At 44.7% G+C, this 144,179-nt stretch overlaps 1 long non-coding RNA gene across 1 annotated transcript; it reads right to left on the bottom strand.

Annotated features, from left to right (window-relative positions):
* Positions 1–55,458: 55,458 nt before the first annotated feature.
* On the bottom strand, positions 55,459–138,831 carry LOC138488998 (uncharacterized). The gene is made up of 3 exons (XR_011274741.1): positions 138,498–138,831; positions 123,019–123,193; positions 55,459–55,726 (listed from the first exon to the last, which is right to left on the bottom strand). It is a non-coding gene; the product is annotated as an uncharacterized lncRNA (long non-coding RNA).
* Positions 138,832–144,179: the final 5,348 nt, after the last annotated feature.

The following is a 144,179-nucleotide window of genomic DNA, read 5'->3' as shown; positions in this document are numbered from 1 at the left end:
GTAGGGGGACTCCAGGGTGTCCAGGGTGGCTGCAGAGAGGGAAGAGGTAGGGGTGCGCCACTTCGGCACGATATTGTGCCATGTGTTGGTGCAGTCATGCCACCACCCCCTGTGGTTCCGGGAGATGCATCTCTTGCATCTGGCACTTAAACCCACATGACCCGGCAGTCCGTTTCATCGACTGCCACGGGCCCAGGGGTAGTGGTAGCTGCAGGTGCAGCTGTGGACACCACCACCCAGGCTCAGGGTCGGCCAGCGCATGTTGCGTTGGCCCCTGAAGAGTCCCAGGATGATTTCCAGGAGGTCAGATGGCACACAGTAAGTGCACGCAGGGCTGCCCTGACCGAGGCACATGTCCCTGGGGCAGAATAGTCACCTGCTGCCCGAGCAGTGCATGGGCAGATGCAGCCAACACCACCCCGGCTATGAGTCTACCATCCAGGACAGTCCCGGTCAATGACCTTTGCACAGCACATTTTGCTGCGCAGGGTCAAGTCAAGGGCACCCAGCAGCCACTGACACAAGTCAGGGTTTCCGTCCTTGTTCCACCTGCCACTCCCTCGGTTCAATCCACCAGCGCCACTGCCCATACTGATCAGGGTGGCATTTGCCAGTCAGGGTCCGGACCACTGTCCAAGAGGAGCAAGGTTGCATCTGCAGCAGAGGCTGGGACCCCAGACACCTTTCCGGACTCCGGCACATCGAGGAAGTAGCCGTTCTGCAAGCAGGAACTGGACTTCTTTGTGGACTACCTGTTGGGACACGACCATGATATGCTAGTGGGCCTGAATTGTCACACTACGGCTGCCCAGCATTTGTTCCACTGGAAGCATGTTGCGGAGAGTGTCAGTGCAATTGGCCATGAGGTGCGCAGAGCTCAGGAGTGCAAAAAGCATTAGGAAGACCTCCAACGTTCTGCTAAGCTAAAGCGTGCCTCTAATCACGACATGACTCTGGTGACTGGCAGTGGGCCACCACCTGAGGAGGAAGATCTCATTCTGCACGAGTCAGTCGCTGCAGCGTGAATACCAGCAGAATTGTACGAAGGAGTGGCAGAGATGCTGGACTTTGATGCCCCATCCAGTGAGTGTTGTCGCGTGTTTGTACTGACCATGTGTGCTTGTTTGATGTGTTGTGCTTGACTGCCACTACATGCTATGTGTACATGGTTCTCATGTGCGAGTCATGCAATGCTTCACTGATACGTGCCTGCTGTGCAGCATGCTGGACATGTAGAGCAGACAGGGACTGTCCTCATCACCACACCTGCACCCTGCTGAAATGCTAGTCACCCGGTAGCCCCTCCAGTCCATATTGCAGCTCACTGGCCTTTCTACATGTAGCCTGGGATGTCTTTCCACTCAGCACTGGGACTATGTCATCGCATGATTGACGTGCTTGTGGGTTCAGCCTGCATGCAGGTACTCTACGTAGGCATGCTCCCTTGCCCCTCCACCCTATTGCACCCCAATTTCACCATGGCACTGGTGGGTATCATGTTGGAGTACTGCAATGGCCTGTTCAATGCTCCTGTGTACATGCACACTTCCCCCTGCCAACCTGCTAGACACATACAGTGGGGTGCATCCTTTGTCCTTGATGCAGGGTGTCTCACTCAGACTGTGCAGATGGCAGATGCTCCGCAGGGACATGAGTGCCCATTCATGCTCCATGTGCATTCCATGCATGCCCCTATGTGTCCTTGCCCGGATGATCATTGTAGTACGTGTACAGGATGACATATTTTTAATGGCATTTGCTCATCCATTCCATGCCCACTCTGGCTCAGTCCTGCATCACGCACATGTTTAGGGTGTCACAGTCTGTGCGGGGCACAGGCCTCCCCCTGACTCTGTTCAACTGGTGTAGTGGCTTCTGCACACATGGGTACCACTGAGGTGTACTACTGAGGGTCCATCATGTGTCCTGCTTACTGTCCTATTCTCATCTGCTGTGTTGTAAATTGACTGAGATAATGCAATTGATGCTAGTCAACACTGTCTGCCAATACACAGTTCTCTGGTCACCCTTTCGCTGCCTTGCAATGTCTCCATGCATTTTCACTAAGGGGGAGGGGGTTTCCTGTAGCCATGCAACCCATTGTGTGCACATTGCATGTGATGCCTGAACTTGCCCTTACACTGCCTTCATGTTTATTGATTGACATCATAGTGTACTTGTACATGTAGATAGTGGGTAACGTGCACATGTTCTGCACTGCATCAACTGATTTATGAGCCATGTTATACCGTTCTACATGGCTACTCACTGCTGCAATGTCAAAGTGACCTGGCATGTATGGTCAGATTTTCATACCTTCACTGTCAAGAATGCCACAGGCACTGGTGCATCCTGTGACACATGTACTCAGTATTGGAACACCCTAGCGGGTGTTTAGCAAAGTTGATTGGTCAATCTGCGGCCTATACGAACAGGTTAAGGGCGCAGATTGATTGCAGCCTTCCAATTGGGTTGTAATGACTGTGGAGCTGCCTTCACGTGTGTATGTGTACACTTTCAGATACATCAAAGCAAGCAGCGTTGTAGCTGCTTGCTTTGCTGTATTGGATGCTGTTCAGGTTCACAATACAGGTGTATAGAGAAAGGGACATTTTTGCACACTTTCACATGTACATATGCAAGCAGCTTCTACGTTGTGTAGTGCAACATTGCGGCTACTCACTTATGTGTGTTTGAAAGTGTTCATTTGCACATGTGTCTTCCACAGCTTTTTGGTTGACTAATATGTAGTTGATTGACGTTAATGCTGGTGAGATTTCAGCATTGCGCCCATTATGTTCAACTGGAACAATCCTGAATGTGCACTGTCGTGCAGTATGTGTACACCCAAGCCCACCTAGCTAATATGGTGTGGCCTGGCCGTGATTAATTTACACACGGAATAATGGAATAGGGCACATGAATAGCACAATGTGCTCAATCAGGTCCTGAGGGGTGTTCTGGAGGCTTCATGGCCTGCACCTCGTACCATACTGTGCGGCATGGTCCCTTATGCCTGGTTGCAGGCCCTCGCTTTGCTCGGGACATTCACTATGTCTACATTGCCCATGACACCCAGTACGGGCTGATCTGCAGATGCATGAAGCTATATTGGTGATGATGGTTTAGTGATGCATGCGTACATGCATATTACGTGTGTCATTGTGTGTTTGGATTCACTTGCAGGTGTGGGCATTTAGCAGTTCAGAAAACTTATGGTATGTGACATCTCTTTGTTGCCATCTGTCATTTCTGCCTGTGACATGTGCCTGACTGAGGTGGTGTGTGTTGGAGGTGATATACTACATTTTGTACTTGTGTATGCTTTGCTATTTAGAAACATCCATTTCTGCTTTTGGGATGTGTTTCCATATCAATTCCACTGGATATATGCCAGATTCTCATTTGTGTGTGACATGTCGGCTGTCGATGTGATGTCTATGTGTGTGTGGGTTATGTGCTTCTGACTTGTGTACTCATGTTTGTGTTTTCCACTTTTCAGATGATGACGCAATGGAGGAAGAGGATGGTGATGTCTTTCCAGACACAGAGCTGCTATCACACCAGCAACCTAGCACAAGTGGGGGTCGTGGGGTGGTAGGCCATGAGAACCCACTTGTGCTCCAGACCATCGTGTCTAGGGCTGGCAATGAGTCTAGCCCGGATGATCACTCTGACGACAATGTTGAGTTGGATGCGTGTCATATACATTTGTCAACAGTAAGTGATTTTGATGTGGACGATCCTCTGTCCGCGACACCTGCACTGAGGGGCCAGCCGGTGGTGGGACCTCCGCCTGTGGTGGATCGGGATGCACGTTCACACTCCACACCATTTGCTGATGTGCCAACAGAGGAATGTAGTCCGGCAGCCGCGGACAGTGCCAACTCAACAAGGACCGTGGCTTCTTGGGCCCCGCGGGTATCAAGCCCAGCAACGCGGTGGCTGTGCACCACCAGGGTATACTGAGTGGGAGCAAGCCATGGTTGCCAATTATAAACAACAGGGGGCAGCAATTGATAATATCGCTCAGAGCATGGAATGTGTGGCCCGATCCGTGCTCCCCCCTGCTAGACAGGTGGATCTCCAGTAGCGGGCAGCACATTCCATGGCCCGCTCGCTCAGGCTGGGCATGGCGGCCTCAGACAGGGCACGCCGGGCTGAAATGGTGTCTCTGTGTCAAGCAATTCCTGCTCACGCAGAGGCACACATGGAGGCCCTGAGGGTAAACCATGTTTCCCTCCGATCTACTCTGGGTGTGTTCTTGATGTCCCAGAGGCAGCGGACAGAGGAGAGGTTGGAACAGCTTGAGAATACCATCTCGGCTTAGCTACGTGCTTGACGGGAGGTGTTCCAGATGTCATACCAGGCCATGCAGGAAGAACTCTGTGTTACACGTGTTACCTTGCAAGAGGAAGCACGCGTATCACGCGAGGTTCTGCATGCTGACCTATGTGTCATCACCGCACAGAACCAGGCTCACCGGTCCCGCAGACTTGCTGCCGACGAGGGGCAAGCTGCGCATAGGTGTGGTCAGGGTAATGTGCCACGTCCACCTTTTGAGTCAGAGGTTGAGGAGGACAACGACTTATCACCCACACAGGTCGGGCCGTGCCGGTGTTGAGCCCATCGAGGTTTTTTTTTAATCTCCACATCATCACATGTGGGTGTTGAGTTGCACTCTGTACCTCCCCGCTCCTGGGTGCCTTCGCCCCAGGTCATATGCGGCCATTTTCTTATTTTTATAGTTAGTTTAATTAGTTAATATAGTTTAAAATTGCTTGTCTATTGTGCATTCATGTGACAGTGTGGTGCTTTGTGGCTTTTGAAAGCATCCACTGTCTGTTCCAGCTGGGCCCTTCAAGCTTGTCTCGTGTATGTGTTTGCAGCTTGGTGTCCTGACTCACATATGCCACTCCTGCTTCCCCTGTCCATGGCCTCACAAGGATGGTTCGGTGTTACAACCATTTACACAAGGGCATCAGACTTTCGTCATATATGTGGCCTGTCTGCTGCTGTACTACTTGTGTTAACACCCCGGTGGGGATTATGGATGTTTTCTCCATGGCATGTCTGCAATCAATTTTTGTGAGTACATTATTGAAATGTCTATTTATTGATGTTGATTGTGATGTATGTTATTTTCTTGACAGTAGATGTGCTTGATGCACTTCATGCTGTGGGCAGTAGCCTGCACCCTTTGCCTGTCAGAGTCACTCTGATGGTGGGAAGGGGTCTGATGTTGCCAATGGCAAGTTGGTGCATGTTGAGTTCAGCCCCTTGGGATTGTGGCAAAGGAAGATGCATTAGGAATGTGACCCAAGAGGCACAAGTCAGGATCCAGTCCTCACCTGAGATGTCTGCCCATACTACTACTCAACTCTGTTCCCTTTGGACGGCACGTTGTGTCTGTCTTCCCTCTTGGACTTTGATGCTGCCTGAGGGCGCAGTTTTCCTACTGGACTACTGCTCTTTAACTTGTTTTTCACACTCTGGTGCCTTTAGTCCCTGTTCTTCTTCCTGCTACTGTCCTTGATGCAGATCTGTCCGCCTGTCTTTCGGGCTGTTATTTCCAAGGTTTGTCTCTGTAGAATTCTGTTCAACAGCATCTTTCTGTCACTCCTCCTGTCTTTCATCTATTACATCCATGTCTTTATGTTGGCTGTTGGCTTTTACCAATGCTATTCGACTGTGTGGCTCTTGACTTGCTGTCAGCTGTTTCCGGCAATCTCACATTCTCTGTGCCTTTCAAGACTTCTGCTGTCTCTGCCTTTCTTTATTCACATTATCTATAAATGATTGGGTTTCAGGGCAACCATCCTGTTGTGCCAGCCTCCTTGGTTCTTTTCGACTCAAGTTCCAGCTCTACCTGTCAGGGTACAGAACCTGGGGTTGTGTGGGAGGAGGTGGGATGTAGGTCTCAGACATGGCCCATTGACAACCAGCATGAAGAAACACACAGTAAACTTTCAATACTTATTAATGCCTTGTATGCCCTTTCTGAAGTAAAAGGAGCATCCAGACTACCTTTGCCAGCAGACACCGGTCCAAAAACTACTAAACCCTTGGCATGTTGGGTGGGGCACATGTGCGCATGCGCGCGCAAGCAGAAGCACGGGGCTTGTGATCAGATGTCTGACAGAAGCAGACGTGTTTCCAGGAGCTCCAAGCAAGGTGAACAGCACGAGGGGCCATGCCTCAGCCGACCTTCCTCCAGACCCCTCACACATGCAAGCTAAATTGTGCCAGTGCTGGGGAGGTTGGCCAGGCGTTGGGGAAGATGTACACAGTACAGCTAAACTGCTCTGAGGAGAAAATGCCAAGAAGCTTCCCCAGTTGTCAGGGGCACACGCAGGGGCCATCAGCCATATCCTCGAGTCCACCCTGCTCCATAGAAGCTAAGTTATTGGCACAGTAGCGTTCCTAGACAGAAACTAATACAGCACAAGGGGGGGCACCCAGCACCACACAAACTTGAGTGCAGTGCATATCATTAGCATATGCAAATTGCCACGTGCGCTACCTATAGAAATCCACGGCTGGTAGAACGCAACTTGTACTGAAGTCGCACCTCGCCAAACGCGTCTAGCAGCTCACCCAAGGACCATTCTATCATGTGTGATTCTTACCACATGGTCTTCCATTTACCACGGGGCCACATGTGGCTGCCATATCGCATTAACAGTGTATGAACCATCAAGGGGGTGCAAGCAAGAGGATATGAATGAAGCAGCAGACAAGAGTGCTTGTTTGGGGAGGAGTCACTAAGTTTGAGGCATGAATGGTGTTATGTGTGTGGGAAAACACACACAGTATAGTAACTCACGCTCTCTTTGCATCATTGAACTGCTCCTGTTACCGGACCTGAGAGTGAGCAGGCAGGAGGCCAGCATTCACCCCAGAGATAAGTCTCTCTTTGTCTCGGCTTTGAGCCATTTTGTACAATGTGCATGAGGAACATGGTTTCTCTGATTGAGTTTGTGTAATTGTCAATAGTAGGATTTTGTGTTTTGCCTACATTCCCAGCCCATCCACCTCCCCTATACTGATGCCTATCCAAACAACGGATCCCTGATCCTCTTTTCCCGCCGGGGTCTCGGAGGCCTGTGTAAGTTTGACCTTGCAGGCGCCCAGACCACAGAGCGGGTGGTTGGTTTGTGCCACTCCTGCGCCTGGAGACCGGAGCTGTGACACTACTCATCAGTTGTTGCATCTTCATTGATAATTGTGTACTGAAAATGCTACCCATCCTGTTGATCCATTCTTCAACTGTGCTACCTTGGTAGTTCTTCTGTCAGTCTGCTTGGACATGTGCTTGGCCATATTCAGCAACTTCATTCATCTACTGGAGACTCTTCCAGGATTTTTGGTGGGCTACAGGCTTTTTCCCAGGTTTGGGGGTTTGGTCCTTGGAGTTCTCTGCGATTTGGTATTTTTACCAGTCAAGGTGGCCTCTGAGGGGGCTGGACCCTATTTCCTTATAGGGTAGAACAAGGAAACCAAGGGGCAGGGGGATCCTGAAGCCAGGTAGACTAGAAGAAGCCAACGGATCCCAGACACAGTTCTTCTGAAGGTCATGGTGATGAGTAAATGAGGAAGGGGCTTTTGTTGTCAGACAGTATCATTGGGCTACAGTGTTTGGGCACTCTCTGACATTGTCATTGTGGTGTACTATGCACATGATGTGTTCTGCTGGTTAATGGCTGTTCCTGTGTTGGCTTTACTTTTCAGGTGTCAGGGGATTGTTGTGGTTTGACATACTGGTGTGTACCCCTGAGCAATGTTCACATTTGATGTGTACAGAACACTGAGGATCACTTGATTTCACATGCATGTATTGCGTACATGTCCCTACTGACACACACACTTACACAATGCTCCACCACAAATACAACCAGCCCTCCATGCCCACACGTGCACACAGATTGCCTTCTCTGGCATGCTGTGGCCCTGCAGCGCATGATCACTTACCATTTGGGGATCGTGTACATGCGTCAGTGGGTTATTTTTATTGCTTGTCCTTTTTATATGATGCTCAAGGTGTATCCCCAACAGAACGGCTGCTCACTGTGCTGTGTGCTGAGTGGTGTGTTGCAGGAGACACACACATCACACGGGTTAGGGAATTGCGAATTTGGCTTGGTCAATGTGCATGCCAACAGGCATTCTTTCTTTTGTTGATGGTACCACTGGTGGCATGCATTTGTGTATGACTTTGTATGGGGGGTTGTTTGTCAGTCATTTGACCTGATTCCATGTCAGGTGTGATTGTCTCAGGCCTGTTTCCATTGACCACAAGTTGCTTTGTATCTGATTGGTCATGATTTGGGCTTTTGTTTTGCTCTTTTGCTGTTGCATGCCAAGTCATGGTGGGGCAGACAAGAGTGATGTGGTTTGGGAGGGTTTGGGTGACATACCAGTGATTATCATGGCCTGTTATGCAGGGGGGTGGTGTGATGTACACCTTGCATGTGTTCCTTTTGGTCACACTGGATTGGTTATGTTTAAGTAGCTAGAGATGCACGCAATGTGGCACTTCCGTGGCAACATTCTCAGGGTGGTAGGGTTGTGACAGTTGGCTGTCTTTTTGTCATCATCGATTGTCACCGGGTATGTGCCATGCCTGTGTGCACTCCACAGGGGTGGGAGTTTAGGTGAAAAATGTGGCTGCCTCGCCACGTGCCCTTTCCCCTCCCATGGGCAGCACCTGTGCCTGTGGTTGGGGATGTGGGAGCACCACCATGTCCACTGATGCACCCTGCCGTGTTGCAACATTGTGCAGGACACATGCTGCCACAATGATCCTGCACACTACTGGGGGTGCATATAGTAGCTGCCCGCCAGAGCGGTTAAGGGAGCGGAAGTGTGACTTGAGCACTGCGAATGTGCGCTCCACTATGCCCCTGGTTGCAATATGGGCAGCGTTGTTTCTTACCTGGTGTGGTGTGGTGGGGTTCTGTATTGGTGTCATCATGTGGTTGCTCAGAGGGTAGGCACTGGCCCCTGGGGAGGTGATAATGGTTGTGATTAGTTGGGTTTGTATATTTGTCTGTGTGACATGCATGCATGTGCACAGACATTTGTACTCACCTAGGAGCAATGTGTCGCCATGCTTCCCAGCTTCTAGGGCCCAGCTCAGGGTGGACATTCTGTATATGAAACTGTCATGGGTAGACCCAGGATAGTTTGCATAGAGAGAGGTGATTATTCCCTTGGCATCGCATACAACCTGTACATTGATGGAATGCCAGTGCTTGCGGTTTCCATAGATGTGCTCTGTGGCCCTAGGTGGACGTAGGGCCACATGGGTGCAATCTATGGCACCAATCACTTTGGGGAAGTGTGCCACCCTGTAAAAGTCCAGCACCACGGCCTGCCTTTCTGTGGGTGTTCTGGGCATGTATATGTGCCTGTGGACTGAGGGGCGCGCAGCCATGATTGCCAATACCTGGTGTAGGCACCGTGACTGAGTGGCCTGTGAGACAACTCCAAATATGGCAGTTGTCCGCTGAAATGACCCAGTGGCCAAAAAATGCAGGATATTGAGCACCTTTTCCAAGGGCTCAGTGCTTAGGAGCACAATGTGAGTGATGTGAGGTCATCCTCCCACTCCCTGGCCAGCTCTAGGATGATACAAGGTGGAAACCTACACCTGCCATAGACCTGGTCATCAGGCATCCCAAAAAGGCTTGCCCTGGGCAAAAAGATGTGGGACCTGGCTATTCTCCTCAGTCTGCGGTGTCCCACGATCAGTGCTGCGACAAATGGGGCATTCATTGTAGCTGTGTATACGTGTTTTGTTTTTGCGTGCACTTTTATACTGAGCGGGGATGCTTCCGCCTGCCTAGGTGTGGCGGACGTGTTTATGCCTGTGCACATCTTTTGGCATGCGTGGGTTTCCCGTATTTGATTCCATGAATATGTGTTGTCCGTGTGCGTGTGGGCGTTCCATGTATTTCCCTGCAGTACTTCCCCAGTTACGCCTTCTTTTTCACACGTTGTTCCCCATTCCGCGTGTTCCGCCCCATGTTCTGCCCCCTTTTTGGTGTGTGAGCTGATGTTGTGCGCATTCACTGTGCGCATCGCGCACAGCGTTCTGGATGTTGCTCTGACGTGTGCGCCCGGTGCACCACCCATGGATTTGGCACATAGCCCATGGAAAACACGCGCAAGGCCTTCCATGAATCGCACGCGTGTGCATGTGCTTGCTTTTTCTTGCTTGCGCCAGCTTATGCCACAGATTTCGGCGCACATTTGTTCCATGAATCGGCCCCTAAATCTCCTACAGAATTTTATCAAGAAAGCATGCAGGAATCTTCTCACATTTCTTAACTTGTCAACACCAAAAGTTGGGACAGTACAATTACTTGCTTTCAAGCTCTTCCGAAAAATCTAGTGACTTAGTTAATCAGTGATTTTGATGAATTGATATTGTTGTAGTGAATTATCACCCAAGCTACATGAATCTATGATGTACGTAACCCAACAATTACCAAAAACAAAGAAAATAACCACAAGAAGTATGCCTGGCTAAGCCACATCTAAGGTGGCTGGGTGAAATGTGCTCCTCCGTTGGACACATGAAGGGAGGACAAAGGTTACTCCGGTGGGGTTAAAGATTGTAAGAGGCAGAGAAGACAAACTGTTCAATTAGAGACAAAAAAAAACACATCCTGGTATGCACAATTCACATGCGATGAAACCGAATACTTACATTAGCTCTCAATAGTTAGGTTCTAGTTCCATCATGGCTACAAATATACCCCCTAACAAAAGAGAACATCAGAACTCCAAATATTAGGTTCCATGGGGCATTTCTCTCACGAGAGAAACCTATGTTTTGTATTTATTTATTTAGCATTTATAAAGCGCACCTAACCCATAGGTATCTGGGCGCTGAAAATACAGGGTAAGAAACATTTGCAGTTGTTAGCACAGGCAAAATGCAGTACAAGCAATTCAATAACAGGTGCATCTTTACAGGGTTTACAATATATACAATATGTACAGGTTGAGTATGCAAATTACAATTTACAATATGAAGGTTCTCAAAATTTGATTCTCGGTACAGTTTGGAAGGCTAGATATACATTTTAGCAATGAGGTGGTAGCAGGAGTGATGTGAGTACTACAGATTCAATGAGAGGAGCCATTTATTGAGTTTTTTGCAGAATGGGGAATGGGATGGATCCGATCTGATGGCTGGAGAGTGTTCCAGCTTTTTGCAGCAACAACTGGGAAGCTGTGACCCCCTGCTTTAGTTCTTTTGAATTTCGGCACAGTGAGAAGGTGAGCTGATGTAGTGCGAGTAGGCTTAGTGGCTTGTGTTAGAGTAAGCAGATTGGTGAGATATTTGGGTGCAGTGTTGGTTAGAAAATTATGGGTGATTGCCAGTGTTTGGAATGTAATTCTGTCCTGGACTGGCAGCCAACGTGCATTACATCTTATTTCAATGATATGCTCTCTTATGGGGATGTTTGAGACATCTCAGAGAGCATTGTTTTGTGTGACTTGGACTTTTTTGATGCTAGTGGTTGAGGTGCCAGCTAGCAGAATATTACAATAGTCGCGTTTCGACAGGGTGAGGTCTCTGGCTAAGGTCAGGCAGCTGTCAGGTGAGTGGTATGATCTACATTCCTTAATAGGTTTGGCCATGTGGGCCGCTGATGAGACAGTTGCTTTGATTTGTCTAGCTAGAGTTAATGAGGATTCAAGGTATACACCCAGGGTTTTGACTTATTTTGAGACAGTGATATTGTTCCCATCTATTGTGAATAGTTTGCATCTGGGGTCGACATTTTTTAGGTTTCTTTGTGTGCCAACCACTAGTAAATCAGTGTTGTCGTGTTCATGTTGGGCCATCCAGGATTGCATAATTTGATAGAGATTGTTGAATATGATGGAGTCTTTGTCGTAGTCTCCTGAGAGGTGCAGTAGGATCAGCGTGCCAGCCGCGTAATTAGTGTATGATACTCCAAGTTCATCTAGTCAGTCAAACAGAGGCTTGGTAAATATGTTATAAAACATTGGTGGCACGCAAGATCCCTGGGGTACACCGCAGAGACTGAGGCCGGGGCAGCTTTACTTTTCTTTACTTTACAGTTTTTATATAGTGCGCTGTAGACCATGCGGAATGAAGGCGCTGACAGTGTTACATAAATATTACAATACCAAGTAAAGACAGTATGGTAAGGCTCTCACCTTTGGTATGCTAAATACGGGGATAGGTATTCAGTCAAAGAGGAGAGTTCTCAACTCTTTTTAAAAAATCTGCAGTGAGCTTTGGAGTCTCATCGCGAGGGGAAGCTGATTCCAAAGTTTTGGGGCTACAAAGTGGAAATCTCCTTTCGCAGCCTTTGAGGTCCTGCTCCTGGGAATCTTAAGAAGGTTCTGCCCCGAGAATCTCAATACTCTGACCCCCGTTTTTTCCTTAATAACTTTCTGCAAATAAAATTGCATGATACCCTGCCTACATTTAAATGGTATTGTTAAAATTTTATATTTGAAGCGTGCTTCTACTGGTAGCCAGTGGAGTGAGTGCTTTGCCTTGGTCTCTTCTATACAGCTCCAGAACCACTCTGAGCGCCCTGTCTGTATTGTCTGTAGTCTTTGGGCGTCTCCCTTTTTTAGACCTAATAGTAGACTGCCAGAATAGTCTATTTTTGCCCCTCCCTATAATGGCTCTGGCAATATTTCTGAGTTTGCCTGTGTAGTGAGCGGTCTAAGATGGTGTAGTAGCTTGATGTATGCTGATGCCAAAATTACACTAGAGACATGGTGTGACATGGACAATGATTGATCTAAGGTAACTCCTAGAATCTTAAGTTTTGATACTGGCTTAATATGGTCCGATCCAAGCTAAAAGGATTGATTTTTGCTTTCCAGCTTACTAATGGCAACAGAGATTCCTATAATCATTAGTTCCGTTCTGCTTTTGTTCAATGCCAGGTCATTATTAAGCATCCATGTTTCAATAAAGTTGAAGATTCTATTTAACTCTGCTTCGTATTGCGAGTGGCAGCCTGAGACTGGGACGACACATTGAGTGTTGTCCACATAGTTAGAAAATAAGATCCCCTCTGCCTCTAATTCCGAAAAGGAATGGTACCATCAAAAGATTGTATATGGTCAGAGATGTACTGGCCCCCTGAGGGACCCAGAAAAGAACCGATATGGAATTGGCTTCTGCTATATCTGAGCAGACTCTATCATGTCTGTTCTCCAAGAATGACATTGTCCAGGTGACAGCCAAAGGTGAAAAATTGGCTACTTCAGATAATCTAGATTTTAATATCCGGTGGTCAACCAAGTCGAATGCTGCAGATTGATCCATGGATATTAGAAGAGAAAGAGAACATTTGTCTAAACGATCATCACATTAGCTATATTAGAGAATACTCTCATTGTCTGCTCTGAGAGAAAAGATTCAATCCATGAGATATCTTTTGATGAGAATTGGGCCGCACTGGCTAGGTAACGACCCAGTATTTTGTATTTCACCAAGTCAAAGGCTGTGGAAAGGTCTAGGAGAAGTAGGATGGGTAAGTTACTATTATCGATTATGGCGTCCACGTGATTTTTAAGGTCATGCCTGTGTCCGAAAACCCAACTGAGTCCTAAGAGATTGTTTCAAGATGCTCTTGAATTTGAATGTAGGCGGCATGGTCTAGGATTTTCAAAAGGAAGGGCACTGTGGTAATAGGGTGGTAATTGGTAGGGGCCATGCTTCCTTTAGGTTCTCAGGGACAGTACTTTGTGCAAAGGAATTGTTGATGAGAGAGGTGATGAAAGGGGCAAGTTCTGTGACACAGTCTTTGATGGGCAGGGCAAAGGTCACCTTGACACCTGGAAGATTTTAGGCTACCAATGATCTTGAAAACATCAGTTGTGGTGACTGGTCTGAAATCGAAAGGATGAGGAGGTTTGGCTGTGGTGTGGTTGTCCTTGCCAGTGTCTGGCATGGTCACCTTGTCTTTTCTGTTGGTGATTTTGGTTTAAAGCATTGATATTTCATCCGTGAGGGCATTCTGTATGTTGGTACACAAGGTTTCATCTTTTTGGCAGGTTTCAGGTGGATTTGATGGTGACTCAATTTCCCTCAGTATAGTTTATAATTCTTTGCTGCCAGATTTGGCCTTTGCTATGCGATCATTGTAAGTGAAGCTCTTTTCTTGGAGTAGTGTTTCGGTGGCATGTTTGTTGGCTCTAAGATCCTTAAGGTTAGGTGAGAATCAGGAATTAAGGTGAGCTTTTGATTTAGGTTTGCTGAGTTTGAGTGGGGATATTTTGTCAATAGCGTGGAGGATGGTGTTGTTGTATAGATCTACCATGTCAGTTGGGTTGGCAGATGAGTGGATGTACTCAGTGATAGGGCCTAGCAGAGGGAGAAGGCTGGTGCGTTTAATATTACGAGTGTTCCTTGCAAGTGATGCTGGGGCCAAGTGTGACATAGTTTTGGTGGAGATTTGTTTGGTAAAGGTGAATGTAATGACGTTGTGGGCTTACCACAGGCAGGGAGAATTGGCTGTGATGTTGGTTGACACATTCAAATCGGCAAGCCAGTCTAGGGTTCGCCTTTGTCATGGGTGGGCAATTTGACATGTTGGGCGAGTCCTTGGGTGGTGATTGTGTTTTGTATGGCAGTAGAATTGGGATCTAGGCTGTCGTAGAGAACAAGGTTAAAAGTGCCTGCAATATTTTTTTCTTGATGAGGGTTTGGTATCACTGGATAGGAGGAGGGCTATATCCTCGTCAAAGCATTGGAGTGGGCCTGGTGGTCTGTAAAGGATGTGAATGGTGGCTGTAGCGGTGTTAGAGAGAGTTTAAGTGAGAGTAGTTCCCCTGAAGGGAATGGTTGGTTAGGTAATTCTCTAAAGGATAAGGAGGATTTTGCAATCAGGGCAACCCCTCCTCCTTTTGCTGAGGTACTGTTGTTCCTGTATATTGTAAATCTCTCTGGGATGGCTAGTGATAGTGCTGGGCCTGCTGCTGCATGTAACCATGTTTCTGTGACAGTGAGTAGGTCAAGTTTGTTGTTGGTGAGAAGGACAGAGATGTTGAGGGCGTGGACTAATAGTGACCTAGCGCTGATAAGTCTGCCCTTGCTTGATGGCTGTGTCATTGGTGGTGATGGCTGGTATGGGGTTAGATTTAGGCAAAGCAGTAGTTATCATGGGGGGCATACTGTCATCTATTGCACTTTCTGTTGCCAGAATAGGCAATTGGGCACTGTCTCTCTAAAGTATAGAACAACAGACAACACCGGAGGCTCAATGGGGAGGCTGCGCAATTGAGCAAAAGCTGAAATGCATGGAGCACCAGGTAGTATAGTAAACTCAATGGGAGCAGGATGCAAATGAACAGTAACTCTAATGCTTGGATAAGGCAACATAGAAGGCTCAATGGGAGCGCAATGCAATTGGGAAATAGCTGTAATGCTTTGATCAGCCAACACACAAGGCTCAATAGGAGCAGAATGCAAATAGGCAATAGCTCTAATGCTTGGATCAGGCAAGACAGATGGCTCAATGGGAGCGCACTGACAATGGGCAATTGCTCTAATTCTTGCATCAGGCAACACAGAATTCTCAATCGAAGCGCAATTCAATTGGGCAATAGCTGTAATGCATGGAGCAACAGGCAGCACAGTAGGCTCAATGGGAGTGCAATGCAAATGGGCAATAGCTGTAATGCTTGGAACAACAGGCAGCGCAGAAGGCTCAATGGGAGCGCAATGTAGTTGGGCAATATCTGTAATGCATGGAACAGGCAACACAGAAGTCTCACATGAAGCGCAGTGCAATTGGGCAGTGACTAATGCATGGAGTAACAAGTGGAGAGTGCAATTGGACACTATTGGTACTGTGAGGAGCAGGCAGCATATTTAGTACAGTTGGAGCATATGATGCCGTTGGGCAGTATTGCTAGAGCAAGTGACAGCTAACAAGTGTTGCTTAGAAGGTATAAAATGCAGTTGGGCCATAACGCTGAATCTGGGAGTATGTAAAATATTTGGCTCAATGGGAGCAATGTGTATTTGGGCAATAACGTTGATCCCAGAAGCAAGTAGCCTAGTAGGCTCAGTGAGCACGGTTGGCAGAGGGTTAATGTTCCCAGTATGAGGGAAAGTCAGCATGGTGAGCATGTGCGCAAACTCGCCCGTTAGAAGAGGTAGGTGGGGCTTGCCAAAGTGCAAGTTCCTGATCGATTTTGCCGCTAGAAGTGATCGCCTGGAGCTGGCTAAGATTGCTACGACTGGTATGCAGGATGTCGAGAACGTGGTGCTGCTTTACTCAGGACCGTTGTCATGGAGCTGGAGGCATATTGGAGCAATCAGAGGTAGGTGAGGCGTGGGCGTATGGTCTCTGGAAATCCACAGTGATGTCAAAATAGATGCACAACATGGCTCTAGCACGTGTAAAGAAGTCACAAGTGCAACATTGCGGCTTGATACTGTTGGGACGAGAGGAGCGGGCTTCACAGTTTGGAGAGTAGGCAAGATTTGCTGACCGTATAAAGTTACACATGTGTTGGATGCCGTAGCCTTCACCGTAGTGGGATGCGCTGTGGCGGTAAAGCAGCAGCCAGAGGTGTGGCAGGAACGTCTATGCGGTAGGATTTTAGTGGGGAGGCACTCGATGTTTTCAGTGCTCGGCAGGGATTGCGAGCAATTGTGGAACATATCATGCTGGTAAAGTGAACTAGAACTTGCTGAGGAAGTAGGTTGCTTGTCTAGCATGTAGTATTTCTGGGAGCTAGGATGCAAGTTTGGTATGCATGGTGTCGGCTGGTTAGTAGACAGATTTGATTTGATTTTCATTTTGAGAGATTTCTAGAGCGCACCAGACAGACTGAACCGTATTCGGGCGCAGATGTTAACTATTACTGAAATGTTAGACTACAGAGTACAGGCAGAGGTAGAACTCCAGTTCTACTACTTTCCTCCTTATTTGAATAGGAAGGTTTTCAATTTCTTCCTAAATATTTCCAGTGTTTCGCACATTCTAATTTCAAGTGTGAGTTCATTCCAGACTTTTGGGCCAAAGGCTCCAAGGCTTCTGTCTCCTCTTGATACACATTTAGTTCGAGGGGTACAGATCCGGAGTTTCTCCTTTGAACTTAGGTTCCTTTTAGGGTGATATAATGTGATCTTGTTAGCCAAATACGCGGGTGCATGCCCTTTCAAACATTTAAAGACTAGGCAAGCCGTCTTAAACTTGATTCTGTCCTCCACCCTCAACCAGTGGATGGATCACTGCATAGTTGATACATGATCTCGTTTTCTAAGGTTCCCAACTACTCTAACTGCTGCGTTCTGCGCCTTTTGCAGTCTGTCCATCTGTTTTTGAGGGATTCCCGCTAGCAGACTGTTACAGTAATCTAGGTGGGGGTTAGTCACTGCCCCTACCACAGCTGCCCTGTCTTCTGTTGGGATATAAGACAGTATACTCTGCAAAGATCGCAATGCAAAGTGTACTGCTTTTACCTTTGCTCCCACCTGACTCTCACTTCCCAAATGTTCATGCCACCAACAACCTAAGTTTGAAACTTTTTTAGCATACTGCAGTTGTTCCCCTAGAATCAATGGAGGGAAATGTTGTCTTTCTTGTGATATTTTATTCTTTGAGCCAAATAGTATGATTTCTGTTTTTGCTGCATTTAGCTGTAGGTGGTTGTCAGTCATCCACTCCTTGAGCTCTTCCATACACTGATTAATTCTTTCGAATGTGTCCTCACTATTCTGGAGTTCCATATAGAGTTGTGTGTCATCTGCATATGAATGAAACAACAAACTATATTTTTTAAATATTCGAAAGACTGGACTGAAGTACAAGTTAAACATGAGAGGAGATAAAGAGGAACCCTGGGGAACTCTGCATTCCAACTCAACCATCTGGGAAATAAAGCCATCCAATATAACTCTCTGCGATCTATCTATATTATTCAAACCATCTCACCACTTCTTTGGATGTTTTTCCCACTTGCCCTATTCATTGAGCCATTATCTTATGGTTCACGGTGTCGAAGGCCGCGGATAGGTACAACATTAGTAATACTGTTGAGTTTCGCCCATCCGCCGCCTTTAACAAATCATCTTGTACAGCCAGCAAAGCTGACTCTGTACCATGATTTGGCCGAAAACCCGACTGCAGGTTATCTAACAGTTCTTCCTTGTCTACAAATGCTTGGAATTGGGAACAAGCCACTTTTTCCAAGGGGGCCGGCTTCAACTGCCAGTGCTCCTCCATTGGTTCATTTACAGGCTGCAGGGGCCAGTGGCAGGCAATTAAGCAGGACTCCTCAGGGAACAGGGGAGGGTGTGCTATGGCGATGGTCATCTTCACACATATTCCATGCACAGGTACCTTTCTTAGTAAGGTGGTAGTGCTTTTCTCAATCATGCAGCTCTGTTTCGTATCTGCAAAGGTAGGCATCAGGTTGTTTTCCGCCAAGGCGTCATATTTGCTTCTCATTTCCGATTCAGGCATCTCACTGGTTGCAGCAGGACATACTTCTGCCAGGTCTTCTGGTGTGGGTGCTCGATGGTGTAATGGCCGACATGGCCGGACAGGAAGTGGCCTTGTGAGTGGGCCTTTGGTGTGGGCTGGCTTCACCTGTGGGTGCTCCACCATTGGTCCATTTACAGGCTGCAGGGGCCAGAGGCAGATAATGAAGGAGGACTGTTCAAGGCACTGGGGAGGGTGTGCTATTGTAGCGGCCCTCTTTACACATATTCCACACGCAGGTACCTTTCTTAGTAAGGTGGTAGTTCCCTTCTCAATCATAATCGTAATGCGCGCTGACGTGAAACTGAAAGTAAATGTCACCATTTCGGCAGCCACAGTGAAAACTAAAGGTAAGTTTCCTTCTTTTTCTCCCTCGATCTGAGGCACTATAGTGCCGTTGAGATCGAAGAAGGTGTCGTTGGAAAGGGGAGACTATCCACTTTCCAACTACACCTTTTATTGAAGCATTGCTGGGTGCAGATGCCACTAGACCACCAGGGATCTGTTTGTGACGTGAGGGGGTGAGGGGGCTGGTTACAGTAAGCATTCCTCTTACCCCTCCGGCTCCCAAGGCATGGGGGCACATGTTTTGAGACCCCTGGGGCAGGTGGGTGATCAACTGCCCCCAGGGAGGGGGGCACAAAATAAATCAAAGTAAAAAGGAGATTTGGGTGAGGGTGGTGGGTCACTAGCCACTAGGATTTTTTTTTACCCTGAATGATGGGTGCCCATCTGCCCCGTATGGAAGTGGTCAAAAAAATGTTTTCATAATGAATGGGGGATGGACCTCTCCGCCCCACTGTAAGTGGATGGGTGGCACCTCATGTAGCCCTCCCTGGGGGCAGAATTCTGCCCCTATCTGCGTGCAGGGAGGGCTACATGAGATACCCCATTCATTTGGTGTGGGGCAGAAGGTCACCAGAAAAGTTGATGCAGCCCACCCCAGCATGGGGCTGCAGATTTGGGCCCCCTGGGGGCAGATGGGTGATCATCTGCCCCCAGGAAAACAGGGCACAAAAAATAGTAAACAAAAAATAAATAAATATAAAAGGAGATTTGGGTGGGGGTGGGGGCTACTAGCCACTAGGATTTCTTTTACCCTGAAAGAGGGGTGGTCCTCTCCCCTACACCATAAGTGAATGGGGGCAATTCATGTAGCCATCCCTGCGGGCAGATTTCTGCCCCTATCTTCCCTGGGGAGGGCTACATGAGATGCCCCCCATCCATTTGGGGTGGAGGGAGAGGGCCACAAGAAAACCTGGGTGCAGGCCCCCCAAAGGATGGGGCTGCAGGTTTGGGCCCCCTGGGGGCAGATGGGTGCCAATCTGCCCTGTATGGAAGTGTCAAAAAATGTTTTCATAATGAAAGAGGGGTGGACCTCTCCCCCGCCCCAAGTGGATGGGGGGCACTTCATGTAGCCCTCCATGGGGGCAGATGTGTACCCCTAGGAAGGGGCAAATGTGTTTTTACTCGGGGTGAGGGTCAGTAGACCACCAGGGATGGCTTGAAAAGGGGCCATGATCAGGGAGTAGTAGTGATGATTTCTTTTTTTGGTGTAACCATAGGTAACAAAAAAATTTTTTTTCGTTTACAGCTTTTTCTACGTGAGCAGCTGCAACATTATGTGAGTACTGTTTTTTATTATTCTACGGTAACACAGGCCAGCAAGAACTCCAGGACGGTTTGAGGTGATGTCCCCGGCCTTGCCCATCCATTTACCATGTTGGTGTACCATCCCCAAGCACAGGGGCAGTTCCAGGGAGTCCCAGCAGGGCCCTTTTGCCTTCCCCAAGGAAAATTCTGTAACGCAGCCGAGGCAGAGCTCTAGGATTTGTCATGGGTGATGTCCCTGGCCTTGGGTGGTTGTCTCCACCCATGTGGGTCGACCATCCCCAAGTCCAGTGGCTGTTCCGACAGGATCCCCATTCTTCCCCGGAGGGAAAGGCTGTAACACAGCCAAGCCAGAGCTCCAGGCTGAGCTTGGGGATGGTCGACCCACATGGGAGAAGGGTTCCCAAGGCCAGGGACATCACCCCCAACCATCCTGGAGGTCTGGCTGGGATGCATTACAGAATTTACATCGGGAAGTGAGGGGGACCCTGCAAGGGCTCCCTGCGACTGCCGCTGCACTTGGGGGTGGTCAACCCACATGGGAGATGGGTGCCCAAGGCCAGGTACGTGATCCCCTTCCTTCCTGGTATTCTGGCTGGCCGGGGTGTTACAGCTTCTACCATCTTATGGTTATGGAGGTCTCCTTGGACGCAGTAACAGGTTTGGGAGTTGCGGGGGTGCACCCCACTCACCATAATGGTAAGCATAGGGATCAAATATATAAAAAAGGACCCTGCAGTGTCACTACCGACCCACGTAAGTGGGAAGAGCTGACGCCGCAGGGGTACAAGGATGTCAGCAGCGCACACAGGAGAGTGCCACAGTAAAGGTGAAAGGGTGGTGGGGGATTGCGTCCTGGGGCAGGCACAGGTGGGCAGAAATGATCTATCTGATCACTGCACTGTGCTGTAATAGCAATTGACTTTTTCGTCGGCAAAATTACAGGTGGCGCAGTGATCACATAGATTTCTGATGCAGGAAGCCAGCATGAAGAATTGTAACTCTTTGTGTATCCATTTGTTGGAATCACTGTCAAATGTGCAGGCTGAGCACATGCTCTCTGGAACCTTCTATCGGGTTGGAAAAAAGGGAGGTGGTGTTTGATTAGCACGTTACATCACAGTCAATGGGCAGGCATTTTGTTCCATTTTCTGTACGCAAACATACATCAATGGGTGGATCGCAGAGGCTTAAGTTGTCTTTCTTCCTGTGCTATCTCTCAAGGTTGTCCTGGGCTGTCTCTCAGAGGAGTTTGTCGTGCCATTCGTGCAGTGAGGGGAGTAAAAAAGATAAGATGTTTTCCATTGTGGGATCTGTCCAGGCAGACTGTGGAGAGAGATTCTCACCAGCTGAGTGCAGGGAATCCCAGCTAGCCTTGCAGTCAGAGGGCGCAAAGAACCAACTGTGCTTTAGCTGAGATCACAGTATAAGGGAGGTGCACAGGATGAATGTTTTGTTTTGCTACATAATGATGAGCTCTTCTATTTGCACTCGTAAGTGTAGATAGTTTATGTGTTCTATTTTGGCTGCCAAAGACATCTGATGAATGTTAAGGTCAGTTATAGCAGTGTTCGGGCCCTCTATCTCAAAATGGGTGTTTGATGTCCATTGTGAGAAAAAGCCCCTTACTGTGGGGGGAAGCATTACATATGAAATGTCTTTGCAGCTATGTTCAGTTTCATTTTTGAATCACAGGAAGGCCCTCATTACGACCCTGGCGGAAAGTGACTGACCGGACCGCCACAGCGTAAATAGCGTTTCCGCCATTGCACGAAGGAGCAAAGTGCGGCCCATTCCGACCCATCGGGCACGAGCACCACGGCATGGCGGAAGTGCAAAGTCCGCGATGGCGGAAATGACCCCAAAACGGGCCACACCGCCGCCGTACGGCGCCCTAGGTGCAATACCGCCACCCATCACAGCGGACACCGCAGTGTGCGCCTACCGGAAAGTACGGTGACCGGAAATATACGGAAACGGAAGTTAAAACATGGGCCCGGAACGGGAAACATCCCGCCGTACACCTATAAAACCACTAAAACCACACAACCACTAAAATCACTACCCTGAGACACACCCCAACCCGTCATCCACCCTAGCGAAACCAAGAAAAATGGGAAAAGTAGCGAAGAAAGCGTGCGACCGCAAGCGGCAGGTCCACTTCTCCCGTGAGGAACTCACCGTGCTAACAGAGACCCTCCAGGAGAATGCTGCCGTCGTCTTCTGCACGCAAATGACCAGGACGGCACTTGCAAACAAGAAGGCCATATGGGCTCTGGTGGCACAGCGGGTAAGTGCGGTGGGGACCGCACCCCGCACCCCACAGCAATGCCGTAAGCGATGGGACGACCTGCGGATACGCGTCCGCAGCATACTCTCTGCCAACCGCAACATTGCCACAGCCACCGGGGGAGGTCCTGAATCACCCATCAAGTTGACCCCCTGGGAAGAAATCTGTGCCTCCACCATCGGAATGGAGAGCATAGAGGGAGTCGGAGGGATGGAGAAAGGAGTGCAGACATCCGAAGATTCAGGTAGGTGGCCCAAATAAAACAATGCCAAATCCACAAAGTCCATCCATGTGAAGTACCATGCGTCCACATAGTGCAACAGAAACACATGTCCAGGAGAACGTCCACACACATTGGCCTGATAGCGCACGTTAAAACCCACAATAAATACATAAATAATTAAAAACCCCTAAAACACGCACTACACGTGCAGCAGGCACACCCTAACTGCAGGCTGCCAAACAACTGCACCCTCACTCCACACACAAATGAAAGCACCTCCAAGGCCCCGACCCAAATCACCCTCAGGTACCACCCCAATGCATGTGATACAATGCCATTCCAATTCCCACAGACCCATCAATAACCCTCGCCCTCCTTTACTCCACCACAGGGTCCGATCCAAACGACGAGCTTCAGGACACCCCTACCAGCACACCTGCAAAGAGGGCCAAGACCAACGGCCAAAGACCCTCCACCTCAGCTGCACGCATCAAGACACGGCAGCAGCACAAATCAGGTGGCAGCACAGAGGAGGGAACATCAACAGGCACCCCAGCAGCCAGCATGCCCACAACACCACCACCACAGGTCCCCCCAACGGATGCCACAGAAGGCACTGCCTCCGGTGGCAGCAGCACCATAGGTGACACCCCATTGATGGCAGCATGCTCCGACACAGAAGACGGGGATGTCGAAGTCAGATCCATCCATGACCTGTCCCAATCCCCCTGTCTGTCCCATCCCGTACAACATGAGGATACCACGCAGGGGCACCCACAAGACGACGACTGGCCATCCCCCACAAGCCCTGTGGCAAGGCAACATGAGGTCAACAGCCCCTCTGTGACACCCCCGCAAATGGCCATGGCCCAGCAGAGGCAACAGTCCCTCGACCAGTTAATCGTGCAACAGCAGCAACTGGCCACGCTCCTCAAGGACCATGCCGATGAATGTGGGGGCACTAAGGCAGACATAGAAACATCAACTGAGACACTTAGGGCAGAAATGGAGAGAAGTACAGAGACACTAAGGGCACAAATGGAGAGTGGCACCGAGAGCCTGAGAGTCCAAATGGAGAGAAGCACCGAGAGCCTGAGGGGGGAACTGCATGCGACGTCCAAAGACGTATGTGCCGAACTTGCCGCAGTGCGCCGTGTGCTCACTGAGCTATCGCAAACCCTTAGGGACATGCATGGACGTGAGCAGGCAGAGACATCATCCGTTGCAAGTTCCGTCCAGGGCAGCCCCCAACGTAGATCTGGGAGGAACCTGCGCTCCACAGGCAGGGGTGCCCCTGATACCCGCAGAGGGGGCTTGCAATAGCGACAGCCCACTGACAATGAGCATCTTTGGACACTGGTGTTCGGGGGGGAGGTAGGAGGGTGGAGGGGGTGTGTTGGGCTCACTTGGGTGGCGGGTCGATAGGGTGTTCAACATGATATCACATATGCCATAAACAGTGCACGATCAACCAATGAGATGTGTGGACATTGATCTTTGTGTACTAGGCCATCATAGGCGTACAGTCCATATTGTGCATGTCCCAGACACACACAGTGCCACGAGTCCCGTGTCCATGTATCAGCCACCAGGCGTGAGTGCTAGAAGCATGCATCAATGAGATGCTGACGAATGTCACGGCCCTCCGGTGCCTCGCAGACTCCATGAGGTGCTGCCACATCCCCACCCTCATCATGACCATCATCAGGTGCTTGCAGTTCTGCGTCAGGGGGCATGGGCACATTTCTACGTACGCACATGTTGTGGAGCATGACACATGCCATCACCATCTTTGCAACCTTCTCATGGCGGTACAGGAGTGCCCCGCCAGACCTGCTGAGGCAGCGGAAACGACCCTTCAGTAGGCCGAATGCCTGTTCAATGACTACACGGGTACGTGAGTGGGCATGGTTGTAGTCCTCCTCATGCTGGTCCCGTGGGTTCCGGACTGGTGTGAGGAGCCATCTCTTCAGTGGATATCCAGCATCACCTGTATGTGGACGATAAACGTATGATGTGGAATGCCATTGCTACGTACGCACACCCCCCCCCCCTTCCTGCCCGGTCATTGCCGAATCACATACCCCACATTATCATGCATGTAATGAGACTCACCGAGTAGCCAGGATCTGTTCCCTGCGTGTCGTTCCATGTAGCGTGGTATTGTAGAGTTCCTCAAGACCATAGAATCATGGGTTGATCCAGGGAATCGGGCACAACAATGTGTAATGATCCTGTTGGAGTCACACACCATTTGTACATTCAGAGAATGAAATTGTTTTCGGTTGCGGTACTGGGCCTCCATGGCATGTGGGACGACCAATTCCACATGGGTGCAGTCGATGGCACCAATGCAACCCGGTATGCCGGCAAGTGCATGGAATCCCACTTTTGTGTTGGTAATTTCCTGCTCCGAGCGTGGTAGAGAGATGTAGTCGTCTGCGTGCTGCAGGAGGGCATCGAGCACTTGCAATAGTGTCCGTGAGAACAGTGGCTGAGAAATGCCATGCAACTGTCCGACTGTGTGCTGGTAGGTGCCTGTGGCCAGGAAGTGGAGTACAGACACCACCTTCAGTAGGGGTGGGATGGCGGTTGGGCTATCTATCATGCTGACAAGGTCAGCCTGTGTCATGTCCACAATGGCGGCTATGGTGTCCCGGTCCAGACGGTAGAGGGTGTGGATCTGCTCATCAGTGAGGTTGAACGGATGTGCTCGGAGGCGTGGGATTGCGGGCTGCCTGCGTGGTGGTAGTGGCTGTGCTGGCAGCCCTTGCTGGCCCTGCCTTGCCCTCCTCCTCCTCCTGCGTCTCCTCCGTGCGGCCGGTTGTAGTTGGTGTTCGTCTTCTTCTTGGAGTTGGAGTACTTGCAGTGCTATCAGGTCCCCCAGGGCCAACATCGCGAGTCCTGCCGGTAGCATTTCGGAGTGAGTGTGGTTGTGGGAGGAGACTGGGTGTGCAATTTATGTGTTTTCAGGCTGTATGGCCTCCACCTGTGGTGATTCATTCCACCTGTGCAAACTGCTCTCCCCTTTGGCCGAGCACGTCCCGCGCACAACGCTGCAATTCGGGGAATGGCATCTTGCTATTGCAATCATGTATTTGTACCCGATGGCCGTGTAACATTGGTTGATATGTTCATTCTGCTGTGGTCCCATTGTTTCACATACAATCTTTGCAGTCGCGAACAGACTTGTGAAGGGTCAGTGGAACGTAGTACTCGAGTAACGGTGGGCCCTCATGCATCACTGTACCGAGTTGCAACGACGGGCGGGGCGTCCCATTCGTGGGTGAAGGCAGTTGCCATTTTCACACACAGCCGCACTCGATGGATTAATTGGTGTTTTCAAACGGCCACAGATGCCTCTTCGACGTGATGTTGCAAATGAGGAATTCGAAGGGCGGCGCTTTCGGTTTTCAGCTAGCGGCGAGGAAATGCCCACAGGTCTGACTGCAAATATAACGTACTATTGTACAATGTCCTTGAGACAGGGGCCATGGCGAGAATGCAATGATTGATATGAATGGTTTGGGATGCGCAATAGCGACGTGGGCGATGAGGCCGGACGTTCCCAAATACATGTTACTTCACTACACTGGAATTACGGGCTGGGGCACTGTGGATTTTGCAGGCTGCATAACGCACAGACTCAATGGATATTTCTAATGTTATGTGAGTAAATATTCAGGCGTTTTTATACCGGGATGAGGGAATGATGAATGGATGCATGGGCAGATGATTTGATACAGAGTTTGCCATGTACAGGGCTTCTTGGAATCAGTCCGCCTCCCCTGCGCTATGTGATGCAGGGCTGCCATAGTGGGACCATCGTCTATCTGGCCTTGTTGAGCCCTCCCTGTCTCGACGCGCCTTCAGACACTTGTGTCCATGCACGTTAACAATCCCATCAGATGGATTCTGTTTTCACAGACGCATGCACAGGGACACTCGTTTGTGATGGTGTTTACACCTCGATATAGATAGTTATGAGTCGCAAGTGGTTTTGGGGTGGTGATGATCCTTTGGAGTGGGCTAGCATGCATATGGCTGTGGATTTAGTGTGATCATTGCAGTGAGTTGTTGGAATGTAGTACTGATGGCCATTCTGTTCTTTTTCTTTTCTTTTGGTTGACAGGTATCTCCTCCCCTTTTGCCACTGCCATCTGTATGCCACTCCTGCAGATGGGTTTTACTCCCGACACCTGCTGCTTCGTGTTAATCAGTGGAGCAGCATTACGATCTTATGGGACGATCGCCAATGGGCCACATGCCCTTACGCAGTACTAGTGGCTCGGAGCAACATTTCGGCCTTTCAGCTGGACTAGTGCCTCCCCATTGGGACGGCCCTGCGGTTCTGTGCGCTTCCATGTTGCCTTTTCGTACGTGAATGTGGCTCTGTGTACCATGAGGGAACAGGGCGTCACACAAGTAGTGGCTGGTCATTTCTTGCGGATGCAGCCCACAATGGTGAAATGTGTTTTGGAGTTCATGGCCTGATGGCTGTATGGGCTTGGTGATTTTGATGTGCATTAAATTTCTATTCTGATTTGGCCCGTGTAGCGTTCTTCTTTGCAAGTGATGTGGCATATGCCTATTTGGGGGGCGATGTATTGTGAGGAGATCTGCACTGGGTTCCAGCTTCGGAGTTTAGTTGCGTGGTACTGTACTGGGCGCGTTTGCCTACGAAGCCCGTGAGGTCAGGGATGGGGGCTGCCAATATGACAGTTTGAATGTTGTCATGCTCAGGGGCGGGGGATTGGGTTTTGTGTAACAGATGCCGGTCAGCCAGGTGGACTGGTGGAATGATGTGATTTTCGGAATATTGCTGGTCACAGGTGCCTGTGTTTGCGTGCGTTTCTTGGTGGGGGACTGTGGTCATGTCCATTGGGATGGCTTCTGTATTCGTGCCATCTGTGCCCTGCAGCTCCCATTGGCCCCTGTTGTGTTTCTTTTGTTCGTTGGCATGCATGGGTGACTTGTACATTTCACTGGTTGCATTGTGACTTCATTGCACCTACGGGGAGTTGTACTTTGTGGGCAGGGAGCGGTGTACGGGCACTCAGTGGGGCCGTTTACGGTTGATTCGCGATGCCGTACTTCTCACCATGGCGGAATGGTGCATTCCGCCATGCTTGATGGCGTTAGGTACATGTCCGCTAGGGTCGGAATTGGCGTACCGTTGCGCCATGGTGGTGTTTACGGTTTGGCATGGCGCGCGCGCGCGTGCTTGGTGCAGTTAGCGTTGGCGTTCACTACGGTGTCGCTAATGGCATCGTACTTTGCGGTGACGGGTCATAGTCGCACCGAGCGCTATTCGATGGCGGTATTGCATTTCCGCCATCGTTTTCCGAATTCCGCCAGGGTCGTAATGAGGGCCGAAATGTCATGTGAAAACTCAATACATTGTACATGTTTATTTCTCATAAATTCTAATTGCTTATAAAGTATACAAAAAAGAAGTAAGTCAACCTTCATCTATTTGATATGTGTCCTAGTTACTTGCTATAGCATAAAGACAAGTGTACATCTGATGTGGTATTTTTGTTTTACCGCATATGGTAAAACACGAGGCATAACAAACCATTGTGAATTGGGTCATATCATAAAGGGCTGATTACAAAGATGACAGTGTCCAGGTGTCCTGGTAAGTATATTCTGAAATACTGCCAAAACGATACCAAAGATAAAATACCACATGATAATGAAATTGTGATCTAGTGCTCACCAGGTCTGGATTTTGGCTTACTGCTCATGATCCTAATATAAGAATAACACCAGGTAGCCCTCTGTCTTTGGGGGTCACTAAAAATACCCCAAAAATACCCTAACCTATGTATGGTGAATTGGCCGTGAAGGCAGTAAAGCAATTACTCGGCGTGGCCTTGCATAGTATTGCATAAACATATGATGCGCTCATTCTCTGACCTAAAGTGCATTTTCAAGAAAGAGACAAAAACTGTGCTTTGTTCAGACTAAGTTTTTTTATTTTTAATGCATTGTTGGCAGTAGGTCCAGCCATGTCGAAAATAGAGTTTTCTGAACTATCTGCCATTCTTCCTAACGAAAAATGTTGCTTTTGCAATGTGGTCATCTGAAAACTAAGTAACTTGGTAAAACAGGATTAGTATTGAAGTGCAGAAAGAAGTCCCAAAAAAGATTATTGAAGAGGGAACTATTGTACAAACGTTTCTTCTTAGACTATTCCAAGCAAAGGAACGTAAACATGAGATTAACTGTATCAATAGATTATGTGCCAAGTTGTGGTTTTCGGTATACAACTGCAGGGAAAAGATGCTAATATCATTGCTGAGTTCCAGTGTAGTTTAGATGCAGAACATGAATGAGTGGGACAAATGAAAGCAGATTTGAAACATAGAGAGCTGGACAGACAGCTTCATGCCTAATGTAGCAATCTCAGTACACAGTTGGCTCATAGGGACACACTATTTTCCGAGAGTGAGAAATAATTAATTCATTTGAAAACCATGTTGGACAATGTCCGAAACGATAGAGATGCAGCAATTACAGAGATTCAAACCCTCAGAAAGGATGTCAGTAAAAAAGCTAAGGAATTGTGTGCAATGGAAGGTAAAATATTTAGGCTGTGAGATGAAAATGAAGAAAAAACCAAAACAGTTGATCATTGCCACACACGCATTATGAACTGCAATTGGTAATCAATAAAGTGAGCAATGAGAATTCTGTCCTTTGTCATGAAGCAAAACAGCTCAGTGCTCATTGCAGAGAAATGAAAAAAAAATCTCAAGTTTTGAATCTTGGGAAAAGCAACAGTGCACTATGTACAAAGAAACTGATTGTAATTGCAGCCCTATTCCGGGAAGTTTGCCAGCATCTCCCAACCGCCAAGGTCTGGTGTTTGCGGTTGTGTCTGCTCACCCACAAGAGAGTGGGAGGTGGGTAACACATCCCACAATGCACTATGCAGTGCCTTAAAGATAGTGAAGTGTATCAAGGCCTTGATCAAACCATTCAAAAAGGGGGGAGATAGCTGCACCGAGGATCATCTCAAAGTTGTATTTGACATTTTTAAGATGCTTCAAATTCCTACGGACAATATGGATGGTATTTTCATCGCACGTTAGACTCTGCCTCTGCTAGTGTTATTCGAGGCCTGAATGAGCAGCTGAATTTTTCATGGTAGGACTTTGAAAAAGAGATTAGACACCAATGTTTGCCATATCAGTCTATACAACAAGCTAAGGAAGCTGCCTACAGCATGTCGGCACAGGCAAATGATTTGCCTCGCCAATTATTTCAAAATTGAATAAGGGCATTCTCACGCTTTGATGTGACCTTCTACCCTCACTCAGTGGAATTCAAAACTGTGTACTTTTATGGGATTCAGAAAGATATCATATCTCAGCTAATATGTGAATTTAACAGGGAAAAACAATTATAATTGATCATTGAACAGGCAACCAAGATTTATGAGGTAATATCTAATGAGCAGGAAGGGACAGTCAAGGGTAGGGAACCTAAGTCAGAAACTAAAGAATCCACACTGGCAGTTCTAGAGGTGAAGTCTGTAAAGATGCCACTAGAAACAGCCCAAGTTCAGGCTAAGAGTGACACAGCACACAATCAAACGGGCGCAGCCCCACAGAGAACAGCACCCCAAACCCTTGCATTCCAATCCGTAGATCCCAGTGACACAATTTTATACATCAGTCCTCGGTATCGTGGTATGCTCCCAAAGTGGGCTTCCACAATGATATGTCAAGAGCAAATAATAACCAGAATCAGATGTATAGCGGTCCTTACCAGACATTGAGGGTCCAGAGTAGATTTGAATAAAGTCGGTCCCCACCAGAGGTTGACCATGGTCAAAGGATGGTCACCCAACACTCCCCACCTCCTGTGTCACGGGAATTCAGGGGAAACAATCAGAAATCAATCTCTTGAAATGTCTCAGAACAGGCCTAATCAGGCTGAATTCAACCATTACCGACCTAGAATACAGAGGGATGAGTTTAGGGACATGGACATGTTCCAATGCATAGAGGCCCAGGTTAAAATGGTGTCTTATGAAATAGGGAAATTGTGTGCAGTATAAAAACAACAGCCAACTGAACGTACAGAATGTCACAACAGTGATCTTGCGCGCAGCGATAACAGGTGAACAGGATCTTGCGCGCAGCGATAACAGGTGACTAGTTAGTCATGTTTGCCATGATGGAAACACAGATGAGCATGAATGTCCTTTGAATGAAAACACTGAGTTGCATATTGAGTTGAAATCAAGAAAACAAACAAATTAAAGTGAGACAGGGAACAGTAAGTCACAAAAAAAGGGAGTGTGGTTTAACCTGGATTTGAACCAGACCATTCAGGTATGTGAAAATGAGGATCAGGAAATAAGAAATAAACAGGAAAAGCCTAAATAGCAGTGTGATAGATGGCAATTTAAAAAGAATGGTCAAAATGAAAATTAAAAACATGCCATCAAGCAAATGATGGTTTGTGACAAAATGAATCCTTGCAGGGCTGATGATACACTGAGTATGTCAGCAATGATAAATGAAGAGAAAGGAGCAAATGACATATCCTTATCTGATCATCAAAATCCTATTCATGCTTTCACAGAAATGAAAATGTCCCAAGAGACCGATGCAGGTCAGTCACTTGAAGAATATTTTGAGCCACAGATTTTTCAGGAGGCAAAATTGACAGGTACTGTACAAAATGTAGGTAAGTGTCACACACCAGAAACTGATATGCTGCCACCTGACACTCCTGAGAATATAGATTCACTAGGTTCCAGAATGTAGGTAAGTGAAAAGGACCCATGCAATGAGGGAAAAGCAGTAGAGAAAAGGGGGATGAACACTGGTGGTCCCAAGACAGGGGGCAGTCAGTGGCTGTGCTGCAAACGGGTCCTGAGGCCATCAAGATAAACAAAGAGATACAAAGAGAGATGGGCACAATGGGGGTTTCAATCTACTTCCCCAACACACAGGGTGCCATTAATGAAAAGAGGTCGACACTTTCATGGTCAGATTTGCAAGTCGATTTTTGTAGGTCCTGTCCAAAGGTCAGCACATGGAAACAGGTATCTGTTGACAGTCACTTGTTTAATGTCCAAGTGGCTAGAATGTATTCTGGCACCAGACTGCAGTACGTAAATTGCGTCCACTTTGCTAGTCAACCATATTTTCTCTAGCTTTGGTTTATATCAAAGTATAGAATCCGACCGTGGGAGTCATTTCAGCAGTGCAGTGATGACAAAGATGTGGCAAAACTTAGGTGTAAAAAAGAAATTGCACATTTCATTCTTCTGGGGTTGTGGAACATTGCAACAGATATTTAAAGACATTTGTAGCTGAGGCAGGGTCCTGTTGAAATTTGTGACTCCCTCTGGGGCTAATGGCTATTAGCTCAACACTGTCCAAATACTCAAACCTCAGTCCTCACGAGATTCTAACAGGCAGGACGATGGTTTTGCCACAACATTTACTCTAATGGACCAATGAGCAGGTCCTGGTAAACGCAGACACAATTCACGAATATGTGGATGAGCTGAGAAAGCACATGCAACATGCTTTTACATTTGCACAGAAACATTTGGAAAAAGCCGCTCACAGTGCAAAATCATACCATGACAGGAAAACATCTGTGAGGGGTAAGTGATCAAGTGTATAAGTTTGACTTTGGAAAAGGTAAACATAAAAAAGCTAAATGTCTTGGGTCATGGCGCGAGCCATTTAAAATTGTAGATAAGATTTCACCTGTAGTCTACAAAATTGCTATAAAGGAATGAGGAGTGACTGTAGAACAATTTGTTCATGTCAACCAAATCAAACCATTTCTCCCTGAGAACGCTTGAAGCAACTGAAGGAACTAATTGGGAGAAAAAAGTGTAGTTGTATTCCGGAAATGAAGCACTGTTATCTCTAAATGATATATCGTAAGTAGGTATGAATGCATCTTAATTGGAAAAAGGGGGTAACTGTGAAGGGGGAAACAGGTGGGTATATAAGGGGAAATATATGCACTAGAGATAAAAAAATATATATGTATAAAATATGTGTGGAAATGAACCAAGAGTTCCAGATTGGCTTTGGTTTAGTTTGGTAAGTGTCACAGGGTGATGTATGATTAGATTAACAGGAGTTTTGAATGGATGTTGAATTTTTGTAGAAATACTTAACTTGTTTTCTATTGTTTCTTAATTGAAAGTGTCATGTTGAGTTTTGTTATAGTTAACCTACATGCTTATTTACAACCAGAGATGAAAACAGGTGCCATGTTGTATTTTTGTGCTTAATCCATGTGTTATTTAAAGGTGGTCATGGAGAAAATATTTTTGAGTCATATACCATCCTAGTATATACTGTATATGTTATATTGCTTAATGCACAATTGTATTTCAGGCAAACTTCTAGGGAAAGGGAAGATTAATGAATTTGGTGTTCTTGGTTCTTAATCTGCCTTTTTCTCTTTCTATTTAGAAAATAACGTATTGTCTCCTCCATTGGTTCGGGAGCCGGCGGCTGATCCCTGGAGATCACCAGATGAACTGGAGTCCCCTGGATGAAAGAAAAACCCCTGGACAAAAGGGGGGATGTGGAGACCCCTGAAGGAAGCCCACTTTCTGAGGATGGAAGCTTGCTTCACATTAAAGAAAAAGGGGCCTGGTTGAATGTTCATTTTGAGCCTGGTAATTAATGTGCCATCACCAAGTTAATGGACCTATTATTTTGTATTGTATATTATGCATCCTAGTTTGTCCGTGGCACAATTCACCTGTGTTTTTAGAAGTAGTTAAATATTGAACACTCATTTTGAGAGTAAGTTGTTTTTAAACAGAAACATTGATTTCAACTTATTCATTTTCATGGCTGGACTGATGTAGCCATCCAGTCATAGAATAGGTACCATGGACAACATCACATAAAAAAAATATATATGTTTCATCTTCTTTGTAAGAAAAAGGATTTGGTATTACTAGCGGGTTCAATATTTATTCATAACAAAATCAAAATTCTAAAGAAAATAGAAAGATTATTTTAAATATCAAAAATCAAAAGATCTTTAAAAAAAAGAAAAAGAAGGTAATCAAAAGAAAAGACCAAAAGGTATAGCTATAACAAAGCTCTCATAAAAAAATACATATTAGAAAACATACTTTTTGAAGATTTTTTATTCAAATTGCATGATATTTAAGAATATGAAAATGTGTAAATTATTTGGTATACACTATCCTGAGCTTAAAACATGAGAATTTTTATTTTTCGTATGACATGCACAAGATAACACATTTTGAAGTGTTGCTGAGAGTCTTGTTTCTGCAGTGACTCTAAGGCCAGGTCCCAACAGAAGCAAAAGGGGGAGTATATGTAGGGAAATGTGGGCTTAAACTTTCAGCCAGGACAAAGTTTTAGCAAAAGCTCATATTCTGACAGTAAGGGATGTGAGACCCCGGTATGAGACTTTGATGTGAATCTGGTGTGAGTCAGTACTCTAAATTTCATCATAAACACAACAAGCAAAAAGATAAATTTGAACCTAGTTTAGCATGGTAGCCATACTGTAGCATAGTGCACGTCACCATGGTATATCCTGGACACAGTTGCAATGATATACCAAAGTTGCAATGATTTGGTTTTATTCCATTTCCCCTGCCCCTTGACTACTTATTCCGTTCTATCTGTTCTATTTATTCCACAAGTTGCCTGCCCCTTCCCCTACCCCCTCAGTTCTGTCCATCACTCCCCTGCAATTTATTTCCCCAAGCCACTTAATCCTTTCCCTGCCCTGCCAACCTTAACCCCCCCCCCCAGAGCCCTTCCAGTCCCCACACTTCCTTTTCAACTAGGTACTTTCCCTTCCTTATTTTCTTTCTTTATCCATCACCCTACTTCTTTCTTTCCCAGACTCCCCTTTCTTCCCATTTTCCATTCTCCTTTCCCTTCCCCACCCACCGCATTTGGGGTTGGATTAACTTCCAAGCCCCCTGATCCCTTCCCTTTTTCCAGGGGCCTCCCCTGAGTCTAGTACTCCTGGGCACCGTTAACTCTAAACTAGTGGCAGCGCAGCCCCCTAAGGGACAACATGACATGACATTATAGTTCAAAATGAGGGTGGAGACCTTGGAGCAGGATGGTGTGGAAGGGAGTGAGTGAAATGTGTGTGTGGACGTTGGAGCACCCGAGAACCTTGTTTGACTCAGTCTTAAAGCCTGCCAGGTGCATAGTATAATGGTAGGTGCATAGTATAATGATAAAGTAGCATGGTGTTAGGAGTGTAGTAAATTTGTTCTTTGCCCTTCGTCGGTGAGAAGAAGATGATATCCATGGCACCCACATTAAGGAAGACGGATGGACTGGGCTGGAACCAATGACCTGGCGTCGCTTATGGGGCAGGCAGATACTGTATAGGAACACGCCAACCATCCAGGCAGGTTTTTACTGCATGTGTTCACGTCATTGATGACGTTGTGTTTCCTTATAACATTCTGCTTGTACCATTTTGTGGCAGAACGTTCTTAACAGCAGAGTTATTTGCTGTTGCTCTCATCTGTGTGTGAGATTAAAACTTGCTATCCTTACAAGATCAACTTGGGCCTTTCGTCCTTAGCGGGTTGTCTTCTCTCTGGTGTGATAGTTCAGGGACTTACCTTCATTTGGTGAACCAGATGTGATCCCGGCACCCCCCCCCGTATTTGCGGAGGCTTCCAGGCCTTTTCTCTAGTAGAAGACACCCCCACCTACAGTGACCGGTCCCAAAAAAACACTTTTTCCATGTTGGTTAGCAGCAGCCATTTTCAGAGATGTCCTCTCTTCTCTTTTAAGTGGGCACAGCTCCAAGGAGAGTGCAGGCCAGTGTTGGAAACCTATGACTAAGGAGTTTGGGTGAGCACGCACATGTAAGTAGACAAATGCATGGGGAAGTGTGAGAGGTGTGAGCACATGAAGAGCTAGGTTGTTTAAGATATGATATGGCATTTATAATGCGCTTGTACACAAGTGTTTCAAGGTGCGAAACATGGTGTGCGATGTGGGTGTGGTTTGTGTTATTTCTTATTGGTATTTGCACTGTGAAGAGATTATTTTGATAAGGCAGTATAAGGTAAGGAAAAGGTAAGGCAGGGAGACCCTCCTTAGAAGGGGAGGCAAGGTGGTAACACAATAAAATATATATATTATTTAAAAGATGATTACGAAATAAAAGAAGTGGTCTTGTGTAAGTAGTAGGCCTGGAACAAGTAGTGGTTGTTTGTTTAGCTTGTTATTTCGGTTTATTGTATTTGTGTTTTATTGGATGAGGAACAGGTTCTATGATGTGCAAAAATTGAGTGTGTTGCAGCGTAGTGTGGCATTGGATGGTTTTTTGGAGTAGTGTGTGAGTGCAGGGAAGGGGGACCGAAAAAAGGTGGGGATGGTTTTATTTTTTGTTGTCAATTGTCACAAGCAGCAACAGCGTGCGTGGTGCATCTACGGGGGCTTTTCAGGGTTAGTAAGACATAGACAGGACTAGTATGGGAGAGCAACACGACTAGAGTATATGTATAAGGCCCTGCCACTGTATCAGGGCAGGGTGGAGAAATTCCATAAGCAGTGGAACGCGCAGACATGAGAAGGGGGATGCCCTGCCTATGGCAAGTTCAGGGCTCCCACAATAAGAGCGTCTTGGAACACATGTCCACATTTTTAGTAGCTAAGGGGAAAAAGCTACAGAAGAGAAAAGAAATTCTAGACGTCTGTTGAATGTTTGAGTACCAAGGGGACAGAGCGGTGGCACAGATACAGAAAGATGGAAAGTGAGGGGAGAAGGAGGTATGTCAGTGGAGCACAGGGATTATATCCCTTGGCAGCATGTCCCGCATATGGGTACACAAATTCAACCTATGTACCTTCTTTAGTAGGGACCCCTTCAGCATCAGTAACACCACAGGCTACCGCTCCCCATCCCCATAAGTTCATCCATCCGAAGTATCGTCCATCCAAGGGTGTCAGGTCCAGGGAGTTCGAGGGGGTAGGGATGTCAGAAAAAGGATTGGGAGAATGGAGATCAGGTGAGGTGCTGCTCAGGATGGATACTGAAGGAATAGGAAGGATATCTTTTGAGAAGGAGAGATGTAAGCGTGAGTGGACAGTCTTTGGACAGGAGAATACAGTGTTGGGAAATGATGAGAGGGAGGATGACAATGACGTGTTTGATGAGTGACAGGGTGAACTAAGAAGGGGTGAAGAGGCAGCTGAGAGTACTCCCCAAGGAGGAGGTTTTTGGGCGGGGGGCAGTTTGAAAAATAGGGCCGGCCGAATGGCGTTGGTAAAGAGAAGGGGAGTTATGAAGAAGGGCATGGGAAGTGGGGCAAAGATGCAGATGCGCCTCATACATAAGGGTGTAGGCAGGACACAGTACATGCCCTGGCCCAAGATGGACAAAAACAATTTGATTAAGGCTCTGCCACAGCTGACAGCAGGGGCGAGTAAGTGGATATATGAGTTTGAAAAGAAAACAGCAGGAGTACCCCTGGCACAAGCGGACATTAAGAGTTTGATGCTTGTTATAATTGGGGACCAGGCTGGGGATATGTGGGCAAAAGCTGAATATCTGGGAATAACCCTGGGAGATGACAAACACAATGGAGCATCCTACAACAGAATTAGAGCATAGGTCTGGGATGCGCTACAAAGGGATTTCCCAGACACCCCTGATTTACAGTCCCTGATAGAGTGTACAACGGGCGATGATGAGGACCCAGCTAAATGTATTCTTAAATTACAAGAGATGTGGAGGGCTGAAACGGGAGGACCGTGGGATAATTCAATACCATTTTTCTATTTCATTGTGAAGATGGGGCTTTCCAAATAATGTGCAGACGGTGTTCGATAAGATTATGGGTATTGAATCAAAGGGGTGGCCGGAGATAAAGAGTATGATAGGGCACCATTGCAAAAGAATCAATGAGCGGGATAGGGAGACAGCCCAAAGACATCAAACAAAGGAAGCGAAATTGGTAGAAAAGAAATTGTCAAAAGTTGTTGTCCAGGCACCTGTGTCGATAACAGTACTGGTGGAAGGGATTGGGAACACCCAGCAGGTTGTGAGCACCACCATTGCTGCACTTTGGGCTGAAGGAGGACAAGGACAGTGGCACAGGGGGCAACAGTATTGCAGCCCACAGTGGCAGCAAGGAGGACTGCAGCAAGGAAGAGGGGGGATTCGAAACCAGAGGGTGCGGATTTGGAACATAGCAATGTTGGCATTGTTTGCTGTGGGGGCATCTTGCATGGGAATGTAGAAGCAGGTCTGCAATGGGATATAATTACAGGTCACAGCAGCAGGGCCAAGGGGACCAAGGATTAAGGTAGCCACAAAAGAGTCAAGAGTAACAGAATCAAGGGTATTCACAGGGGAAACACTAAAGCTATAATCAGCAGCCCCAAGAACCAGACACTCAAGTGTGGCACCAACCACAGCAACAGCAGGGTAGTGTTTCCCTGGTCAAAATGGTACTAAGCAGGACTACTGCCCCATTTGGAGGAGCACCAGTGATGAGGGTAACCTATTCTCATGCCCCGGAACAAAAACATATCCTGATTAGGACATCCCACAGAGAGCACTCGCATGTCCGGTCTTGTCACTGAACATCCACCCTGAAGAGAAACCCTTGGTGAGGGCAGAGATAGGAGACAAACCGTTCATATTTATGATGGAGTCAGGTGCAACGAAATTATGCATCATGGAAGGGAATTTCCCATTATTAGACAGATATCTTGACACGCAGGGACTCTCTAGGGCTATTTCCATGGTTCGCTACACTGAGAAGATGGACATAAAGGTGTGAGGGAAGGAGGTGCAGGCTCCCTTACTATATTCTGGAAGATCCCCTGTCAATTTGCTGGGCAGGAACCTGCATAGCAAATAAAACATAATCATTCACAAATTGCGGTATCATTTTCTCCATGCCTGGGATGTGTGCAATAAGAGCAATGTTGATAATACACACAATGACAAGGGAGGTGGTGGTCCGTGGGACTCCCGTGGACCTGGACATGCTCATTTATGGTATTACTGTGCTCATGGAGGCGGTGCCTCAGATTACTATGCAGTGTTGGCGAGTGCCCACAGATTTCACCTTTTGTCCAGTTGTGTCGTCTGAGGTGGTGGCAGAAACAATATTGTCTCTGGATCAACAGGGATTGTTGGTCTCTGACAAAAGAGTTGTCATGCTAGGAGTAGATAGGGACGGGTGTGGGTGGTGCACAGTGCTCTGTATAGATTCAACAGTACAGTTGAAGGAAGTGACGGATGATGAGCTGTTTGAAAACAATGACAACGATGGGGAGATAGTAATAGAAATGGTAATCCCCTGTGACATAATGGTACAGTAATTAAGGGTGCAGTGCTCCATGATGGCAGTACTAACCCCACCTCTTTTTCTTGACAAAGACTTACAATGTGTGCCTTCGCAGTTGTGGACTACCAATACACATGATGTAAGACTACTGAAAGACGTGACCCTTGTGTGTATAACACTAAAGCCAAGTGCAGTGCTACCGGGGGTAAAACAATATCCATTATCATGGGAGGCGGAGGAGGCTATTAGAAAGACAATACAGGTCCTGCTGGTCCATGGGATCATCTCCCATCGATGTCCCTGTATAACATTGTGATATACCCTGTCAAAAAAAAAAAGAGGGCAATTGGAGAATGATTCAGGACTTGCGCCCCCTAAATGACATGGTACAGAAAGAATTTCCAGTCATTCCTAATCCTGTGACAATTTTATGCAGTATCTCGAAAGAAGCCACATACTTCACTGTAGTGCACTTGAAAAATGCATTCTTCCCGATTCCACTCCATCCTCATGGGATTTACACAGAGCCAAATGTGGTTCGAACATACTAGGTTACCTCAAGGGCACTGTGAGAGCCCAAGCATCTTTAACAGAATACTGCATGCTGATTTAGGGAACATTCAGGTGCCTAGTATGATTACCCAGTACGTAGACGATCTGCTAGTATCTAGTTACAGTGAGCAACACTGCCAAAGGGATTCCTTTTCACTCCTACAATTGCTGGCCTATAAGGGGTACAAGGATGGCAAGGCTAAATTGCAATACTGCCAACAGGAGGAGCTCTATCTGGGACAGTTCATGTCAGCAGATGGTAAAAGGATACTACCAGATAGGGCTGCGTCAGTACACACTACCCCCAGATCAACCTCAGTTAAAGAAATGCAGAGGTTTTTGGGGCTGTGCAACTACTGTAGGGCATGGATCTTAGATTACATGGCATACACAAGACCACTTCTGCAGGCCCTTAGGGAAGCACAAAAAACAAAGGATCATAAATTACAGTGGACTGCAGATATGATCTAACAATTTGCCGTTCTAAAATAAGTCATTAGTTCAGCACCCTTACTGGCCACCTCAGACTACACACAGGAATGTTACTTGTTATCGCATTCAGATGGTCAGCTAATGACTACAGTGTTGACACAGATGAGCACTATGGGCCATAAGCCTTTGGTCTATTACAGCGGTACACTGGATTTGGTGATGCAAGGGCAGTTTGCATGTGAACAAGCTTTAGCTGATTCTACCTTTTCAATAGAAAAAAAGTTCTACTATTGTAATGGTGTGCTCAGATATGTTGTATGTGGAGCACTCCTGATTTGCCATCCTAGAAAGGTCAAAGTCCACTCTGACTACGCAGAGATCTTCGGCGTACAAGATTATTATTTCAAAGCCACACATTCATGTGGTTAGATGCAAAACTGTGACTCCTGCCAACTTCCTAACAGTTATGCCCACTGCTGAGAATCTGATGGTGCACGACTGCGTGACATACGAGGGGAGGAGGATGACATTCCCAAAATAAAAGATTGCCCATTGGCAGAGGGTGAGGTACCCTTCATTGATGGGTCATCCACAATTGACCAGGAGGATGGACAAAAGCATACATTGGCAGCGGGAATACCACTTGAGGAAGGGGAGTAGGAGACGGTGGTAATGAAAAGATTGGCCATGCATTATTCTGCCCAGGTGGCAGAACTCATAGTGCTCATTGAAGCATTGAGAAAATCCCAAGGGTGCCATGTCACAATATATTCAGACTCAGGGTACATCACAACAACTGTGCACACTGGACTATCCCACTGGAAGAGGAGGGGTTTTTGGAGGGTGGATGGATCTCCACTGCAGTATGCGGCACTGCTAGAAACACTGACAGAAGCATCATCCCAGCCATCTGTTGTGGCGGTCGTCCGGATGCCAACTGTGCTGCTTGAATCTTGGTACATGAGGTTTGCCATCGATGGGCTATGTGCAAGGGTTTAAGGTCAGACAACGGCACACATTTTTTCAATGCATTGTTCCAACACATCACAGCACTACTTGGCATCATGCACAGGATGTCTTCAATTTAACACCCACAGGCCAACACTATTGTGGAGAGGATCAACGGGCTCCTCCAAAGCAAATTGGCTAAACTGTGTACCACGCTGAAGAAGAACTGGGTATACTGCTTGCCCCTGACCCTCTTCAGTCTACATACACAGCCCAGCAAAGTCCACCATTTCACGAGGTGGTCACTGGTCACCATATGCACACCCATATATCCCCTGTAAGAAAAACTTCAGACGCACATAGGGCAGCAGCAGTGTTAGGTGATGACTTTACATTTGCAATTTTGTGTGTAGGGCACCTCCAGACAGCACATCGGAAATTCAGTTATCTTAAACAGAGGGCAGCAGTATCAGCATCCTATCTACCTCACTGACTTGTCCAGGCACGATACGTGTGCAGTGTCACACTCCATTGACGGGCTGAAGCTCAGCTGCTAGCTCCATATTCTTCTTTTTTCAGGAGCTCTTTCCTCTCTCTCTCTTCTCTTTTGCTCTCTCTATCTCTCTCGGTCGCTATCACTCTCTCGCTATCTCTCTGTCTCTTTGTAAAAGTAAATCTTGTATGTCTCTCCTTTTCCTTGTTCTGTGTCTTTTGCTTCCATTTCAGGGGAGAAGATAATGAATCTCACAAATGTAAATAATTTTTTGTTAAGTATGGATCCAAAAGTGTAGATGCACAAATGACAATATATGGAGCTATTCTTATTATTGTGGGATGTCCATTATTGCTGGTCTACGTAGGATATTGATTGCACTATTGGGGCTTTATTGGGGAGAGTATGTTATAGGAGGATGTCATATAAAGGGGGAAAGGGACTGTATATGTAAAAGGGACAGTACATATACATGTTAATAATATTAGTGGATTTACATATATTAGTAGCAACATGAATGCCAACAATAATAATGGAAATTAATATAGGATTAACAATGGTGTTGATATAAGTGTTAGTGATGATTAGAACCAGTACAATTGGCAATGAGGGTAACAATGGACAGGTTGTTTCTAGCAAGTCGAGGCTTGTTTAATAATTCAAAACAATATGATGTAATTTTCGATAGCACTGTTAAAACTGGCACCCCTGAGAGTCTGTATACAATAATGAAAAGGGAAGTATGAAAAAAGTATGATACGTATCGAGGGATGGGTTTGGATGCGATTGAGGATATACACCATCCCGAGTTAACCAACTCCAGATATACTGACATGAGTGGCGTGGGAAGAAACGTTATGAATGGAAGCTGTTGTGTGTGTTCACTCATTCCACACACATCAGGGGCTCCCAAGGTGTTAGTACGGCAAGCAGTCCCAAATATAGAGGTACAATGCCTAGTTCATCTTGCGCTATGCAGAATAAAAGGAACATTCCAAGCACACAGAGTGCAACTGCATCGGGTGGATCCAGATCTTGTGAAGTGCAATGAAAATCCAAATAAAATCAAGTATGTGGATTTACCCTATTTGATGGTGAAAAGATGTAAACATGTCAACAAGAAATGGCAGGACACCACACTATCTTGCTTTGCAGAAGGACTGGTAAAATATAATAAGGACATGATAGCACAAGTGGACAATTTCTATGCACAAATATGGGCAGATCATATCACAAAGCTGACGTGGATTGCAATGATAGAAAAACCGGTGTGAGTGCACAGTCAAGAAGAATATGGACTGTGTTTTTGTAGCAAGGGTACAGTCTTTCTCGGCTCGAACAAACATTGAAATAAGACTCTCCTGATTGCAGAAATGAAGAAGGGAACAGCAGCTATAATGGATTACCCCTGGGTCTTTGGCCAACAAGCTTACTTGCACCTCCCGCATCACTGAGGGGCTATTGTTTGCTAGCCATGCTGCACTCAGCGCAACTAGTAATCCCAGAAGAACACCTGAAGCGGGAGCACTGCCTTCCGAGGAACCAACTGGCCCCCAGTATTCGAAATAGAAGAAGAGAAAAACCCGTTGTCCACGCAAGAGCTCTGCATCCTGCCAGGGAAAGGACAGTTCCAACAACTAAAGAGGACAAAAAAATCGAATTACATATCAAAAGACTCTTCTGCATTGCTTGCTGATATACCAGAAGAATACAGGCTCTTCAGCTCTGCAGAATCCTTTTTCGTATCTCTACTGTTGCCGGGAGTGCAAGCCGCTGCAAATGCCAAATGATTGCAGATCATGCACTGGGAGCTAGTCCAGCTTGCAAACGATACAGAGAATGAGTTCAACGTGATCAAGGTTGAGTAGCGTGCATTGAGACTTATGATGATATAAAACCGCTATGTGCTGCATATAGTAACAGCAATGGAAGGTGCAAAAAGTTTGGTGATTCCTGTTCCACGTTTTTGCTTTCAGAGGATGCAGAGAATATGTTGCTATCCAACATCATTGCAGCCGTCCATGGCCTGGGTTGGTGTTTGTATGAAGAAGGAGGGAGAAGAACAGGAGAGTGGCTGGCTCACCGTGGCATTTGACTGGGCTACGTCGTGGCTCGGAGCACTCGTGAAGATGTTGATGCCCAACATCATGTTCATCCATGTTATTTTCAGCACCTGTCAACTGGGCCTTCAATGTTGTGCCAATGTGGCACCCAGTAGCTCAAGAATGATGATATCAACTAGGGTTTCAAATGCACTTCGAGAGACAAAAGATGCAGTACAGACTGATATCCCACAAAGTGGCCCTAAGTATGAAATACTCCCTATCCCATATGAAAATGAAGTTGATCACCTATTCCACACTATCATTACCCCACCTCCTGGTATAGAAAATTATACAGAGGTTTAGGTGGACCTGGTGGGGTTGGGGGATGCACCTATGTGACTTGCACACCATAGGAATACGTGCGTGGGGGGAGAGTTTGCGGTCAGTTTGCATGGCATGGGTACCAATAAATGGAAAACAGCCATACGTGCAAGCGGAGAGCATAGGGGTATTAAGGAATTTGTTACTGTAGAAGTAATGAAAGGGGGGTATGGTGGGAAGGGGGCGACCCCGTCACACCCCTGTGCACTTTAGAGTAGGTTGAGAGGCATTTGAAGCACTATGATGGGCCAGGATGGATGGGGGATAGTGGTATGACCCCATCCCAATATAATCAACCCACAAAGCATAGACCAAGGTGCGAGCAAGACGGCCATTTTGTATAGATGTTGGTAAATTCTGTGTAGATGTTAGTAACCATAGTTTGGAGACAAGGACTGTGCGGCAAATGCAGCCTCTCATACATTAGGCTCTAATTGTGAGACGAGGGAAATCTTCAGCCATGCCCGAGCTTCCGTGAAGACAACCCACACCACCAAGTACAACTCATTCATTGTTCTAACATTGTTGAAAAGATGTTTTTCTATTTGCAAGGAATGTGCCTTACAGGGCTGTGATCGTAGGCCAGTGCCTTGCATGCATGTTATCTCAAACCGCCCAAAGCATGACCTGGCCATCCCCAGGCAACCACAAGTTATAGCCCATATAACTGACTAAAACATCAAGACCCCTGATTTCCATGGCACCAGGTGCCCGTTGAACCCCAACCCCAAAGTAACAAGCCCTGAAAGGTTCAAAGAGGATGGACAGTGCACATCTTTGAGCGCAAATCATATGATTTGTATTGTGAGGTGCTGCGAGGAATACATTATAATTCAAAATGAGGGTGGAGTCCTTTGACCTGGATGGTGCTGAAGGGAGTAAGTGAAATGTGTGTAGTTAATTTGTTCTTTGACCTTCGTCTGTGAGAAGAAAATGAATTCTGCAGTAATCACGTGATGGAAGACGGACAGACTGGGCTGGAACCAATGACCTGGCATCCTTTATGGGGCAGGCAGTCCATGTATAGCCACACACCAACCAGCTTCAAAGGTTTTTACTGTATATGTTTATGTCATTGATGACGATTTGTTTCCTCATAGCATTCTGCTTGTACAATTTTTCGGCAGAACGTTCTTAGCAGCAGAGTTATTTGCTGTTGCTGTCATCTGTGTATGAGATTAAAATGTGTTATTCTTACAATATCGACTTGGGCCTTCTCTCGTGGATTGTTTTCTCTCTGGTGTGAGCATTCAGGGACTTGCCTTCAGCTGTCTCTCAAGGCTGTCCTTAGCTGTCTCTTAGAGGAGTTTGCCGGGCCATTCATGCTGAGAGGGGAGTGAAAGAGATAAGATGTTTTTCAGTCTTGACTCTGTCGAGGCAGACTGTTAAGAGGGATTCTCACCAGCCGAGTGCAGGGATCCCCAACCAGACTTGTAGTCTGAGGGCACAAAAAACCAAGCTTGCTTTAGGTGAGATCACAGTATAAGTGAGGTGCATGGGATGAAGGTTTTGTTTTGTTAAATTCTGATGAGCTCTTCTATTTGCACTAGGTGTAGATAGTTTTATGTGTTCTCTTTTGGCTGCCAAAGACAGCTGATACATTTCTAGGTCAGTTATAGCAATGTTCTGCCCATCTATCGCAAAAAGGGTGTTTGAAATCCATTGTGAGAAAAAGCTCCTTATTGTGTGTGGTAGCATTACAAATGAAATGTGTTCGGAGCTATATTCAGTTTCATTTTTGAATCACAGGAAATGTCATGTGAAAACTCAGTACATTGTACATGTTTATTTCATATAGATTCAAATTGCTTTTAAAGTATATACAAAAGAAGTAAGTCCGCCTTGGTCTATGTGGTATGTGTCCTCGTTACTTAGGATAGAATATAGACAGATGTACGGCTGATGTGGTATTTTCGTTTGAATGCACATGGTAAAACGCAAGGCATAACAAATCACTGTAAATTGGGTCATATCAAAAAGGGCCGACTACATAGATGACAGTGTCCAGGTGTCCTGGTAAGTATATTTTGAGATACCGCCAAAAAGATACCAGATATAAAATACCACATGGTAATGAAATTGTGATCTAGTGCGTACCAGGTATATTTTTTGGCCTACCGCTCATTATCCCTATATAAGAACAACATCAGGTAGCCCGGTGTATTTGGGGCTCAATACAAATAGCCCAAAAATACCTTAACAAATCCTAAGAAGAGTTGTATTATGAATATGATCTGAAGATTACTATTAAGATGAAACTGGCCAAAGAAAATGTAGGAATTGGAAAAAGATGGGATTTCTTTGAAGAGGTTTTGTCCAATCATGTGTTGGACAGTGGATTGCGAGTGTTTTAATTGTTGCAAAATTGTATAAAAGATGTCAACTGAATTGGTTTGTTGAGACTTGGGTTAGTTTGGTCCTTCAACACCATCTAACTGCTCCCTGGAAAATTGTAAATCATATTGCATTAAGTACAACCATGTAATCAATTCTTAAGTGGTGGGGCTGTTGGGGTAATGTGATTAAAGGCCCATCTGGCATCCATGGGCTGGGCCCCATGCTTTCCGAGATATTGGGGGTCTCCTGTCTGCACTACTCAGCTGCAATACCTGACTGCAGGGACCAGTCTTCCATGCACAGTGGAAAAGACGTCTGCAGAGTCCATCTTGTTTAAAGGTCCGTCTGCTCCCCAGAGATGGGGTGCTGTGGCCCTGCTGTGCAGGATGATTTGACGGAGCACCACATCGGATCGCTTCAGGTTCATGTGAGTTTACGTTTGGGGTGTAAAGGAAGAGAGGAAATATGGGTAAAACTGGTTCTTTCTTTGATTGAATTCTTTTTTTTTGTAAGGTAGACTTGGAGAGTGGATGTGAAATGAGTTGAGGTTGCGGGGACTGGAAAATCAGATGTTTTTAAAGGAGTGGCTGAACTGTTCTGAGTTATAAGTCCCTTGCATATATTTTGTACCTAGTTTGTTGTTTTAGAGGTGCAAGGGGATATCTTATCCTGCACGCCCAGTGTGAAGCTGGTCCTGATACCCTTTAGTTTGCCCTACTGGTTGGCTGCTACCCTCACCTGAAGGTGGGGTGGTATTTTAGGGTAAGTCCAACCGTAGATACCTTTCTGAAGTAGGCCTTGACATTCTTTGTCTTAGCCATTTGGGCACAGCCCCTCACCTCGATTTTCTTGGTTAGTTAAAGTAGTAAAGGGGAAACTTCCTGTACAAAGGAAAATATGGTTTTGTAGAAGAGAAGGTCATACTAGTGATAAAGAGAAATAGATCAGCAGTGCTGTAATGTAAAGCATTGCACCTCTCCTACGCTCGCATGGGGGGACATCTCGGTAATATTGGCCGTCAAGTGTTTTCTATTTATAAGATGCTGGGCCTCAGTACAAGTTTGCTGTTCCGGTAACTACGGTACCAGTAAGCTAGCCGGTACCGTAGTTACCGGACCGGCAAACTACGCGTTCTGCTCATGGGTGCCTTTTCGCCCGGCAGGTCGGACCTGGCAGGCAGACCGGCACCCGCGAGCAGAGCATGTCGGATGCACCGGCACCTTTTTGAATGGAGCCGGTGCATCCAGCCTCCCCACTCCCATTGAGCCCTATGGGGCTCAAATGGGAATGGGGAGCATTTTTTGCCAGCACCCGGGAATGGGCAAATAGCGGGTCCGGCGGGGCCATAATGACCTGGTAATTGCCCATTCCCAAGCGCCAGTATAATTTGTGAGTTCGGTGGCAGCCTGCAGGTTTTACCGGCAAGGCTACAGCCGAACTTGTAATGAGGCCCGCTGTCTATTGTGTAAAAATTAGAAGTAGAATTGAACTAAGTAATTGAGTATGGTAATAGTGGTATAAACGAGTACGGTGAGTGATTGAGGGGAACAACTAAGAAACAGACGAGAGATAAAAAGGGGGTTGTTGGGTGAAAATACATTTTTGTTGCGTGGGTTCGGCCCGACATTTTTTTATGTTACATTATTTTTTGATAACTTGGGGTGGAGCATGTAAATTCTATTGAATCATTTGTGCCAGGTGTTGCCTGGCTATAAGGCAAACATTCATTCTAAAATACCACAGGGAGTAGGTGCGGAAAAGTAAGAGGATAATGATCAATTCTTGGCCTATTGAGGGAATCTATGATACAGCGATATCAGAGAACCTGCATACCTTTTTAACTAAAAAGCACAAGGGCTTGAAGTTAGAGAAGAGGTTAAACATCTTGGATTAATGGAGGATGTATGAAAAAGGCTGGAAGGGCCGTAATGTTGAAATTGTAGGGGAAGGGCAGAAAAATCTAGATGAGGGAATTCCTTCTGCACGGCCCCCATATGGGTGCTATTCTTTATCACCTGCACAGGGCTAAACAGACCCTGAGTTCGCATCACAATTTTCCCCAGCAGCTACTCCAGTGGTTGAAGATGGAAACACAGGTAACATCTGAATCAGTTATGATTAGGATTTTGAGGAAAGTGGAAGGATAACTCCTTCAATGGCTAGGGCTAGAGAGAGGTTGTAAATGGAGAATGGGAAGGGGATAACTCCACTGACTGCTAGGTTAGTAGATAGATTAAGGATGGAGGAGTGAAGAGAGTGAGACCGGCAGGCAGAAGAGGGAATGCAGGATTGAGCATGAGAAAAGAAGAAGACTTTAGGACTTTTCATGCTAGGATAGAGGATAGGCTGTGAAGAGTCGTAGAGACACAAGAGTGAGAAAAAATTAAGGAAGTGCTAAGACTAGCAGAGGAAGAGGTTCTACTGTTAAGGCAGAAAAAATAGATTAAGAGTGGGAAGAAGAGAGATGACAGGGAAGGGACGTAGATGTAGGAAGGTGAAGACATGGGCAGGTTCTTGTTACATTGATAGATGATGTAGAAGAAGAGGAATGGGATGTCGAGCAGGGAGAGAAGAGCATAGTCACCCTACCTCCCACTCCAGTAGCAACAATAGAAAGCAGACTATGGAACCATAGGACACTCCAGGTTACTCACATGCCTGTAGCAAGTGGTATGGGCGAGCTGGGGAAAACCAGGTGTAACTCTGTTTACATTGCTGCAGAAGGGACTGTGAAGGGCATATTATGTCCTGTGGTCACACGTGGACAAGAATAACTTGATTAAGACACTTCCTTTGCTCACTGAAGGGGCAGGGAAGTAGATTCACACATTAGAGAAACACACTGCCATTGTCATGCTGGCCATAGGGGACACGAGGAGCTTATTCACGGCCCTAATGGAGGGATCGGTCAGACATGATTTGGAAGAGATCAGAGTATCTGGGAGTTCAGTTGAATGCATATACGCACGATGGAGCAGCTTTTCATAATCTTAGGGAACAGGTACTTGTGGTCTTAAGGATTATGTATCCTGATATGCCTGTTATCAATACAATTTTAGCTAAAATTATGAAATTGGATGCAATCCTGCCAAACACATCCATTTAATTTAGCAGATTTATGTAGAGGGCAGAAATGGGAGTAACATGGGACAAGAATGTGGCAATTCTTTACCACATGCTGAAGAAGGAACTTCCTAAAGAAAGAAGTCCAGTATGATTTAGATAAAGTGGTAGGGATGAGGGGCCAAGAGTTGGTCAGAGATTCAAGCACATATTGTGCATTTTTGCAAAAGAAGACAAGAAAAGGAGAGGGAGAGTTTAGAGCAAGCACTAAAAGCAGAGGTTGAGATTGTTCAAAAGAAATTGGTGAAGATTTGTTTAGAAGGGGAAGTTTTCACACATTCTATGGAGGGACAGCAGGTTCATTCAGAGACAACAAGGACACAGTGAACTGGGTATGACACAGCGTGGATGGACAGGTATATCCCGGGTCCAAGCCCTATGACAGGGCTTCCAAGGGGCAGGTGAAGAATATCCACCGGGAAGTGGGTCATTTGGCGGGTTTTGAAGAATGGATCCTCAGTGTAATGGGCTGATCGGAACAGTAATGGAAGGTTCTATGGGATTCAGTGTTGGTTGTGTGGAAGGTTGGGACACATTTCACGGGATTGTTGTGAACGGCCACAGCACTTTAACATGGTATCTCAGCAGATGCAGGCCAAGACCCTGCACATGCTCTGGGCTCTGTGCAATTGAGCGAGTTGAACCAAACCCATCCACTGAGGCTGCACAGACCTTCAGGATCCCACCTACCATGCACGGGCAGTGGTGCAGACATGGGACAAGAATCCTTTACCCTAAGGAACAGTTGCGCACTACACTGGAGCAAGTGTTTTCGGGGGAAATTATTTTTCTCTCCCAGGTGCTAATATGTACCAGGAGTAGGATAGCCCACAGGGGTCTCTATTGTGTCCTGTCCTGTGCATTAACACCAATGCAGAAGAAAACTCCAGATAGGTATGCAGGTAGGTGACCTAACATCTCATTTATGGTTGACATAGTGACTACAAAATCTTGCATCAAGGAAGGTGAGTCCAGTTGTCAGGCAAAACGATGGACACACAGGGATTCTCTGGGGCTATCCTGTTGGTTACTTACACTGAATATCTTCCGATCAAGGTGGGTAATCAAAATGTATCAGACCCATTGTTGTATTATACGGACACTGCAGCAAATCTTTTGGGAAGGGACATCCTGAGCAAGTTGCAGATGTCGATAGACTTCAAGGAGGAAGATATTGTATGCTCGACCCCAGGGTTGTATGCGGTAAGGGAAGCAGTGACTTTTCAGACCTATTTTAGTAACAGCACAATTAGGGTGGTTCCCATGCATGCAGCATTGTTTCTTTTTGGGGTGATGGTTTTGTTGAGTTGGGTTCCGGGGTTCAAAAATCAGGTCTGGTGGGTACCATTTAAGTTTTTATTTTAGCTTGATGTGAAGCAGGAAGTAACACCAGGTGCCATTATTGCGATTCTCTTAGAGGCCATAGTGATCAAGAAGAACAGGGTGGTTCTCTCAAGCACACATGAGGAAGGCGGAGAGTGGTGCACATTTCTGTGCATCGATCCAACCTTATCGCTAAGGGACGTTTCTGATGGGAAATTGTATGAAGACATTGAAGACACAGGAGAGATGGTCTTGGAAATTGGGGTGCCTTGCCAGATAGAGATAGTGCAAAGGTTAGTATCGCAGACCATGCTATCGTTACAAATACATCACCATATGGGAAGGAGGATTTGGGAAAAGTGCTGGACCATTTTTGGACCAGCAATCCTCATGATGTGGGGCTGCTAAAAAGTGTTGAAGTAGACGAAGGAATTTATGAGACCATTATGGCACTATTGAAGCAAGGCATAATACAACCTTCTGTGTTCCCATGAAATATGGCTATATACCCTGTGAAGAAATCAAAGGTGTCCAGTTGGAGGATGGTCCAGGATTGTCACCCCCTCAATAATATTGTTGATTCAAAATTTCCAGTGTTACCTAATACTGCCACCATTTTCTGTAACATCCCTGCTGGGTCAACACACTTCACGGTAAATGCTGAAATAATAAATCTTTCTCTGTTCCCTTACACCCTGATTCTCAGTACCTCACGGCGTCTACATATTTGGTTTGAGATTCGAGCACACAAGGTTGCCCCAGGGGTACTGTGAATCTCTGAGTGTTTTTAACAGGGTGGTTTGGATGGATTTGGGGAATTAACATGTGTCCAGTACTGTAATTCAGTATGTGGATGATCTATTATTATGCAGCGCTTTGGAGGAGCAATGTTGAGGAGATAATGCTCCTCTCCCTGCTCGTGGAGACGGGGTACAAAGTGGACTAATGGGAAATGCAGCTGCACGTTTTGCATCGCAGACCTGGCTGTAGGTACGGCTGCTCCACTAGACAACTTTTGGACGTGAGGACAGAATGCATAGAGGCAGTTGCCTCCAGCCAGGTAAGGTGTGTGCAGTCTCCCTACCCTTCATGTGTCTGTCCTCGTGATCCCTGAACAGCACCTGATTTTGGCCCCTTCCAATGCCCAAACTTACATCTGTGCCCTCTTTGTCCCCTGTGCCCCTTGCGTCCCTTTAACCACCAATTGTGGCCAAAACAAAGATTATCCTTGATGGCGGAATTCACAAACAATTGCAACGAAGGAGAAGATTGAACTATCTTTTAGCAGCATCATCACATGCTTTAGCAGACATTCCTGATCAATATCAGCTGTTTAGCCACACAAGACCGTTTTTTTCTCCCTCCGTATGCCCAAGCAGCGGCCAAATGGCTCCAGGTGACCTGAAATGAACTGCTACTCTTGGTGAATGCTGCTGAGTTAGGGTTTAGTGCCATTAAGGAAGAGTTGCAGGCACTAAGGCTCAGGACTTTGCAAAACAGGTATATACTTAACCTCCTTACAGCAAAGGAGGGTGGAGTATGCCAGAAAATCTGGAGCACCTGCTGCAGATTTGTGCCTCCCAGTGATCCTGAAAATTGTATTCTCACCAGAACTATTGCTGCCTTGCTTAAACTGAAAATGATCATGGTGACTGAAGCTGGGATCACCAATGATTTGTGGATGGACTCTTTATTATCGTGAGCATCTTCTTGGTTGAGCCTTGCTATAAATATCCTGTTACCTATTTTTGTCTTTTATCTCATTCTTTTTTTTCTTGCCAGATGCTCTTACGCTGTTGCTCTGCCCAAGTACCAAACAGTTGCTGCCATGATGGCTGTAAACCTCCCCAGGGCTAGGGCCACCACTGCTTAATTCCATATGCAAACTCAAACTGAAGGTGTCTTGTGTCCTCCACCAAATTGGCATGCTTGTGTGGAGCACCGGGTAGATTGCGGGAATGGTGGGGATGACGACTTGGGTTTGTTTGGCGGATATGTATGCCCATACTGAGACTGGTGTAAGATATGTTGTAGGGTTTTTACCTACGAAGATGTGTATGAGTTGTTAGTTAAAGGTTTAACTAAAGGGAAGAGGTTTTGGGTAGTCAGGAAGGGTCCCCATGATCACCAAGGGTTTAAGTTGCATGTACCATATTGATGACTGGGGTGACAAATTGGGCACAAGGTTGCCATTATTTATTTATTTATTTATTTATTTATTTATTTATTTATAGATTTATAAGCCACCAAAGTCCATGGGCATCAGGGCACCAACATGAAGACAAAAGACGAAACAAAAGTGACACGGGACACACAGAAAGAGGAAGAGCCAACAGTCTATCCTAGTGATTACTTAAAATGAGCACTATCAATGCACGGCAGAACTTCAGGTTATTTTGTTCCAGTCTTAGAGCACTCGGAAGTTTGTTCCAGATCTTGGCCGCTCTAACAGGCAAGCATATAGCTAGTCCATTGGTCCTTTTGTGGGAAATGCTGTTGATCAGGCATTGGTTTCCTGATAGCAGCGATCTGCTGGGAACGTATGGACAGATTAGTGTTTTCAGATAGAGAGGGACTGTGCCAAAGAGGAAAAGGTGTACCAGTGTGCTAGATTTGAAAGCAAGCCAATCTTCCACCTTCATCCAGTGTAGATCCCTTCTACTGGCCGAGAGGTGTTCTCCTCTCGGTATGTTTTTAATAATGCGCACAGCACTGTTTTGAATTGTCTGACATTTAGTCAGACAAGTGGTGTTTGCCCCTATTAGGAGCGCATTGCCGTAGTCCAGCCTTGAAAGTATAGTGGCTCGGGCAATGGTGGCGCAGTTCACTTCATTGATCAGAGGCCTGATGTGTCTAGGTAGGAGTAGGTGATACTGAAATGTTTTGTTTATTTGATTGACATGGGCTTCGGTGCTCATTGAGGATTCCAAAGTGATGTCCAAAGGTTTTATTTTACCCCTAGACCGGGATAGCATTGTTCTTGATATTAAAGGTGGTGAAATCTGTGCTCAGCTTAGTGCGTGCCTGCCTTGAGCCAAAAAGAAGACGTTTGGGTTTACTGCTGTTTAGGCACATTCAGTTCATGACCATCCATGCCTCAATGATGTCATAAACGCTGGAGATTTTACTAGAGTCCTTAGAATAGTTTCCGCTCAGCTCTAGAACCAGCTGTCATCAGAGTAGTTAGTAAAGACAGTGCTACTGCCCTCCAACAGGGCACAGAGGTCAGAGGTATAGATTAAAGAGCACAGGTGACAGACTGGCACCCAGTGGCACTCCATAACTAATGGGAGCTAGAGACGAGAAAGTGGCCCCCCAGTGGATTTTCGACATATGGTTAGCAAGGAAGCAGTGAATCCAATCGAATGCCCCCTTTGAACAATTTCCTGCCAGTTTGAGAGCTTGCAGTAGCTTGTCGTGGTCCAGCAAATCAAAAGCAGCAGACAATACAAGCAACATCAGAACTCCAGCTTTTCCTTCATCCATTGTCGTCAACATATGGATCTGCCAGTCGATGAGTGCTGTCTCCATGCTGTGGGCTTGCCTGAAACCTGATTGTTGTTTGCGAAGGATGTTTTTATCCTTTATGTAGCTTTGAAGTTGCCTTGTAGCACACTAGTCAGGAGAAAGTGACAATTTGTGATAGATCTAAGGTTACTTCAGTCTTTGGGGTGAAAACTGGGTTTTATTAGCAAATGGGGTAACCGTTGTGATTTAATTAGCTTCGGGGATGTGGCTGTCTCTAAAAGAGGCATTGATAATGCGGGTAGAGAACAGAACAAACAGTTCTTGGTGTTCGAATATGATCCTGTGGGGGAGGATTGCATCGCATTGAAGTCATCAAGACTCTCATATCTGAGTTGGTAACTGGGGTAAATGCAAATCTATCCTGTACTGGTAGCTCAATATGGTTTGTTCGGAGCCCCACCATTGGGTCCAAATGGGGCAGTGCCTGACTGACTTTTTTTCTCGGGTTTTAAGCATTTTAGCTTCAAACGCGTTTTGCACTTCTGCACATTCGGCTGCCATGGGCTGGACGGCAATGGCCAAAACCTTTGGCTTCTCGAGGGATCTAAGAATTATGAAGAGTTTCCCTGTGGAGTTTTGTGGACTATTTATTTGATTGTTATAGAAGTCTTTTGTGGCGTTTAGGATGTTTAGCGTATACATTCTTTCTGCTGCTTTTCAGTTATTTTTATCTTCTACCCTGGAAAATTTTAGCCAGATATCCTCCAGCTTCCTTTTCTCCTTCTTAAGGATTTAAAGGGATGCTGCAAACCATTTCTGGTGGTCTGAACTATTTCTGACCAACTTGGAATGAATAGGAGCCAATCGATTCACCAACTCCTGAAAGGTGGATGAAAAAGCAGACAATAATGAGTCACTCGAGTCATTCTCCGAAGTAGGGCCATAAGACTCTGTATACTAGTACTGATATCAGCAGGAAGAATCTTGTTGTATATACATTGAATATAGGTAAATATGAATGGGAGAAGCTATTTTAGTGTTAGTGATGGTCTAGACATTGATACATATTAGCTTACATGTACGCAGAAAGATACAATGTTAAACCCACCAAATGTAAAAACATACATGCACAATAATACAAATAAGTGGGGAATTCATGAATCTCAAAAACGAATCAAAAACATGGTAGTTGGGGCCCTTTTGTAAAATGCACTTTGACTTTTAAACTGACTTTGCCAGGTTTTCAGAAGGCACAGGGCAGGTGAATGAGTGACTTCACAGCCTTCGGGGTTAGCAGCTGCACAAATAATTTTAGGTAGTGAGGCACCTGTTACCAATATGATAGTAAGTAAAAAAGCAAATAAAGGACACACCCCAGCAGGGAATGAGACCAGGATATATATTGCAAGTTGAACAAAGTTTATATCAATGAAGATGTGCACACAGAGAACTCTGCTGCCGTGAGAGCGCTCTACCAAAAGTTACATGGGCAGCACCTTTTGAACCCAAAAATCGCCATGAGTGATGTCATGACATACAGTACAATACGATCATTTCAGTTGGTCAACCCGCACAGTCCCATATGGAGTGTAGGCGAAGTCGGCCTCCAATTGGTTGTGGTGGCTGGGGCCATTCAGTTGGCACGTTGTTGGTCCGAAAATAGGAGGCTACTGTAAAACAATGAAGACACACCAGTCACTAGGAACAAATGTATTTTACAAATGCACGGCATACAAGCATAGGAAAAGTGAGCAAAAACGTATGTGCATACGGGTGTTTTATGCAACCTTACAACATCATGACAAATTTGGGCTAGCTCATCACGTGATAATTGCTTATGACCTAAAGACCCATAAACGTGAGCAATTATCCATGACAACATGTGGTCGAGCACTCCATGCCACCCTACAGACTATTTACTGTCTGTGAAGCAAAGCACAGAGGGTGTGGGAGGATATTGTGTTCTTCAGCACAAGGCAACATACCTTGCACTACTTTATCTATGTTTGTGCTAAGCTAAAAGGTCAGTCTGCATGTCTACTCAGTAGTTTGTTCATCCTAAAAACAGACTATGCAGTGAATCGCGCTTTGCTTTAATTGTCTGGTTGCACGTTCAAAATAGGCTGCGGAAAACAAGACAGTCAAGGATGACAGAATGGCACCTAATTTATAGATTAGCTACATTCGTGCCAGTGCTTCAAGGTTCTCTGTTGCAGAGTTCAGCGTGCTCAGTGATTATAGCATTCCTGTGTGGGGGTATGCTTTAGGGATGCTTCTGAAGCGGTGACTTTGTGAGCTTTCACCTCGTTAAGAATGAAATCTCGGAAATGAGAGCAAAGCAGCCAAGATGGCATTTTTGGAAACTGTGATGCACAGTTCAATCTTATGTGCTTAGGCCAATATTATAATTCAAGGTATAACTACTTTTACAAACCCTCCTTTTAGCCAAAGCCAACACATTGCTAGAAACATGTGACCATATATCATCATCATCATCATCATCAGAACAATCAGAGTCATCACTATGCCCTATATTGATAGACATGAACTGTTTGATAGTGGTCCCCTGCATTATTTTGTATTTGTATTTGTATTTATTAATCTTATATAGCACTTTATACCAAAGCGCTGTACAGTTTCAACAACAGGGTACATTTAACATAACAAAAATTGTAACAATGGAAGCAAATTACAAACATGAATTAGTCACCAAAAACAGAGTGTAGAGCAATTATTCAGAGGGGGAAAGGGAGAGGAGAGGGAGGGCTAGGAAGAAGAGGGAGGGAAGGTAGTAGGAGGATGGAAGGAGGGGGTTGGGAGAGGATAAGGGGGGAGGAGGGGAAAGGGGGTAGGAGAGGGGGGTGAGAGGAGGGGGTGTGTCATAGTGGGGAATGGAAAAGGAGAGATTTGAGGGAGGTGTGGAAAGAGGAAAGAGTAGAAGAGCGGATAGAGAGAGGCAAGGAGTTCCAGTGGAGGGGGACCAGGAGTTGGAAGGAGAGGAAACGGGAGGAGGCACAGGGGGAGGGAGGAACAGTGAGGAGGAAGTGGTCAGCGGAATGAAGCAGACGAGAGGGCGTGTAGAATGAGAGAAGGGAAGAGCGATAGGGAAGCAAGATCGTGGAGAGATTTGAAGACCAGACAGAGGAAGTGAAATTTAAGTTGAGAATGAAAGGGGAACCAGCCAATGGAGGAAAGGGAAGCAGAGATGGAGTCACGGGGGGAGAGGAGACAGAGAGTACAGATGGCAGAGTGATAAATAGATTTGCGGGGGCAAGATGTGAAGTAGGAAGGCCAAAATATAAGGAGGAGCAGTAGAAGAGGCGAGAAAAGAAAAGGGAGGAGATTAAGAGTTTAGTAGCATGAAAAGTAAGAGAGGGGCAAACTTTGCGAATATTGTAGAGGTGGTAGCGATAAACACGAGAGGTGAGTGAGATATGGTGGGAAAAAGTGAGAGAAGAGTCAAAGTGAAAGCCTAGGTTACGAGTGTGGGGGGAGAAAGTGAGATTAGACGGAAGAAAATGAATGAAAGGAGGGGGAGAGGGAGTGGGAAAGGAGTTGGAAGAGAAGAAAACTACTTCGGTTTTGTCAGAGTTAAGGGAAAGAAAGCGGGAAGCAATCCAGTTTTTAATAGCAGGGAGACAGGAGGAAAGTTTAAGGTGGAGGTCAGGAGAGAAGGAAGAGAAGGAAAGAAAGAGCTGTGTGTCATCGGCATAGAAATGGTGATGCCAAAAGAGGAGATCACAGGGGCAAGGAGGGGGTGTAGAGTGAGAAAGGGAAGGGACCAAGCACAGAGCCTTGGGGAACTCCGTATTCAAGAGGGTGGGAAGGAGAGGAGCGGCCTCCCCAGGAAACAGTAAAAGAGCAGGAGGAGAGGTAAGAGGAAAGCCAATTGAGTACAGAGCCTGTGAAACCAAAGGATGAGAGAGTGTTGAAGAGAAGGGTGTGATCAACAGTGTTGAAGGCAGCCGAGAGATCAAGAATAATAAGGACAGAGGATTGCTTAGAGTGTCGGGCAGAGAGGAGGGAGTTAAGGATGTAAGTGAGGGTGGTTTCAGGAGAGTGTTTTGGGCGAAATCCAGATTGAGAGGGGGGAAGGAGAGAGAGATTAGTGACAAAGGATGAGAGCTGCGAGTAGGCAAGGCGCTCAAGAAGTTTAGAGAGGAAAGGGAGAAGTGAGATAGGGCGTAAGTTCGAGGTGAGCAGGGGATCAGCGGTAGGTTTCTTCAGAATCGGAATGATAGTAGCATGTTTGAAAGCAGAGTGGAAGGAGGCAGAGGAAAGGCAGATATTGAAGAATGAGGTAAGGTAGGGAATAAGTAGTGGGAACATTTTAGGAATAAGAAGGGAGGACTTATCAAGGCATTATTTATATTTACAGGTGGATGAGGACCTGGTCTAAGCTTCATTAGAGATTTAGAACAGCTACCCAATGTAGAACCTAAGACAGGCAAATATCAAATGCAACAGCAAAAAAATAGTATTATCTCAATGATAATAGCAAGTGGTGAGAAGATTTTCCAACCCCAGGTTTTCAGCAGATTCCAAGCCCAGGTTCCTATGTCACAATTCCCTTCGGAAACGTGAACCTCAGTACTAAGTATGTGTAGTCATTTTATTTTTTTGAACACCGTGGGGGAGGATTCAGGTCCGAACACACAAAACGTGGACGCAACCATTTTGCATACACCACCACGTTCAGCTACATGACATCTAAGACCATGATATTCTGAAGAGCCACTAGCCGAATTGCTCTTTGCTCCAATGTCATCCTAAACAATATGTCAGTAGTCTCATTAATAGTATTCTCTAATACTCTTGCCAATTTCCTAATATCTCGTGAATTAAGGACTTGGCCCAAAAATGGAATCATGGCTTTTGCTATGTCACTCAATACCTGGAGGGGGGGGTCATAATCTATTCCCCTCCTAGGCTTATGGTTCAAGATGTCTGCAGTGGATGTGACATAACCCCCAGACAGCGATATTCCCAGATAACAAGTCCCTTTCAATCTTTCGGTAACCAGGGATATGCTTCTTTACCACAAACAAAATATATGGGTCCCCCAATGTATAAGGGCCTATGTTTGTTTACTAAAAGAGCAGTAGTCACACATTTATCATATGTGCCATGTACCAGGATCCTTCTTTTCTCAAGCAGAATGGTAATATATCTGGATCATGATTAATGGTGTAAGAGGGAGGGACTGCTTACTGGTTCCCTACAGGTGCCATTTTAAATGAGATCATCAATTGATAGGGTCTAGAATGTTTATCAGAATTTCTAGTGGAGGCAATATTTGTTGTACGCTTATTTGCAAAGACAGATTATCGTAGGGGCAGCAATACCAAACGAACAAATTCATTGATGTCCGTCCCATCAAAGTTACCAGTGTCATTATTGTTCCACTTCCCAAATAATAGGGCTCTAAAGGATGCATAACACAAGGTTGACAGTGGAAGCAGATAGATGTATCATCCCAAACCTTTCTCACTGTGTTGTGGTAGGTGAGAGCATACCCAGCAGTTGGTTTTATTCAAGATTGCATGCGTGGCATTCATGATTTGTATGAGTGTGTTATTTTGGTAACCTTGAGAGTGCACATAAAGAGAAGATAAATTGGGGTTGGCAATAGGTAACAGTATATTAAGCGGAAGTATCATAATACTGGTATTGAAATGATCATAACACAGGCTGCAAGTGTTACATGATTAATTTTTTCCTTTGTTGACCATAGTGCTCTAGATATGGGTTTTCCAGTAGCAAGGTTATTACTGTCTTCATTTGCACGTGCCCCAAAAATAGGCATAGTTTTTAGTATTCATTAAGACGCCTCACTAAAAACATGCTTTATAAGTTCATCCGTAGGTAGCACTTGAGCACTTGGCCTATCTTGCTTGTAGTCTTCTTCTAGTTTGATTAATCTTTTAGTCTTCTTTCCTCAGCCCAGCTGCTGCTCCAAAACAAGGTTCCTGCTTCTTTGAGGGGATTAGAGGGAAGGCTGTTGGTTTCTTGTGGGTGCAGTACACAAACTACACTTCCTAGTTTAGCAGAAATGTCATTCCCTATCTAGTTCTGTGGTCAAAGATTGTACCTTGTGACTCCAGGTGCAGTGTGATCGGTGAAAAAAGAAACAGGTTCTGAAGAAAGTGAAGAATTCTTGAGTCGTTTAGGCTCAAAATTTTGCTTCTGATCAAAATAGCCCTTGTCCACGGGCACATCTTTGTAGTTGGGATTATCAACAAACCCCACCTTAATTCATTTGTCGCCGGGTAAAGGCAAAGGCACTCGTGTCAGGTGCACTGCATGAATCCAGTGGCATTTTCCCTTGAATCGAACAGTTGTCTGAGTAGCCAATAGCACCTGATATGGTCCTTTCCAGTGAGCTGCAAGATAGGACTTTCTTTCGAAGTCCTTCACCAAGTCCCCAGGTCGAATGTGGTGACCAGGTCCTTCGTATTTCTCCGGTAGAGCAGCTCAAACCTGTTGGTGAATCAAACACAGGTTTTGAGTCAGATGGTCACAATAATTAGTTAATAGCGGATACTCAATTTTGTTTAATTTTCTAGGTCTGGGTGCATTCCATATATTAGCAGGTCTCCCCATGATGATTTCATAAGGAGAGAGTCCCATTCTAGATTGTGCTACTGTTCTCACTGATATTAAGGCTAAGTTTAAAGCATCGGGCCATTTCAGTTTACTGTGTGCACCTATCTTTGCTAGTTTATTCTTGAGGACACCGTTGTGGTGTTCCACTAAAGCGGCACTCTGGGGATACCCGCTGAATGGAATCACTTACCTATTTGTAGCGCCTTGCATACCTGTAGTATGATAGCCACTATAAAATGGGGTCCATTATCGGACCAAATTACTCTGGGCAGTCCAAACCTTGGGAAATATTCCCTCAGCATTACTTTGGCAGTTAACATGGCAGTGTTATCCTTCAGAGGGAAGGCTTCAACCTATTTACTAAAAGCACATATCACTACCAACAAATATGTGTAGTTTCGGCATCTCTCTAGCTCAATGAAGTCAAAATGTATAACTTCAAATGGCATTGCGGGAGGTCCAAAACTACCTCTATGTGCTTGTGTACCCTTACCAATATTATGTGGTAAGCAGATCAAACAGTTTTGAACTAGTTGTTCTGCATCTTTGGGAATGTTATTGTTATACCAAACTTCATCTAATTGATTACAAATGTTCTTCGCATTAATGTGTGCTGGTCCATGTGCCATAGTAACTATTGCTGTCACATATGCTTTGGGCAGCATCCATCTCTGTTCTTCCCGGTCTACCCAACATCCCTCCTTGTTCATTATTGCTGGTCCTGAAACCCAACTTTCAATATCTTCCTTATGGGCCTCAGCCTGTATCTCCTTCAGACTACTAACGCCCTCCTCCATCACCCGAGTGTCAGCAACCCATTTAGTAGAATCTAACATATATAACCGTGGGTGAGGGTCAGTAGCAGTTTGTTTAGCTAATTTGTCCACAAAGGCATTTCCTTTCCCAATGTCGTCAGTCACCCTCTGGTGTGCTGCGCATTTCAATATAGCTAATTGTTAGGGAAGGGCTAATGCAGATAACAGTTGTACTATGAAGGGACCATACTGAATTTTTGTACCATGGGATGTTAAAAATCCTCTTTCAGCCCATAATCTACCAAAGTTGTGAGCGACTCCAAAGGCATACTGACTATCAGAGTATATGTTAACGCTAAGCCCTTGTGATATCTCACAACTTCTAATTAAGACAACTATCTCTGTAGCCTGGGCGAAGTTGTGTGGAATTCTTTTGCTTTCAATAATGCTGTCTAAAGTGGTATTTGCATAGGCAGCAGTAGTAGTGCCATCAGGTAGTTCATAACAAGAGCCATCACAAAAGAGCTCTCCTTTTGGCGATGTTAATGGTGTATCACTCAAATCGATTCTGCATTTCGCATCTTGCTCAGTAGCGTACAGGCAGTCATGGGATGCACTATCAGTGCAATCCTTGTTTAAAGTGAGCAAAAGTTCAGCCGGATTCAAAGAACAGCATCTCTTAATTTTGATGTGAGGTGCAAATAAAATCAATTCATACCTCATAAGTCTAGCAGATGTGATATGCTGAGTCTGTGTTCTATTTAACAGAACATCCACTGAGTGGGGTACCATTACAGACAAGGAGTGACCCAAGACCATACCCTCACTTTGTTTGGCTGCAGCCCTTAGACATTTTGGCTGAGCGCGTGCAACAGGGTGTAACATGAAGGAAAAATAACCGCACAGTCTATTTCTTCCCCCATGTTCCTGTGTCAAAACAGGTTTTGAGCAGATTAAAAGCTTCTTGACAATCCGTATCCCACAGTAACAGTATAGGCACATTCTTTCTAGTTAAAGCCAACATTGGCTTAATCAAAAGTGAAAAATTCAGAAACCATTGCCTACAGTATGAAGCTATGCCGATTAAGGTCGATTAAGGCCCTAACTTCTTTCTGCATATTTGGAACAGTCATACCAGAGATGCTTTGAATACGTTCAGGTGCAAGCCGTCTACCCTCCTTTGACAGTCAACAATATTGGAACTTTTTCAAAGAAGCTTTATGACCATGTTTAGCTAGATGCTTTAATAACAAAACAGTGCACTCCTTGCAAGCGTCCTCGGAATCTGCAGCTATAAGTAGGTCATCAATGTACTGTACTAATGCACAAGTGGAAGGCAATTCAAGCATATCGAGTTGTTCCTTGAGTGCTCTATTGTAAATACTAGGACTCTCAGTGTACCCCTGTGGTATGCGTGTGAAAGTAAAAGAGCGCCCTCCCAGCGAAAATGCAAACAAGTATCTGCTATCTGGGTATGCTAAACAATGCATTCTTCAAATCTATTATGGAAAAATATGTAGCCGTAGCAGGAATCATAGTTAAAATGGTGGTAATGTCAGGGACAATGGGAAATTGTGGTGCTACCACTTTGTTAATAGCATGCAAATCAATAACAAAACTGTAGGGTAAGGCATTATCACCTTTCTTACAGACTGGCAGAACCAGACTATTACATTTACTACCAGAAATCTCTTCAATAACGCCTTGATGTATTAAATCTGAAACAATACTTTTAAGCGCCTGCTTACCTTCTACCAATACTTTATACTGTGGAATGCATGGCAATGTAATTCCGGATTTCAATACTATTCGTACAGGTTCAACATTCAATATCCCTACATCGTTGTCGTTTACTACCCATAAATGCGTAGGTACTTGCTGTAGTTCACCCGGTAAAGGCAATTATTGCCATAAATTGAGAAGTGGAATTCTGCTGGGGGGAAATGGTCAAATACACTCCGTCAGGTGAACAGTAAATCACTACAATCAATGTTTTTAAAAAATGTAATCCCATAACATTCTCACCACAATTCGTAGTCAAGAAAAATGGATATGAGTCAGTAAACGGACCCAAAGCTATTGGTACCGATCGAGAAACTGGACTCACTACTGGAGTACCAGAGAACCCTATGGAAACATTATTCTGCCCTGACAGTGGGATATCTGGAACCCGTAGATGGTCAATGGAACACTTCTCTGCCCCAGAGCCCACTAGAAAAACATGCTCTCTATTCCCGACTTTAATTTCTACTTAGGGTTCTTTCTGATCTACGGGAATAGGAATAGGCTCCAGATTCTGCTTTGGGCTGTCCCAGCAGAACAAAACATTAACTGATGTGAAATCATCAGTAAAAGAGGAATGCAAATTGGTGTTGAAAGTGTTTTTTATTGCCAGTATTCTGTTGCTGACCTCCCTGTTTATTTGCATTATTATCCTGTGGCTGATTCTGTTGATTCTGAGCAAATTGATTTCTATTCAGATCGGGCATTTCATTGAGTGCTCTCTATCTTCTACTTATCATCCCATTCAATGCTCTTTGCTGGAGGGTCGGACACTGTGCCCTCCAGTGACCTTCTTGCCTACAATAGGCACATTGGTTCACATGTACTGGCCCTGTTTGTGACATGAACTGGGTCCTCGATTGTGTATTTCCATTATTTCCATTATTCACACCCTCTGCTCCTCTAGCAATCTGTTGCAGTAGTACCCTAGTTTTTTAAATCCCTTTTTTCTTCTCTATCGTCTCTTTGTCATTATTCATCCTGTTTCTGTCGTATTGAGTCATATGCAAAACATCTGACTGAGATTTCACCTGCCATGCACTTTCAGAAGCAGTGATCTGCGACTGAATGTCTGGCAATAATCCTCGCACAAATTTTTCAACAAATAATCTCTTTCCTGGCTCCGTACTCAAGTCTTGACCACTGAAATATGAAAACACTTCTTCAAATCTATTAAAGAACTCAGTTGGCCCCTCTGTCTCTGTCTTCACTTGCATGCATGTGGTGAGCTTATCCCAAATACTTCTCTTTTCAGGTACCAAAGTTTTGTCACTTTATGGTTCGGTAACATTAATATGCTCTGCAGAAGATTTTTGCCAGCCTTCCTAGATCTATCAGCTAATTCCAGGGCAACCCAGGTATCTCCCATGGCAGCTTGATCATCTATGGTCCTAATTAGCTTTCATAAATCCATCGGTAAAATGACAGGAAACAGTAAATCGATATCACCTAAAGTGAAAACTGATGAATTCAAGACTGACTCTATTTCTGTGTAAAATCCTGTAGGATTCTTTCTAATATCTGGAATTGATTGCTTAAGGGTGTTTACTTCCTGTCGTGAAAAGGGAACATGAACAAATTGAGAAATGTAATAGGCTGGAATAGTCGTGGCAGGTGCTTCCCCCACCGCAGGTATCTCTACCTTCGGGACAAGAATTGGAGGAACCTCTCTCATATGCAATTGCATTGTGGGAATGTTTAAACGTTTCTTAAGAAGCAAGGCCAAATCGAGTGACAATGAAGTTAGTGCGGTGTCAGCAAAAAACACACATTTATAAATTACCAAAATCTCGGCAGCACAGCACAAATTCTTTTTCAAACATTCATCTTGCAAATATTCTACCATTACTTGTAAGACCTTTCTCTGCATAGATGGAGAATACTGATTGAATGTGTCATGTACTTCAATAGGTGTAATGGAAGCGTGTGAAATCCATCTAAGAAATAATTTGGACACGTGGTTACGCACTTTCAGTGCGGTATCTCTAGTATGAGACAAAAAATTAAAATCCTGCAATTCTTGTGGTACTGTCGAATCAGTTAAATCGCCCCAAACCTCGGCTAAATATAAGCCCATCTGTTCTATCAGTATCTTTTGTTCGGGAATACCCCCATGGTCTGATAGAGAATGCAAAGTCACTGCCTTGTCACCCCCTTCAATATATTTCTCTGCCCAATCCCGTAATTCCTTCATTCACGCGGCCGATATCATGCTACAAGTCACAATTCTTGAGTCGTCAACAGTATTGTCATGTGTCAACAGTGGAGTGCTAGAAGTAGTTGGTAATGAGAGTAAGAGCAAGTCGTGTGAACTGGGAGGCAAAGGGAAACTATCAGAATGTATAACTGGTGTAGGCAATGCTGGTTGCACTTGTGGTGCATGTGGTTATGGCTGTACATATGGAGGCGGTGCAATAGGAGACGTTCTCCTCTCATTTAATCATGTAATTATTAATTCATCGGATGCATACAAATCTTGTGATGGGTATATCTTTTGTACTTCTGATTGGAAACCCCTATCCATTTGTCTCATGGCCTCTTCCTCTTTCTGCAGGTCATGCTCTAATGCGTTGCTAGCTTGTGTAATGTTTTAGCGTGCATGTTTTTCTCTGCTTCTAAGACGTTGGGTTGCTTCCTTTCTTGAGTTCCTAACAATATCAAATGCTTCAGTCCTCGCTTTCTTTTGCAACAGCACAGTTTCCAAATACCCAATTCTCGCTATCTCAAAACTCCCCAATTTCGGCCACTGAAGTTCTGGTTCATGTCTGGTTTGACGATGCCAAATAGTATTAAACACTACAGCCCCTATACCGTATTTAATGAACATATCATATGCCGGCGACCCTGGCAGTGGCGCTGGTTGATTATGTTCTAAATCATTCAATTGTCTTCCCCTACAACAAAGCCTTTTTCTAAAACCTGGCATGTCTAAAGAAGCAGTTCTACCAGGTCAATATTTGAACATATCATATGCCGGCGACCCTGGCAGTGGCGCTGGTTGATTATGTTCTAAATCATTCAATTGTCTTCCCCTACAACAAAGCCTTTTTCTAAAACCTGGCATGTCTAAAGAAGCAGTTCTACCAGGTCAATATTTGAACGTGTACAAATATCTATCAAACTTCAATCAACATCAGGCAGAATACTGTCGGTTTGAAACAGACTCACCTGATTCCAAAGAGAGATCTTCCATCATCAATTCAAATCGTTGTGGCTGGCCATCTTCCCAAAAAGCCTCAAGTCCGAGTCTCTTGCAGACTGCTGAGGAGTCCCGTCTCAAGATATGCAGGGGGCCGCGATACTTCTATCTAAGTCCATCCACTCCATCCTCACCAAGCGATGGGTCCTGGCCGTAAGTGCCCCACTTTGGGTGACATTCACAAAGAACAATGGTATAAACAACAGTTTATTCACACTCGAGCACAGACTGACTTTTACAAATACACGGCATACAAGCATAGGAAAAGTGAGCAAAAACGTATGTGCGTACGGTTGTTTTATGCACCCTTACAATATCATGATGAATTCAGGATAGCTCATCATGTGATAATTGCTTGGAACCTAAAGACTCATAAACTTGAGCAATTCTCCATGAAAACATGTGGTCGAACACTCCATGTCACCCTACAGACAATTTAATGTCTGGGAAGCAAAGCACAGATGGTGTGAGAGGATATTGTGTTCTTCAGTACAAAGTAATGTAAGCGACTTCAATTCAACACTACAGCTAAGTCAATGCCTAGTCTGGGATGCTGATGGAAGCCCTTATTGATGTAATTTTATGTCCAGTTCATTTACTCTGGATGACAACCCTTATATAACACCCCTCTCTCAGAATCCCCCCGACCCCGCTGAGCCAAGAAGTAGGTTTGTTTTGCAAATTTAAAAGGTTTATTTGAAAATTAAACAATATATATCTATCACACTTTTATAGTAAATTAATATTTGATAACACACTTGTGAGGATGATAGTGATCAACAATGGATAATGTTACAGTGGTACACTCTTTTTGATGGCTTAGAAGTGATATAGAGAGGATAAAGTAGCTGAGAATGTTTTTATGGCTTCAAGGACAATGCAATGATGAATGAAAATGCAGTACAGAAAATAAACTTGATATGACTTCAACAAAAGACAATGTAATCACTTTTCTTTGACAATTCACCCCCCCCCTTTATGCAAGGTAAAGAGATGGAAGGAAAGCACACAGTTCTCAGGAATGCAATCAAATATAATTCAGTTCCCCCCTAGCAAGCTTAGAGGAAAACAGGTAGGAGCTTTAAACACAGGCAATATACTTTGATGTGGTATGCAAAGAAGTGAGAAATATGCTAAAAATGCTTTTAATTCCCTCTAGGATGTTCAGGGTGAGTGAGAGATACTTAAATGAATTCAGGATCACTTTAGCAATGCTCTATGAATGATTGTCAGGTTGCACACGAATTTCAGCAAGGAAAGCAAGGACAACTCTTTTTACACGTGGCTGAAATTAAGCAAAATGTCAAATCGTGGCAAATTTAGTCACGTGCGTCGAGCGTAATTACGGAAGCAATGTAAGGATTAGGAAGTGGGTTCTAGGCTTGTCGGAAAGATTAGAATCTTAACTTTAAGATGACAGTTAAAACTCGCTCCTAGCATACACGATTCCGGAGATACAGCCGATTTGGTAAAGGTAGTTTTTTGGATTTGAAATTTTAAAGCTCAGAATGACAGATGACAGTTTTCAGTTTTAAAAATGACAGAATGACACGATTTTAGGAGGCAGATCTAATAGGCTAAAATTGTTTGGGTTAGATTACTTTAAACTAAGAGATTGGTTTTGGCACAGTGCTGGCTGGGTACTCACACTAGATTTTGGACAGGAATGCGACTTCGTTGCCGATCGGGTCAGGATTGGATGGACTTCTGCTAGCGGTTCTTCACAGCGATCTGGTCTCTGGGTCTCTGGTTCTGTTATCGGTTCTGCTAGTGGTTCCGGATACAGCACTGCTTTCTGGATACTGCTACAGGTTCTTGCAAAAGTTCTTGGCAAAGAATTTAAACAGCTCGCCCGGCTGTTGAATAGTTTGGTTGGTTTTGAGGCCTGCTGAAGAGGATTCAGCTTGTGGATTCAGGCCTCTCTGCTACAAATTCTGGAGTTAATTTCTGGTCTCTGGAGATTGATGGATTTGAAGTCTGGATCTCTGGATGTGAAGTCTGAAGTCTCCCGGCAAAGCGTCCCGCAAGAAAGTGGAAAGTGAATCTCTCTATCTGGGTTTCAATGTTCCTTTTATGTGTTTTGAAAATGGGTGTGTGCCTGGGCCTAGCTAGGCCTGCCCCTCTCACTTCTCATTGGCCAAGCTTTCCTCTCTCCCTTGATTGGGGGAAAGAAATGGAGTGTCAGAGTGATGCTGTAGGTTTTATGGTCAGAGGAACCTCCCCTTGTCAAATTGCACACAAATATATTTCTGGCCCAAATACATAATTATCTATGTACCATTTTTCTAATATTATAGGACCAGTTAACATATTTTCTGTAGCACCAAACCATCCGATCCCTGTCTTTGTACGATGTCGTCTCCACTTATGACAGAATTCTTCCACTTTTCATCCAGATAACGACCTCTAAACCTTTCCAGATTTTACACAAATGTGCCCCAGGGGTATGGGTTTCAGATGATAAAGGTTCTTGCAAAAGTTCTTGGCAAAGAATTCAAACAGCTTGCCCGGCTGTTGAATAGTTTGGTTGGTTTTGAGGCCTGCTGAAGAGGATTCAGCTTGTGGATTCAGGCCTCTCTGCTACAAATTCTGGAATTAATTAAAACGCCGGCTTTCTGATAGTGGTGAGCACCAGTATTGCATCCATTTTGACATTAAGAAAATGAATTCCCCACAGTTCTGGGTTGCTTTTGGCAATCAGCATTGCCATTCCCAATGGTTTCAGGCTACTGTGTGTGTGTAGCCCAATGGTGGTTTTAGGCAGTGCCCTCCTTTGCTCACAACATAGGCAAAAATGGTTGGCAGCCTATTCTTCATGTTTTCCCTGTGCACTCTCTGGGGAGTTATGGCCATCATGATGTTTTCAATGCCAGTAATGCACAGTTTTATGGTAGGGCTTGGATGCATGGGTAAAAACATCCCACAAGCCCCCCCTCTTGCGATGGCCATTCTGATATTTCACTGATGGAACTCGCAAGATCTGGGATGTTCGCCTCATCTTCTTCCAGTTCCGTAGATGGCACAGTTCAGCATCTTTTCCTCCATCCGGTTGGATCGATCGGTTCTCCTCGCCTGTCCTGATGGGAATATTGGGCGGTACCCCGCGCCCCTCGGATCTTTGCTCCCGTTCTCCGGGTTGTTCTGCTTGGCCAGTCTCTGTGGTTTCATCTCTCATAGGATGATAAAGCAAAAGCGGCAATACCCATTCGTAGACATTTCTCCACCACTATTAATGGTGGGGCGGCATATACATTTTATACATCAGGATACATTTTTCAGTCTTATTTTAAAACAAGATATAACATGAAACATTTTTTTTTCCAATCATAATATTTTAGAGACTATATGTGGGATATTTTAGGATGGGAACTGAATTACTCTGGAGCAGCCCCCTATGGGATTCCAGAGGATTCCTCCAGTGGCTGCAGAGTGTGCCTGGGATGGCAACACTTTAGCTGATTTATATGTACCCACTTGTCTTCCCCTTCCGCCAGACTACCTTTGGGGATGCGAATCTTATACGCTACAGGGGAGATTTTGTCTATAATTTCAAACGGTCCCTTCCACGTAGGCAAACATTTTCGCTGTTTGGCCTGTTTTCTTTGGAAATTGTATAAATAGACCCGGTCTCCCACAGTATATTCCTTCCTGGTGTTCTTCAGGTCGTAGTGGGTTTTCGTGCTATCAGCTGATCTTTCTAGATTCCGCTGAGCATAGGCAAAAGCATGTTGGAGGTGTTTCCTTAAATTCTCCACATACTCATGAGTTGTGCAGGCATTTATCAGTGTCTGCTCTTGGGTCCTGTAGAGCAAATGCTGGGGAAGCACCATCTTGTGTCCGGTCAAATGGTGACATTTTAGTTGCAGATGAAGGGGTAGATCTGATGTCCATTAGGACTAGAGGTAATCGGATATCCCAACTTGGCCCAGAATCTGCCACAAACTTTTTTAAGATGCTCACAATGGTTCGGTTGTATCTCTCCACTGCTCCAGAAGAAGCTGGCCGTTAACCAATGTGTAGCTTCCTTTTAACCCCCAGTATCTCCCACATCTTTGTCATAACCTCGCTGGTGAAATGGCTACCTCTGTCTGACTCAATCCTTTGAGGTAGACCAAAATGGGAAAAGATGTGGTTAATCATCACGGCAGCTGCTGTTTCTGCCTTGCAGTTTGGGGCTGGGAGACATTCCACCCACTTGGTAAACAAGCATGTAACGGTGAACATGTACTTGTTTCCTCTAGACGAGCGAATTACAGGGCCTATGAAGTCGATTTGCAAATCTGACCATGGCCGTGTCATCCCCCTCTTTTGGAGAGGTGCCCGGTGTGTGAGGGATATTGGCTGAAATTGTGCAAACACAAGACACCCCTTCAAGTATTGGTTGAGGTCCTGCCCCATATGTGGCCAGTATGCAACCTCTCTTAAGATCTCAAGTGTTGTATGAAACCCCCTATGACCGGCGGTGGCCGCATCATAGGCGTGACTTAACATCAGGCTTCGGAATGAGGTAGGAACCACCCCCTGATCATGGCCAGCTTGGTATTTCCTTACCAACAAACCGTCTTGGATTCGAAACCTTTTTGGACATTTCATCAACACTCTAAGGTCCTCCTTCCCAATGTAATCGGTATCCGTCAGGGGAAAGTTCTCAGGGTCCTCAATGTGTTGGTAAAACTTACCAATTACTGGATCCCCCTTCTGAGCTGCAATCAAATCAGCATCAGGGGTCTCCTTACTCCATTGTGCAGTTGAAAGATCATTGTGAGCATTTGTCTGGGACCTAGTGATAGCAGTGACCTGGATTCCCCCAACAGGGACTCTATTTCTATTAGATCCCCTTGGATGGCCCCGGTTTTGGCCAGCTGATCAGCTAAGTCATTTCCAGTTTTGTCTGGTCTCTCTTCTTTGGAATGACCCTTGATCTTCTTCCAGTAGATGGTCATCCCATTCAAGGTGACCAGATCATCAATGTTTTGAATTAACTTCCCATGTTTCAAAGGTTTGTTATTAGCACATAGCATGCCTCTGGTTTTCCAGTTAACCAGGTGCTCCACAAATCCGTTCCGTACATAATCCGAATCTGTGATTATGACCATTTTGTGGAGTTGATGTTGGACAGCAGTGAGGATGGCTTGATGCACAGCCATCAACTCTGCCACCTGACTACTTTGGGGACCAATTTTGTATCCAGCGGAGGGTTCTGGAAACTCCTTCACCCATGCATTCCCTACGCCGGCCACCAGTTCTTTCTCCCCGTTGTCGTCAACGTGGTAAGAGCATCCATCCACATAGATAGTGGGCATTCCCTCACACTTGTCTTCTTCAAAGACTTTGTGTGGGGAATTAAGGTATGCCTCCATGTTGTCCTTGATTTTTAGACTTTTGTCCTCGAGACAGTTTTCTCTGGCACAATCATGCAAGTCAGCCAGACCTTGCGCGAGGGGACTCTTCTTGTTTTGGCCATATCTGACCTCCACAGGAAAGCCCTGCATTGACAGAATCCAGGAAGTAATTCAGGAATTACTCACATTTCCGGCCCGGATTCTGTCACTTTGGAGATATTGCAGAGGCTGGTGTGGAGTCTCCAATAAGATGTGTTCCCCCTGGATAAACGGGCGGTAATTCTTCAATGCCCATACCGTTGCCAGGAGTGCCTTCTCGCAATCGTTTAATTTTTCCTCCACAGAGGATAAAGTTTTGCTCGCATAGGAGATTACTTTATTGACATTGTCATGCTTTTGGTATAATACTGCCGTCAAGCACGTATTAGAGAACCCTGTCTCCAGGAAGAACTCCTTGTTTCTGACAGGGTAAGCTAGGCAAGGCGCTTGTGAGAGGCTTCTCTTGAGTTGTCTTACTGCCTCGGATTGTTCTGGACCCCATTCCCACTTGACCCCCCCTTTCAAGAAATGAATCAGGGGTCTGGTGATCTCTGCGTAGCCCTCAATGAACTTTCTGCTGTAATTAGTCAGTCCAAGGAGGCTCCTTAGTTCCCACAGAGTTGTGGGATCCTTCAGTTTCTGAAGTGCTTCCACTTTCTTTTCCTGGGGACAGAAACCCTAAGGAGTAATCTCATGCCCCAAGAAATTAACACGGGTTCTACACCACTGTGCTTTCTGAAAGGAAAGTTTTGCTCCGGCGGCCTTCAACTGCTTCAGAACATAACGGATCTCCGCTATGTGTTCCTCCACAGATGAACTTTTGATGAGGACATCATCTACATAAGCCAGGTTACCCCTCGCACCCAGGTCGGGCATGGCCTTATGTAGGAAAATGTTGAATTCATTGCCGGAGTTGAGGTATCCGAAGGGAGTCCGGGTCCATGTGTACTGCTGGCCCCCAAAGGTAAAAGCCAGTTTGTATTGGTCCTCCCTACTGACAGGCACGGTCCAGCATCCATTGGTCAGGTCTATTGCTGTGAATACCTGTGACCCCTGAATCTGGGCCAGCCCTTGGTCAATGTAGGGCAGAGGCCATCGGGAAGTATGGACCCGTTTGTTGAGCTCCATAACGTCGGCACAGAGTCTCCACTGGCCGTTTGGCTTCAATATTCCGAGCACCGGATTATTGAAGGTGCTGTGTACTGGACGGATTATTCCCCGGGACTCAAGGTTCTTAATTATTTCAGTAAGGGACTCCATGGATGCGAGAGGCAAACTATATTGCTTCATAAACACTGGAGTCATGCCCGGGTCCCTGGGAATTATTGTTGTGTGGATGTCGGTGTGACCACAGTCATATGAGTCTACCGCAAAGAGATCTTGGAAATCCAAGAAAATTTGTTTCAACTTTTGCTTCTGTTCCAGAGTCACACAGGCATCAGCTAGGTTGACTCTCTCTTCCACCATCTGCCTGAAGCCTGGAAAGGCTTCTGGTTTGGCTATCTCAGCGGCCTCCTCCAGCTGGGTGGAGAAGTCCCTGGTCAGAGTGCTGATTTGGACTGGAGGCTTCAGGTGGGAAATGCAGCCCTCATGGAACTGGAAAATCACCTCATCCCTTCTAAAGTCACAAGTCACATCTTCCTTACCATAAGGGCAAGAAGTGTACACCAGGAAGTTCCCCCCATGCCGGGTAAAGATCCTGTCTGGTGTTGTATTGTCGTCACTGTCACTGTCAAAACAGTCCTTGGGGATTGGTCCGAACAGCTCATTTCCTAAATCAATGGAGAAATGTCGGTCATCAACCGCCATTCCAATGATAGTGCCTGCGGCTAGAGTAATACTCTGTAAGTCGCTGTTATCCACCTCTATTGGAATGGTGTCATGTTCTATGTTGACTAATGGTGTTGGGTTTACCCCCAACCCTTGCTGTTGGAGAGAAGCATTTACATGAATATAAGCATCAGGGTTTTTCAATTTTTGTCCTCTTTTAACTTTCACTTCCAGGGAGAATTGTCGGGTCCTTTCTGGGATGGTGACTTCCTCTTTAATCTGAATTTCAACTGCATAAGGTAGCAATTGAGCTGAACTAAATGCTTTTTCTTTATCATCAAAGCCCATGGGATTATCCTCTAATCAGGACCAAGCTTTGAAGTTTATTAGGTCCAAATTAATGGCAAAGCGATTGAGAATGTCACTGCCTAAGTAAAAGGCGGCAGTGACGTCTCGCACGACCCAACAATTATGGACTATGTTCTTGTTGCCAATGGAGATTTTGAGCATACACCTGCTTGGCAGGAGATGTTTGGAATTGGGTGCTTCCAGGTCCATTTCCCATTTGTCTATCAGTTTGAATGTGGGAATAGCTGGATCTTTTGGGAGTTGGCGGAACATGGCTTCGCTGATGAAGCTCTTACTGTTGTTCACACACACTCGGGCGAGAACAGAGTCCTTCCCATCATTTAACTGAACAGGGATGAACAACTGCTCTCCAATTTTCTGAATATCAGCCAGGCTCTGAGCTGATTTCACATCTTTCTGGACTATAGGAGTGGGAGTGTCTGATTGTGGATTGTAAAGAATTTCAGAGTGTTTCCTTCCAGTTTGGAATACCACCTTAAACTGGAAGGAAGGTTGATTTTCAGAAATGGAGAGGTCCCCCCACCACCAGTCTGCTGTCCTACTGCTATTACTGTCACATCTGGAATTTGGTTGTTCTGGAAGTGAAATTCTACTTGGTCAGATTTTTGTTCAACCATGTGGCAGGTGCCGTTTAAACTAACATGGTTGACACTCTGTTTTAACTTTATTGGTCGGCTAGTCTGGGTCCAGAGGACCTTGTTTACGCAATCTATTAGGGGTGACAACCTTCTCAGGAGGTCATTCCCTAGTAAACAAGGGGTGCCCTCTGGAGTCACTACTATGACCGGGTGTGTCACCTTGTGTCGCCCAATTTTGAGGTCCAAATCTGCAGTCCCCTCGACAGGAATTTCCTTCCCGTCAAAGTTCTGCAGTTGTCCAGGAAGAGAGGTGAGAGGAATACAGTAATTCTCCTCCCTTCCTGCATTTAGTTAATCAAAGGCCCTTTTGGACAGAAGGGTAGCTTGGGATCCAGTGTCCACCAGTGCCAAAATTGTACCCTGCCCCTGTACTTGTACCGGGGCATAGTATCGTCCCTCCTTCTCCTCAAGGGGGCACAGATAATGCAAATTTTTGGACAACTGGTGGGCTACCTTTCTGGTTTTGGACATGGCGAGAGTAGAGATTTGGGCAGAATTCTGTGAAGAGCCTGGGGAATCTGAAAGAAAAAGTTGGCAACTGGAAATGGTTTCGGGTTCTGGGCCGCCCCCCCCCCTTTTTGGAGGCAGTCATCAGGATGGGTTTGACCCATGGGATTTTGGTATTGTTGGTTCTGGGATAGAATGATGGGCGGCGACAGCTCAATCCCCACATCTACCCAGTCTGGATTGGAATCTCTTGGGACCCATTTTTCCTTGGGAGGAGTTCCCCCATCTCTGAAGGAGAAGATCCTTTTCCCAGGATCCTCTGAGGATCCCTCTCCCTCAAATTGGAAGACCTGCACCTCCTCCACAAAGTGGGTCTGTTTGGGTCCTTTGTTTCTCCTACCCCCCTCTGCTCCTTGGGAGGCAGGCTTTCAGGGGCAGGAGATTTTTTTTCCGGTTCCGGGTTTTCCAGGGGATGTTTACAAGTTGGGAAGGAAGCTTCCTCCAAGGCTTTACACCCCTCTTCCCCTTGTGCCTCCTCCCTGGGAACCGGTGGGTTATCGGGGTGCTGCCCCTGTCATTGTTCTAGAGCACCAGGTCCAGAGTTTGGGGCATTCTGCGGTGGCATGCTCATCTGAGGGTTCTGTTGAGCCCTCAGTATGTGACCCAGATCCCGTGCCATATTTTGGACCTGGCGCTCAAGTTGGGAAACCCGCTCAGGTTGATACGGGGTTCTGTTTTCTCCCCTGGGCTGATCCCGGGAAGGGTAGCTTTCCCTTCTCTGGTAATACCCCGGGTTGGGAAGATTTGGTTACCCCTCCACCCTTGGCCTCCCCTCTCCCGGATTAGGTGGTCTGGGCTCAGGGAATTGGGGAAAGAAGGATGGATGAGTTTGGGGTTGGAAATTGGGTGGATACCTGGGGAAAAATTTCTGCCCATAATTTGGTGAATTTCTGCCCTCCTGGGGGGAGTTTGGAGGGAAGTTCTCTGGGTTAGGTGCTTGACTGGATCCCCCCCCTTGGGCGGGAGGGGTCCACACATAACCCAGGATGGGTCGGTTTCCCTTGTAGCAGGGATTTACATAATCAGGGGAGCGAGGGACCTTTACCTCCGCCACCTTGGCAACAGCAGGGGTGCTGTTGGTTTTGGGGTTTTTCTGCACATTACTTTTATTTTCTATGGGCTTCTGCACCTCATAGATCCGGGTGGCTTGCTCAATGACCCAGTCTAAAGATCTTTTCTCGTGAAAATCTCTCACAAGCTGGGTCATTATGTACTTGGGAAGAGCATGGAAAAATGTGTTGATGAATTCTCTGCTGTCCGTGCGCACCCTTCTGGTGGTCTGCGCAAAGGCACGCTTCAATTCTTGCACGAATTCTTGTGGGGCCTGATCCTCCCCACATTGCAAATTGTAGGCTGCCTTGCGAGCCTCTTGAGGATTTATATGTACAGAAAAAGGTTTCAAGATGGCCATCCTATATGTGGACCATCTTGAATGGTTTTGGTCCTCCAGCCCCGCAAAGAAACTGGAGTATTCAGGGGAGAATGTCCATTTGATGTACTGGATGCAGCTACTGCTGTCCTTCAAATGGAAAGTCTCCATCATTTTCTCATAGAGCTCCAAGTGTTCCCAAACAGAATACTTGGCGTTCTTATGATAAGGCGTGATGACACTCCTGATTGCCTTAATCTGTTTCAAGTGGTCCTTAAGCAAGGCCCTTTTCACCTTATTGGCCTTTTTGGTTGGGGTAACGCTGGTCCATTCATCCTCTGATTCAGAAGCACTGCTCCCAGAGGTGCCCGTCTGATCTTCCCGGTTTTCCCGGATTCTGCAAGCCTGGGAATAGCTGGCAGAATGTGGGGACCTGGTCTCCTGTGTCCTGTGATGCTCAGAGGAGTCTTCAGATCCCTCCTTGCTACCAGGATTTAATGGGTACCCCCCCCAGTGACCTAACTGGGCAGAGGTTTTTAGGATGCCCTTAGGGGGCCTAATTTCCTGGGGTTCCCCACTAAATTGCACTGTACTTAGGTGCCCATACCCGGGGGCCCGCCGATCCTTTCCTGGGTGGTACTGGCCTCTGAGCCTCATACTTTTGGCTGGATAGTAATCTGCCATTCCTGTGGCCCTGTGCTCATGCACACCAGGGGATATGGGTGTGGCAGAGTCCTGGGACATAGAGAGATGAACGCCCCTGGTACTAGGGCTTCTGAGGTTATGCTCAGTTGTTTCGCTTTCCCAGCGAACTTCATCTCTGTCAGCCCCTGCTCCCTGTTGCAATGCAAGAGCCTGCGCTTTCAGTTCCTCAGTTAAGGCCTTACTAGACTCTATCAGTCTCTCCTGCATGGCTACCTGTTGCTGGAGCCTATCATTGTGCTGACAGAGAGCCTCATTTTCTCTCTGTGCCTCCTGATTGGTCCTGGAGTACTAGGCCAGTCTCTGCTGCAGGAGGGTTACCTCCTGCGTGCCATCCCTACTGGCCTGCTCCTTTCTTGCCAGAGCCTCCTCCACCCTCCTGGTGTGACCTAGCAAGCCCTGATGCTCTTTTTGGAGGTTACCCAGCCCCTGGAGGGCCAAGTAATTTTCTTCAGTTTTTCTTTTTAAATGGCAGACTTCCAGGCCTAAGGTGTCCCTTTCCTGACTAAGAGTCTGCATCTGTGCCGCCAGGTCGTCCCTTTGCCTTTGAAGGGCACCAGCTTTCTGGCGCTCCTGATCAAACTCTGCCTGGGTATCCAGGTCTTTCAGGATCAGTTTATTGCTCTCTGCCTTTTCCCTATCTAGGTGGCTTTGCAGGGTGACTACCTGCTCAGCACATGCCCTATTGAAATCTAATTGTTGCTCCATCTTTTTCTGGCTCTGCAGTAGGGAGTCCAAACCTTCTTGGTACTCCTTCTGCAAGGCCAGAAATCTGGTATCCTGGTCAGACTTTTCCTGTTGCAGGATACACATGTCCTCTTTGATTTTAATGAGATACTGTCTGCTCTCATTTTCTGACTCCTGGCTTCTGTGCATCCTCTGCTCAGAAGAGACCAGGTCAGATTGGGCCTTCTCTAACGCGATCTGTTGCCTATTTGCCAGATTTTGGCCTTCAGCACATCTGTCCTGCATGGCTCCCATATATAGATACATATATGCCGCTATCCTAACCATCTTGTCGTGTTCCTCTTTAGCTTTAGGAGACATGAATAGTTCACTCAGGGCCACATGTAAGGGACCCTGATCTCTCCAGATATCTAACCCAGTTGCAGTGACCTGTCGTGTGATTGCCTGCAAACACGCATCCTGGCCCTTCTCAGTCCATTCACCTCTCACAAATAGCTTATGTAAGAAGTGCTCTCTGGCTATTCTGATGTCTACCAGTGTCGTCATTCTGGAATTTGAGTTCCTTCCTGACTTACAGAAGTTTGTATTTTATTTTGCAAAACATACCGTTTCCTTAGAGCGTTCCTTTGAGGGGTGCTTTCACAGTGTAAAACCGTGTGGTGATCTAACCGGATATGTGTATCCGGTCAGTTGACACACTGTATTAAGATGCACAAGTGGTAAATCTAATCCAGAATATCCCGGCTACGAGCCCCCACTTTGTAAGCGACTTCAATTCAACACTACAGCTAAGTCAATGCCTAGTCTGGGATGCTGATGGAAGCCCTTATTTATGTCCAGTTCATTTACTCTGGATGACAACCCTTATATAACACCCCTCTCTCAGAATCCCCCCGACCCCGCTGAGCCAAGAAGTAGGTTTGTTTTGCAAATTTAAAAGGTTTATTTGAAAATTAAACAATATATATCTATCACACTTTTATAGTAAATTAATATTTGATAGCACACTTGTGAGGATGATAGTGATCAACAATGGATAATATTACAGTGGTACACTCTTTTTGATGGCTTAAAAGTGATATAGAGAGGATAAAGTAGCTGAGAATGCATTCTGAGCTTTAAAATTTAAAATCCCAAAAACTACCTTTACTAAATCGGCCGTATCTCCGGAACCGTTTATGCTATGCTAGTTTTAACTGTCCTCTTAAAGCTGAGATTCTAAGCTTTCCAACGAGTCTAGAACCGACTTCCTACTCCTTACATTGCCTCCATAATTACGCTCGACGCACGTGACAAAATTTGCCGCGATTTGACATTTTGCTTAATTTCAGCCACGTGTACAAAGAGTTGTCCTTGCTTTCCTTGCTGAAATTCATGTGCAACCTGACAATCATTCATAGAGCATTGCTAAAGTGATCCTGAATTCATTTAAAGTATCTCTCACCCACCCTGAACCTCCTATAGGGAATTAAAAGCATTTTTAGCATTTTTCTCACTTCTTTGCATACCACATCAAAGTATATTGCCTGTGTTTAAAACTCCTACCTGTTTTCCTCTAAGCTTGCTAGGGGGGAACTGAATTATATTTGATTGCATTCCTGAGAACTGTGTGCTTTCCTTCCATCTCTTTACCTTGCATAAAGGGGGGGGGGTGAATTGTCAAAGAAAAGTGATTACATTGTCTTTTGTTGAAGTCATATCAAGTTTATTTTCTGTAGTGCATTTTCATTCATCATTGCATTGTCCTTGAAGCCATAAATGACAGATGACAGTTTTCAGTTTTAAAAATGACAGAATGACACGATTTTAGGAGGCAGCGCTAATAGGCTAAAATAGTTTGGGTTAGATTATTTTAAACTAAGAGATTGGTTTTGGCACAGTACTAGCTGGGTACTCACACTAGATTTTGGACAGGAATGCGACTTCGTCAACGATCGGGTCAGGATTGGCTGGACTTCTGCTAGCGGTTCTTCATAGCGATCTGGTCTCTGGTTCTGTTATCGGTTCTGCTAGCGGTTCCAGATACAGCACTGCTTTCTGGATACTGCTACAGGTTCTTGCAAAAGTTCTTGGCAATGAATTCAAACAGCTCGCCCGGCTGTTGAATAGTTTGGTTGGTTTTGAGGCCTGCTGAAGAGGATTCAGCTTGTGGATTCAGGCCTCTCTGCTACAAATTCTGTAGTTAATTTCTAGTCTCTGGAGATTGATGGATTTGAAGTCTGGATCTCTGGATGTGAAATTTGAAGTCTCGCGGCAAAGCGTCCCGCAAGAAAGTGGAAAGTGAATCTCTCTACCCGGGTTTCTATGTTCCTTTTATGTGTTTTGAAAATGGTTGTGTGCCTGGGCCTAGCTAAGCCTGCCCCTCTCACTTCTCATTGGCCAAGCTTTCCTCTCTCCCTTGATTGGGGGAAAGAAATGGAGTGTCAGAGTGATGCTGTAGGTTTTATGGTCAGAGGAACCTCCCCTTGTCAAATTGCACACAAATTTATTTCTGACCCAAATACATATTTATCTATGTACCATTTTTTGAATATTATAGGTCCAGTTAACATATTTTCTGTAGCAGCAAACCATCCGATCCCTGTCTTTGTACGATGTTGTGTCCACTTATGACAGAATTCTTCTCCTTTTCATCCAGATAACGACCTCTAAACCTTTCCAGGTTTTACACAAATGTGCCCCAGGGAAATGGGGTTCAGATGATAAAGTGTCAGATTTTTAACATGCATACATTTGGAGTAACAACCTATTTTTCCGCTACTATCCCCAAGAACATACCACCGGATCCTAACACCTCTTAGAATGTGCACAGAAAAATCGCAACAATGATGATGTTATTTATATAATTTTGACAAGTCCGCAGTGTGAATTATCCATCTTTTTAAAATCATGCTCTGGCCCCAAACGGGTGTGGTTTTCCAAAGCACATGGTGGAATTTCTGGTTTATCCACTTCTCCCAAGCTCAGCTTGCTTCTCACAGGCACTGCCCCTCCCAATTTCTCCCAAGAGGAAGCCACTTTACGCCCCCCCAATATAACATTTGCCTGAGCCAGTGACAGTGCTTTGTTTAGTTTCCTGTAGTCCCCAGGTGCCACTCCCCTAATTCAATCAGAGAGGTGTCATCTCCTTTTGGCAGGGGCAGCAGAATGCAGCCAGACCTGGGAAGAGTGGCTGAGCAGGTTTCACTCTTGTCGGGGGTAGTTGCCGGGCAAAATTCACTCTCTTCAGCTAGGCTTCAGCTAAATGTCCCTTTAGTTCCCAGTTTTCTACATTCAAATCCAACTTACAATTTTTGCACATGCAGCTAGAATGCTGATTCTAAGTTCAAAACTATGACATTTAAACAATTGCAACCTATGTGACACTCACAAGTAGGTCACTCATTTATTCTAAACATTTCGATTTTAGTGGCTTTAAACCCAAATTCACTTAAGCTGCTGCCCCAGCTATTTTTTATATATACATTAAATAATTACTTCCTTCAAGTCATTTCAGAATATAGTTTTACATTGTAGCCACCTCTTAGCAAGTCTTTGATTGGCCTGGTTTGGGTTAATTTGTTCAGTTTTACACAAAAGTCTGGTGGTTTTAAAACACCGGCTTTATGATAGTGGTGAGCACCAGTATTGCATCCATTTTGATATTAAGAAAATGGATTCCCCACAGTTCTGGGTTGCTTTTGGCAATCAGCATTGCCATTCCCAATGGTTTCAGGCTACTGTGTGTGTAGCCCAATGGTGGTTTTAGGCAGTGCCCTCCTGTGCTCACAACATAGGCAAAAATGGGTGGCAGCCTATTCTTCATGTTTTCCCTGTGCACTCTCTGGGGAGTTATGGCCATCATGATGTTTTCAATGCCAGTAATGCACAGTTTTATGGTAGGGCTTGGATGCATTGGTAAAAACATCCCACAGTAACATTCCTCACGCTACTTTATCCATGTTTGTGCTAAGCTAAAAGGTCAGTCTGCATGTCTACTCAGTAGTTTGATCATGCTAAAAACAGAATATGCAGTGAATCGTGCATCGCTTCAATTGTCTGGTTGCACGTTCACAATTAGCTGCGGAAAACGAGACCGTCAAGGAAGACAGAATTTACCTAATTTATAGATTAGCTACGTTTGTACCCGTGCTTCAAGGTTCTCTGTTGCAGAGTTCAGCATGTTCAGTGATTATAGCATTCCTGTGTGGGTGTATGTTTTAGGGAAGCTTCCGAAGGGGTGAGTTTGTGAGCTTTCACTGCGTTAAGAATGAAAACTCAGAAATGAGAGCAAAGCAGCCAAGATGGCATTTTCGGAAACCACAATGGCACGTGTATGTGCTTAGGCCAACATTATAATGCAAGGCATATCTACTTTTACAATATGGGTCAGCTGGGCTCATCTTCACTGGGTGAAGTTCAGGCATGGTTCACAATATGTCACTCTCCTAACTAATCTAAACTACACAATGACCATTGGCATGCAAAAAATAATGTTAGACATGACATCCTGATTTAGACGGAAGAGGCTATAAAAGGTAGATCGATATGTGTACATTCTAGCCCATGCTTTTATGTGGGCAAGGGAACCTTTGGCCCTTTTTCCAGGTGCCTTATCTGCAGGGCCTTTATCAGTGATCAGGTGCCTCACGATTCAAACAAATGGATAAATGGATGTTAGTTTTAGAGGAGGTTATATGATTACATGGGATTAGGTATATGGTGGGTAATTGAAGGCGGTCCCGGGGAAGGGTTGTCCAGCAGTTACTTCAAAAGGAGAGAGTGGGTAATGTGGGCAAAGGGTCTCTGAGCTGTGACTTCCAAAGGTGGAGGTCGAGGTTGCACAGGCAGGTTTGTGGAGACGGATGAGCATGCGGGCCAGGGTTTGCTCCGGTCACACGCAGGTCAATTAGATCAGAGGAACAGAGAAGGATATTGGATATTTGCAATAAAACATGGCCAGGCGCTTCCATGAGAAATGGCTCTGTGCAGAGCTGCCAACAGATGGAGGGTGAGTCTGGGCCTGCTGTATGTGGCACTGGACAGAGGGAGAGATGGCTTTGGAGAAATCATGACAGGGCCTAGAAAAAGATGGTGTTTTATGGTGGCACAAAATGGAGTCTGTATGTCTCACGAAATGGTTTTGTTTATCGTCTTTTTTGTGATTACACTAAGGCCAAATTATTAGAATCAGCAAACAAATATGAGGACGTCTCCCTCCATTTGGATAAACACGAGATCGTTTTCACGTGGGAATGTCAGGGGGTCTGAAAAGACCTTTCCTCCCTTAAAGTAGCAGGGACATTCTGGTTTTCTGGGACTGCAGGGTTGACGGAAAAAAGAATGAGTCATCGAGTACAAAGGTCAGTTTGCAAACAGGACAAAGGTTTATGATTTATTAGTTCCATAAGGGAACAGATGTAATCTCGCTCATTGCATTGGAGTTGCGTAGAGGGGGTTGACCATTTGCTTAGGCCGGCAGCAAAGATGAGGCCAGAGGCCATGGTGTCCATTGGTCAATTGTTTTTACAAGTTGAATCTAGAGGCTGTATGTGCTGAAGTAGTGGTCGTATAAATTAGAATCTCTTAAGAGAAGTCAGGAGTCTGGGGCAGATGAGATCTCAATCAGTAGTTGAAAGAAAAACTGGTTTATTCAGGCCTTCCTCATATTGCTAAAAATATTCAAGCAGACCATGTGCAAAAACACTTAAGGTTAAAGGCAGTAGGCCAGTTTTTGCTAGTAATTAATTATTTTTCAGTACCAATGTTTAACTATGTGCTGACCACATGACCTACTAAAGATGAATCCTAAGAAGATGTGTGTAATGAATATGATCTGAAGATGACTATTGAGATAGCACTGGCCAATAAAAAGTAGGCATTAGAAAGAGATGAGATTTCTTTGAAGATAGTATTTGATATGATATGACATTTATAATGTGCCTATACACACGTGTTTCAAGGTGTGACGAGGCAAGGGAGGGGGAACAGAGGGAAGACAGAGACAGCAATCTTACTAGGCCAGGGGACATTGAGATCACGCAAGTGCAGGGGAAGGGGAAAGGGGAAAAGTGATGGGGAGGGGGAGGGGTCAGTATAGTACAAAATATCAACAGTAGAAAAATAAATATGTAGAATAAATAGAAAGCCATGAGTAAAAGGTAAAGCCAGCTGGTGGCAAGTGCAGGGTGAGTGCAGACAACAGGTGTCAAGTGCTGGTAGTGTGCTGTAGGGATAAGGAAACAGTCCATAAATGTGGGGGTTGCCAGGGAGGCAGTGCCAGTGTACAAATGGCGGGGAAGAGACCTGGGCTCAAGATCAGAGGGCGGCCAAGCGACCAGTGCAGTTTCAGTTTCCGCCAGGAGTTCAGCAGGGGAGGGGAGGAGAGAAAGCAGAAGAACAAAGGAAGGTTTTGAGGTGCTTCCGGAACCAAAGATGTTCTCCTCAAGTTTCAGGGGGGCAGGGAGGCTGTTCCAGAGGGAGGCCCCGGCTGAAGTCAGAGATCCACCACCAACTCGTTGCTTGGAGAAGCGCCTGACCATGAGGGAGTTGGAGGCGGATGAGCAAAGAGCTGAGAAGGAAGATATTTAGGAAGAGAGAGTTGAATGTATCAAGGCCCCAGGCCCCAGTAGGCCTTGTGGACAATGCACAGGTTCTTGAAATTAATCCTCAAAACCACTGGAGCCCGATGCAGAGAAGAGGTTTTTGTCCAAACATTTATGGGGTGTGGATTGCAATAAAGTATCTGTGAGCGTTTTAACTGTTGCAAAATTGCATAAAAGATGTCAACTTATGTGGATTGTTGAGACTTGGGTTAGTTTGGTACTGCAACACCATCTAATTGCTCCCTGGAAAATTGTACAATAAACATTCCTCATCTACAATGGTGTACTCACTTCTTAAGTAGTGGGCCTGTTTGGGTTAAGGTGAGTAAAGGCCCATCCACAGATCTGTATATGAAGTGTAAATGATATCCTGCATAGGCGGTCTGGCAAAAAGGGGTCTTAGGATTTTATCACTGGAAGGATTGGTATAATTTGAGAAAAATTGAGGATTTCGTATCCTTCAAAAAGCATCTCAAAACGTATCTCTTTAGATAAAGCTCAGAAATACTTACCCCCTTTGACACCTGGGTTTCGTTTACATCTATCCCAACTATCAATTGTTTGAGCGCCATGATGCCTTGACTGATAGAGCTCTATACAAATAAATTGATTGATTGATAATGACAACATGCCATCAGGAATCTATGAATGATAGGGTCTTCTTTACATAGAATGGTAGAATACTACGTCCCTCCTGATGGGGTCACCAGATCTCCGTGAAAGCCATTGACTCATGTGATCCTCCCTCATAATACCACCTCTGGGTCAGGATCAGGTAGCAACTGACATCCCCTGGCCACATGGAAGGAAATTTTAGGCTGGGAATCAGTGATGGCTCCATAGGATTCATCAAAGTACGCGGGTGCTGCTTTCAGTTAGGGGGCTGAGGCGCAGTTTAGTGGGGGTAAATCAGTGCTACTTTAAGCTAAGGGGCCAGCGTGTGGTTTAGTGGGTATTATGGGACATGGACCTTACGGTCCCAGGAGTGGAGTGGACATAATGATGATTGCTGGAAAGTAATCCTTGATTACTTTTTTCTATTGTCCGGCTCAAAGGTTGTTTGATGCTGCTATGTTCTGTTTGTAATGAGGGAGTGTTGGGGCCATACTAGGCACTACTCATTTTTCTTTGCGCTGCAGGTTTCTGCAGGCATTTAATTTCATTAATCAGCTCCATTTGCTATTCTTTTCGTATGCGCAATGTTCTTTCTCATGCTAACTGCTTTGCAAGAACTTAGCGCTTTTCTTGTAAATTAGGCCTTGCGTATTCAAATGTTTGTCTTTGTAAATCCAGCCCATGTGTTTATGTTTGAGTAAGTATTTGAATGTGAATTTTGGAAAAGCAAAGTTCAGCAAATACTTAACTTTCTAAGGTCCAAGACCCCTTTCCTGTGCGTAGGTATATTATTTGTGCCATCACTGAGAGACCATTGGGGTTACAAGTCTGTGTACATAGAAATTGGCAGGCAAGTCCAAGACAAACAGGTAGATATTCCATATTTTGTCAGAGCAGGTTCCAGCAGTTGAAGAAGCACTGACAGGCTACCACAGCCCACAACTCCCCTCTCTTCCCTGTATCAGAGCAGCTCTGTGCAGACATGGAAAGCACTGGCAAGGTGCCTGCCACAGCCCACATCGAAGCCAATGTTTTCACCAAACATAAAACAAAGATAAATACAAGCACTGAACTACAAATTGCAGTTTTTCTGCAGTTCTATTTGGTAGTCAACCATTCCAACCTCATACAAAGGCTCCACGATACCCTTGAACAGGCATTGCACATCCTTCCTTGCTGACTGCTCTTCCCAGGTCATCCTGGGTACCGTCTCCTCTCCTACGTCCTTCTCCACCTGTGGAGTCCCCCAGGGTTCTGTCCTCTCGGCTTTTTAACTTCTACCTTGCTCTACTTGCATGCCTCATCCCCTCCTTCTCCAACTTCCAGTGTTACGCAGTTGACACGCAGCTCTTTTTCAAACTTCCTGCTGACCCTCTTGCACCCTCCATCATCCCTGACTGCCTATCTGTCATCCAGTCCTGGTGCACCTGCAACAATCTCTGCCTCAACGCCTGTAAAACTGAGATCCTTCAAATTGGGACCCCTGCTCCCTCCTTCTTCCCTTCACTCTGGCCTACCTCTTTGAGCTATTATTTTCCACTCTGCAACCCCTCCAGCTAATCCAGAATAGGGCAGCAAGACTTATCCTTGGCCTTAAGCCCAGGGACCGCATATCTCCCATCCTAAAAAGTCTTCAGTGGCTCCCGGTTGCTGCACGGATTAAATTCAGATCCCTTTGCATCATCCACAAGGCTGTCTGGGCCCGGCGACCACACTATCTTTAACTTTATCTTGCTAAATACTCTCCCTCTAGACCATTACATTCCTTCTGCACCAATTGTTTGTGTATAAAGCATTTAGCTCAATAGAGGGTGGGTGGTTGTTTAATTTACTCAGCTGGCTTCCTCCTATGGACCAGCCTCCCCATACCTCTGCACCTTGAGCAGGACTTTCTTAAATTCTGGAAGTTCCTTAAGAGTTTCCTCTTTACCTCCTCCTTCCCTTCCTCTATCCTCTGTTAATCCCCCAGTTGCTGTGATTGGTGTTCAGGGTCCTTATGTACCCTTAGGGCCCCTGACCTCCCACACCCAATCGCCCAGCTTCTATCTACTCTCAGAACTTGCATTGGCACACCTTCTGCCCGGGAGGTTCGCATTTAGACCTAAGGTGGCTCCAGGCGAGTGCACTCAAAATTCCTAGCACTTCATCTGTGGCTCAATCATGACCTCAGACTCCCCAGCACTTACCCCCTCTGCCCTCTTCCTTGCTGCACTTGCATGTTCTGTATACTCACACGGAAATGTAGGTTTGTCCTTTTTCCATTTGTCCTCCCACTACTCTTAAATATTCTGTTTTGTAATGCGTTCCCTCCCTTTGCCCTGTGGGTGCTTTGCAACAGTATTTTACTTGCTGTATAAACGCCTAACAAGCAAACAATAAATAAATAAATAAGGATCTGCACTTTTTAGAGGGTGTTTCTTGCAAACAGCTTGTATGTGTTATTGGTGTCAATCTGTCCTGTTATGTTTAAAAGGCTTCTGCTCTGCTGATGTTAATTATTTTTTCTCGCACTTTTGCCAGGGAGGTTTTAGTTTCTATTTTTGGTCTATCATGTTAGTTTTAACTGTTTATGTTGCTTTTCATTTTGCAGTTTACACTGTTTAATGATGATGATTTGATCCTCATTGCGTTTTCTTGTGATTCAGGCCTATGGCCCCTGTGTGATGCCACAGTCTATTTCTGGGTTGAAAACTATTGGGACATGCTACTGTCTCAGAGTGAATGAGTTCAGAGTCACCACAATTTGTAACCTGGGTGGGTGTACAGATTGGACGTCAAGGTGTGTTGTTGCATGGCCCCTGGGATTGGTCGCAGGCTCCAATGCATTTGCCCCTTGTTGTATATTAAGAATTATTTCTCAGTATGCCATTACTGTAACAGCATTATGCATTCCTGGGGCTGGCATTTCTATGGTCAATGCTGATTGTGTTGCCTTGTGTTTGTTCTCCAATGCTGTGTTATTGCTGACTTTCTCCACGCTGTGGGTTGCCTTTGCCACTCTATCAGAGGGTCACTGTGTTACGTCATTACCACACATATCCTTGCCTATGCCAGACGTCTTTAATTTGCTGCCTGGAGGCCTTCCTTGTTTAGGGAATTTACATATTCACTTGGGGTTACTCATCATTATGAATTTTGGATGATGAATTGACTTTTTTTTATTTCTTGATTTATTGTGGGCATTGTCAAGATCTTGTGTTACTATTCACAGCACACTTTCTATGCTGCAGACAAATTAGTGCACAGAAATACCTACATGCTTTACTACCATGCTCAGGGGAGGTCTTGATTGGCAAATACAAAAACATTTAGTCATAACAACATTTCCTTGATTGGCCGCCCTTTCATTGCTATATCTACTACAACACTCAGAGCCTTGCGTTTTATATCTATGTTCTTGTTTCAACAAAATCGGTGATGCTGATGGAGCTTGGCCATTCAGTATTTAAATACCGATTGTTATTGCTGAGCTACTTCTGAGGTGGTTCCTGTAGTACATCTTTTGTCTTACTTTATCTTTATATTCAGCAACCTGTATGAAACCTTGCTCGCTCCTGTCTCACTTTCTGTGCCACCTCACTTGCTTGTCTTTTCGCTGTCACCAATGGTAAATAGCAATTATCGTTAGGATATTTACAACACCCCCTTAAACTGCACTAGCTGCAGCCACAATCTCCCTTTATGTCTCCCTGCTCTTTTAAATTCCAAGACTTAGCCATGGGCTCTGAGCTATCCACATTACCACTTACACCTGGGGTATGGACCAATGCCTACTTCATGTTTTCAACGTATGGGGCATTCATCTGTAAATATTTGAAAGAATGGTATTTTTTGGATCAGGTTAAAAGGGAGTTTCAGTGGCCACTTGGGGGCTCATTTCATGTGGATCATCTTGTGGTCTTGCACAGGGCTATCAAACAAAGAAAGTGTAAGGAGCTGATGGTCATTGGTCAGCCTATTTCACCTGGTATAATGAATCAATGGTCAGAATACGTGACAGTCAGACTAGATCACTGAGGAACTCGCTAAGCTAGAGAAGGAATTAGAACAATACAACCCTCCCTGCAAGGCTGCCCGGCAAAACAGTAAACACACTCACAGAATAGGCCTCTACCCAAGTGTTTCTGCAGATACTGTTAAAGACTCCCATTCAGTAGCACCCACAGCGCCACCTGTTCCCCTGTTAGACAAACTACCTTGTTTTTATGCCTCCTCTATGTGCCCGTACACCACCTACTCCACACTAGAGGGACCCACCATCCCCTACACCACGGCGAGCTGACATGCCAGCCCAGCCACCTGCTGAATGACCCCACCACCCTTCCCTGCCTCGCACATCCCCACGTGCATCCCAGGACACCCCATCTTCCTCTCCCACCATACATCTCTGTCTATTCCTCAATGAGACTTAACAACATCTCCTCCCCCGGACCTGCTGACACTTCAGCCACCAGTGGTCTCTACCTACACACCACCGTGGACTTCTAACTGAGTTGGTTCCCAGCTCAATCTGCATCCACTCCCATACCTACCCCCCAGTCCTACAGGTGCATGTCTGACTCAATGTGCCAAAAATACATTGATAACTTAAAGACACTGTCCAACTCTTACACTTGTAACGCCAGACCAGGACAGCTTACCAGGCAAGACATTCAATTATCACATTCATGTCTGAGCAACCCTCACTAAACACTATGGATGCCTCACCATCCTCTGCTGTTGCCACAACCCTTATGCCTATGTGCAATACCGATGCTGTACCTATGAGAATTCACACTCCCTGGATCTCCACTGGCTTATACCATATGGCACATCAATTCCCCACATTGCCTGACAACCCCACCGCTTTCTTGGAACTTTTGAACACAGTTATTGCCTGTTATGATCCCACCATTGGACACTTTATATAACTCCTACGGGCTGTGCTCAAAGACTCTTGATACAAACAAATTATGGAAAAACTTCAATAGCCTTGCACACTGGTGAAAGGTGAGGCTCTTACTGCTAATGTTACAGCAATTACCGCCCTCATCAAAGAAAAATACCTGGTCATATCTGACTGGTCAAAAAAAACAGCCTGCAAGCAGAACCCGTCTTAATTTCCCTCTGACTACCTATCTAGATTGACTGCCTGTTTCACTAAATACTCTGTTATTGGAAACACTGGGGAGAAAGTTAAACCTGCATCAGTTTCTCATGTTGCGAATGGTCTCCTTTCTGAAATTTCAAACAATAGTCAGAATTATCAGATTGGGTGGCAGGCTGAATCTATTGAAAAAGTACTGCAAGAAGTTCAACATATCAATCACAAGCTCAAATGCCAGGCACAAGATGGCACTACTCACCTCATGGCTTTGCAGATGTAGCATGCTCAACAAAAGACTGCCTCTGGGGTCTGTGGATGCCCAGGTACCTCATGCCAGCACTCTGCCAAACAGAATCCACTATCCCCTTTTCACCAGGGACGCCAGCCACAACAGCCATTTGCACAACCATGTTTGCCTGCCTACGAACCCCTGCCAGGGCAACCTTTCTGCAGATATTCACAAAAAAGTCTGGGAGCCCCTCTACCTAGAACAAACACGGCCAAATAACCGGTTCTATGGGAAGGTGCTCAATTGGGTGGCTCTACAACCACGATTTAGCTCAATGTACCTTTCACAGAGGAGAAATATTCTTTGCATATCAGTCTTTGTCCCACCCACAAGGGCAATCTAGCTCCAAAATGCTAGGTAATTCTCCTCTGAACAAGAGTACCAACAGCAACAGCAGGCATGTGTTTCAGCCTAGTTTGGCCTCATCTGTGAGGTGAAGCTGTGCCTCTCTAAGCACAGTGAGAAAGGGGTCTACTCTGGATTACCCAGGGTCATTTAGGATGAAACCCACAGTTTTGAAAAATGCACAAAAAGGTCTGGGAGCCCCTCTACTGAGAACAAACATGGCCATATAACCTGTAATATGGAAGGATTTTGCAGATATTGTAAGCAGTGTTGGGAAGGGAGTGATCCTATCCCTCCCCCCCCCCCCCCAGGCACATTAGGGTGAAGCGAGCCTCATTGGAAGATCTCTAATAGCCCAGATGAGGAGGGCATCCTAAAGTTCCCCACACAACCATAATATTATTGGTAATTTATACATTCAAACATAGTGCGCGTATATAAGCAGACACCATTTCTGTAGCTATGGTCGATTCATAGGGCCTGCATGGCCTTGTATTATTTAGTGTGTTACACTCAGACCGCGAGCCTGAAGAGGAAATCTGAATAGGCCCAAGAGTTGATGAGAGAGGCCCATGCTGCTAACTTCCACAGAATCCATTCTTCATTCTAAAATTATTGCCAATATGTTTGTTCTCAGAAAGAATGTGCCCTGCAAGGCCATGAGACAGCATAGGGTGACTTGGTGTACGTGTTATTACAAACAGGCCAAAGCAGGCCTCCAACCCCCACCCAGCTAACTACGAGTTATAGCCCCTGCAAAGTGCCCAGTTCTAAGACCCCTGAATTCTGAAATACCAACTGACCCCAGGCTACCGACCACAAACCAATCAACCATAAAAAAAGATCTAAGAGCATGGTTGTACCACCTTTATTCTACCATGGCATGATTTGTATTGCAAGGTACAGGGAGGCATACATTATAGTTCAAAAGTGAGGGTGGAAGACTTGGAAGCCAAGAGACCTGATTTACATGAGTGAAATGTGTGTGTGGGTTAGTGTGACATCAACACTCCCCCTGTGCTAGTCTTTGATCATGCCAGGTGCCCTGTATAATGATAGAGTAGCACTATTTACGAATGTAAGTAATTGCTTCTTTGGCTTTGATTCCCTGCAGACGATGAGCCCAGAAGACCCCAAGTGAAGAAAGACAGACGGACTGGGTTGGGACCAATGACCGGGCATCCGGTTAGCAGTCATTTGGTCGAAAACCAAAGGATCGAATGCCATTTGATCGACAGTCAAATGGTCGAAAAAAATGGTCAATTTTTTTTTTTTTTATGGTGGGGTTCCCCCCCAAATCTCCTGTTTTCTTTATTAAAAATATTTGTTAACCAACCAAAACAAAAAATATATATATAAACACATAAATAAAAAATTCAACCTTTTTTTTTTCGACCATTTGACTGTCGATCAAATGGTCATTCGATCTTTTATTTTCGACCATTTGACTGGACACCCAGGCGGCATCCCCTATGGAGCAGGCTGACCATGTATGGGGTCTCACCAACCAGCCACACGGTTTTTCACTATATGTAATGATGTCATCTATGATAATGTGCCTCCTTTTAAGCTACTGCTTGTAACCTTTGTGGGCAGGACGTTCATTGGCAGCAGAGTTATTTGCTGGCACACCTACTTTTGTAGAAATAAAACTTGATATCCTTGCAAGAGATTCTTAGGCTTTTTTCTCTAGCGCGTTGTATTTTTCTGGTGTCAGCGTTTAGGGACGAGCCTTCAATTGGCGACCCAGACCTGATCCCAGTACCTCATGCCTGCAGATGTTTCCAGGCCTTTTCTCTGGAGGGGCCGCACCCACTTAAAATGACCAATGCCAAAAAAAGAATATTCCCGAATGGCTCTACAGAAGCCATCTCTTCAGAACTCCTGCCTGCTCTTTGGAGCGGGGCGTGGATCAGAGGAGAGTGCAAGCTGGTGTGATGGAGGAGTTTGGGTGAACATGCACATGTAAGTATACACTTGCAAGTGATTACAAGTAGGGGACAGACATATGGGAATGGGGAAGAGTGTGAGATTGTGGAAAGTGAGAGTTGCAGTGGCATGTTGCGGTTTGATTTATTTGTTAGTATTAATTTTTTGAGGAGAATATTAAGGAAAGGAAACAGAATGATAAGGAGCTCTCCCGAGTGAGGGGAGAAGTGGGACCATGTATAATTTTTAGCGAAGGAAAAAGGAAACAAATAGGAGCCCTACATAATTTGTGTGCTTGGAAATAGTGGTTAGTCTTATTTTAGCTTGTTATTTTTGTTTGTTCTGTTTGTGTTTTTTATTGTGCAGCCTTGTAATTACTAGTGTGTGCTGAGTGTGTAAAGTGTGAGAGTAGAGGTGAAGGAAAGCTACTTTCATTTTTTAATGGGAGGGAGGGGATGAAGGACTGACCTTTTTTCGACAAGCAGCGGCAGTGTGCACGGCACGCTAGCGAAGGTGTAAAGGCATCAAGGCACAACCATCATTATAATGGGAAGGGAGACACTTATAGAGTATATGTGTAAGGCCCTACCACTGCACTGGGACAGACTTGAGAAGTACCACAGACGATGGGTAGTAGAGACAAGAGGGGGGCCCCGCTTATGGTCAGAGAAGGACTCCCATACTAAGGGTGTTTTTGAACACATGTCGATATTTTGGACAGGCAAATACAAGGGAAAACAGTTACAGGAAAGGAAAGAAATATTAGATCTCTGGAAAATATTCAAAGACACAAAAGATTGTGAGGGGGCAGAATGAAAGCGAGAGCGACTGTTCAGAAAAGGAGGGCAGGGCACTAGCAGAACATGGGGGAATATACCCATTGACACCCGCCCCACCGTGAGTTATACTAACGCAATTTATGTTTACACAACAGCGACAGCCCCATCACCCCCATATGCATCCCCTCCGGATGTCCCAGCACATGCTGATATCAATAAAAGAGACCTAGAAGTAGCACTGGCAGCAGCGAGAACAGAGTTGGGGGTTGCCTGCAAAAAACGGGAGGGAAGTTCACACAAGTTGGGAGTTAACAAGTTTTACAGAACCCAGGGCACCCCATGTGTACCGCCCAGGAGGAGAGCACACCCCAAGCAAAATCATGCCCACCACCCCCGCCCACCAGCAGCCAAGCGCAAAGAACCGTACACACAAAGAAATAAAAACATAGCGCCTTCACAGTAGCCACATGGAATATTAAAGGAGGGAATCAGCCAGCAAAAGTGAGGAAAATTACACAATACCTATGCTGGCACAAAATCGAAATAGCGTTCATTCAAGAAACCCACCTACGTCCGAATTCCAAACACCCCGGGCAAAATACTGGGGCTGCCACCGCTATTTCGCTTCTTTCTCGTCCTACGCCAGGGGAGTAGCCATACTAATCAACAAACCAACCAACTTCAGACTACTCGCTCAGAAAAAGGACACAGAGGGCAGGTCGCTCCTGATACAGGGAACAAATCATGGAGAAGAAATCACCCTAGAGAATTCATACGGCCCAAATACTGACTGCCCCAATAACTTCGAATGGGTAATGACCCAACTAAGCACGATCAGGCGGTCCACGATCAAAAAGGGCGGCGACTTCAACACAACGCTGAATCCAGTCAAAGATAAATCACACAACACGACGGCGGCCCCATCCAAGGCATCCCTACAAATCACTGAAATCTGCAAGACCTACGACCTCGTTGATATCTGGAGACACAAGAATCTGAGCACCTGCGACTTCACTTTTCACTCCTGGGTTCATAAAACCAGCTCGAGAATAGCCTATCTTCTCGTGTCCAGCCGTAGCCACCTACAATGGGACGACTGCCGCATCCTACCGAGATCCCTGTCAGACCATTCCATGGTGTCCCTAGTTTGCAACACCGCACAAGCAATCAAACCTTGAACTCACTGGAGATTTAAGCCCCGAGCGTTGCAGGACACTGTCTTTTCGGAAGACCTCCGAAAAGAACTGGAATCTTTCCTAGTCTCCAATCAAGGATCAGTGCCCTCACCCGGGACTCTGTGGGAGACTCTAAAATGTTTCACTAGAGGGGTCTGCATGACAAAAGAATGCAGAATCCTAAAATTACTGCGAAGGGAACTGAATGCCAGTGAATCGAGACTCAAGGACCTCGAAGGCGCACTCCATACAGACAATACTCTACAATCTCTAGCGGCAATCAAGAAAGAATTGGAAGTGTTCTGAGGCGTAGCCGAAAGGGAAATAAAATTTCTGGCCAGACACCGTAAAATCCGGCAATGCGGTGAGGGACTACAGCCCGGAGACCTTCTCGCGAGGCTCATAGCCGTCGACAGAAAACCCACAGTGATCGACTCAGTGAGAGACCCCACAGACAATACCGTCCACTCTACAATTGACATCGTCAAAAGAAAACCGCAGATTCTACCAAGACCTGTATGACTCAAGCTACTCCGCCGACCCGGCAGAGTGGACACAATATTTAGATGAAATAGAACTATACTAAGTCGACCCAGAGCTTAGAGAACCACTAAATGCCCCCATTACCATCAAAGAGATCCTCGAGGTCATCCAGGAACTGCCTAACTCAAAAGCACCAAGGCCAGACGGCCTGTGTGGCGAATTCTATAAACACTTGCAGACCTCCTTCCCCCACTACTCCTCCAGGTCTACGGCGAGGCCCTGACCAACGGGCAGCTACCACCAACACTATACAGGGCCAATGTAATCCTCCTGCACAAAACCGGCAAAGATCCATCTGATTGCAGCTCATATAGACCAATTTCGCTAATAAATCTTGATAACAAAATTTTCGCAAAAATCCTAACCAAGAGGCTATTACCCCTCATGCCCGCCATGGTGCTGGCCGATCAAGCTGGTTTCGTCCCCGGGAGGAACACATCATACGGGATAGGGAGAATGTTTGGAGCGATGGAAGCCCTAGAACCAGACTGTCAGGCCGTGGCAGTGCTACTGGACGGCGCCAGGAAGGCTTTTGACTCGGTCGAATGGCCCTTTCTCTTCACAGTCCTGGAAAGAATGGGTCTGGGCAAGCGTTTTTTACACCTGATCTCCCTACTCTACAAAAAAACAATTTCCAACATCATGCTAGGCGGTCACTGTTCTGCCGATATACACCTGAGAAGAGGAACAAGACAGGGCTGTCCACTCTCTGCACTTCTGTTCGCTTTAGTAATGGAACCCCTAGCCTCCGACAGGCGTATGCACCACCTCCACAGAGGCCTCTCATTCGGTCCACACAAGATGATCATCTCCCTTTACGCAGATTACATAGCCTTGTTCCTACAGAACGCAGGTGAGAACCTGAACCCAGCAATGAGAGCAGTAATACAGTTTGGATGCTTCTTAGGTCTGAAAATTAATAACAGCAAATCGTAATCTTCCCACTTACCGCCGCCACCAATTGTGAGGTACCTCAGCATCTACATGTCCCGTCTGAGAGAGGAGATCATACGTGACAATTACGAAGCCACCATAGACACCATCCAAGCCAAGATCGACAGGTGGAAATCCCTACCACTCACCGTCTGGGGCAGGGTATCAATAGTGAAGATGATCATCTTACCAAAACTACTGTACCTTTTCTCAAACATCTCTTGAGAAAGAGGGTCGCTTACTCTACACCAACCCTAGCGATGTGGCAAGGAGGATTATTATTGGGCAGCCCAAGCGCAATATCTCAGTCAATGGTACGCAACACAGTTCATAAGAGCACATGTCCAGATAGAAAGAGCGCTAGCGACACCGCACCTCCTTCGTTCCATAATCTTTGGTCAATTCCCAGTCGCTCAATCCTCAATGAACCCAGTCGCCATCACATATTCAATTTGGAGGAAAATTGCCAAGGAAAACAACGTTGCGTCCAGATTCCTTCCTCTTCTGCTGATCAAACACATTCCTGGAATCTCCATCACAACCCAAAAAGTCTTCCTGCTCTGGACAGAAAAGTTACAACTACACTCCATGGGCGACCTCTTTCCGGCAGGGACGTTCTTGACCGCACAACAAGCCCGAGAAAGAGGAGGCAGCAATGCCCTCGATACGTTCATATATTTCAGAGTACAACACTCACTGCAGGCAGTAATCCCGTCCTTCCCACAACAACCACCAATCTGGCCACTACTTCATTACACAACCCAAGCCCACGGAGACGGGTGCTTTGTAACAAACATCTATAAGGGTCTATTCAACGAACTGGACCCACCCTGCGCAAGCGCCAAAAGGAGATGGGAAAAAGCACTGGACAGCACAATCCCAGACGTGGAATGGGCATACATGCTAAAGCTTACCCATAAAGTAGCAATCAACTTGAGGTTTAAACTGATTCACTTTAACTTCCTCCATCAAACATATCACACACCGGCAAAACTACATTCTCAAAGGGACTCTATCTCAGCAGAATGCAGCAGATGTGGGGCACCTGCAGCGGACTTTCTTCACCTAGCATGGTCCTGCCCCGCAGTGGCCACCTTCTGGAAAGCAGTGCTCGAAAAAACCTCAGCAATAATTGGAGCAGATCTCGTTCTCGAGCCAAAAACGGCATTGCTAGGCCTGACTCAATCGCAACCGAGTTCAGTTGGAAGGTTAACAGATCTATCGCTGGTCCTAGCACGAAGAAGAGTCGCTTACAATTGGGGCAGGGGACCCCCTCCAAACCTGCAGCTATGGCTGAAAGACATAGCATTTTGTCAAGATGTAGAAACTGACTTCATCAAGACTATGCCGCCATATGCACGCCCTCCCGATATATGGGGGCCGTACATAGCATACTTGCTCTCAACAGCCAGATCCAATGCAAGACTCAATTGCCAGCCCGACACATAACGCCGAAACTTTGGTGGCTGCGCTACATAGATGACAGCTTTTGGTACAATGACTCTTTTCAGTACAACGGGGGGAAGGGGGGGAGATGGAGGGAGGGGTGCGGTTCTCACAGTACGACCAGTGCCCAGTCTTACGGTTTGTTTGTTTTGTTTAAAAATGCCAATAAAGAAAGTTTACATTTATTTTTAAAATAATTGTTAAAAAAGGGCTGGCCCAAAAAAGTGCAAAAGGTTCTTCATAAAATTGTGGGTATTGAAGCGAAGGGGTGTAATACAGTACGCCATTGCAAGAGAATATAGGCGCGTGATAAGGAAACAGCCCAAAGGCGGCAAGCAGAGGAAGCAAAACTAGCACAAAACTACCTAAAATTGCTGTGCAGACGTCAGTATCCACACCAATAAAGACGGAAGTGACAGGTAACATCCAGAATTTCACAAACACTAGATAGCTGCAGTCTGGTCGGAAGGAGGGCAAGGACAGTGGGGCGTAAGTCTGCAGTACCCCAGCCCAGAGGAAGAGGTGGTTTTGGGGCGCATAGGGGGGAGAGTTGGAAGGATGGGAGCCCAAAAGGGGGAGAAATGGGGCCGTCACAATGTTAGAACTATGGGAAATGGGAAATTTTTGCGATGAGAGTGCAGAAGCAGGCAATGGATGGAGAATAGCGACGGCCCTCCAACCCAGGGGCCCCCACAAGGATATGCCCCCAGAATGACCTCTATACCCTATGAAATACACCAGGCCTACACACAATTACCCATTCAAATAACTGGCCCACCTGCACAGCAAACGCAATGGTGCAACAATACACACCTCAACACACATCCCAACAGGGAGGTGGAACAACCCCATTAAGTGGAACACCAAATGATACGGTCACCCCTTTTCGAGGCGCCACCGTGGTGGGGGGAAAACTCTTTTAGTTCCCTGGGACAAATACATACCCTGAATAGGACAGCCCACAGATACAATTTGTGTGTCCGGTCCTGTGAATGACCCTCAACCCTGACGAGGAACCCTTGGTGGGGTCAGCGATAGGAAACAAACAATTCATTTTCATGTTCGATTTGGATACTGCAAAATCATGCATCAGTGAGGCAAAACTCTTGACACACAGGGCTTCTCTTTGGCTATTTCTATAGTTCCATACACAAAAGATCTGCAAGCAAAGGTGGGAGGGAATGTGGCGCATTGTATTGTGAGAGCTCTTCTGTCAACTTGCTGGGCAGGGATCTGCTCAGCAAGTTGAATATGATGATTTCTTTCACAGATCAAGGCATTGTTTGTGCCACACTAGGAGTGTGTGCAATAAGAGCAATGGTGATAATACATGCTATGGCAGTGGAGGTAGTGGTCCGGGGGATATCCATAGACCCAGACATGTTCATCTATGGAATAACAGTACTTGTTGAGGTGGTGCCACAGATTGTCAAGAGTTGTTGGAGAGTGATGACAAATGTTATCTTTCGCCCTGTTGTGTCCCCCAAATAGGTGGCGGGCACAATCCTGTCCCAATCCGGTAACAAGGCTTGTTAGTGTCGGTGAAGGGAGAGGCTGTACTAGGGACAGCCAGGCATCAGTGTGAGTGGTGTACCGTGGTGTACCGTGCTTTGCATTGACCCCACAATACCTCTCAAGGAAGTGACAGATGCAGTGTTGTTTGAAAACAATGACAGTGATGGAGAAATAATTGTAGATATTTGCATCCCTTGTGAAATCATGGTCCAATACTGAAGATTGCAGTGCTCCTTGATGGCTGTTGTGGCCTCGCCTCTCTTAGTTGAATCAGACTTAGAATATGCACCTGAGCAATTTTGGAAAACCGAGCTGCATGATGTTGGACTTTTGAAGGAAGTGACCCTAGTACACATAACACTAAAGCCAGGTGCAGCACTACCCGGGTGAAACAATACTCACTCTTGAGAGAAGCAGAGGAGGGAATTAGAAGCACAATACAATACAATACAGGCCCTACTCAAGCAAGTTATAATAGTACCATCTACATCACTGTGTAACACAGCAATATACCTTGTGAAAAAGGCAACAGGAGGCAATTGGAGAATGATCCAGGATTTGCACCCCCTAAATACTGTGGTACAGAAAGAGTTTCCTGTGGTCCCTAACCCCGCCACTATTCTATGTAGTATACCTAAGGAGGCAGCCCACTTTACAGTGGTGGACTTGAAAAATGCCTTCTTTTCGATACGTTGCACCCGACTCACAATACCTGGCTGCCTTTACCCATGCCGGAAAGCTCTTGAAACATACTTGTTTGCCCCAGGGGTACAGAGAGAGACCAAACATCTTCAACAGAATATTACATGCTGATTTAGGGCACATTCAAGTACCCAGTGTGATCATTCAATACATGGACAATGTTCTCGTATGCAGTGACAGTGAGCAACATTGTTGGGGGAATTCTATAACACTCGTACACCTGCTTTTCCGGACGGACTACAAGGTTGACAAAGCCAAACTATAGTACTGCCAGCAGGAAGAGCTGTATCTAGATCAGTTAATATCAGCAAATGGCAAAAGAATAATACCAGACAGAGCAGCGTCTGTATGCGCCAAACCCGACCCATAACAGTGTAAGACATGCACAAATATTTAGGTCTATGGAACTACATCAGAATATGGATTTTAGACTATGCAGCATATGCCAGGCCACTCCAGCAGGCCCTCAAGGAAGATCAAAGAGACAATCACAAACTCAAATAGACAGAAGAGATGATTGAAAATGTTAATGATTTAAAAGAGGTCCCATCCACAGCCCCAGTGCTCGCCTCCCCATACTATACACAGGAATTCTAAACAATCTCACAATCCAACAGCCAATTTATGATTGCAGTACTGACCCAAAAGAGTACGATGGGCCACAAGCCATTGGCCTATTACACTGGCATTCTAAACTCGGTAATGCAAGAGCAGTTTGTGTACGAACAAGCAAATGCTGCAGCTGCATTCGCAATTGAGAAGAGTTCCGCAATTGTAATGGGGTGTTCTGTTACCTTGTATGCATAATATTCAGTGTTCACCATTTTGGAAATATCAAAATCTTCCCTGAACACACAGAGAGCTTCAGCATATGAGATTACCCTCTCAAGTTCTAACATCAATATTTTGCGACACAAAACAGTGAACCCTGCCACCTTCTTAACAGAAGAGTGTACAGAAGAGGACTTAGCACTACATGACTGTGTTACATAAGAAGGGCAGGAAGATGACATTCCCAAAGCAATAAACAGCCCACTGGAGGAAGTCAAGGTTCTTTTTTCATTGACGGGTTAGCAATGATTGACCAAGAGACAGGCCAAACACATACAGGGACCTCCATAGTGCGGCTTTAGGCAGGTGAATATGGGGCGCTGGTCATGAAAAGATTGCCAATGCATTACTCGGCCTAGGCAGCAAAGCTCATAGTACTCATTGAAGTGCTGCAGGTGTCACAGGGGTGTCACGTGACCATCCATTCTGACTCAGCATTTGTCACTATAACAGTGCATGCTGGTCTGTCACAATGTAAAAAGGAGGGGTTTCTGTAGAGCAGACGGTTCCCCAGTTCAACATGCTGCACTGCTAGACCGATTAATTTCCGCGTTGTCCCAACCCTCTGTACTGGCGGTAATTAAATGCACTGCCCACACCAATAACACAGACAACATTTTACTGGGAAATGCCACTGCATATGTGACAGCAAAAATGGCAGCCTATCTTCCACTACCAACACTTGCCGAATACGTTCCGAACAACCCGTCAAATAATCAGCAAGAAAAACCTGTATGCAGAGGTGTGGCCTATTACGTAGCTCTTTGAACTGCAAGGCAGAGCGCCAAATGCCAAAAAAGCATTATGGAAGAAGAGAGGCTGCAAATAATCCCTGGACAATTTATTGTGGTGGCAAGAGTGCACTGGCAATGCAGTACTGACAGATGAACTGTTGACAATTGCTTTTGACTAACTGTACCATCCCTCCCAGAATTCAAAGCAATGCATTCAAGCAGACATGCTGGAAGATTGGTTTGTACCCACGAAGATGGTCATACATTGGTCATACATTGGTCATACATTTCACCACATGTCAAACGTTCAGCACAGGCTTGACTCTCCGAACTCTGTGGGGCACCTTGCCACACTATTGGGCCATTCCACGAGTTGCACATAGATGATGCGCACATGGGAGAAAAATGCAATGGATCCCCATATTCGGTTGTTGTGGTCTGCCCTTTTTCACGATGGGTTGAGGCAGGACCTTCTGCACATCCAGATGGCAAATGTGCAGCCAAATATTTAGTATGCAAGGTTTTCCCCCGATGGGGTGTACGCGATGTGTTAAGGTCTGACAACAGCACACATTGCTTCAATTAGCTCTTTAAAGAGATCACAGCACAACTTGGCATCAAACACCTGATGTGCTCAATGTATCACCCCCAGGCAAATGGCATTGTGGAGAGGATCAATGGCCTATCTAAGCTTTGAACCACAATGAAAAAAAAACTGGGTACATTACTAGCCCTTGGCCCTCTTCAGTGTATGCACACAGCTCAGCAAGGACCACTATTTGTCACCTCAGGAGGTGATAACTGGTCGCTACATAGATACACCCATATCCCCTGTTGGGGGGGCATCAGATGCCCATAGGGCATCAGCGATTTTAGGTGAAGAGTTTAAAGAATATTTTACAAACCTAACACGTGCCATTAAATGCTTCTCCCAACAGATCACCCTGACCAGAGGACACATTGGACACTGTAAACACATCCACAAGGGGTTCCCCACCTGCCCAACTACTGCTGCCTGGAGACCTCATTTATGTGTGAAAACAATGGAACCAGCAACTTCAGATACTTCAGTTTATGTTAGAAACGTACTACTTATGAGATTATTCCCGGGTGTTTATATTCATATATGTGTGATATGCAATTTACGGCAGGGTTGTTTACCATTGTAATGTTAATTTTAGGAATGTATTGGGGAGCTTTGTTTATATGGGGCACTCCCTCTTCTTTAAAGGGGGGGAGGTGGTGCACTTACAAACATAACCAACAGTACCATAAACATGCATAATTACAGTGATGAGCATAATAACAATGATGACAAATCAACAAGTATCCCTGAGTGTGACTGTGAGCACGATATCACAACACTTTTTCTTGTTTGATTTTTAAAATATTTATCGTAACGTAACCATTTATAATGATGTTAGAAGTAACAGTGAGGTGAGCAAGCCCACTGGGATGCATAAGAGAATTAAACTGCAAGCATGAAGCACAAGATATAACAACTATCACAGGCTTGGCATTGATGCTATTGAGGATGTACGGAATCCTTTAGATGACCAACAGTTGGTACATAGCTATGAGTGTGGTAGGGAGACAAACAGCAAAGGGCAGCTGCTATGTGTGTTCACTAATCCTGCACGCAACAGGGGCACCCAAAGTATTAGTTCCACAAGAAGTACCAATTACAGAGGCACAGTGCCTGGTTCTTCTTGCACTATGTAGGGTTAAAGGCACCTTCCAGGCACACAGAGTGCAACTAGAGCTCATCGATCCAAATCCCTTGCATTGTATGACAATCCAAGAGACATTACATTAAATGCCTCCAGCAACCATATTTGGTGATCCAAGGACTTAAATATGTAAACAGTAGATGGCAAGAGAACACACTCAGCTGCTTGGCAACTTGCGCACAAATCTGGAGAGAGCACATCACAAAGTTGACAGTGATAGCAGCAATAGAAAAACGAGTGAAAGTGCACGGAGACGAAAAATATGAACTTTGCTTCCACAATGAAGGAACCATTTTCAACGGCTCTATGAACTATGAATCAGGACCCTCCTGATCCCAGACCTGAAGAGAGGTACGGCAGCAGTCATGGATTACTATTGGGTCTGTGGCCAACAAGCGTACTTGCACGTCCCAGCATCGTGAAGGGGCTCCAGTTTGCTGGCAATACTTGACTCAGCCAGTAGAACGGGATGACACATAAATTCTTCGGAAAAGTACACATTTTAATCAATACTCAATTCACATAATCAATGTATGTATGATATAAAAAATATAAAAAACAGTGAGTTCATTCCATCAGTTTAACATTGATAATCCCATACTCCCTCATTCATACATTCATATGTAAAACCAATTTGGGCTTATTTTAACAGTGTATGCTATTGCTGTTAACATACAGTCTCCTTTAGTTTTCACATTTGTTAGTGACCCAGTCCATAATATCAGGTGTCATATTCGATCTGGTTTCTGTTTGTCCAGATTGCATGCAGCAAATCGTCGACACGTGTTTCGGTCAAAAATGACCTTCTTCAGGATGTAGGGCACAGAATAGTAATTAAGTAATAGAATGTATGTGTTATCCCGTTCTACTGGTTCAATTTGCTTTAATATAATGTACTTTACCTGAAGGACCAGGGACTAAAATTGCAGGTTTACCCCTTTATTTATAAAGTGCTTGACTCAGCCCTATAAGTAATCCTGGAAGAACACTTTCACAGGGGGTAAATACCCGACACAGTTTGACAGTTTCTCAGATGTTTGTAGAACAGAATCAGTTACCTCCACCAATATTTCCCATTCTACTTGGAAGAGGACAATATCAAAGTTTGTGGAGGAAGAAAAGATTGAACTATCGCTCCAGAGACTCAGCAGAACTTCCTGATGAATACAAGCTACTCAGCTCGGCAGAGACCTTCTTCGCCTCACTTTTGATACCCGGCGTACAGGCAGCAGCCAATGCAAAATGGCTGCAAATCGTATGCTGGGAATTTGTCCAGTTGGGAAATCACACCAAGCACAGGTTCACCATCATAAAGGTCAAGCTGCGTGCCCTGAGGCTGATGAAGATTCAGAACCGTTAAGCCCTCGATATGTTAAAAGCAAGGGAAAGAGGAGTGTGCTGAAAGATTGTGGATTTGTGTTGCACATTCATTGCTCCATAAGATGCTGAGAATGAGTCATTCTCCCACATAATCACAGCTGTACATGGTCTAGGAGTTTGTACGAAAAAGTGGGGTGGAATACAAGCAAATGACTGGTTTGGCGTTGCATTCAATTGGGCCCCATCCTGGTTTGGTGCCATCATGAAGATTCTGGTACCTGTCATTGTGTTCATCTTGGTCATCTTCTGTACTTGCCAAATGGGACTCTGGTGTTGTGCCAAAGCAGTGCCTAGTAGCGCAATGATGATGGTGTCAATTGGCGTTTCAAAGGTACCTTGCAATACTAGTAATAGTGCAATACAAACTGACCACGCCATCCCTCACATGATCCTCATCCCGTATGGAGACCAAGTGGACTGCTTATATCATGCCACCATGGTCCAACCTCCTGACCCTGAAAACTATGAGGAAGTATGGGTAGATCTGGCAGGTGACGGGATGCATTTATATGACATGGACTACTGATGAATATGCACAATCAGTGGTATGCTTACAGTCCTTGTGCAGGGCATGGATACCATACCAGGGAACCCCACCATATAAGGCAGCAGTGAGAAGGGAAAGTGAATGCATGCATGGAGAGAGTTTGTTACTGTAGAACTAACAAAAGGTAGGAATGTTGGGAAGGGATTGAACCTATCCCACCCACCTAGGCACTTTAGGGTAAGGCGAGCCCCATTGGAAGATCTCTAATAGACCAGGGGAACACCTTTCATTGTATCGGTAGTGGCCTCTCTGACTTCTGATTCCTGGTCGATTTGTTTTGTGAGGTGCAGCTTGACACGTAGTTGAGGGTGCTTTCCTGTGATTCTGCAGAACAGAGGATTGAGTGGGAGAGAGTTACTCCCTCACGGTTTACAGTGGTCCGACAGACTATTTGCCTGATCCACGGTCCCTTGGGGATCGTGAGACAGTGATTTGCCCGGCCTGGACGTCTGGCCCTGGCCTGCGGCATCTGGGCTAGTGCAGCAGTGAGTAATGGTGCAAATTACAGGCCCTCGACAGAGGTGGCTATAGATTTTTGGCTGGGGCGGATGTTTTTTTTTTTAAGTGTGCCTGGGTGCGTGCCTTGCCACACAACAGCCTGTATGGGCCGGGGGCACTGTATTTGTATGGCAGTTTGCTGTGGTCATATGGTGGGGCCTGGTGGTGCTCAGTTCCCTCACTGATAACATGTTTCCTCATTACACACTTGCCTTACCTTGCTCTGTGTGATTTATGGTGTTCTGCCACAAAGCACGCTGTACCTGCTTGTTACTACTGAAACAAATACAGGGTATATTTGTGCTGTCCCTAACTGTGTGTTCCTGCTGTATTGGCATACAGGCTCCACCTAGCACTAATTTATAAGATATCTGAGGAAAATTCCAAAAGACAAGCCCACCAGATGGGGCTTACATAGTGCAGGGATTTGTGTGGGCAAACAAGGCCAGAACCTGGCTACAGACAAGAATTGAATATCCTTGCCACCCTGTACAAAAAAGGAGGACCACAGACCCAAAGAAAACCAAGGGATCATCCCAGAAGGGCATTTCCACTTTCTTTATAAAAAAAACCCAGCCCTCTTCTGCCACAAATAAGTGTCAGATTATAGTGCTTGCTGGCAAGCCTGCTCTGGCATCCGGCAGGCTTGACAATGCCTTTATGTTACTACAGTCTCCTTCTAATCTTGATAACACCTCGAATTCTGCTGCGATGGTGGCAGACATCAACAGTTTGTGCTCGATTGACAATAATGGGTCATTGCTAAATCTATGCATGTGCTTGAAGTGCAACTTCTTATCAGCTGAGCGTGATCAGCCCACTACGGACTCTGAAGAGGATCCATCTGCTAGCACTGACATGGAGAAACTAGCCACAACTATGGAGGGCTCTCCGGATATTGACAATTGCAATACCAATTTCTCGGTGTACAATGATGACCAGTTGACTCATTCCCTGTTGACTCATTCCCAACCAGAGCTGCTCTGCCAGCACTGAAAAAATTGACCTTCTGCATCAATTATGTACCAACTTGGCTGAGGCCCAACGGGAGACAAATCAAATGCTGGGACTGGTGGCAGATATTGCCATCGCCTCAAATACTATCTACTTGAGCATTGTTAATAGTGTGGGGGATCATGGCAATAGACAAGAAGTCCTCAAGCATCCCAACAGAAGCAGGCCAGCAAATGAAAGAGAGAAGGCAGATGACTTATCTCATAAGGTAGCTGAGGTTGTGGACTTGGTCAAGCAGCTTGCGCACAGTGAAACTGCGAGTGTCACAGCAATCGCCAGGGACCAGGCGCTGCAGATAATTGCCATGGAGCAAGCTTTATTGAACACGCCACATGTTTCTGGCCACCAGGCACATAATAAAGCTGTTAAAGGGACTTTAATCTCTCAGGAGGCCACTGGATTGGCTCCCACCCTAAACATAATGCGTAAAAGTGCCACTCAGCGATCGCCTAGGATCACTAGTAGAAAGACCGGCAGAAACGTCAAATTCATTGTAAATAACAAATTAGCTGATGGCTCTACAACAGAAGTCTCACTGTGTGGCCCTTTGGATACTTGGATTCACATGCTAACACCCAATAATAGCAACACCACAAAGCTGTCATCTCGCGCAAGGAGCACTCCAGGCCAGATACTCCTAAAACCCATTGAGGAAACCTTCCCCTCGCAGAGAGCTCTTGGTACCTTTGACAAAAATCAAAATGGGGAAGATAATTCTTCATGCCCCCCCAGCCGATGGGCCAGGCCCAAACGTGCAAGTAAACAAGCCTAGCGGCGTCACTCAGACTCTGGGGCAGCAAACAAAAGGTACTTTCGAGCAGCTAAACATCCTCCTTTTATATCAACTGGGAACTCTAAAAGGCACCCGTCGAAGCATCTTAAAATTGTGTAATTGGCACTCTCGGCGGCTAGGTTCAATAGGTCATGGCTATTGAACTTGTTCCACTTAATACCGGACTTGGCTTTGATTTCATCTGAAGATATTGAACATACAGAGCAACCGAATAGAACAGTGTGACAAATTGGGGTTTGGTAACCTTTGTCTCACCTATGATCACAGATTGGGTTTGCTCAAATGCGATGTCTTTTGGCGATCTGTGTCTGGAGGTTACATGTTTGAACCTGCTGATGTTTGGAGGGACTAAAATGCCTTGGGCAGAATTGGGTCCATGCAAAATGAAATGAGTTACGCTGTGACAAGTGTATTTGATATGTCTAACTTCAAAAACTATGCAAATGTGGATAGAATTCAGGGCAGATGGTAGAAATCATGGGCTGGGGAGGAATGACCTGGGGTTCCCATTCGGCACCCTTTACTCTGATACCATGGAATACTCATGGTCATCACTCTTTCTTGACAAACCCTGCAGGTTGTAGCAAGCTACAAAGGCCAGATTTGTTTGTTCTGCAGGAAACATGGTTAACGTCTCCCTTTTATATGGACAGTTTCTCCACTATTTTCCGGCTGTCTCAGCGTGTAACTAAGGGTCTCCCCTAAGAGGGACTGTGTATAGGGGTGAAAAATGCATACACACTCAGACAATATGAGGAAACCATGGCACATGAAAATGTACTAGCTTTGGTATTGGTGGATTTTCCAACAATCCAAAGTGATATCTTAGTGGTGGGTCTATATGATCATTCTTGACACACTGAATGACTGGGAGGCACAAAAAAGGGCGGGGGGCATTTTACTGGCTAGGGATTTTAATAGAGACTGTAGAGGGGATAGGTCTCCTACATAAATGGGGGAGTTGCCACAAAAGGTTTTGGAACTGATAAGGACTGGATTGCCACGTTGGCTGAGTTTGATCTAATACCGCTCCCTATGTGAGAGGCAGGTACTGATTATACCTGATCATTTGGCATTTCATATTCTACAATTGATTGCATTTTTGTAAATTGTATTATTAGAGAACTTGGACCAGTCTTACATACTGAAGCTGTCCTGATGAGCGATCATGTTACCCTCAATCTGACTATGCTGATACGTGATGGTACCCCCAGTATGAAGTTGACATCAAATTCTACTGTTAATTTGCAGGGTAATTGCCTCTGCTGGTGCCAGCTAATTATAAACAGGTTAAATGAGGAACTAAAGAACTGTGGAAAGAATGGGGACATTGTGAAATATGATTTGGATTTAAAATCCATGGTATCAATGTTTAGAGCCCATGGCAAATGAAATTCAACAGTAAAATTGAAGGGCCACCAATTGTGGGTCCCCTATGATGCCGTAAATGCTGATAGATCGCTTTCGATCAATGCGGAGTGTCGAAAAGTGAAGCGTTCCCTTGCCCTGTCCATTGTGGATACGAAGAACAGATTTACTGCAATAAAGCAGTCCTATAGGCGATGGCTTAGAGGTTACTGGTACGAAGATACTATGGAAAAATTGAAGTATTTAAATAGGCTCCCACAAACTCATGACTCTAAGTGATTATAGCATATTATTTGCTCTTTAGAAAGTGGACAGCTGACTCTAGAGATTAGTCACATACCTGCCAAGGAATGGGCAACCCATGTAAAAAAAATATTACTGGTCGTGGGAAGCCAATTTGCCTACACTTAAAGATTCACCGATGGTGGGCACCCCTGTTTGGCACCAAGTGCTGGCTTCCAATTACATTGATCTGATTAAGAAAGCTAAGTCTTCTAGGGCCACTGGCCCTGACAGGTTTTCCATCATTGTCTTAAAGCAGGATCCTATTCTATGGGCTGAGATCCTGAAAACTCTCTTCACTCGCATTTGTAAAACTGGAACTGTTGAAAGTTCAAGGTGTGACTCCACCCTGATCCCAGTTTCTAAACAGGGGCGTAGGGCCAATCCCAGTTGTTACCGGCTCCTAGCTATGCTGGACCCTAGCTCGAAAATCTTTGCAGGGATCCTGCTATACATGTTAACTCGATCGTCTGATGAGAAACAACTTCTCGCTAAACACCAGTTTGGCTTTAGAAATGGTTTTGGAACTAAGCATGCCTTGTGGGTCCTCATGAATCTCGCCAGAGATTCTTATAGGTATCCTGATTCATTACTTCACATTTTTTTTTTTTATTTCAGTTCAGCTTTTGATTCAGTTATACGAGCAAACTTATGGGATAAGTTGAGGGTGTGGGGTATCAACCCTTCCCTACTATATTTTATTAGACATCTTTATAATAAAACAATGGTGCAAGTTCATCTGTCTCTAGATGGAACTCTGACCCCACCTATTGAAACAAATGTGGGCCTTAAGCAAGGCTGTGCTCTGGCGCCATTATTATACAATCTGTATATGTCCGATTTGGATAGGGCCCTGCTGGATATCCACAATCACCCACCACAATCTGGAGGTGAAATCGTAAACACTCTTACATATGCTGATGACATTGTCATTTTAAATAACACACCGATAGGCCTACAACACTCTCTGAATTCTCTTCTAACCTATGCAGTGGTGAATGGTCTAAGGATCAATATCAAAAAAAAAATAATGGTGTTTGGTAAAAGATCTCAGGTGGGAAACAAATTTAACTGGACAGTGGGGACTAACGAAGTAGAACAAACTGACTCATAGGTATTTGGGGATTGAGGTAAAACCTTCTGCTTCCCCTACACACCTATATGAATCAGTAAAGCCCAAAATTTGGACCAGGTGGTTGGCCCTTAAGTCTGTGATCGATAAGTGGGGGTGTCGCTCTATGGAGGCCAAACTGATTACCTATCAGACTGAAATTGTCCCTGGAATTCTCTACGCACACAAGATCTTCCCTAGGCGGTCAATCAGTTGGTTCCCAAATTAGAAGAAAAATCCTGAGATCACTCTTGGGCATTCCGGGCTCAACATCAGTCGAAGTCAGAAGACTGGAATTGGAACTCCAGTTTCTTATATCATGTTGCATAGTTGCCACCTGTAAACTTTGGGTAGTCATTAAGTTTGGTGGGGGAAGGCATGCCTCCTTATTACATGTGGCCGTGGCACAGGCAGAAAGATTCTCCTGCAGTGATTGGCTCGGAGAATTGGAGAATACGGCTCTTGCTCACTGCCTAGCCATAAATTTGACATGCTCCTGTGAACAAGATGTCCCCATTTTCTTGGGAAAAATTGATAAGGGGAGCCTGACTCGTGATAGATCCCTGACCATGGAACAATTAAAAGGAAGATGCAAGGACACACTGTATAGCCATCATGGGGGGGTTCCACAGCCCGAGGCAGTTTTTGATAAGTGGCATTATCCGGCGCTGATACACTTCATTTTATCAATGCGTTTGGGTTTACTACCAGTCTTTGGAGTTCGGGGTGCCTGGTTGGGTTTCCCCTTTAAAGAACGCTTCTGCAGATTGTGTGGCTCAGACATTGAAACTGTAAAACATGTATTAACATCTTGTCCTAATCTGAATCAGTATTACAGGAAGGCATACTCAAATTACAGAGCATATGAAGGTGATCAATTTTGGAGCCTACTCTTCTCTGCTGAATCGTATGTGGTTCCTTCCTCTGCACACTGCCTTTGGCTAAGGGTTAACCCTATGCTGGAGGATAAAAGCTGTATTCTTAATTCTAAATAGCTGTAAAATGGGTCCCACATGAAGTTAATTATGCACGCTACTTCTTAAAAAATGTTTTATCTATACACTTTTCACCACGAATCTGCTCTAGCATTTGGGTGTTTTATTTTTCTGTTTAAAGATTTTTAAACTGTATGGTAATGTATTTCTTTGCATTGTAAAAAGTTGTTTTTCAACTGTATGCACTTAAATAAATACATTGTAAAAAAATAGCCCAGGGGATGGGGTCCTAAAGGTCCCAACATGGCCATAATGCTATAGGTAATTTAGACGTTTAAACATAGTGCATGCATAAAAGCAGACACCATTTTGTAGCTATTGTCAAAGCATAGTGCCTGCATGGCCATGTAGTATTTAGTGTGTTAGACACAGGCCGCGAGTCTGGAGAGGAAATCTGAATAGGCTCAAGTGCTGATGAGAGAGGCCCATGCTGCTAACTTCCACAGTAACACTTCTTTGTTCTAAAATTGTTGCCATTATGTTTGTTCTAAGAAAGAATGTGCCCTGCAAGGCCACAAGACAGCACTAGGTACCTTGGTGTACGTGTTATCACAAACAGGCCAAAGCAGGCCTCTGACCCTCACCCAGCCAACTACAAGTTATAGCCCCTTCAACTGACCAGTTCTAAGACCCCTGAATTCCGAGATACCAAATGAGCCTAGACCACCGACCGTAAACCAATCTACCATAAAATACCTAAGAGCATGGTTGTCCCACCTTTATTATACCATAGCATGATTTGTAATACGAGGTACAGTGAGAGATGAATTATATTTCAAAAGCGGGGGCGGAAGCCTTGGTAACCAAGAGATGCAATCAGGAATTTGTGTGTGGATAAGTGTGACCCAAGACTCCCTCTGTGCTAGTCTTTGAGCATGCCAGATGGACTGTGGAATGATAGAGTAGCAAATGTAACTAATTGCTTCTTTGGCCTTGATTCAGTGGAGATGACGAATCCAGCAGACTCCACATGATGGCAGATGGACGGACTGGGCTGGGACCAATGGCCTGGCATCCCCTACGGAGCAGGCCAACCATGTATAGCCGGTCCAATAGCACACCGAGTCGAGCGCTCGCTTTGACTTCTGTGCAGAGCTTGCTGACATAGGTTCAAATCCCGGCAGGGCTAAACTCAGCCTTTCATCCTTCTGAGGTCGATAAATGAGCAGCACACAATGTGGGTAATAATAAGCAGCGCTCAGATACCTGAGGGTTCGTAGCGCTTTATAAGTGCTAAATTATTAATATTATTATTATTATTATTATTATTATTATTATTATTATTATTATTATTATTGGGTCTCACCAACCAGCCACGCAGGTTTTCACTATGTGTAATGAGGTCATCTATGACGCTGTGCCTCCTTTTAAGCTTCTGCTTCTAACCTTTTTGGATAGAACGTTCCTTGGCAGCAGATTTCTTTACTAGCACACTTATTTTTGTATAAATAAAACTTGTTATCCTTGCAAGAATTTCTTGGGCCTTTTCCTCTAGTGGGTTGTATTTTTCTGGTTTGAGCGTTTAGGGGTGTGCCTTCACCAGACAGACCATCTCATCCAGCAATGTCCTACCAAAACTGCCAGACCACGGCAATATGGTCCGACTATTCCTCGTAATGATTTCAATCCTCCTCACAATTCTAATTTCTACCCTCCATCTCTGCCACCACGGCCTCTGCCTCCTCCTTCTCCTAAAGGGGGCTACCAGGCTAGGTATATCCCCTGTGGTCCACAATGACATTGCCAGAGGAATGCTGCCGTGTTGTCTGCTACTTTGCTCCTGCTGGACTGGTCTGGTCGCTATCTCAAATGGGACATCCAAGGAAAATGTGTGAATTGTTTAATTGACAGAAGTGCCAGCCACTCCATGCTGCAAATGCTGATGTTTCAAAGGAAATTGTCATTGCTGTTGGGATATCTGGAACCACTATTCCACACCCGGTATCAAATGAATTGTCTGTTTCTATTGGTCCCTTCACTAAACATCATGCCTTTCTGTCGAGCTCTTGCTCACCTAAAAATCGGTTGTTTGTTGATCTGCTATGCAAAATGCATTGTACCATTTATTGTTCTCCTGATGGTATTTATCTAAAGGTTCAACAGTCTAGGCAAGATGAATGTTTGTATCACTTCTAACAACCCACTCATGCGGAGCCTCATACAGAGCCTCCTTCACTCCTCACATCAGCACAAGCTACACAGGTACTACACCCTATTGATTAATTTCCAGTTTCCCTCTGGGCAGCACATGCCAATGAGGTAGGCCACATTCTCTCTGCTAAAACTGTTTGCATCATTCTCATTCCTTAGGTCCCTCTTCCACATGTACCATAGTAGAGACTATCCCCTCAAGCAGAGGAAGATATCAAGTCTATCATCTCTTCCCTCATTGATCATGTCATCCTCTACTATACCACTAGACCTTGCAATACTCCGGTACTCCCAAGTGAGAAAGAGGGCACAGGCAAATTCTGTTTTGATCGCGAATTGTGCACCCTTAAAAATGTGGTAATACCCTCACATCTTGTGCTCCCAGACCCACTAAGCATTCTCTCCTGTTTTTTGCCCAACACCACCTTTCTCAGTTGCATTGATCTTGCCTATGCCTTCTTCTCTGTCCCTATCCACCCTGACTCTCGGTATCTCTCTGCATTCACAAACAAGGACGTCAGTTCAGCTACAAGTCCCTTCCAATGGGCTTTATTGACTCCCCAACTCTATTCTCCAAGATTTTGCAGGAAGACCTCCAGATGTCACCTTCCCAAGGGGGCTCCACTTTGATCCAATACATGGATAACCTATTGTTAGCATCACCTTCCTTTCAGGTCTCCCTTGTCGATTCCGAAATGCTCCTCACTGCCCTAGCAGCAAAGGGTCACAAAGTGAACGAGGCAAAATTGCAGCTTGGCTTACCCACTGTCCATTGCTTAGAACACGTCATTTCCCATGTGCTTGGTGCCTTCACCCCTCTCATGTGTCCTACATCGTACAATGTCCCATGTCCACCACTAAAAAACAGTTATGCTCCTTTTTAGGAATGAGCAATTTTTGCCACCACTGGATCCTTGACTATGCCTCTACTGTACCACCTATGAAAAGAAATGCTACATGACTCACAACCTGACATACTCACATGGTCTCCTGATGCTTCCACAGCCAAGATCAAAACTACCCTCTCCATTGTCCCACCCTCGCCATCCTGACTACTCTAAATCATTCACCCTGTTCTGTGATGAGAAAGAGGGGTATGCCTTAAACATACTCACACAGAAGCACGGGGACCTACAATGCCCTGCAGTCTATTTTATCTCACAATAAGTCCCTATAACCTCTGCATTTCCGAAATGTCTCAGAGCAGTAGCAGCCACTGCCCTTCTCCTTACAAAAGCTGACAAGCTCACCCCAGCACACCAAATAAACCTCACAGTACCACACTCAGTATTAGCTCCTAAGGGTTAAAACTGAACCCCCATCTGCTGCACGTCTCACTAAATATGAAAAACTGCTCCTCTCTGCCACCAACATCACTCTCATCAGATGCGCCCCAATCAACCCTACCTCCTTCCTACCCACACCTGATGACAGTTACACACACAAGTGCCTTCCAGCATTTGATGTAACATCACCAAGAACCAACCTCAAGGATTTCTCCCTCCCCAATGCAGACCTCATTCTCTTTGTTGACGGGTCTTGTCTTAGAGATTCAACAGATAGTCTTCAGTCAGGTGTTGCTGATTGCACCTCCTTTAAAGTGTTAGAAGCTTTTCAGCTCTCATCGATACGACCAGCACAAGTTGCTGAACTCATTACCCTCACACAGGCTTGCATGATCGCCACACAATGCACAGCCAATATATACACTGATTTAAGTTACACTGTTGGTATCTCACATGACTACGGGACTCTCTGGAAACAGAGAAGTTAACTAACTGCACAAGGTACTCCCATTCTCAATGCACGCTATGTTGAAGCCCTGCTAAATGCGATCTTGCGACCTACGGAGTTGGCCATTGTGAATTGTAAGGACCACTCTCGACTCTCTGACAGCACCTCGCAGGAACATGCTGGCTGATGCCCATGCAAAAAATGCAATCCCCTATAGCCCTCAGTTTCCTGATTATGTGCTACTGTTTCTCCTCTCATTTGAGGCCCTCCTAGCATCTCTTTCAGTCCTGGCGGACCTCCAAGATGCGGCCCCAGGCTGAGAAACAGGGCTGGGAAAGTAAAGGATGTGTTTGCTGCTCTGATCACCTATGGCATGATAACTCAGGCCGGTTAGTGGCCCCACTCTGGTTACTACCATATATAGCACCTGTTGCTCACTTTGTGTCCCATTCCAACAAGGGAAAAATGACCTCAGAGGTCCAAAGATATAGGTTTGCTCCTAAGTTCCCCTCCATTGCTCAGAAATACTGTGCTCACTGTCCAACATGTCTCACATTCAACCCTGGGAAGCCTGTGAAAACCAATGCAGGGGGACATGAAGTCCCTTATGACTCTTTCGTCAATCTCCAAATTTACTTCGTCACCATGACTAAGTGCGCCTCCTTCGACTATATCCTGGTGGTGTTGACACATTTTCTGAATGGACTGCGGCCTACCCCTGTAAATGTGCTGATTCCATTACAGTGGCCAAGAAACTGCTCAAAAAGATCATCCCACGTTTTGGCCTCTCAGTCTCCATTAACTCTGAAAGGGGATCCCCTTTTGCAGGACAAATTGTGCAGAACATTTGTAATGCCTTAGGGATACTTAAGAACTTTCATTTTAGTTTTCACCCACAATCAGCAGGGACAGTGGAACACTGAAACTTCAACATGAAGCACCGCCTTGCTAAGGTCTACCAGAAAACAGGACTAAAGTGGCCTCATGCCCTATCTCTTGAGCTCATGGACATAAGAAACACTGTAAATAGAGTACATAGCCTCTCCCCTCATGTGATACTCATGGTAAGGCCCATGAGAGTGCCAGTTACTCCACCACCTGCTCCTGACTCTGAGATTTACAACTGAATGATGATCTTTTTGCTTCATGTTACAAAAGACTAATGCTTGTTGTCAGTTCTCACTTCCAGCAAATCCAAGAAGCTCTGCCTTGACCACCTGAAACAATGTGACACAGCCACCTGCCAGGAGACTGGATGGTCCTGAAAGTGGATCAGTTAACATCATACCTGCATCCTCACTGGAGGGGCCAGTTCCAGGTCCTGCTGACAACCCACACTGCAGAACGCTGTAGAAGCCATGACTCCTGGGTCCACGCCAGCCAGTGTGTGAAAACAGCACCTCCAATCGACGACGAAGAATAGCAAGAGGTCAGAACAAAGACCACCCACCATCTACCAGCACAAAAGAAACCGCAAAGTGGCAATCTGCAGGGGTACAGGATAAGAACACCATGTTCAACTGCCCACTAGTGTCCCAGCAGCTAAAACCCTGATGAATCTGCATCCAGCCCTCCTCGATGACGAAATTCTGCTGCCTGTCCCATGATGAAAATTGCGCAGTGCAGCCACCATTTCTCCTGACATCAGCAAGTGCACCACACCTACTGGAAGCATACCACTGCTACGCCTGACTCGTATGGGTGGCCAATCACTCTCAAAGGTTTTTGTCACCAAGCAGCTACAATAACACTGTGCACCTGGAGAGTAGGCCCATATGTCCTCCAGCCCAAGGGGGTTTGAAAGCCAGCTGAATGTGCCCACAGCCTCTGCTGATTTCTTTCAGCTTTACACATCTGTCATTGTTATTCTTGCAGAGATCTTGTACTTTTGAATCGTCATCTCTCCTTTCTAGCAGGTCCTGTACCAACTGACACTATTTGGAACTTTTGGGCATAAAGCCACAATCTCTATAGGGTTGGATTGCTTAAGCTAGAAATAACACTGCAATTGCATTATTGAATCTGAATTGTTTACATGTTATTGTTCCTTTCCATGGTATTGGCTCTGCCTCCCCCTACCATCCTACACCCAGATACCAACACCTTCCTCAACTTCTCTTGAGCCTAAGCTGACCTAATGAATTCCTATGACTGCTATGTATGCTCCCACCCTTCTATTCATGCCAGCGGGGGGATTCCCTTAATCCCACTCCCATTCAATCTTGCTGAATGTTGTGACATCCTGATCAATGTCTCTTCTTGTCCCAATTTTACCCATCCCTTCCTGCTGGGGATTCTTCTACCCCAGCTACTCCAATACTTTACCTCCAAAAACACAGAGCACATTTTTTCCACACACTCTTATCTCTTTCACCGTGATAGGCACTATGGGCCTCATTACGAGGTTGGAGGTAGCCATGCCAGTTTTACCAGCAAGGCTACCTCCAAACTCGCATCCGTGTCCGGCACCTGTGAATGGGAAATTACCAGGCTATTCCGGCCCAGCTGGACCCGGTAATTGCCCTTTTATGGGTGCCAAGCCCGGTACATCCCCATTCCCACTGAGCCCCATAGGGCTCAATGGGAATGGAGAGAGTGATAGCATGGTTACCGTTAATAATGGTACCAGTGCTACCATCTTGATCTGCTCGCGGGTGCTGGTATAGCAATCAGGTCAGAACTGGTGGCTGCAAGGGCACCCGCAAGCAGAACTCCTAGTATGGCAGTACAGTAGCAACGGTGCCGGTAGCAATACCGGTGCCATTGTTGCCTTACTGCCATACTTGTAATGAGGCCCTATGTCTTTAATAGGACTTCTGTCCTACACAGAAGTGCTACCACCACCAGCTATAACCACATAGCTGTCAGTAGGATAGGACAATATCATTGTAATGGCACACCTAGCAATGCAATAACACTCTACACCCACAGAGGTTTATGTTTCCTTTGCGGGGCCAGTGCCTACCAATGGCTGCCAGCTAACTGGACAGGTCAGTGCACCATTGAGTTCATTCACACGGCGATCCACCATGTGTCCCTTTTTCCAAAAGCACACAGCACAACTGATGGTCGAAACACAATGCCTGGGCATGGTTCAAAGCCCTCCTTGGATTCTTGTTCCAGAACATTGTCACTGTCATCAACAGGGCTGATCTTCATTTCCTATCACTCCTCCTAGAACAGGTAGCCAACAACACCACAAAAGGAAAACAGATTCTTAAAACCAAACAAGTTGCACTCAGAACTATGGTCATCTAGAATACAATGGCGCTCAATTATTTACTACCTGCCCAAGGGGGAACCTGCACAAATATAGGACAAGAATGCTGCAGATGGGTACCCCATAACTCCTCCCAGGTTGAGGATGTCATAAAATACTTCCAAGGGGCTGGTACCACCTTACACAATATAAACAAAGATTATACCGTCTGACTGTTAACTTGGATTCAAAAGATTTGGGGTTCAATGGGCTCTGCCATTGTGCATGGTATTTTAATCATTGTTTTTATAATTGCGGCCATTGCAATGATAGTTGTTCTTATTCGCTACCTTCTGTCATGCTGTGCTAAACAGGTGTCTCACTTGCCCGCTGAGGCCAGACTGCTGCACTTAAAATAGAGACAGCTTTAATTAAGGAGGATGCCCCAAAAGGCACATCCAATTAACAGGAAATCACATATGTCGTAGGACAAATGTCTAATGCCATATTGTATGATTTTTTGAATTGGGACCCAGAGGCTGACAATCTATGGGCCTTGTTGTGAGTCTGGCGGTAACCCCACCAGTGCTTCTGGTGAGTCGCTTCCAGATTCGTAACAATTTACCAGCGCCTACCTTTCCGGTGCCACAGGGATATTACAAGTCCCAGCGGATGGGGATATCAGGCGCCGGGAAATGTTATGCACCATTCCTGTGGAGTCCAACAGGACTCCACGGGAATGGTTGCACAGAGGTGCTGACACCGTTGTCAGTGGTGCCGGTGCTTCAATGGCAACCCATCAGCCCCGGTAGGAAGAGTTGTAGTCTGCTGGTCTGGAAAGGGTGCCACTACATTGCTACCAGCACCCTTTCTGGACTGACAGACTTGTAATGTCTCTAAAGCAAGACATTCCGGTGCCTAACCACCCTATGCCTATCTGATTGATTGATTACATGCCTCAAACTTGCTGCGTGTGCTCTATATTAGGGATGAACAAACCGTAGGTTGATGTGGCAGGATAGTTCTGCAATGCTATACCATGTTATGCAATGTTATGGTATGCTATGGTATGCTACATTAGGCTCTCTCATACATTTAGGACTCAGATTTTACATTGTGCCTTTTCCCATGTTTCCCTCTAGCTCTCTATGCTCTCTATGCCTCCCTTTGCACTCTGCTCCTCTGCCATGCCCAAATCCCACCTGGAGCAGATTAGACCAAGACCCCATAACAAGGCAACGGGACATGCCAGACCTTCTCTTCTCCTTGCACTCTAAAAGTATAGCAGATAACAGTAGTGTTTGTGTGAATGCCGCTTATCCATAGTACAACACGATGCACCCAACTGATGTACCCGCAAGGCTTCATCACAAGGTCACAAGTGAGATGTTGACAGCTATTGCCAAATGTCTGCAATTCCATGCCAAGCACCTCCCATTGTGCACATGCTATAATATATTAGTGATTGCTTAGGATATGCTCATTCACCTGCACTCTAAGGACTGTCCCTTGAGAGCTCTTAGTGCCCGCCACTTGCCCTGCTGTATTTTCCTGCTTATCAGCTGGTCACTCTGTATGCTGTGTATGTTCTAATACAAGTAGATTGCTTTACCCATCAGTCTGTGTCTAAACTTCTTATTTGCGGCACGCCAAAGCTGAGGCCAAAGTGACCTTTGGGGATGGGCCGTTTTAGCTACCAGGAAGTTGAAGAAAAGGATAATGTTCTTTGAACCATATGTTAATTCAACTTTAGAGGTTATTAGTAATTGTCTTTAGAATAGATGAATGATAGGCTCTCACATGTCTTTGCTTTCAGCTTTGGTTAAGTTTTGAACCCACATGTTTGAGGAATTGTCCATTGTCGTTGAGCTGGGAGAATTTCTTTTAAGCACTGTTTTATAATGGATCTTGCTTACCATTTTCATAATCTGAGGTGCATTTTTTAAATTCTATCACTGTTTTTTTGAATATTTGTATTTGTTATTTGTGTTTTCTTTTAACTGTTTAAGGCTTGATGTATATTTTTTATTTTTTTTGATGTTGTGTAAGGTATTATGTTTACTATGACGCAACAATAAAAATTATTTTGAAAAAAACAGAAAAATAAATCCACATTTGTTGCAGGTCACAGATACTTCTCTGTTAGCTGCCATTTTATTTTCACATTACAATGTGTCCAGGAATGCCTCGAAATCCCCACCCACACCTGCCCATTATTACTTTCTACTTGGTGGACCCAACCACCAGCTCCCACCTACCTTCTCTTGTGGTCCATCACCAGTGGTCCAACGTCACCACTGCTGATGCACCTTTTCTATGTGCATGGTTGACATATTTGTTTGAGGACTTTTTAAACAAATTTGCCAGTCAAATTCCCTAATAAACACTACCCTCCCTACTTGCAAGCTTGAAATCATAATGACTATATAAATCTTGCTGGTGTCACATTCACCTTCTGGTAATGAACAACCTCCTATGTTAAGAGCTTTGTTTTTCTTTGGCCTCTAACTTTAGCCCCATGGTGTAATCAATATATATTGCTTAGCTGTAGCCCATAAGGGGGGCAGGGAGCTTCAGTAGGTATTTCCGTCCTCTAAAGAATTATGGTGAAGAGAAGCAGATGTATACCTCGTTGGGCCCACCCCCTCGCCTCTGTCATACTGGAAGAACAACAATAAGGCAATATGCCTGACACCAGGTATCATCCCAATACCTCATTGATCAAATGAGAGACGTTATGCACTCAGACAACTGTATTGACTGTACGCTCAAACTGAATCGATAGAAGGAAGTCTACAGACATCAATGGGGCTAGGAGAACAAAAAGTGGAATCTGACAGATGTAAAGTAAAGTCATAAAGAGAAGACATTAGAGTGCACTGAAATGATACACAAATACTTAAAGAAGAATATGTGACTGAAGTAACAAAGTGAAATTATATGTGAATAAGAAGAAACTATATACACTGAGAAGTTAAGTAAGAAGAGATGTAGATTTTTATATGCTGAAACGCAAGGTAGATGAGAAACAGAAGTAGGAACTATAACGTGAGTAAAGCAGCCATCTTGAGAAAACGGATGTCGGCTTTGTGTAATGGTAAGTGAGAAGTCTCAGGTGTAAAAGCAAGAGGAAATATTGAGGCTGAGTACCACAAAAGGAAATACACCAAACACATGCTTATAAAGATTCACAGATCTTTATTCGACTGCACAGTTTACAAAGAACAAAATCAGATAGCTATCTGGCCCTCAGTACATCACAGTGAATACCGGCCCTTCAGTGTGAGAAGTGAGAGGTACTGGACATTTGGACATTCGTTCATTTATACAACTTTAGCAATAATGTCCAGCCCCTCTGCAAGTTAATAATCCATGGTCTAGAGTTTGTGCCGAGTTCACTTATGGCTTATACGACAATATGCACACGGATTACATTTGGTTTACATACATACAAGTTACAATGGCGACACTGTATTCCCAGGTTTATCAGTAAGCCTTAGCACATGTCTCTTCACAATGCATTTCAGCCAGTGTCCATGTTGGACATTTACTTTACATTGTTTTGAAGTATGTTCGCGGATGAGGTTTATTGGTGCAGACAATCCTAAGACCACAAGTCAGGCATGGGACAAGGTCTCTTTACCCAGTCTAAACATTCGGCCCGCGGACAGCCTAAATATTAACTAAGGTGCAAGGGTCGGGAAGGCTCGGTTACAAGTTGGAAACACAGTCCACCATTTTAGAACACAGAGTTACATTTGAACAGAAATCGAAATGGGGCATGATCCCAAAATGGCGGCAAAGTCGGACTAAAACCGGAACATTTGAAACGTGGTTTTCTTTGCAGTGTGACTGGGCTTTGGCCAATTTATATCAGAAAGGAGGTACATATTGATTTCCCGTTTAACAAAGGAGAAAACCCAAGGCTGCAGAGCTGACAGGTGCTGGAATACAAGTTTGTGCTGAACAAATAATATTTGTTTGACTCAGGATCAAGGATTCCATTGCCCGAAGCACCTACAGAGCACAAAATGAGTAAAATAGGATAAGCAATGTACGTGTGACATATATCTCTTAAATTAAGTAAGGGAGTGAAAATTTGCAAGTGCCAAATATTGTACAATCAAAGATGCAGAAAGCATATGCAAGACAGAACAACCAAGTCTCCAGAGGGCAAGGAGAGTAATAACACCCAATATATTTGAATCAAATAGCACTAAAACGATGGACAGAATGGCCAAATTCATGGCCTCCTCACACGTGGTGTAAGACCAGACGACAAGGCCTATTCATTGAACTCCAGACGAAGATAGCAATATACCTTCACTCCCATTAAAGTTCCAGGGGAAAAGAAAACAGTCAGCAAGGTCAACTACAAAGAAGAAGAAGCCTTGGCTTACGGTCTAACTGATGAGAGATTGTAGGCTAAATAGCCAGGGGGGCAGTTGTCTGAGGTTGTTCCTCGCACTTGTGTTTCGTTTTGCTCATGTGCTGCTAACGAGCCGAATATCCAAGATTGGCAGAGAATGCTAACCATTCATGAGAACCTATGTAATGGTGAATTGTTGCAGAAGCCAATCCACTGTAGTTATCCTGCTTTTATCTGTATTTGACATAGTTAGAGGTCGTGCAATACGTGCCTACCAGGTAAGGGGCAGCCAATGATTTTACTAACACCCATGCAGACTATAGGTATATATGTTTCCTTAACCAATCAATACCCCAATAGGTTTTTACTATTTGTTGTGTAGAATGATGTTTTAGCTGACACATCTCGAGGTATAAAACCTTTTGTATAATTGAAATGTGTTGAGAGTGTGTAACATGCAATTTTCTTTGTTCACCAGGTTTCCCTCCTTTATTGAGCTGATAATAAAGTAGTATTTTACCATATTTGTTGAGTCTGCCCAGTTATTTTTGCCAGAGATCAGTTATTGTGGTATACCCATCCAGCACTTGGAACGCTGTAGGTGCTACTGCACATTTTGGTAGCGGTGCAGACGGTTCAATCCAGACCCTCAGATTCTTGATGTTCCACCAGCAGCCGGAAGACCACAGAGTTTCCTGTGGAGAGCGAAAGAAAAACACTTGTAAGAAGAGAAGATTATCAGGTACCTCTTTGAAGAAATTCCTGTCCGAACTCAACAGGCACCCAGCAGACCAAAGGCAAAGTGATCGATTGGGGGAGAGTCGATAACAGAAGGGCTCGAACTGAACAACAGACATAACCAGAAACTTCAAAAGTGACAAATAAAAGGTAAGGGATTGTATTGCATGCATATATAGTGGGGAACGTAACAGGATTTGGTCAAGTAGAGATACCTCATTTCCTTTTCTCAAGTGGAAAGAAGGGACCGCATCACACTCCGGAACAAAATCTTTTTTAAGGGATTCCTGTGGTTAGACCAAAGAAGGGGGCATGGCACACTCCAAAAGGGAGCAAAAAAGAGATGACATACTTTAACTAAAGACAGTAAGGAAGATGATTGTAGAAATTGTTGTGCACATTTGTTTGGGGCTGTGAAAATTTTAGTGTAAAAAGTTACTTGTTTTGTACCAGTTGTGATAATATAAGTTGTAGGTTGGAACTATAAAACAATCGCAATCATTTGACTGCTTATCAGATCCTAAAACAAGTGACTGGCACCAATCAAAGGAGGGAAGCAATGCAGAAAAAAGTAGGGTAAAGTAAGATTCTTAGTTTGTCAATAATAAATGCAGATAGTAAGAATCGATAGAACCATAAACAAAGAAGTAAAAAGAATATTATTTTATACACTTGGACATTTATTAGAGAATATTTTGGAGAAATGGACGGCGATTGATGTTTATTGCCCGAATTGATTGTTGCGATGTAAATAATTAAAGTAATAACAGAATAAAAGAACTGGTAAGCATTGACAGTAAAACACAACTTGTCATTATGTGGCACACTCCCCTTCTATACATATGCAAAACATTACTGAGATGCACACCCACGATCAGGAAATACCATGCCAAGTGGGTAAAAGGTACGGCTGACAAAATGTTCATACCTTTGCCTCCAGAAGGTTTGTTATCAAGAACAGTATTGCAACACATGGCAACACACTTACATGCTGCATACTCAGAGAAGAAGTTACAGAAAAAGTTAGCTATTTCAGAGCTATGGAAAATGTATCAGAGCAAGAAAGAAGACCAAGCCGAGCAGTGGATGCATAAACAGCATAAAGGGGAAGTGCCAGCACCCTCAGATCCTCCTTCTCCTCCTGAATACCATAGCCCTAGTGAAGACAAACAGGGATTAATCCTCTAAAAAGGAGTTAAAACAGCAGCAGGGTATGTTAATTTGACATATGCACCCCAGCTTGTAGTAGTTAAGATAATATAGAAGAAAGCAAGTATATGTCTGCACTCAATGAACATAAAGAACGTGATGAAAGAAGGGACAGAGAGATAGCGATAGAGGAAGAAGCCAAGTGACAAAAAGAAGAATACGACAGAGCTAGTGGAGTGACAATAGTACAGAACGAGTGGATGGGCACACATATACTACTCAAATTAGACAGAAAGGGTATTGATAATGTCAAAGAAAGAGTAGAAAGAGAGGAACAGGAAAGAAAGGAAAAGGAGCGAGAAAGGGCATACAAAGAGGAAAAGGTAAAAGAGAGGAAGGGAAAGGAAGAATGAAGAAGATATGAGGAATAGAAAAAAGAGAAGAAACGTGAAGAAATAGAAGCACAGAGATTGAACAAACACAGGTTGCAAAGAAGGTGAGAGGCAGAAAATAATTAGAAATGAGAAGGATCAGGGACAAAGGGATGACGAAAAAAGATCACATTGTTAATAGATGTGTAATACCAGTTCACGAACAAGAACAATGGGAAGAAGAGAGAAGGTCACTACAGCCCCACAGGGAGCTGCACGAGATACCAAGAATAAAGACATGGGCTCATGAATATGAGGCAGACGGCATAGGGAAAAGGATTGGGGACCTATATAGGCAAATGGGGAGAAAGATGGTTACAAGACCAGAGGGAGACAAGAGATGTAGGTGGATATGATTGTAGAGAAGGATTTACACAATTCCTGTTATTAGAGAAACAGGGAGCATGACCACAATATATACCGTGACCACACATGGATAAAGAAAACGTGAAATGTAAATTACCTAGTTTGACTGCAGGTGCAGGAAAATGGATTCATGAGTTCGAAAGAATGACAGCGGGAATGACGTTAGCAGTGGGTGACGTAAAAGGCCTATTTGCAGCTATTCTAGGGGAGAGAGCTGACGACATTTGGAGACGAGCAGGATATGCGAGTGTGACAGGACAAAACAAGACAGATGATGGAGCACCATTTAATCCTTGTAGAGCAGATATATGGAGAGCACTGAGAGCACAAAATCCTGACACATCAGACATGGGTGTGACCATGACCAGGAAAATGGGGGCGGATGATGATCCTGTTGCTTTTATTCAGGATATTCAAGAATGTTGGCGTCTTGAGACGAGGGAACCATGGGATTCATCTGTAACATTATTTTATCATATTTTATGTCAGGTTCTGCCTGGGCCAGTGCAAAGACAGATGTAAAAAGAGTGAAGCCATGGGCAGAAATAAAGTTGACTATCGTACATCATTGTCGATTATTGCAAGTAAAGACTAAGTAAAAAGCAGAGTATAGAAAGCCAGAGGAAGCAAAGAAATTGTCAAAATTTGCCATAGAAGGAGCAGTACTGATGAGCAGTGAAAGTGTGGTCACACAAGAGTTACAGCCTACACAGCCAAGCAATGTAGGGTACCCTATGGATAAGGGCGAGCAGCATTTTTGATCACAAGGTAGAGGAAATTGACCTAGAGGACAAGGAGGCAGATTTAAAAACCTTTAAGAGGGAGGAGGATTTAATGGAGGACAGCCACAGCAGTGCTGGAATTGTGGGAGGACAGGTCATATGGCCTGCATGTGTAGAAGTAGAGGTGGCATGCAGCCGAAGTGGCAAGCTCCAAAGGGGGGAATAGGCTATTCTCCAGAGTATAGTACAGAACCACAGGAATATTATGGCCAAGATCATACGCAGTATCAGACATATGCACCACAAATACAGCAAACACAGCTGATCCCTCTGCAATCACAATCACAAGGGCAACCACAGCAAATGTCGATGCAAACGCAACATGTACAGACACAACAGCAACAGTACACTCTGATGCAACAGTGCCACAATGGAAGGTGAATACAGGAGTCCCACAAGCATCCACACCCAGTATAGGGAATGTGACAGTTCTGGGAGGGGATCCTTTTACAGGTACATGGAGGAATTTATATCCACAATAGGAAAGCCCACAGAGAGACTTGATGTGTTCAGTAGTATCAGTGACACCAGGCCCACAAGAGGGTCAGGATGACGATAGGAGGAGAACCATTTTCGTTCCTTGTGAACACAGGAGCAACCCACTCCTATGTTCGAGAGGGAAATTAGCCAATGTCTGGGATCACCATGAATGCACAGGGCTTCTCTGGGGCTATGAGGTTGGTTCCTTCTACTGACAAATTACCAATTTCAATAGGAGAACGTGACATGGCTATGCTACTATTGTAAATGCGGGAGACCCCAGTTAATATATTAGGATGTGACCTGATGACAAAACTCAAAATGATGATATATTTCACTGACAAAGGGAAACACTACATGAATGTAAGAGAATTTATATTTACATTAACATGCCAAAATCCATTATAAGGGTTTTCTTTAGTCCCAGAAATATTTTTGTATGGAGTAAATATTTTGTTGACACTGCTTTCTGCATTGATAAGTAAATTGTTGACATTTTTGTTTAGGCCATAAATACCTAAGAATAACGAAGAAGGACAGGTTATCCCCATGGAATTAGAGGTAGCAGTGGAAAAAGAAGAAAGGGTGGTTGTACTTGGAACAGATGATGAGGGAAGAGAATGGAGGACAGTAATAGCTGTTGACGAAGGATACAAACTAACACATTTGACAGTTGAGAGGTTGTTCAGAGAAGAGCATTCAGACGGTGAAATTGGATTTTTCAGAAGTCTCCGTTATTGTATTAAAGTTGAAAATAGAGAAATACGACAGACAATGGCATTGGTATAAAAGAAACCGCCATTTTTCCAGGAATATTTAGAAAAGGTGCCAAGCACCATATAGACCAGCTGTCCATATGACGTGGGTCTATTGAGTGGAACAGGAGCAGTTAAAATAAAGCTTAAACCAGGAGAAATTTGCCATGAGCAAAGCAGTACCCCATGTCCAAAGCAGCAGATGAAGGTATATTTGAAACCATTTTCATTTGAATACAGCAGGGAAAATTACTACCATCAGAATCCCCACATAGCACGGCTGTGTACCCAGTGAAGAAATCAACAGGAGGGTTATGGGGATGTGTTCAGGATCTATGCCCCCTAAACAATATTGTTGAAACAGAGTTTCCAGAGGTTCTGAATCCAGCTACGATAATATGTAACATCCTAGCTAATGCCAAATATTTTACAGTTATAGATTTAAAAAACACTTTATTTTCAATTCCCCTTCATGAGGACTCACAAGATTTGACTTTGTTTTCATATATAAATCAGTGCTGGAAACTTAAAGATTACTTCAGTCCCCATCCATCTTTAAAAGGGTCCTTCAGATGGACCTAGGTAACATACAACTTGAGAGCACAATAATTATGTACGCAGATGACATATTAGTGTGCAGTGATACAGAAGAAAGATGCAGAGAAGATTCAGTTCGAGTAATGACAATACTAGCAGAAAAAAGATACAATGTAGATAAAGAAAAACTAGAATACTGCCAGGAACGGGTCTTTTATATATGACAGCTATTATCTCAAGAGGGGAGAAAAGTGACACCCGAGAGAGCGGAAGCAATTATGGAAACTCTAAAACCTGAGATAGTGAGGGAAATGCAACCATTTTTAGGCATATGTAATTATTGTAGGGCCTGTGTATTTGATTACAGTACATATATTCAACCACTTTTAAATGGACTCAAGGAAGCACAGCTAGGCAAAAGTTAGATTACATGGACAGGTGAGATGATTGAAAGAATCGAAGACACCAATAGGACATGGACATAAACCATTAGCCTACTATAGTTGCATTTTTAGACCCAGTAATGAAAGGGCTTTTCCTTGGTGAACAAGCGTTAGCTGCCACTGCTTTTGTGATTGAAAAATCTGCAAGTATTACAATGAGATGCTCAATGACATTATTCATCGAGCATCCTTATTCGCCATTTTGGGGAAACCCAAAAGCACACTGACTATACAAAGAGCGTAAGTGTAGGAAGTGATTATTTCAAACCCAGCGATCAAAATTGATAGATATAGAGTAGTGAATCCAGTGACATTCATAGCAGAACCAGCATAGAAGGAGGACTATATACATGACTGCACAACGTATACTGGGTTTTATGAAAATATTCCCCATGTTAGATAAAATTCTCTCGGAGGTGGGAAATCATATCCATTGATAATTTTTCAGTAAATTAATCAAACGACAGGAGAAAGGCCTATGGGATTGGCAGTATTGAAGTTAAAAAAGTATGGTAAATTTGAAGTAGTGACAACTGCAAGATTACCTTCTCGTTTATCAGCAAAGGCTCCAAAATAAGTGATGCTTATCGCCGCACACCAGAGGTATGAGGAAGTGAAAATGTACTCTAACTCCGCCTATGAAACATCAACCTTACACGCAGGATTGTCACGCTGGAAAAGGTGGGGTTTCCTCTGCGCAGACAGCACACGAGTGAAACATGCACCGTCATTGGACAAGCTCATTATGGTGGCTATCACCATGGTTAAATGCACAGCACTAAGAGGGCAGGCATGATTTCACGCAGTAACACATCAACAGACGTTGAGGCAAAAAGAGTAGCCTATTTTCCAAATATTTCAGATTTTGAAGTAGAAGATGTTAAGCAAATGTCGGAACAATGTATGATAGTGAAGGAAGGCTTTAATATGTTATCCATTTTACAGTTAATTGAGCTCCACTGGAAGAACAGGATTTATGGCAAAGACAAGGATATTCTTTATAGTTCACCAAGGCGATATGGAGACAATATAGTACTTTAAATCCAGTCATGCCTCTAGCATTATTGAGAGTCTGCCGGATCAGATTCACTATCCTGTGCATACAAGCAGAGAGAGTCTTGCTGCCATGAACACAGAAGACTGTTTTTTACAAAATGCACAGTTTATTGTAAACTGCATCATCTTTTGGAAATTCAAAGCAGGGCATACATTGTGAAAAGTGAGAGGAGCAACATGCCAATGGTTCCTTTCAGCATCTGCATATAGATTATGTGGGTATGTTGCAAATGTGCAATTGCTATAGATATATGTTAGTAGTATGTTCCTTTCCCAGATGGTTTTAGGCAGGTCCATGCATTCACTTCAATGCTACATGTGCTGCCGAGCTTCTCGTCCGAGAGGTGTTTCCTAGAAAAGGTGTGTGCGAAGTCATGTGGTCTGATAATGGGCGGCATTTTGTAAATGAGTTGTTCACACAGATAGTTGTTCTAGTAGGCATGAAGCACACTTTTTATTCTGTCTATCAGCCATAGGTGAATGGTATATGTGAGTTTTTAAACAGACTTCTTAAAGAGAGGATAGCTAAGATTAAGATGACTTTGAAGAAGGGAACGCTACATTGCCTAACCCTTGCCATGTTTGCTTTGAGAAACCAACCTAGCTCAGATCACTATCTGACTCCTCATGAGTTGGTGACTGGACACCGCGTGAGAGTACCCTTGCTCCTCCCACTGATGCCCATATTGTAGCAAAAACATTAGGGGATGAGAGGCATGATTAATTGACAAATATAACTGATAGTGTTTCTTTAATTTCTTATCAGATAAGAAAATCAGAGGGAGGGCTCGAAGAAGATTGAAGAATACACCCAACCAATTGAACCTTAGACTTGCTGAAGCCACCTAGTTTGCACCATGGTGACCAGGTTCTTGTTAAGAATTGCATGCACACTTGGAATAAGCCCTGTTTTGAAGGACTGTACCTAGTAGAGGGGTCACTCCCACTGCCTAAAAGATGCAAGGAAGGAGAGCATGGCTGCATCTGAAAGACGTACAGCTTTACAAAGGAGACACCTTTAGCCCTCCTGCACCCACTGAAAGTAAAGCAAGAGAAGACGCTCTGTGCATCAAGAACAGATCGGCTACCAAGAGCCAACAAAGATCAGATGAAGTAAAAACTAGTTGAACTGCCAAATTGTCCCCATGTTTAAAGGGAAACAAACAAATTTTACAGTGTTCATAGAACTATTTGTTTTAGGCTAAAGATACAATGCCTTGAAGACAGAACACAAAGACCACACACGACACTTTATGTTGCCTATAACATTGTATACATTTCTTCATGCTGTTTTTGTTTACATACTTCGATCTTATCCAGCTCTAGTGAGACAAAACATTGACACTGTCACCTTTTTCGAAAATCCTAAAAACAGTCCTGTTATTCGCAGGATCATCATTGCAATAATATTACAATTTCTGTTACAAAAAAATGTGGTTTATAAAAGTGAATGATTGAATTAAAGAACATGGGAATCTTCCATTATGTTAGATACACATTGCTAGCAAGAAGGTTGCTTACTGCACAGGATACAATTTGACACATTCATTCTTTTGCAATACTTCTTGTAGCTACATTTTGTACAATGTGTTCTCTTTGTTTCCTTATGCTTATAGCATTTTGTGAAGTAATGTGTTATCATGTAATCGAAGTATCCAGCAATACGACATATCTATCCCTAACAAAAGTACAAGTAATATTTTCCCTGAGATTTCCAAACAAATTAACCGATTTAAGAGGGAAGCTGGAGAAGATTATCAGGATACAAACACATACCTTGATAATTCAGCCCATTTAAAAAATCACATTTGGTACCAGTACATTAGTGAGGTGGGGAGGAGAATGTCAGATGAGAGCTGCTCTGTATGTTCTCTCATCCCTTATGCCATGAGTACAGTCAGCACATGTATAGCAAGATAAATATCTATACATGAGGCAAAGTGTCTCAGCCATCTAGCAGGATGCGTGACAAGAGGACAATTTGAAGGGAAATGGGCAACCCTACGATGGATATCAAAGAGAGCATTCCATATAAAGATGCTTACATAAAGACATAGAGGATGGAAAAGGACCCAAATTGGAAGAGCAGAATGCTCCTGTACTCATTTAGTGGTCTGACTGGAGGAGAGATAAGGATAGTTGAACAGAAGAGACTGAATTGTGCAGACACATGGGAAAACAAGATTTGGCATGATGCTGGAAAAAAAAACCTTAGCTATTGGTATATGGACAAGTATCCACAAGTGCAGGATGGGAAGCAGGAATGTTGGGAGGCAGTGCACACTTATTGATGACAGCACCAGTGAAGGTACTGCAAATAGTGAATGATAAATGTCTTAAGGACTGAGCCAAGTATGCAAAGTTATCAACATGGGTTGAAGATGAAGCAAGACCTGCATCCATACTGTGCATGAAAAATGTGGCACTGTGTTTCAGAAACATGGGTCTGACCAAAGTTGGAGAAAATAAAGGATTCAAGCCACTCATCAATGTTCCAGGAATGACAGGAGGAACTGCCATGCTGATGGACAATCATTGGGCCTGTGGATCCAAAGCTTAAATTGAGCTACCTAAATATTGGGGGGGGGGGTGTTCTATAGTAAGAATACATGTTCTTGTATTGGTGATCTCTCAGAGTGCCCTCAACACAGACAGATTTCCGAAAATGGAAACACACCAAAGGAAGAAGAGGTCGCTCAACCTCACCAGACAGAAGAGAGAGAAATACTTTTTGGTAAAATCATTAGAAGCCTATCATGACATCCCAGATGAGCACAAATGGTTCGAAAGGATGGAAGTGATATCTGCAGCCATATACCTGCCAGAATTTCAAGCTGCAGCAAACACCAAGTGGTTACAAATCACCATATGGCAGCTGCTAAGCACAACAATACAATGTTTTAATGTGATTAAAGCAGAATTGAGGGTGATCACTATCATGACCCTCCAGAACAGGTATGTCCAAGACTTAATTACAGCAAAGGAAGGAGGTAAGTGAGCAAAAATTGGCCCTTCTTGCTGTACATACAAACCTGCACACGATGGAGAAAATGGAACCCTGAAAGAAGCAATAACTATGCTGTCAACTCTGAACACAAAAATGGTAGAAGAAGTAGATGAGACCGAAGATCAGTACTGATTTTCATTTCTATTCCCATGGGTTCCAACCTGGATGGCAAATGCCTTCAAAATGTTAGGAGCAAAACTAGTGCTACTGTTGCTGGAATTCTGCCTTATAAAAATCTTCATAGGACAATGCAAGAAGACAGGAAAGAAAGCTATTGGGATCATGATAATGATCAATGTGAATGCTGTAACTGATGAGCACACACAAAATGAGAACACCACCCGTGAGCACCTAAACAATAACCCTCTGGCACTTACAGGAAACATGTTCTGCTATGCCAAGGACCATAAGAACTATGTGTGATGTTGGGTGTTCTGTTCACCGACTAGGGAGTGCTGCTATATGACCTGGAGCGCAGATGAGCACATAAAGAATTCAGGTGACCTGAGGGGGTGACAAAGATATGGATCCCAAAGAAACCAATCTGTGAAGAAAAGGTGAATGAAATTGAGGAGGTGGTTGAGGACTCGACCAGAGGGGGGAATGTAGAGAAGCAGATGTATAAGTCATTAGACCCCACCCCCTCACCTCCATCATTCTGGGAGAACAACAAGAAGGCAATATGCTTGACACCAGGTATCATCACAATACCTCATCAGATATGAGAGATGCCATGCACTCAGACAACCGTATCGAATGTACCCTCGAACTGAAGCGGTAGACGGAAGTCTGCAGACATTCATTGAGCTAAAAGAACTATAATTGAAGTCTGACAGATGTAAATTGCTTTCAAAAAGAGAAGACATGAGGGTGCACTGAATCGATACACGAATACTGAAAGAAGAAAATGTGACTGAATTAACAAAATGAACATATATGTGAATATGAAGAAATGATATACACTGAGAAGATAAGTAACAAGAGATGTAGTAGATGTATATACACAGAAACACAATGTAGATGAGACACATAGAAGCTTGCTAAAGGAGGAAATATAATGCAAGTAAAGCAGCCATGTGGAGAAAATGGACATCGGCTTTCCGTAATAGTAAGTGAGAAGCCTCAATAAGAAAAAACAAGGTTTCAGAGCTGATGGGCACTGGCATAAAAGTTTGTGCAGAACAAAGAATATTTGTTTGGCTCAGGATCAAGGATGCTGCAGCAAGAAGCAACTGCAGAGCAGAAAAGCAGTCATAGAGAATAAGCCATGTACACAGGACATATTTCTTTTAGGTTAAGCAAAGGACTTAACATTTGAGAGTGACAAGTATTGTACAATCAAAGATTCAGAAAGCATATGCAAGACCGAGTAACCAAGTCTCCAGAGGCTGAGGAGAGTAATATCACCCACGATAATTGAATCAAATAGCACTAAATCGAAGGACAGAATGGAAAAAATCATGCTCTCCTCACACATGGTGTAATACCAGAAGACAAAGCCTATTCATAAAGCTCCAGACGAAGATAGCAATGTACCTTCACTCCCTTTAAATTTCCAGAGGAAGAGAACAGTCAGCAAGATCAACTACAAAGAAGAAGCATTGGCTTAAAGCCTAGCTGATGAGAGATGGTAGGCTAATTAGCCAGGTGGGCAGCTGTCTGACGTTGTTTCACACACCTGGGTTTTGTTTTGCTTACGTGCTGCTAACAAACCGAATGTCCAAGGTTGCAGGAGAATGCTAACCAATAATGGGGGCTTATGTAATGGTGGACTATACATTGTTGAAGAAGCCATTCCACGGCTGCTAGTCTGCTATTATCTGTATGTTATGTAGTTAGAGATGGTTCAAGACGTGCCAACCAGATATGGGGCAACCAACAATGTTACTAACACGTATGCAGACTACAGGTATATATGTTCCCTTAACCAATCCCTCCGCCCAACAGGTTTTTACTATTTGCCACATATGATGATATCATAGCTGACATACATCGAGGTATAAAGCCTGTAATTGAAATGCGGTGAGTGTGAGCTGCGATTTGTTTTGCTCACCAGGTTTTCCTACTTTATTGAGCTGATAATAAAGAAGTATGTTGCCACATTCGTTGTGTCTGTCTGGTTATTTGGCACTGAGATCAGTTAGTGTGGTAATACCACCCAACACTTGGAAAGCTGCAGGTGCTACTGCACAATGGCCCTGAAGCAAGCCTAAAGCCACATTACACACATAAGGTCAAATAAAACCTGTGACAGTCCGTTCTCGGTGTCTGCAGTGCCTTTGTATTTTGGCAACATTTGAAACACAGATTATCAACAAAGCAAACAGTTGGAGACCGTTCTTAAAATGTTGATGGGAGCTTTGTCAAGGTGTTATGTTGTCCAATGGAGACGATGGCATTTAGGTAGAAAACTCTGAGAGTGAAACAGCAGGCCTGGTAATAGTGGGTGAGGCTTTCAACTTCTGTTTTGCCAATAATAGCCAGCTAACTTTACAATGTATTAATTAAGCTTTAAAGACTTGATCCGATGGCCGTACTGGGTGTTATGGGTCTTTGAAGATGGAGTGAAATGCCTAAATGCATTGAAGGCATTTAACAAGGTACGAGTGTCATGAACCACCAATTCCGGCCCTTCTGGATTTTGTGGTCCATGATGCACCGCGACATGAGGTCAGTGTTTCTAGACTTTACGCGCAACGCTCTGCTTCCTAGAAAACAGGCACGCCCCTTTGGCTCTGCGCGTCTCAACGCGCAGTTGGAGTTATTAGACATGTGTTTTGAGTCCGTGTATCGTACTATTTTTCCATTTCCTTACCCCCCATTTTTTCCTTCCTGGAACAATCTCCTGATTCCTGCATTTCTTCCGCTAGCCTTTCTCCCCTCATCCCAGATTCTGTCTTGTGCTTGGTGCCGCGGTCTTCCGGGCTCTCACTGAGCATAGGACGCCTGCCCCTCCTCCTTCCTGGATCCCGTCGCTGAGCATTCCTGGATACTGAACGCTATCCTGCTTAAGGCAGTCGGCTTACCTCACGCTGGAACCCGAAGACTCGCGCCCCTACATGTACAAGTCTCGAACAGTGAGGAAGAAGGGAAGCGCCCCCAAGAAGACCACAAGCAAGGAAAAACAGGTGAGAAAGAATGAAGCTTGTGACAACGAGAGGCCATAACACCCAGTATGAGCCATGGCCCATGTCTATAAAGCTATCATAATCTTACTGGCTCTATCAGGAGGAAGGAAACAGTGTTAAAAGACCATACATCTTTGGTCCAAGAAAGACCTTAATATGTCTATAAAACAGGTGGATTGGTGTTCTCTAGTTATTGGCAGTAGTGCCCACTCCACTTTTTTTATATTATCATGAGAATGTGCAGGCTTGTTGCTGGTATATAATTGTGCAAGTGTCGTCAAGGGGAATTGTCTGAGGGTATTTAGGCACTGAACTGTTGATAGTACATGCATTTGCCTTTTGTAGTCTTGATTGAAGTCTGCAGTGTTGACAATATGCTGGGAATGTGGAATTCAGAACAATCTGCCGTTTCATATAGGCCTCAAATTGTCTAATGAGAATGATTCAAGAACGTTTCAAGTGTTATAATTGTATTGCAGTTTTTTGAATTCTGCGAGTAAAACAGTAGAGACAGCCCAGATGTAGTTTATTTGCAAACCTCTACTTAGTGTTGCATTTAAATGAAAACACACACAAGCACTGCACATTACATGGAACGTTAGAATATGGCACACTATTTAGCCATATTCCGGGTGGATTTCATTTTGCTGTTTCTAATAAGGAGTATATAATACACATGGCCTTTGTAATTCCCCTTTCATACAGTTTGGGAGCCTTTAGAACATGAAATAGTTTCACCACAACGATTAACTCTTTGCACTCTGCCAGGAATGATGTCCTCTCCTGATGTTGACACATCCATTGTATTTCTCCATGAGCAAATCTTGCCGATATCATATGGAAGCGTGGGGTCTGCTCAGCTGATGAACAGTAACTACTGGCATGTTATGCCAGGAATATTTATACAAAACCTTTGAGTTTTACAAGTTGACATTGATCGAATACATTCTTCGTGTATTGGGCTGTGTTCATGTAAATATATGTAGTGACGATGATATATTGATGACTATTTGGCAAGGCGCCATATTAAAAAGGTATTTCGCATGTAGTGTGTGTGCCATTGAAGTTGTATATGTTTCAGTGGGGCATTCTTCTTCATTTCACTACAGTAGGAGCTCATCGTATTTCTATTTCTCTGCAAGGAACAATCGTTCTGCATTTCGAGGGCATTCAGAACATATGATAACTTCGTGGAGCTGAAAGCAAGGGAACATGGCTGTGCAGAAACTCCAAGAGCTGCGCGTCGCAGCCTATCCGACTCGCAAAAGAGTACTGGGCGGAGGAAAGGATGCTGAACACCGGAAATGCCCAGTCAGCATTTTAAACTGCCATGAGCTAACTCCTGAACCATTGCCAAGTTAATAGACAATGAAAGATAATGAGCTTGAAATTGGGTGTTAAATTGCATGTGTGGTTCTCTCCCTCTTTCTTGAAGTTTAACTGTTTCCTGTTGGAGGACTATATGTTTCTATTCTTCTCACATTTACAATATATATATATATATATATATATATATATTTTTTTTTTTTTTTTAAATCATTCCACGGGAAATGTCAAACAAATTGATATTTAATGAGATGTGACTGCGCGGAAGCATGATCACATAATTAATAATATTTTCAAAAGGCTCTGTTTTGGAGTTATTCTGCAATATTTCACATTGGGGTAAAAAAAGATGTGCCTTGCCAATATAGCATTTGGAGTAGACCGAATGTAGCAGGCAGCTCTTGCATGTACTTTTTAGATATGTACATGTCAAACTCTTGAATTCATATGCCAAAGCACCCTGCTAATAGTGGAAATGCTCGCAGAAGTTGTCTCCTCTTTTTCAACAGAGCAAAATATGAACAAAATATGTTTAGCTGACAATAGTATTCTCAGCCTGTAAACCTCCCCACTGATCGTTAAAACCCTTTGAAAATCGCGAATAATACCTAAGGTCTTTACCTGAATTTCCTAAGGGAAAAAAAAAAGATCAAAATATGAAGTGAAGGTAGGTTTATCCTCATTAGTATAATTGTAGGATCATTCCTTTACTTTCCTTTTAGACTAATGAGCTGCATTAAACCTGATTCATTTTCATAAGCCTCTTGGCTCTGAATGCAAAGGACAGTCCTTTTTGAAAACAATATATTAAGAAAAAGGGATGCTGCCTGCATTAAGTGCACATATTTCATTAGACCTGGGTTAATACAGCTGGCGTCTAGCTTAATTAATCCTTGTTGTGCAACAAAGAATATCCCTTCCCCTCCTGATTTTTTTTCTTCAACACTAATATGCTAATTATTTTTGCCAATAGCTGCTCTTTACAACTTCGATATGGCAAAGTAGGATGTGCAATGAATCTTATCGGCTTCCGTACATGTATGTTCTTACGATTTCTGCCCTACTGCAGAAATTGCGAGGCTTTTTTAAAAGCTGTTCAGGTGCAGAATACAGATATTCTGCTGCAGGAAAAACAGATACATTTTTAATGAAACAAAAACCTCAAAGCACACACTCAATATTAGTCACTTTACTAATTAAAAATGCATATTGCTCCGTGCTGCCTCGTGTTTTACATTATTTAAGCCAGATTGTATAAGGTTACCCCAGCACACACGGATGTTTGAGGCTGAATAAGACACTATTGTCGTGTTGCCTATACATCTCCTTTGAGTGATTAAAGTAAATTATTCCAGTGCAAACAAAAAAAAATGAATAGGTGCTTTCTTAAGGGTGAGGTTGTTTATGCGTTGTATGTGCGTGCATGTTCACCTCCACACAATTGCAGAATACACAACACTGTCGTATTATATTCGTTCTGCTATTTCACATACTTTCCCATCCATTGCTCAACGAAGTCAATCATAATATTTTTAAAACAGAAACACAGTGTTTAATCATGTTACTTGAATGGGAAAAATGCTGTTTCCAAACTCGCTTTTGAGCCATTGTGAAAGACCAGATGGTAAATATAAACGCGGTTTAATGTATAATAACACAAAATGTCCCTTAACACTAACATCTGGGCTTGCCAAATAAACAATTGGTCTTCCATAAGTTCACTTTCAAACTTTATAAGTTATTATGAGTCATCTATTAAATCTATTTAAAAATAAAAAAAAAAGGCCATACAAGCAGTTACCTGGAAACAAGGCTGGCCGCCCATTATCCTTGGAACCCAGTTGGCGGCCACCGCAACGCAGCGCATTCAAGATGGAGTGAAAGTGCGAATGGTAAGCAACGCCATGCCTGCGTGCAAGTCCGCGTTTTTCCCCAAGTGCCAAATCCAGCTTTACTAAGCAAAAATAGCTCAAATGAAAAGTTAAATGAAGCAATCACTCCAAATGGCATTGTTTCTAATTTGCGAGGCAAGTTTTATGGATCATGTATGGACGGGTAGAAGGCGTGTAGCAGCGTGCATTAGGCAGCATATGCCTCGCCCGTAGAGCAAATCAAAGCAAGGCCCTGTCGGGCTGTGCTCAGTTCTTCAAATGCCGCTCAGCACATTTTGTAAGCAGCAAGTAAAGGCGAGAAATGACATGGCAAAGTACCGAGTGGGCAGCTATTCTTAATCAGGCTTCTGCAGCGTGAACTCGCTCGGAGCAGCGCCTCTCAATGCGCCCCCGACATGTTTCACTAGAGCTCAGTACCTTCGCTACCTGGGCTAAAGGCCAGATGTGCTCTTGCAGCTGCACCTACCTATGGGGTTTGACTTGAAACCACACACAGATATCGAAATGAAACACAGGACATGCATTTTTAAATGTAAATAGCTCATAACGTCTAGGAAGCACACAGGGAAAACAACACGACCATAACATGTTCGAATCACAGCAAACAGGTTATTCTTCTTCCAGTCCTGTACAACACAGTCTTCGTGATAAAGCAGCATCATATATAACATCAGAAAACGGATAGGACTAAAGCAAAACATATATGTTTACAATTCTGCTATAAACCCATTTCTTTCTGCACCTTATCTAGAATTACCAAATGACAAACATTAACATATGAATATGTTATTTTTCCTGGCCTATATCCTGTATTAAAATGTAAAATAATGTATAAAATGTGCTTACTACATCAAAGGGTATGAAATGCTTCCAACATATATGACGAAAGATGGGAATTATTTGTACTTTAAAGTTTGGATGTCTTTTTTCCACTGAAATAATTGGAGGTCATGTTAGTTTTCACCATGTTTATTTACTATGACAAAGCACATATACATTGGCTTTTCAGCGAGAGCTTTGTTTGTGCTATTTTATAGTATTTACATGGACTGCTCTGGAAAGTCTATCCCAGGATCCTGTAAAGTTTTGAAAAATAGCGTTTATGGTTCTATTCTTAATCCACAGCAAAGCACAGTGCCCCGAGAGTTTGTTTTTGGGTTTCAAAGACTTAGCCAATTGTATGGTCCTTAAACATGTTTGCAAGTCCTTCACTAATGTTCACTAATGTTAAAACAAAATATTGAATCTATCTCTCTCTCTCTTTCTCTCTCTCTCTCTCTCTCTCTCTCTATACATATATATATGTAAGAGGGAAAATGTGTGTGTCTGTTCGAAATGTTCATCATACTTCCCAACATGCTACAAACCTGAAATTTGGCATGTGGGTAGGTTCCATAATGTAGACATTGTAAAAGTGTAAACTATGCATGTTTCTATTTTTTTTAAAGTGGTCTGCAATGCTTAACCCCGACATATGTGGATATGTGTGTCTGCTCAAAATGTTCAGTATACTTCCCAACATACGACAACCCTGAAATTTGGCATGTGGGTCGGATTCATGGTGTAGACAATATAAAAAGTATAAAATATACATGTTTCTAATTTTCTTTATTTTAAGCGGTCTGTAATGCTTACCACTGCCATATGTGGATATGTGTGTGTGTGTGTGTTCTAAATGTTCAGCAAACTTTCCAACATGCTATAAACCTGAAATATGGCATGTGGGTAGGTTCCTTGGTGTAGACAATGTAAAAGGTATAACATGTGTATTTGTCTAGTTTTTCTTTTTTTTTTTAAACGGTCTGCAATGCGTACCCCTGAAATATGTGGATATGTGTGTGTTTGTCCGAAATGTTTAGCATATTTCCCAACATGATACACACCTGGAATTTGGCATGTTGGAAGGTTCCATTATGTAGACAATGTAAGAAGGATAAAATATACATTTTTAGATTTTTTGTTTTTTAAGCAGTCTACAATGCTTACCCCAGCCATATTTGGATGTGTGTGTGTGCCTGTTCAAAATGTTCAGCATACTTCCCGACATGCTACAAACCTATTTGGCATGTGGGTAGGTTCCATGGTGTAGACAATGTAATAAAGTATTAAAGACAAGCAGTCTGCAATGCTTACCCCTGCCATATGTGGATATGTGTGTTTGTGTCTGTTGAAAATTTTCAGCATACTTCCAAACATGCGACAAACCTGAAAGATGGCATCTGGGTTAGGTTCCATGGTGTAGACAATGTTAAAATTATAAGATATACATTTTTAGAATTGTGTTTAAGCGGTCTGCAATGCGCTCCCATGCCATATGTGGACATGTGTGTGTGTCTGTTCGAAATGTTCGACATACTTCCCAACATGCTACAAACCTGAAATTAATTTGGCATGTGGGTAGGTTCCATGGTGTAGACAATGTAAAAAGTATAAGATATAGATTTTTCAAAAAAGAAAATGTAAGCAGTCTCCAATGCCTACCCAAGCCATATGGCTCTTCTCACCGTAGTTCTGCCGTCGTTCATTGTTCCTAAAGTTCGGCAGTTCATGAAAACTTCAGCAGTTCATTGTCCTTAAACTTTCCACACTATCAGCATTCTAGCTAACATTAGCGGCACACAATTTTGAAGTCATGTGTGTGACACAAAATGATGCTTTTGTAGTAATGGGGGTGACAGGAAACAATAATGTCTCTACATTAATGTCCACAATGGTGCTGTCCATCACATTGTGCCAAATCTCTCATGATAATTACAGGAACTTCATTCCCCAAAGAAGTTTATGAATCCATGCCACCTCAACAGTACGAAACTTACATGCTTCATCCGTACACGTACTGGTATGGCACTTCAAGCTTACACGCTTCAGTCCTAGGAATTATCATGCGAAGCAAGGGTACACCTGCTAGTTATATATATATATATTACATGGCCTGCGCTAGTGGGTGTGTAGTTATGGTTAAGATGCTCAACCCATATGAAGAGCACTTATTGGGTGACTTACAACTTTGGCGCCATTTGACGAAGCCTCAACAAACTTTGCAAATAAAGCAAATGGTCACCCATGAGGATGCAAAGTTTGGTGTGCTTTTGTCAAGGGGTGGGGGCAAACTTATGGCGAGGGTCCCAACACTATTGAAATCCTCATAGACATAATGGGAAACAGCACAGAAAAGGTAGCAGGCACCCCTCTCTAGAAAGAACGTGGCATGATAACCTGTTTTCTGGTTTTTTCCCACTTTAAGAGTCCGCAGCCATTGCTTTTAGCTAATTGTATTTTTCGCAAAGGAGGAATATCCATTTGCATATCAGTCTTTGTCCTGCCCACAAGGGCAATCAAGCACCGAAATGCCAGGCAAACCTCCTTTGAACAAGAGTACCAACAGCACCCCGATACACATGTTTTTTTTTTTTTAAATTGGCAAAAAGTAGGTCAAACAAAATTAGTGATATCTGCATCCTGTCCACGGACTCATTTCCTGATTTGGTGTCTGCAGACACCTTGGGAGCAATCAGAGAGTCACGTAATGTTCACAGACAACAAGCACACACTTTGATTGGTCAATTAAAAACGTGAGGTGCTTCAAAATCTTTGAAATGGACGCCATGTTGGAATCGCAGACTGTAATCGATTACACGAACATCGCAGTAAAACATATTAAAAAAAAACATTACCCTTGTCAAGCTAATTAAACAATTTCTGGGGAGGTGAATGTCAATAAGTATGGATGATTATGGCCAAAAAAAGCCAAAAATCTGGTGTTTTTTCTTCTGCGGATTCCGCAAGCATCTCAGATCTTCGGGGATATTGCTGGGATGTTCACGAATTTGAGAAAAAAAATAGGGTATCCATGCATATTTCTACTTTATAGGGTCAGTGAAAAGCTGTTTTTGGACGGCTTATAACTTTGGCGGCATTCAATGAAGCTGCATAATATTTTGCAATATAATTTTAGACACAAACCCAAATAGTTTGGTGCTGTTCCACCAAGTGGGGGTAAAATCAGAGAGGGGGCATCCCAAAATATTTGAAAGGCTTATATATGTGGTGCCGTTTGACAAATCTGCACAAATATTGGCAAAAAGATTTTAGCCACACATTTGAATGATCTTGGAAAGTATGTGGCAAAATTAGAGGAGGGTTCTCTACATTTTTAAATGGTTTATTACTTTGTTGCCTTTTGACAAATCTGCACAAACGTTTGCAAAAAGATTATTGACCCAACCTTGAATGTTTGATTAAAGTTTGAATGGATTATGTCATGTCGGAGCTAAGTTACATTACTATTTCTTTTACATACATGTTGACATTTTTCCAAAAATAAAACATGGACAGATTTGCAGCGAACTCATGCAAGGAGCATTGCAAAGGACCCAAAAGCATGGTTTTGCAAATGTGTCTGTGTTTATTTTTTGAAAAGTGTTATAATGTAGGTATACAAAATAGTGATATACCTTTTGAGGTATACACTGTGGCCATGGCCAGTGGCCTGATGACCTGGACAATCTGGCTATTATCCATGACCACGAGGGACAGGCAATGAGGTGAAAGTGGAAATGGCCACCAGGGACCGGCTATGTGGTAACGTTTTTTCAAACTGGGATAGGTTTGAATGGGAAAAAAAATCTGCTGGTGGCTACAGCCCAAAGTGCTGGACAGAATTGCAGCAAACCTGCACAAGATGCATCAGCAAGGACCTCAAAGCATGGTTTTGCAAATCTTTCCTATGTTATATATTTTATCAAATTGTCAAAATGTAAGTTAAAAAAATAGTGATATGACTTTGCTGTCTCGGCAGTGGGCCAGGCTCTGGTCAAGGACAAATGTGTACTCTGATTTGCTTATTGGGGCAGGCGGCAGGGCTGAAGCCCTAGGTTTCAATAGGAAAAAAAAAAGATCTGCTTGCGGCTACATCCTCAAGTGCTGGATTGGATTACAACAAACCTGTGCAAGGAACATCAGCAAGGACCTGACAGCATTGTTTTGCAAATCAGTCTTGTGTTTTATTTTTTTCCAAAGTGTCAAAATCTAAGTAATAAAAAAAAGTGACATAACTTTGGTGCCTGGACAGTGAGCCTGTGTCATACACTTACTACCGCCTCAGGCCCGGAATAAGGCTCCTCCTCGTCTCCCACCTCCATGCCGATTCCTGGGCTGTCCTGCCTCCTCTCTGCTTTGCCCAGAGGGGTCGCTGGGGCACTATGGGATTCCCGCTCGGCTTCCCCGGTGTCATGCTCCTTCCTGCCACATGTCTGAGGCTGCTCCGACACGGCACTCAGTGCAATGTAATTGGAGGTTGCCATGACGGCTCCTGGATGCTTGGCAAGCACACCTTCCGCCCGCTCATGTGGCCTGCGCCAGTCACGTGATAATACAAGCAGGAAGTAGCCCCTAAAAGGTCCAGCCAACCTTTCTCATTATTTATCAGTTTACCTGTGATTTGGCGTTTTGGCTGCTTTTTCCTTGATTACTGTTTTGTGTGGCTTTTTGACCTTGGCTCCATTTTTCTGGATCTATCTCTTGGATTTTCCTCTGGATTTTGCTGACCTGTGATTTTCTTCTGGTTTTTGGACCATGTTTTTTGTCTCCTG

This window comes from Ambystoma mexicanum, chromosome 9 (genome assembly GCF_040938575.1).
Source record: "Ambystoma mexicanum isolate Mex_15411 chromosome 9, UKY_AmexF1_1, whole genome shotgun sequence".
Classification (NCBI taxonomy): domain Eukaryota; kingdom Metazoa; phylum Chordata; class Amphibia; order Caudata; family Ambystomatidae; genus Ambystoma; species Ambystoma mexicanum.
Note: the sequence above shows the minus strand (reverse complement) of the source record. Positions and strands in the feature narration are given on the sequence as shown.